We start from the raw sequence: 122143 nt of genomic DNA, 5'->3' as shown, positions 1-122143 counted from the left end.
TTGTCTATAAAATTGTGACAACTTGCCACTTGTCAGACCTCTGGGTATTTAAGTTTATTATGAAAACACCCTGCATAGCCATGTTACTTATTGAAATTGAACTTGTGCCGTGGTCTCACGGGCCAAATTGAAGATCACAGACTGGGGTATGGACACCACTGCATTAAACCTTTTTAATAAAAGGAAAAACATGTATTTATCTCAAGTATGAATAAGGACATCAACAAATGTTGTCTTGTTTGAGCAACTGTTTTACTACCGTGTTACAGGCACTGTTTGGAAACAATTAAGATATGTAAATAAATATTTATGTAAAGATCTCAGTTCACAACCTACTGATATATATCTCCTGCTTAAATTCCTGTGTGGCTAATATATGAACAAAATCTTTTTTTTTTGGGTGCGGCCTATAGTCCTGAAAATACAATATATTTTCAAAAACACACAATAAATAGACATATGTTTATAAACCTTGCAGTAACATCAGTTACACACCTCTCACTACAAGTTCTGTTATTTCAGAGGCTTCCCGCTGTCTGCCTGTTTAAAAGTTTTACCAAGCAGTGGGATGAATTAATGTTAATAGCAGTTGGGCTTGTGCAGAGGGACCATGAGGCTCCCTCCTGGTAGAGAGTTCATTAGCACAGAGTTCAGAACAACTGAAACGGTCAGTTAAAACCGTGACTCCTCAAAAAACGTCTCGGGAGAGACGAGTGTGGGTGCACCCATCATTTCCCCTGCACTTAAACGAAACAGAATATTTGAGCTTCAAACTTGAGCAGATGGTAATACAATGAGAGAGACTCAACATCAGCTTCAGTAACTGAACCAGCTCTTTTGCTCACATCTATACCCCGATGAGGCAGTATCACTTTTAGGTGTATTATCTTCTTCTGTTACCTTTAGATTACTGATGCTAAATGTAGTGCAAAAGAAGATGATTAAAAAAAAACAAAGAAAAAATTACTTGCAATATGCATAACTGCGAAAGTCTCCATGTTTATGCCCCATCAACTCACTGTTTTGTTGTCCCCCTCACCCTCCATTTGCTCTATGACCAAAGAAAGTTTTTGATGAGAAATGGCATCAACTGCGACTGCTGGTCACTGAGGAAGATGTCACTCTGTACGTTGACGACCTGGAAATTGAAACACTATCCTTGGAGCCTCCTGTCGGCATTTTCATCAATGGAAAAACTCAAGTCGGAAAATATGTCCGTAAAGAAACAACGGCACCGGTAAGTGAGCTTTGGCAGCCAATTTCAGTATAAACAAGATGTCTTTCTAAAATAACCATTGCACAAGTTTTTATGTGTTTAAACATTTCATATCATGTTTTTTTTTATGCTTCCTATAAATATCAGTGTGCAGTTTGGCAGTTCAAAATACCTCAAATACAGATGCAAACAATTTTGCTGTTTAGACTTGATTGTGTCAGTGGTTGCTATGATTATGGTCACTGGAGTAAAATGACATACCACAGCCATCCCTACAAAAAAAAAGAGTAATTTATGCTAAATAATGTCCAGTAACGTCATTCTTACATGGAAAAACAATTGTTGTAATTCGTCAGATCAAGGTCGGACCATAGTAGTGACTTAAAAGGATATTTAAACCTGAATACAAGTCCCTGTTGACATGTAGCCTCTTTCTGCTACCGTGGCAACCGATGTCAAACAGTCTGTGGGACATTGTGGAGCCAATATACCACCGCCCCCGGCAAAATACCAATAAAACACTTTTAATGATGGGTTTGTGTGCCATCATTTCCGAGCACAGTTTCTATCACGTAGCTGCATAGTACGTCAAAAGAGTTTACCATTTTTTTTTTTTAAATATTGGCCTGTACCCTAATAGACAGTGTGTCTCTATTAATCACATGGTACGTTGCCACTTGAAACCAAAAAGCGCATTTTCACAAATAGATATATCGATGCCCCCCCGATAGAAACTGAAGGAAATGTAACGACCTCACTAGTAACTCTGTTGCACCCAAAAAGACACATACTGAACAATGTCTTACCTTTTAATTAAAGCGATCTTACTGTAATAACATGTATTATCTTACTTTATGCAGAGACTGATTTTGCGGTGCTCCACAGTGTGCATTCATTTTTGTGATTCAGGGAGCTGCACACTTTCAAATTAACTCTGCCATTTTTTGGTCTTACTCAGCATTTTTCGCAATGATAACCCCGATAGAGAAAATGCAGTTCGCCCCATGAAAATTTTTTTCACACTTTTTTATTTACCTGAAAATAACGAAAATCACAAAAAAGTTTCCGTACTCTTTTAAGGCCTGATCCACTAAAGCAGGGGTGTCAAATTCATTTTAGCTCAGGGGCCGCATGGAGGAAAATCTGTGCACACGCAGGCCGGACTATTAAAATCATGGCATTAAAACTAAAAAATAAAGACAACATCAGATTGTTTTATTTGTCTTACTTTAGCCAAAAATAGAACAAACACATTCTGAAAATATTACAATAAAAAATATAGAAAAAAAATACCAGCAGCGGTAAAGTTTAGATTTATGAAGGAAAGAAGAAAGTGAATGAATGTTTAAAACTGAATACATAAAAGTGTGTTTTCTTTTGTTTTATTTTTTTTAATGAATCAAGTAACGTTTATGACAACCTTCTTCTTCCAAAACACAATATAGAATGTGAGATACAACAGGATAATGCATAGATTTATAATTTGTTTACAAAACAGTTACAAAAAAGTGGGACCCCAAAAATGTACTCTGGGACCCCATTTTTATGACTTGATGGGGTCCCTGGGACCCCGTTTTGAAAATTCCTAGCGCCAACACTGATGGAGTATTGGTGCGTGCAAAACAGCAGCAGGCGGCTGTGGCCAGCGGGCCGGTTCTAATACTAATACTAATCAAATATCACCCCGGGGGCCATAGATAATTAATTCGCGGGCCGGTACTAAAGGTTTGCATGTACTAAAACAGGTGCAAACTTGATACCGCACGCAAAGCTGATCTACTAAGCTTGTGCGCAGAGGAATGCGTCTGTTAAGTGAGGAATCCATTTAGCGTGTCTGTCTCCATGAATATGCAGAATATATTAGAACACCCACAATACGGGGAAGAGAAAGTGGAAAATATAATTATTCTGCACACACAGTTTGATTTATCAAGACTAAAATTGTTCTGAAGCTGCTGTTTTGCGTCTATCTTTAGTACGTCGAGAACATGCAAACTGGAAGTTGCACAGCAATTGCTACGAGAAAAAAGCTCTGTCCTACGTATGCTTGTCAACATATGTATATGGACGGTCAAAAATTTAAATATTAGACATATCGTCTAATCAGCAATATTATTTTATAATGTTATGGTTGTTGCATGACTTAAGGGGTTGATTGTCTGCTAGCATTGTTTAAAATGATGTTAGTTTTTTCCAAATAGAAAATATACTGTATTGTTAACATGTCTCTTATATGAAAGATAAATATTGCAAAATGCTATTTCTTGCAGTTGCAGTTACTGCCAGCATCTTCCATGCATTTTCAACACGGTAAAAAAGTGGGTTCTAAAATGCCCATAAATAGTGGTGTATGTCTGCTGCATGTTTTCAAAACATAGTAAAATCCCACTGGTAGGAGCATGATAACATGAATATGCAGTAAATGAGTGTCTCCATGGTGAAAGCCACATAGTACATGCAAAAAAATCATTCAAATAGGGTGGTCAGTTGTACACGCAGTCTTGGTAGATCACATGCAACATGCCCACTAATAGTACAAGCAATTTAATAGTTTCCACATGCTCTTTGGCACGTGGTATTCGGATCTTGGTAGATTAGACCCTATACTCTTGATTTTGTCTTTTGCTACGTTCTTGTGTATTTCCCAGTTGAGGATTCAACACATTCAACAAATACAACACCACTCTGACTTAAACGTTGCATGGACAATCATGTGCGAAATTGTAGATTTTTTTTGATCGAGCATCAATATTCATATGTTGAAAAAAGGATGCCCCTCCCCAAATAGATGCCTGGTCCTCTCTGTAGTTGAGTGACACACAGTACTCGAGTAAGAGTACTGTTACTTTAGAATAATAGGACTTAAGTAAAAGTAAAAATTAGACATCAAAATAATTACTTGGATAAGAGTAAGTAAGTATTTTTAAAAAAAGTACTCAAGTATTGAGTAACTTGCGAGTAACTTCTGATTTATTTAGTAGCTATTTTTTATGGCTCTTGGACTACAATAGAAACAAACTCAAACAATTGTAGTTGGTGCACTGTTAAAAGTGATCATGGCTTTTAGTCAGAAGGACTATTGTTGTACAGTCAGTACGTGTATATGTACTAAATCAGTTTGATTTGTCAAATAATTAAGGTTCTTCTATTTCACACCTATTAGCATGCAAAGTTCTAATTTCCATGCTCTTATCTCTACTTAGTGGCCTAGTGGTTAGAGTGTCCGCCCTGAGATCGGTAGGTTGTGAGTTCAAACCCCGGCCGAGTCATACCAAAGACTATTAAAATGGGACCCATTACCTCCCTGCTTGGCACTCAGCATCAAGGGTTGAAATTGGGGGTTAAATCACCAAAAATGATTCCCGGGCGCAGCACAGCTGCTGCTCACTGCTGCTCACTGCTCCCCTCACCTCCCAGGTCAAGGGGATTGGTCAAATGCAGAGGACAAATTTCACCACACTTAGTGTGTGTGACAATCATTGGTACTTTAATGTGACTGATGGCCATACGCAGTGTTTCTATCGTGCACTAGGGGGCAATTGTGGTCATTTCAGTTTGTTTAGCTGTGAGAGAACGTAAATACATAGAAGAAGAAAACGCTACATGCTAATAAGCTAGTGTTAGTAACTTTCAAGCTCCGGAACTGACAGGTAACTACAACTTTCTACTTCTATTAGGTTTTGGTAGTAATGCTTTAGTATGTTTAAGTGACACTTGTGGTTATTCGGATCATTAGAGATAATTGGAGTCAACTGTTTTAGGAGGTGTCTACTTACCAGTTGTCTCAAACTGCCGGAATGTGCTGGTGTCATGTCACATCATTAACTTGTCTTATTTTAGGAACATTCTGACATTTGTTAAACAAGTACCCGGAAGGTTTCTATTTTATCATGCCACCGGCTTGTTATTCCTGGCCAGGGTCCGTTTGATTGGCGGAATGGAGTCAAACGTCACTAAAGCTTACCTTGGATTGGCGCTATAGTGTTGTCCCGATACCAGTATTTTGGTACTGGTGTTGTACCGAAATCTGTTACCCATCGGAATTTGTAACTCCAGGGGGCGATGTTCCCATGGCGTTTGTTTGATGGTTAAACGGCAAGCCCAAAGAGGAGGAGAAGAAGAACGCTTGCGTAAATGGCGTAAACTATCCTTAATGCTGAAACGTCAGTTGTCAGAATTTCAGCATTAATAAATTACACATAACAGCTGATACAATGGACTCATACTATAATGAAAGTAAGTCATTGATTTCCAGAATATGTGTAATTTATTAATGCTGAAATTCTAACAACTGACATCATACTTGCCAACCCTCCCGTTTTTAGCGGGAGAATGCCGATATTCAGCGCCTCTCCCGACAACCTCCCGACAGAGATTTTCTCCCGACAAACTCCCGGTATTTAGCCGGAGCTGGAGGCCACGCCCCCCCCAAAAAAAGTCTGCCGCAGCTGCGATTAGACCTGACCAGCCTCCGGGTACAAGTACTGGAGTACCAATTGCTTGCCAGGGAAGATCTTCCCCAGGAAGCAAGGATTGACCGGTTTTGGGCCATGCTAGGGAGAGATGGAAGATTCCACACTCTCGTGCATTTGATGAAAGCACTTTTGTGCGTGCCACACAGCAATGCATCATCAGAGAGGGTGTTCAGCATGGTTAGAAAAATAGTGACAGAGAATAGAAAGAGGATGGACAATTCAACCCTTAACAAAGCATTGTACTTTCAAGTACAACAATGAGTAGATGAGTGTTGTGTGTGTGTGTGTGTGTGTGTATATCTAAAATTCAAGTATTTCTTTTATTTATATAATAAAATCAATATATATATATATATATATATATATATATATATATATATATATATATATATATATATATATATATATGTAACGGTGTAGAAACAGACGTTCATTATGCTTGATTAAATTATGAATGAAGTGTTGCAACAGCGCCTGTTGCTGGCGAGAAGTGGTATGTACTTTACCTGCGGGAAGTGCTCAGAACTGTGACGCCTTCCAATTGATAATCCCGTGACCCAAGTGGACTCACAGTCTCACAATTTGCACTGTTTTGCAGGACACTGTAATAAAATAAATTCATAATCCACCTGGTGCCAGTGATATGTTGAAGCGACAGCAGTGTGGAGCTGCATTTTGCCACATACAGTTGTGGACCGTCACATATATATATATATATATATATATATATATATATATATATATATATATATATATATATATATATATATATATATATATATATATATATATATATATATATATATATATATATATATATATATATATGTATATATATATATATATATATAGCTAGAATTCACTGAAAGTCAAGTATTTATATATATATATATATTTATATATATATATATATATATATATATATATATATATGAAATACTTGAGTTGGTGAATTCTAGCTGTAAATATACTCTCCTCTTAACCACGCCCCCCGCCCCAACCACGCCCCCCCCCCCCCCCCCCCCCCCACACCTCCCGATATTGGAGGTCTCAAGGTTGGCAAGTATGACTGACGTTTCAGCATTAAGGATAGTTTACGCCATTTACACAAGTGTTCTTCTTCTCCTCTTCCTTGGGCTTGCCGTGTAACCATCAAACAAACGCCATGGGAACATCGCCCCCTGGAGTTACAAATTCCGATGGGTAACAGATTTCGGTACAACACCGGTACCAACATTATTTTGATACTTTTTGGTACTTTTCTAAATGAAGGGGATCACAAAAAAATTGCCTTATTGGCTTTATTTGAACAAAAAAATCTTATGGTACATTAAACATATGTTTCTTATTGCAAGTTTTTCCTTAAATAAAATAGTGAACATACAAGACAACTTGTCTTTTATTGGTAAGTAAGCAAACAAAGGCTCCTAATTTAGCTGCTGGCGTATGCAGTAACATATTGTGTCATTTTCCATTCTATTATTTTGTCAAAACGATTAAGGACAAGTAATAGAAAATTAATTATTAATCTAATTGCTCATTTCAATCAATCAATCAATCAATCAATCAATCAATCAATCAATCAATCAATCAATCAATCAATCAATCAATCAATCAATGTTTACTTATATAGCCGTAAATCACGAGTGTCTCAAAGGGCTGCACAAGCCACAACGACATCCTCGGCTCAGATCCCACATCAGGGCAAGAAAAACTCAACCCAAGGGGGTTGAGTTGGTTTTACTGTTAATACCTGCTTACTTTCTCTTTTAACATGTTCTATCTACACTTCTGTTAAAATGTAATAATCACTTATTCTTCTGTTGTTTGATACTTTACATTAGTTTTGGACATCAATTTTGGGTATCAATCCGATACCAAGTCATTACAGGATCATACAATGGTCATATTCAAAGTCCTCATGTGTCCAGGGACGTATTTCCTGAGATTATGAACATTATATAAGTAAATTTAAAAAACTAAAAAAGATGTTGTGATGCCAAAAAATATCGACGTAATCATAGTCGTATCGACTAGATACGCTACTGTATTTGGTATCATTACAGTGAATGTTAGGTGTAGATCCACCAAAGGCGTTTGTTTACATTTTGACGCCGGTGAGCTACGGTGTGTAGTGAAGCATGTTTAGCTATTCCTCGTCCTGCAGTGGTGATACTTGTAAGAAACTTACTTTATTTGTCACCATGGAGGCAAAGATTAGTGATTTAGAAGTAGCTACAACACTGCAGCCTGGGGCTGGACTTTAGCCGCTAGCTATCTAGCCATGTCTTAAAGCACCTCTTCCGGTGGGTGTTTCAGTGTTATAACTTCACCTTTATCGTTAGTTTTTAAGCCAAAATGCGTCCGTTCTCCCTTTTCTGTCTACACACTGTGTCTGCTTGTAAGTACTCCGTGGTTGTGCACTGCCGAACATGCTCATCTGCTCGTAAACCAGCAATGGCACGACGTGACAACGACAGGGGTGCAGGGGGGTGGTTGACAGGTACTTTTCAGAGGCGGTATAGTACCGAATATGATTCATTAGTATCGCGGTACTATACTAATACCGGTATATCCTAATCAATACATTATAAATAGTTGTGATATAAATAAATGCAATGGAATGTAACTCAATGTAACATAGTAAAAGTAGCGTTTCTTCTCAAAAATACTTAAGTGAAAGTAAAACGTATGTTGCATTAAAACTACTCTGACAAGTAATAAAGTTACTTAAGTAAACGTAATGGCATAAATGTAGCGTGTTACTACCCACATCTGGTGACACTGTATTACCATTTTTGTTCACTTGATTTCAGTTTTTTTGATAATATGTGTCATCTTTTTTTCTGTCTTTTTTTTTTACCCTTATGTCAGTTTGAACTCCAAAAGCTGCGCATCTACTGTGACCCTGAGCAGAACAACCGCGAGACTGCATGCGAAGTACCGGGAGTGGTACGTACCAAGAGTATATAACCGGGATAACCTCGTGTTTATTCGAAAAAAAGCAATCCAGATCACTTCTTCTCACCTACTTCTCACTCTTGACAACCACAGCTGTTTCCACTCTGATTATACACTACACAATTTTACCACCAGTTAACTGCACACATAGCGTGAAATTACTTTGCCACCCCATATTCAACCATGTAATAGATCAGTAAACTCAGCAGAAAATTATATTACAGCACATCTGTTTATGAATGATATTTGTTGGAGGGGATTTTGCAGTTTCAAGTTTCATGCTTTAAACCCGTTATTTTGTCTACTGCTCCAACTGTTTTGATATTCCGTTATGTTGCTTGGAACTAACTATTTACGGCATTGCCAAATTGCTAATGCAAGATAAATTTACAAGCCTACACTTGACACAGATGTTTGCCAATTGTCACAGCTTCTCACTGCATCTGCTTTTCATTGATTTACTTATCATTTTTCTGGCATAACACATTTCTTTTCACACATTAAGGTCATATGTTTAAGAGCATACAGTGCATAATGTGTGGAAATAAACCAACATAATAAATGAATTCCACTTTTTGGTCACTAAACGAGTTGCTTTGTTGGCCCTGCAGTGTTCCAACAGTCCGGATTATGCCGAGCCAACTGAAGAACCTTGCGTTTGTCCTCCGGGACCTCCAGGGCTTCCAGGAATGAAGGTCACTTTATTCATATTTTATATTTTCCACATATAACATACTTTGTTCCTGGATCTTTGTAAAACCTACTCTAGCGGAGAATTAAGCTTTTATGCAGGTGATAGTGAGTCATGCATTTAAAAGTGCTAAATTATATTTAAAAAAATGTTTTTAAATAAATCTTGGTACGTGATGCTCAAAAGCTGGCCTTGATCCTGACATTTATATTTGGATTAAAAGTGCTGAGTTACAGTAGCTCTACTGGAAACATGCCATTTTGTCTGTCTGTAGGTTTAATGCTAATGAGCTTTGTTTGTTCAGGAGTGTGTGGCTTCAAGGAGCACTATTGTTATGTTATTATTATCCACATTTTACATATACACCGTCTCTCTGCACTTATCCAACGTAATAATAATAATAATAATAGATTAGATTTATATAGCACTTTTCTAGACACTCAAAGAGCTTCACAGAGAAGTGAGAACCCATCATTCATTCACACCTGGTAATAGATAAATACCACATACAACAATATAACATTTAGGTCTTGATCTACTAAAGGTTTGCACGCACTAAAACCCGTGCAAACTTGATAATTGGACGTGCAAACCCGTCCAACGTAATAATAATAATAATAGTGGATTAGATTTATATAGCACTTTTCTAGACACTCAAAGCGCTTCACAGAGAAGTGAGAACCCATCATTCATTCACACCTGGTAATAGATAAATACCACATACAACAATATAACATTTAGGTCTTGATCTACTAAAGGTTTGCACGCACTAAAACCCGTGCAAACTTGATAATTGGACGTGCAAACCCGTCCAACGTAATAATAATAATAATAATGGATTAGATTTATATAGCGATTTTCTACACACTCAAAGCGCTTATCAGAGAAGTGAGAACCCATCATTCATTCACACCTGGTAATAGATAAATACCACATACAACAATATAGCATTTAGGTCTTGATCTACTAAAGGTTTCCACGCACTAAATCCCAGAGCATTGGGTCTCTTAAATAAACAAAATAGAGAATGCAATCCATTTAGCTGTCTGTGTTCATGTCCTGTATATGCACAATATATGTTGCTTATCAGAACCTCCACAATAATTGGATGAGGATGCAACTATAACTATTTACAATTGTGATTTATCAAGCCTGAAACTGTTCTGCAAACAGCTGTGTTGGTTCAATATTTAGCACGTCTGGAATGTGCGTGCAAATTGGCAAGGTAATCTTGTAAAAAAAAAAAATTACAGAACAATTGTTCATATATTGGACATATTTTATTAAAAATATTATTTTCTTTCCTCTGAATCATTCAAGTACACCATCGCAGTTATTGCTGGTGTTGTTACAAAATGCTGTCATGCTGTTCTGTTGTCGGTTGTGATTACATATTGCAGAAAGTGTGGTGCAGATTATAGGTGTGTGCTGCATGTTTAACAACGTTGAAAACCACCACGGCATGACAACAGCACATCAATTGTACACACAGTCTTAATATATCACCCGCAACACATCCACCAATAATACACACAATTTTATAGTTTGCAAATGCTGTTTAGCACTTGTTATTTGGGATCTTAGTAGATCAGGTCCTAAGGATTGGGACAACAGCACACAAAAGTTAGTAACACTAGCATAACAATGTGAGCTATAGAACTAACATCATACTCAGCCATTATGTTATAGGTTAGCTTATTTGCTGGAGAAAAACAAAATAAGCCTCTCCCACTGATTTACATATGCTTTATTTCAAGATGTGTAGCAAAGCCTAATTTTATGTGTGTGAGGTTTTTCATTCATTGTGTTTTCAATTGGGTACTCCTGAGAAGCTCTGCCAAAACTAGCATGACAGTAAAACCCAGCATCCTGGTTTTTTGTATAGGGTGAACAGGGGAATGAAGGCAAATCGGGTCAGCCTGGACGTGTTGGTGCTGATGGTAAGCCTGTGAGTACTACATAGTTCAATATGCAAACATACAGAACAAACACACTGGTCACTAATTTCCACTGAGTTAATAGAAAAAAATAATCAAACAAAATGTTGGGCTAATGAAAATGTTCCACTACATAATCATTGTGTGTAAACATGAGCAAAGGACTCAGTTAGGATTGTTTAAATATTCCTTTAAGTTCATCTATGTTATTTCTGATGAAGGGGGTGCCTGGCACTAGAGGAAGTCCAGGGTTTTCAGGTCCACCAGGACTAAAGGTAATTGATATTTTAATGAAGAGATCAATCAGTTGACAAAATACAGTATGAAACAAGTGTTTTGTTTGCCAGGGCCAACGTGGAGCAGATGGCTTGAAAGGGGAACAAGGGAGGCCGGGTGTTTCGGTAAGAAGGTCAAAAAGCTCAGTTGCGGCACTTCTGTTTGTTTATTGTGTACAGCTCCAAAAATTAATATTTTGTAATGCATTCACTCAGGGCGATAGGGGTGTTCCGGGATTATCAGGACAGCCTGGGCAACTTGGAGAGAAGGTAATAATACTCGTCTATCTATCCAAATATTTTCCAAACGATGTATCCTGTTTATGGTTATGGGGAAGTCGGAGTCTATTTAGTTGATTTAATGAGAGGCAGGACAATACTAGGGATTGTACCTTCTTTGGCCACTAATGACAACTAACGTCCAGACTGATGTTGACCTACTTTTAGTGCATGGTTAGGCTTGTTCATTCACAAGCAAGTTATTATATTCTGTATTCTAAACTAAGGATGTCCCCTTTTCACTTTTATTACGATATCAATATTGACTGATACTGATACTGATATTAATTTGTATATATATATATATATATATATGTATATATATATATATATATCAGCAGAAATCATTGTACAAACTTTTATTATTTTGTAGTGTGGAATGTTAGAAAGTATCTGATCAAGTGAAATTAGTCAGAGATCAATGGTTGGTATGAAAAACCCTAACGTCATGGCAGATTTATGCTTTTGAAGTGTAGTGTTTATTTGTGTTTTAGCAACACCTTTATTTTTTTATTTTTTCACTTGTATTTATTGATTTATTTATTTACAGACAAACATAGTTTTGTATTTCAAAAGGTCATCCCTAGAAGCACACAACTTATGGACAGGGACCCACAGTTAAAATATTTGTCAACATATAATATACAAAATACAGTACAATACAACACATTTCAAAATCTACCCACCAAATACCCATTTACAATTTCATTTTGAAATAAAAAAGGAATCTTTAAATCCACCAAATCAGTCTCAATATCCTACTATTGAAGTTTGATTAAAAGGTTGCATCTTGAAGATCTGTGATAATCTCACCATACATACACCTGGTGGTTACAATCATTTTATATGAAGCTAATGACACAGGATTTTGAATGATCAACAGACGGTTCTTAGTAGACACTTTCTAATAGGGATGGGCAACAAATCCGGTACTTTTTTTGTACCGACCAAATCCACCGATTCAAGTAAATCCAACGGTGCCATGTTATGGTACCTGGGTTGCGCATGACATCTCGTCCGGTTGCAGACTCAGACGGACGAGGCTATCTAGGTATGTAAATGATAACCACAGTAAAACTCTCTACGGTTAGAGTTACAGTTTGAAATTAAAATAATAGAACATTTGTGATGGATAACTGCACTTTGATAAACTCGAGAACTGACTGACACTAGCTCACTAGCTTAAATGCTAACATAAAAACAAGAGACGTTAAAATCTTTCCCCATTAAGAAACAACACACCCAAATCTAAACTTGTATAACCGCATTGCTGTTTGAACAATTAAGATATTCAATATAGGACGGCCACAAAGTAAAATGCCCACCAGAAATAATATATGATAAAATATTTAATTTGTAATGCACTATTCATATAAATAAATCCTAAAATGCTAAATTACAAACCAATATTTAAAAAACCATAAACGCTTAGCCATTACAGTAAAACAGATAAACTACTAAGACTAAAACACAATCAGTGAAGCATAAGAAACACAAAACATGCAAAATCAAAATGTCCAAGTAATGTTGCAATTTTCAATGCCAACAACGGAATTGACTCAGAATTGAAATAATAAAACAAGAAATACAACTGGACAGACATTATCACAATCATCTATTTTTAAATGTGCAAATAAAAAATGAGATTTTATTATTAAAAACTATTAGTATTTATTAACACACACAAAAGTACCAAAAATGTTTACCGTTGCGTACCGGTATTGATTCCCAGGTACCGGGAATTGGCACCGTACCGGTTCAAATGTGAAAAGTACCTATCCCTACTTTCTAAAATATACTATTCTGCCTTGGATACTTTGCGTATGTATGTAAGTATTATGCAATTATAATTATTTGATTATTTCTTATATTGAAAAATGCCATGTGTTATACTGCAATATCGTTGAATTAAGGCCAGTTCGTACATCTAGGAGCTAGCTTGTGTGCTGGTTAGCTTATTTATATTAATAACTACTACCTTGAATAATAGAAATTAACAAAACCACTGCAAAATAAGCCTTCCATCAGAAAAGCTGCAGTAATACAGTCTTGTACTACAAAGTGATGACACACAGGGATGTATTAACTAAAGCCCAGTGCAAGTGTGCAGGTAACCTCAGTATAAATCCACTGGTTGCCTTCAGCCAGCCAGCGTTTATATAAGACCAAAACAATTCATATATGTAGGTTTACAAAACAACACGATTGACAGCAAATGATGCTTGGGATTTTTTATAAATCATGCAATACAACAGCAGTGCAAAATTTAACCAATCATAGGCAGGTCTATTGTATTGACCTGACTATAACACTTTGTTTTGATTATTATTTTTTAATTATTATTACTATTAATTTTTATTTTATTTTATTTTTTTAAACGGTCTGAAAAAGAAGGGCAGCCTTACATTTTGGGTCTAGAGATGTATTCATACAAATGTAATGGTTGCCATACAGCTACAGTAGTGTGGCTCTGTGTTAGTGTGTGCAATCTTAACAGTTTGGGATTCGTCCAAGCCCAAATCCCAAATGGTTATAACCAATCTGTTATCCTACAGATTTAATTGATTCATATTTGACCATAATCCACTATGATTTAAGGATATCACATTCCCAGTCCCTCCACAATTTCGCAGGATTTTTTTGTGATTGTTGCGACCTCAAAAGCCCCAATTTGTGGCAGCATTTTCAAAAAGATTTAGGCAAAAGTTCATTTTTTTTTGCATTAACATACAGTACATCCCAGCAGGGACAAAATATTAAAACAACATTAAGAACTTGTTGAATTAGGTCTTGATGTTGCGCAACTCAAACATAACGTTGGAACAACATGGTTTTTGACGACGTTTAATCAATGATTTGACCATTGACTTTTGGTCATTTTTCAACCAACATTTTACAACACATACAATGTTGAAACAACTGCTTTTTGACAACGTTTATTCAATGTCAGATTGTGATGTTGATTTGACCATTGAAATGTGGTCTTTTCCCAACCAACAACGTGGACATTAGACACCAACGTTGTCTCATTTTACAAATATAACTATTTTGCAATGTTGTTTCGAAGTCAGTTTTAAAAGACATATATGTATAATCGATGTTGTATCAATGTGTTTTGCTTGCTGGGATCTGCTTGTGGTTTTATTAATTTTTAATCAGTGTTTTAGGTGTTTTTTTGTAACCCTGACAGCGAAATGCTGCTTCATTTTCATCTTAAATTGAACATTTTTAAACATTTATAGAAATGTCTCCATCCCCTCAGGATCTCTTGGGCCATTTTTTAGATGCCGGGATTTGCAGAAGTTCTTCCCAACAATTGCAATTGAAAATGCAGGTTCATTTTAGTTGTTCCTTGCAATAAAATTGCAAGTGACAGTTGCAATATTTTTTTGTGATTTTTGTTTCATGAACCAATAAAAAAAAAAAAAGACTTGAGAAAAGCATCTGACGAATAAAACACTCACAATTGTGCGCTTTATTCAGCTACAACAAAGTACACAAGTTTTACTGCAAGGAAAAGATCTCAGCCTTCATATGAGAAAAACAAAACAAAACAAAAAAAACCTCTCAGTTAAAAAACAAATTTTTACATAAAACGAGTAAACAATACAAATAATCCTATTAGGACGTTACTAAATACATGGGATTTTGTATACCAGGTGTGGGCTCTGTACCGAGGATGTCAGCCCTTTGAAACACTTGTGATTTAGGGCTATATAAATAAACATTGATTGATTAATGATTGATACACTGACTACCGTATTTTTTGGACTATAAGTCGCTCTGGAGTATAAATTGCACCGGCCGAAAATGCATAATAAAGAAGGAAAAAACATATATAAGTCGCACTGGAGTATACCGGTAAGTCGCATTTTTGGGGGAAATTTATTTGATAAAACCCAACACCAGGAATAGACATTTGAAAGGCAATTTAAAATAAATAAAGAATAGTGAACAACAGGCTGAATAAGTGTACGTTATATGACGCATAAATAACCAACTGAGAACGTGCCTGGTATGTTAACGTAACATATTATGGTAAGAGTCATTCAAATAACTATAACATATAGAACATGCTTTAAGTTTACCAAACAATCTGTCACTCCTAATCGCTAAATCCCATGAAATCTTATAAGTCTAGTCTCTTACGTGAATGAGCTAAATAATATTATTTGATATTTTACGGTAATGTGTTAATAATTTCACACATAAGTCGCTCCTGAGTATAAGTCGCACCCCCGGCCAAACTATGAAAAAAAACTGCGACTTATAGTCCGAAAAATACGGTACTTTAAAGTATGTATATCCAAGCTTCATTTGTAGTATTCTACCTTGAATATATGTACAGTAGTAAAAATTGCTGGCATGTTTATTGTTTCCACATGTGACCAATTTACACACAGCCATGCATTGTTTGTGAAACAAACACTAAGACAGGTGTTATTGTTGTGCCTCATTGAAATCTGCTCTGTCCTCCTCAAGTTGCAGACATTCTCGTGAACATTTGTGGACAGGAGGTCATCCACTTTTGTTTAAATTCAAACATGTTTAATTGACCTTTTAGTGAAAACTTGGGTAACTTGCGGTGATTTTTGTTGGTCAAATGAGTGATGGATATAAGTGAATAAATGAGTCATGTAACAATATGACATTTCAAAACACGGTTATGGTGACCAAAATGATCAGGGTTATAATTATTATCGCAGTACTGTTGAATATGCTCAAAAAGTACTTATACACACACTGAAATATTTTTAAAATAATATTTATTTATTCATTTGATAGGGAAATCGTAATACAGGTACTGAGAAAACATACATCCCCCGCCCCCCCAAAACAAAATTACAAAAAAATATGAAATCAGAATACCCCCCTCTCCCCCGTCCTACATTTTAGTCACAGCGGGTAGCAATGTACTGCCTTCCTCTTCACCACAAGCACATAGAGAATCACACGAACTGACTAAAAGAAAAAAAAATCACAAACATACAGGGAAGTGTCACTGAATAAAAAAAAGAAAAAATAATTGAGGTAATTGGAAAGGTTTATTATCAACAGTGAGTGTCACATTTATCCTATAGTGCCTTTAACTTAGCTATGTAACTAATCATAACTAATCAGCCCCAGATCAAGTCAAATTGTTTTGGTGTAACCCTCAGATTATATTTAGTTTTTTCTAAATCTAAATAAAATATGAGGTCCTTAAGCCTTACTGAGGCCTTGGGGGCAAACTGTGATTTCCACTACAATACAATCCTTCTACGAGCTAGTAATGATGCAAAGGCGTTGAAATATTTTGACCAAGTTTTATTTTTTTATGTGTTTCTTATGCTTTACTGATGGCGTTTTTGTTTTAGTATTTTATCTGTTTTATTGGCTAAGCTTGTATTGTTTTAAATATTGGTTTGTAATGTAGCACTTTAAGATATATTTAAATAAAAAGTGTGTAACAGATAAAATCTATTATTATCATTTATTATTTTTGGCGGGCATTGTGGCGTCCTACTCTGTTCATCGGGCCGTAAAATATTGTAAAGAACGATCACTCTGTTGTAAGTGAGTACAGCTTGTAGATTCAACGTGCACAAATACATATCTTAGTTGCTCAGAAAGCTATGTGTTTGTATAAGTTTAGATTGGGGTATGTTGTCTTATAATGGGGAACAATGTTTAATGTCTTATGTTTTGATGTTAACATTTAAGCTAGCAAGCTGGCGCAGGTCAGTCGGTGAGTTTATCAAAGTGCAGTTATCAATCTCGGTTTTTCGATTATTTTAATCTAAAACAGTAATAGTAACCACTGGAAGTGTTAATGCGGTTATCATTAATACCGTTTATCTTTAAATCCCGAGACCAGGGGTTTCCAAACTTTTGACTGGGGGGCTGTATTGGGCTTCAAACATTTGTGCGGGGTCCGAAAGCCTTCATTCATATATATACTGTATATACATACATAAACATACATATATATATGTCAATATATATGTATATACGTATACATATACATACATACATATACTGTATATATATGTATATACACAGTATATATATACACACATACTGTATATACATACATACTGTGTGTATATATATATATATATATATATATATATATATATATATATATATATATATGTATATATATATGTATATGTATATATATACATATATATATACATATATATATATATATATATATATATATATATATATATATATATATATATATATATATATATATATATATATATATATATATATATATATACATATACATATACATATATACAGTATATACATACATATATATGTATGTGTGTATATGTGTATATATACATACATATGTATGTGTGCGTGTATATATATATATATATATATATATATATATATATATATATATATATATATATATATATATATATATATATATATATATATATATATATATATATATATATATATATATATACCTGTATGTATATATACATGTATGTATATAAATGTATATATATGTCTATATATATGAAAAAAATATATATGCATATATAAAGCCTATACATATGTATGAGTACATATTATTCTAATAATATAGAATATATGATTAATAATTATTATAATTGGATATTGGGTGTAATTTAGATTTATTTTAATTTTTATGTTGATTGGACGTGTTTTATAATATCCACAAAGTTCAATGAGCAGGTTGTGTTATGTGTGTCTTATGTTTGTTGATTTTTTGTGCTGGTTGAATTGTTTTCCCCCCTGCACCATGACTAGGGAAGGTTGTTTGGATTCGGTCATCTAGGTAAATTATGTGCTAGTTGTCCTTGCAAGTACAATTAATGGTTGAGTAACTTTGTTGGCCACCAGATGGCAACAATATTTGTATATGAAATGTATACACCGTTCTTGACCATATCGCTTGTTTGAGCTTGTGCCGTCTAGTGGCCCAATGAAAGTCGCCCTTGGGCCGCATTTGCCCGGCAGGCTGTAGTTTGGACACCTCTATCCTGTCCTAGACTAAATGTATCACTGTCAATGTAGAAAGGGAAGTTAAGCTACTGGGCGATGCAGGGAGACATTTGATTAGTTAGAGAGAGAGTTTGCGTTTGGTATGAGTGCTGCTTGGACACATTTGATTGGCTGAAAGGTCGATTGGCAAAAACGTGTAGGGAAATTTTGGGTTTTGGACAAAGTTGTAAGGCCACAGATAATTCGCAGCCTTTGGTAAATTTGCGTGACTTGGAGTCATCGCAACATCGCAAAATTCTGGAGGGACTGGCTATCATGTTGTACTGTATATCCGAACTGGGCATCATAATGGGGTCACTTGAAGCATGGCGTAGAAATTCCTCTAACTATTGTTTCCAAAACTGCCTCACAATGGGGATTATAAAATTGATTTCAATGAAACAAAATGATAAACACATCCGTGGAGGTTACAACTGTTGCAAATAAAACCACTTGTGTAGCTGCGGGAGAAAAACGACTTTGAACCAAAATACAAGAAGCAAACATCCACTGGGTTTCGAACTCGCTGTACTTCTTTGCGTTACGAACATCAAGTAGAAAATCAACCGAATGGTACTAAAGTGTTGAATTAACAGGAAAATCCCTGCAAGACACATCCACCGTTTGAGCACTGCCGCATCAATCTCTCTTGTCGCCACATGTTTTCAATATGAAAGCAAATGTCTTGAGACCGCAACACACTTTTAAGAGTCCAATTTGCTGACTTACTAAGTTTTGGTTCTGTTCAAGGGTTGATGCGGGGATGGGAGTTTTTCCTAGCCTCTGTCGTCAAAATGCATTCTTCTGTGGGAAGTGTGGTCCAGGGCCTGCTCCAATATGAGAGTGCTTTGAGTTCTGTTTGGAGATTGAGAAATTTGAGTGGAAATTGAACTTAACTTAACCTCGGACCGGCTCTAAGCACTCACTTTCTGCAGAACGGATCCTAAGAGTTAAAGTGCACATACCGAAGGAAACATGCGTGATTATTTCTTGAGAGTTTCAGATACATTTCTTATCACGGAAAACCAACTCTGTCTTAACAAAACACATCACGCCTCCTCAGAAGGGAGCCTGACAGGCTAATCTCTTTGACATCCACTCCCACTTCACGGGCCTCTGATGTCTGCAGAACAAATTAATGTTGAAAAAAAAAATCTATATTCTGTCCGGCAGTGTTGAGTCAGTGGCGCCTCAGGTGGATTATCGGTCGCTTTCTCTGGTCAGTCGCATTAAAAGGAAGCTACAAGGCTGACAGGCAGCTCTGCAAATGCCGAATACAGTGCTTGTGTTCAAGGAAAAAGATTATTTTGAAGCCTGAGGTGTTCACAGTAATCGCTAAGCAGCCTTTATTCTATCTAGCCCTCTTTTCCAACAGATCCAACTGATAGTGAAACTACAAAATTGGTCTTTGTTAATGCACTATAGTTGTTTTGTAACTGTCCTGGTAATTTGATGCAGGGAATTTATTGTCACTTGCATATTCAAAATCAACGTTTATATGTTCCCAAACCTAGGATTTGTGTGGCCATAAACAAGAGTTTTATTTGTGGCCCCATTGTGATCTTTAATATTGCATATTTATTATTATTTGTCTTGTAAACTTAAAGGGGACCTATGATGATTTCGATTTACGGCATGGCTCACGTGGTGGAGCGGCCGTGCCAGCAACTTGAGGGTTCCAGGTTTGATCACAGCCTCAGCCATCCTAGTCACGTCCGTTGTGTCCTTGAGCAAGACACTTCACCCTTGCTCCCTCCTGAGGGGTCGTGGTCAGGGCCTTGCATAGCAGCTCTCGCCATCAGTGTGTGAATGTGTTTGTGAATGGGTGAATGGGGAAATAGTGTCAAAGCGCTTTGAGTACCTTGAAGGTAGAAAAGCGCTATACAAGTATAATCTATTCACCATTTACATTTAGAAACTTAACCTGTGGTCTAGACCCAGCTAACCATTTTTTGTTCCCAGAATGTTTTGACAAAGCTAACCTCTGCATTTTGGGTTGTTTTTGCTTCTACTTTAGTTCCAATTTGGTTCAAAGGGAAACACTTTTTACGGTTCCCGGAACAATACCTTTTACGTTCATTGCGGTCCCTGACCCATAAACAATGTTCCCAAATGGTTGCTTTTGGGTAGTTTTTGGTTCCCGGAATGTTACATATTACATTCTCTAAATGTTGTTTCTTGGTTGTATTGACCCCCACAACCTATAGGTATTATAAACTCCAATACTTGTAACTTACTGTACATGGACATATTGTCAGTAATGAATTGAGAGGCAAATTTGGCAGGACTAATGCCAATTTTATTATAAAACAAACTACCCAAATTATCTGAAACAGTTATGTAAATTGGAAATAAGAGGAATAAAAAGTATATAAAAATGGATTGACAATACGTAAAAAAAATCTGCATAAAAAGTCTGCACTACAATAAAAATGAGGGGAAAATATGCCCAATATAAATTGTACTAGCTTTGTGTCCCAAAACAGAACAAAACAGTCAATTGTAACGCAAAAATTTTCAAAAGCATAACAAATTCCAGTACCTGTAAACCTAAACTTCCTGGGGCCGTACTTATCAAGCTTCTTAGAGTGCCATTTTACACTTAAGTCCTGAGAATTTGCGAAATGTAGTCCTACTCTCAAACTTAAGAATAAAAGCTTTTTATCAACGTTCTTAAGTCTAAGAATCACTCCTACTCTCCACGATATTTAAGAGACCTTCAGAGGTGTCTTAAGTGGTTAGGAGTTGCCAGCAGGGGATGGCACTGAGGCGAGAGAGACGCGCGCGAACGTTCAGGGAACGGAACAATGTTTTTTTTAAATTTTTATGACGAGCAGCTGATCAAACGGTATCGTTTAGACAGAGCAGATATTATTTTTGTCACAGATTTAATACTTTTCGATTCCTTGTTGATTTCTGCATGTGTCTGCAGTGGGCTAGTATATATAGAGCCACCCACACCAGTTTCAAATTAGTTGCCTAATTAATGAATTGGAAAGAAAATGTTATGACAGTAGCGTATGTGTGTGGCCGTGAGGTGAGTGACGTCAGTGAGTGTGTGGGCGATAGAAGAGAGGGAGCGGTAGCGTGAGTGCCGGCGGGGACTAGTTCGTTTTGTATTATTTTGTAGTTTATTGTCAAAATATACACTCCCATTGTCCACTTAAATATTTCCAAGATATTTATTTATTCTTAGACAACGGATTCCCTTCCGTGATTGGTCATTTCTATGGACACAGAAATGACGTCACCTAAAATTCCGTTTACGGCACATAGTAATGTCGTAATTCAGCTCTGAGTGTGACACTTAAGATTCAGTCCTACACTTCGCTGAAAGTGTGAGTAAGACGCTTGATAACTAACTTTTAAGTGCAGCTTTCAGCGAAGAAATTTATTTACTCTTAAGTCAACTCTTAGCAGACTTCTTGGGAGTAATTCTAAGAAGCTTGATAAGTACGGCCCCTGATCACCAGAAGTGATTGAAATATTTGAAATGTATTTATTAATTGTGAACACTCTCGAAACGAGCCAAATAGGATTTTTCAATTTACCTATGTTAAAGAGGTTCATTTAGCCTACTAATGTGTATTTATAAATAGTTGATTTATAAAGGAAGGCTGCAGAAGCAAGATAGCCGAAACTTGTCAGGTACAAAACTTTACCTTACTAGCCTATATAAATCAACTATTTATAAATTTTCAATTTACCGTCTGTGTGGGGCAAACTTCAGAGCATGCCCAATGGACTACTTGAAGTTTGGAGCCACATGTGACTCTTCTGCCTCCTTGTTGTGGCTACCCTCAGATTTTTTTCAAACCCGGAGTGAGAAAAGTTTGCATTTCTAGGAAGGGTTCTATAGGCAAGTAAAACAGACTGGAAGCATGTGTGTTTAATTCATCTTCTGGAGTTTGCAACCCCTTGGGTAAGCTAACTATAAATACTTGCCAAAAAAGAAAAGGAAAACAAGTTGAATTTCACAAGGGCTGATTACCTTTCCTATAGAATAAAACAAAAAAGATAAGAACTTTTAAGATTTTATAAACTGTGTTACTTTTTGCAGCTCTATGATATTTTGTTTTAGTAGAAGATGTAATGATACAGTGGAGAAGGAGACGGCACTGAGACAGGGACGTCGCTTAGCTTTAGGCGTGTTTATTATTATAATAGAATGAGTGTTACCGGGAGGTGTTGAAGGTGCGTGTTGAGGAAGAGGCGGAAGTCCAGAAAGGGCAGGGCAGGCTCGGAGGTCCAGGGACAGGCAGGAGGTCAGGGGCTGGAGCGAGGCGTCGTTGTCCGAAGGAAGGCGTGAGGTCGAGATCCAGGAAGGCAGCAGAGAGTCCAAAGGGGATCCAGGGAGACGAGACACACTGCTCGAAACCTGTGGATGACGAAGGGCTACTGGATGACGACACAGGACAAGACATGATGAGCACAGAGGAGGGGAAACACAGAGAGCAAATAGGCACATGGACAAGGATCTAGAGACGTGCGGGCTTACTGTGCAATACAGGTAGCTACGTTCTGGCACTGGAACGCAGGTTGCGCTGGCTTAAGAAGAGTGGAGCCTCATCAGCGTCAGGTGTGTTGATCGTAGATTACGGCAGGAGAGGAACGCCCGTGGGCGTGTCCAGAGGCACACTCAGAGGAGCACACAGAAGAATGAGAGGCGGCAGGTGCTAGAGCCGTAACAGAAGAGGTAGCAACATGTATCTTTTGATAGTAAATGTTGCAGACTTCTGGTCTCAATAATATGTATCGGATATGCATTGGTAAAAATGTTGAATACATTTTGCTCCACAGTCACTTTTATATCATGCATTTTTAGTCTGTCTTCAAGATTTTTCTGGAGGCATTCCCAGATTGCAAATGAAACCGTGCCCAACCCTAGCCAAAAGTGTCATAATCTATATTTTGAAAATGTACACTGTTTAAATATACATCTTGAAGTGGTCACCTCTATTATTTTTCCAGACACGGTCGAAAATAAACTGCATACATTTTATATAGATTCACAAGGTTCATTAGGTACACTACACACTCTCCAATTGATAAAAAACAACATTTATTTCACTGCATGTTGTACATCAGTGTTAATATGCATATGCCAAGATTATATGAAAATAATATTTTAGCCTACTTTAATTTTGTGTTTCCTCAGAGCCTGAAGCAGAGGGGGAGGTGATGGTCCCCCTCGGACTGAGAGCTTGACTTAATAAGTGCATCCACCTCACTGTGACGTAACGATGTAGCCAGTTGCAAAACCACGCCTACGGTGGCATCCAAAACTGCGTGCAAGCTCACGCCAAAATGCATACGAAGCTTTGACATTGTTTAACACGAGTAGCCAACTTTGTATGTCAGAAAAGACGCCATTCTTCAAAGGTCCTCTTTAATGTCACCACACTAGATTCACACACTCAGTATAATTAATATTATAATTAATTTAATCCATCATTATTGTAATTCTAATTAGTGCATCTACTACGGGTTAAGCCTCTTCTGTCTTAAAAAAACTAGTGCCAAATCTGTTTTGAACTTTAATCAAGGTTCCTTTAACACACCACAGCTATGTGCTATGCCAGGGGTGTCCAATCTTTTTCCACTGAGGGTCATACACGGAAAAATTTAAGCATGCGGGGGCCATTTTGATATTTTTCATTTTCAAACCTTAACAAAATAGATGGATTTTTTTTTTTTTAACCTTTAGGGCTCCCGGGGACTATAAAGGGTCTCAGTCATTAAACTGTTAAAAATAAGTCAAATTAATGTTATTATTTTTTATTTAACGCTTACAGTAAATCTCTATATCAACTTGAAGTTGATATAAAGTAAAAAAAAAAAAAGGTTTTCTGTCAAAGACAACTTTGTTTTTTATAGTAAAACTGAAATATGCAGTATTAAGTAATTAGAGCCTTAAAAGATCAATAATGCAGGACACCATTGATTTTAATTCTTTAATATTTTTGAGTAATCACAGTGAAAAGTTAAATAAAATCCTACTAAATATTTTTGGGATCCAAAAGGTCCACCACTCATAAAGTGATACATTTTTATTAGTTTTGTTTTACTTTTAACACTTAAACTACGAGATCAACTTCAGATATATCTGTCGATTTTACATTTGAACTATTATTTTGTTTGTTTTATGCTCTTTTGTCAATTAAAACTTCGATGTTTTTAATATGGCAACCACACAATATATGCTATATTTTTTCCACATAAAACATTTTAAAGTGATATTTTTAAAGTAATAATTCATTATAACATAGATTTTTAGTCTTTTTTTTTTTTTTTAGCAATGGCAAAAAAAAGAAAAATAAAGACAAAAGAAAAAAAACAGCCTGCATGGCAGCTTTGTGTCAACATTGCAACTTTTTCTTGTTAGATTTCACCTCATTCCACTTTTTTTAAATGTTTTTTTAAGTTTTTGCAATACTATCAATTTTGCAATTTTTGCAGAATGTTCGGGCCGCAAATGGCCCCTGGGCCGCACTTTGGACACCCCTGTGCTATGCGATGCAAACATTGTCCGACGTCACAAACAGATTTACCATATTTTTACCTTTCTTCTATCCCGTCATCATGGTTCCTAAGTGTTGCTCCTGTGTGTGAATGCATGAATGTGAGAGTTGATGATGTGATGACAGTTAAGTGTTCATGCTGGGTTTTCTGCTAACAGAAGGAATGATCCATTCCTGACTTTACAAGGAGGTGCAGGTTGTGTCACACATTCCTAATTTGACTCCCAACAACTTTATTATTCATTTTGACAGCAACATTGATCGTATCTGAACGTCATATTTTATAACTGACTGATTTAAATCTAAGAATTATTTTTTCTAATCTTTCCAAAGCCCTGGCCAAGAGTCGAGTATAAAGATATAAGGCCAACTAAACAACAGGAACCGTGACTGCTGCCAAGGACGTGTGCGGCCCTGCTCGGATGCATGCAATTGCTGTTGTTTTGACGTTATTATTTCTGACGAAATAAATCAAAATAATATCTGTGTATATATATATATATATATATATATATATTTATATAGGTTTAATCATACTCCAGCTCATAAACTACAATAAAAACATGCTTTTATTGTGCGGCCTTATTCGACACACTTTGCTGTTCCATTCCTGCAGCAGCGTAAAAGCCTCCCACAATTCTTGCGGGTGGAGCAGCACCATGTTGCACAACAGGGCATTTTTGCACTTCGAAATACAAACGAGGAAGTGCCGCAAACGCATGGCATAAGCTCAACGTTAGACTCTGATGTTGATGTTTTAAACAATATGGTTGAAATCTCAGTAAAGGCCAGGGTGGAAAGGTGTAGGAATTGCCATTTAGTCAGTAGATAAAGCAATGACATTTGCCGGATGCATAATAAAATGTTGAAGATGCCCCACGGGACACATTGGGGTCATCTACAACCGTTATATTTGCATTTTTTATGACTTCAGTGACATGGTCAGTGCAGGGCCAGGCCTGCTAGTGATCAAGAAGAGTTACTGTCCCATTTCATGTTATTTAGTCTTGTACTTATATTGTATTGGCTTTGAAATAGCAATAAAAGTAATCTTTTTTAAACCACATCATGACAAGCTGAGCGGATTTCTGGGGATTTTCCATGATATATAGATGACTACCGTTGCTGCAGCAGGGAATTAATTCTGCAGCATGTGCCACATTGCCAGTTGTTCTTATAGCGAATCCAAGGGTTGAAAGTTTGTTTTCCTGGCAGAAGGTCTGTGTAGATCGAAAACGAGTTCATGGATATACAGTAAGTCCAAAGGCAACATGGAGACTGCAGTGCAGCTATCCTACACCCGTCAAACTGTGGACTGAAGCCTTAGGCAATTGCAATATAGGGTGATTGATCTGCTTTTATATCAGCAGATGCTACACGGTCATTAAACAACACAGTCAGTTAAAATAATATTCACATTAAGATATTCACCATTAAGACTTAAAAAACAGCTGCAATTTGTTGAAACCAACAGCCTATTAGAGTTGCGCGATATATTTACACGATACAAATAATACACATCTGGCCACGATAACGCATGTTGATGACACATTCGAGATGAGTGCCGCATATTTGACAACGACAAGCGAACAAACGCAATGTAACGTCCTCGCTAGCGGCTAATCTCCTTCCAGATTGCAGCAAAGCCACCTCTAAGACAGCAATCCTCGCCTTCATGGTGGCAAATAAAAACGTTTTCTTACAAGTACTATTATCACTGGAGGACAAAAACTTGCTAAACATGCTACACTGCACACTGTAGGAGGATTTGCTAACTGCAAGCTAGAGCTCTTGAATGTACACGAAGGTGGGCAGATCGATACAAATATTATCAGTAACGATACCAAGTGCAGTGACAGTGTATGGTTGATAATACAGTGGTTGGATCAATATTTTTTAGTATCAAAACAATCAATAAGTCTCTGTACACAGGAGGAGTTTAAGTGCAGAAAGCAAAGAATATAAATCAGAGCCAATAGTAGGAAATTATATCAATATTGTATTATGATATTATAATATATATTATAATATTTATTTTGTTGTATTTGTGATCAAAAATGTAATCATTCGATGATCTTAAAAAATTTGAAAATAAATAATACGCAATATGTTACTGTAGCCGCCAAATTAGGATCCTTTGTAACCCATTTTAAAATTGTTCTATTATCATTCACATAACAAATAATATATGGTGATACATGCCGTTATAACAAGAGGCTGCAACATGTCCAATATAGTTTTTAGACCATATTGCCCATCCCAAGCACAACCTATACTTCTGTCTTCAATTTCCATACTATTGCCTCTCTCCTTTCTTTAGCTGTATGAAGGATGAATAATAGGCATCATTGGATTAATTAAATTATACACATCATTGCCAGTGCAGCTAGCAGTAACGGTCTCACTCCATTAAAGCGTTCTCTGGTTGAGGTTTCCTCCAGCAAAAGTGGAATCAGCGGCCGGCCTAAGAAATTCAATAGGGATTCCTCGTCATAATGTATCTACTTTCTGACTACCCTCCAGGGCCCAGTTGGTTTACCAGGACGAGCAGGGATGCCGGGTGAAGATGGAAAAATGGTGAGGGAGTTGACATTAATCCAGTCTTTGAATGTAGTTGTTCACACTGGATGTCTCCTACAGGGACAGAAAGGGAGTATGGGACCTCCCGGGCCTTTAGGCTATAGAGGAGAAACTGTATGTATTGATAATAAATACATATTATAATTCATACAGCCACTGTTAAATGCTGATGCTGTCTTTACAGGGCCAACCTGGCAGAGATGGAAAGGATGGACCTCCTGGGCAACTTGGTCAAAAGGTCCTGTTTATTTATACAGTGCACAGATTAATAAGAGATGAAAAGGCTGTTTGGCAAAGTGTGTGTTCCTCGAAGACTTTTATGTTCCCAAAAGTTAAGTCATTGAGATTTGGCAGCTATTGATGTAGTCCTCCAGATCTGGCAAGAACTTTTCTCCAAGTTAGTGCCAGTTTACAATTGTAAATAATCTAAAATCAAACCATATGACTCAATGAGGTCAATTGGATGTAAACTGGTTCATCTTTAGTGTCAGAACCGTCCAACTCCAAGTTAATACTTGTGTGCAAATGCTTTTTGTGTGTCTCCTTTAGGCATGGTTCATCAGCTGTTATTCATCAACATTTTTTCTTCCATTGTAGGGAGAAACTGGGGCCAGTGGTATCCCTGGTGCTGATGGAAGGGCCGGGCGTCCAGTGAGTCATTACTGCAGCTTTTGCGGTTTTGTGGGATATTCTTTTCATTTACCGTAGCACAGGGATTCCCAAACTTATTCAGCTCATGACCAAAATACATAATATATTGCAGGGCTATTAAACTAAACTTTTTGGGGGGACATATTTGGGCCGGACTTCTCCCTTCACTATTGTTAGATGCGTGCTTCGTAGTGGAGGTCTTGACCTAATAAGGCAGACGACAGCAGGCAGCTTGCAGGTTAATGAGTATTTAATGTCCAAAAATCCAAAATCCAATGTAGAGTGCAACAGGGATATGCACATGACAAACACAGGGAAACTGTGCATAAAAAACCCCAGAACAACCAAGAAATGCAAAAACAAGAAGTCAAAAATGATACTAACCGTGAAAGTTCCTCCAACAACCCCCAGGAAATGAAGACAGCACTAAAAAGCAGTGTTACGCTAGTGCAGGGAAAATACAACCAGAACATGAACTGGGACAAAATAAGAGCACAAGAAAGGAAGTGAACCAAAAACACAAGAAAAACACCCAAAAACTAAACCAAGAATGGCCTGGCCTAACAGATCGTAACAATTATTCTTATTTTTTAATATTCCGAAGAACCAGCGTCCTCACCAGTAGACAATTCATTTTGGTCTATTTGTTATGTCAGAATTACAGGAGCGCTCTGCAGTTTTTAAGGGCCTTCTGTAAAAAATATAGTCAAAAATGATCTATGACAGCACTGTTGGGTTTTTGAAAAATCTGCCTCAAAAATCTCAGTTCTTTGCAAGAACTTGCGGGCCACCAGTTGAATAGCCCAAATTATATCAAAGAGAGGACCTAAAACGGAACCTTGTGGAACACCATTATTACAACTAAGGAAGTTGAACATATGACTACTGACTGCATCTGAAGTAAACAAGCTACAGAAACACCTTTGTTACATACGTTTGTAAATCATGTTATGAAAAAACAAATTGTAACTGTCAAAAGGGGACTCAAAGGGGTGCCTTGTGGAACGCCTCAGTTATGTAAATCACAAGTTTGGACCCCAGTCTTTTATGTTTGCTGGCGAGGTGACAATGTCAATGCAAAGATGCAAATGCCAATGTGTTTACAATGGCCCAAGTTCCTTTATACAACAGGAGCACTGTAGGGTTTTTAGGAATTTGCTACAAAAATGTTTGTCCCCCAAGTTGTGAACTGAACTCATGGGGCTGCAATGCTGTCATTCCCAGGCCGGATTTGCCACCCCCCAGCCATCACATGAATAGCCCAGCCTCTAGGTCTGGGGTGTCAAACTCATTTTAGCTTAGAAGCCACATGGAGGAAAATATATCCCCAAATCGGCCAGACTGGCAAAATCATGGCATGGTAACTTAAAAATAAAGACAACTTCAAATGTTTTTCTTTGTTTAAAAATAGACCAAGAACATTCTGCTCAAATCATAAGGTTTTTTCTTTACACTTACATGTTGCAGTTAATATTATTCTATCTTCATTTGTCGTTATATGTGATAATGTTCATCAGTGAAATAGTTTTAAAATGCTCCCATTGGTGTTCATTTTTAATCTATCAGAAGATAAAATTAACAATAATATCAAATTACAGGATGTTATTAATGTAATTTACTAATTTTCCTCAACTGATGTACTAACATCATGTGGTTTATTCTGTACATATGTAGCATCATCTACAACAAAACTTGGGAATTTGGATTAATTTAATTAATCACGCATGAAGTTAGAAGGGGATACATATTATTTCTCCATATTTATGTGCGCCCAAAAAATGTGCCCCCCGTCATAAGGACAACTCGAAATGTACAGATTATTAAAATAATTTTTTGTGTATAAATGTCACAGGTTACATTTGCAACAACAACATTGACAATCAAAGCATGAACGTGATAATCCACATTTTGTATCATTACTATCACTAATAAGCAGCGTAAGTACTTCGTATGTCTTGGCTCTAGATTAACACGGCACATAGCACATTTCGCGGGCCGGATAAAACCTGTTTGCGGGCCTTACGTTTGACACACCTGCTCTAGGTGCTAAAATAGAATCTTCAAAGTCTTATCCGGGCGGATGTTTGCTCACTTAACAAAAAAAATTATGTGAATAAACATTTCCAAGGACATAAAAACCTGCGATGGACATTTCTGTCTGTAACGTTTACTATACCGTAGCTGATAACATAGCCAAGAGTGCTAATGCCATCAAAGCTCTCGCCATGGTTCAGTTGAGAATGTATTGGTAATAGTTTACTGCAGGGATAATTGTTTAACGTGGTTTGACAGCAGCGGGTTAACAGATGAGTACAGAGAGTAACCCTGACGATGTAAAAAAGTAGGGGTATTTCCCCCGTAAAGTATCCCAGGATAACCTTGTTACGTAAGGCAGAGAAGGAAGGTCTCTCATCGAAAGCCATGGAATGACTAATCGAGGGAAAACTGCGCTGCTTTGGCAAGTCTGTTTTAGGAAGAAAGTGTTTCAACTGGGCCACAATCCCCCGGCTCATGATTAGAAGTCTTGTCCAAAGTCTAGCATGGGTCTATAGAACATGACTCAGTTGCTCCACAGGGCTAGAGGCCATTTCCCCCCCGACTTACACATGAACAAAGAGGCCATCCACCGAGATAAATGTAGTCTTGATTTAACTCAATCAATGTCCGACACACAGGGAATTCTTCACTTTCACGCCACCATGGACCTGCGTGGTCTGTCAAGACGTCTTCTCCGTCTGACTGACAGATCTGATCATTGTCTTTAAACCTGTCAAATATAGCTTTTATGTTATAGCTTCTTTGTCAAGGGCTTCTTAAGCATCTGGAAGACTTTATCTGGGTAGAGAACAACAACAACAAAAATCTTCTCTCCAGGGCTTGTGGTAGTGCTACACACCACAACATTGTTTAGTGTGTTTTTATTGCTCTTATATTCTGCCATTGTTTTTTTTATCCCAAGTGAATTGATTTGCTTCTTGCAAGAAGCAGCACATTCTGCACATAAATCATTGCATTATATCATTCTGTTGTATTTTTAGGGGCATAGCACCAAATTCAGGACACCATACACACATTTAGCATGTTTACATGCACTAAAAACTAAATATTGCATGAATTTGGTTCAAACAATACTTTTAAAACACTTGTAAAAACCTTAATTTTCCATTAGCCAGAATACAAATTTAGACAGTCATAATTATTCATTCAAATATTTTTATACATTTGTCAGGTTTTCCTTTTACTTCAGAGTGAAAACTCGAGATTGTCTGATACACATATGATTATCAAAAGGGAAACTTGTACATAACTTTTTCCTATGCTGCTACAAAAATATTTATTATATTTTTATCTTTCTTCTATCACTTCATTCTTGTTCTTAAATGTTGGTGCTGTGTGTGAGTGCTTAAAGGTGAACTTTGATGACGTCTGAGTCAAGGGAAGTGTTCAAAGTTAGGTTTGCGCTATCCAGGTGGAACAAACCATTTCTCATTTTTGATAGTGGATGTAGGTAGTCTTAGACATTATTAATTTGATTCAAGCAACCTTATTATATCGAGAAAATATATATAGACTATAACCACATATATCAGGTAGAGGTAGAGGTTGAGCTGAGCCATGATTTTATGGCAGTTTTAAAATTTAGTAGGGAAGTTCGAATTTGAAGGTCTGTTGGTAGTGCATTCCACTGTGTGGTGGCAAAATAGTAAAATGCATTTTTTCCCATGAGAGTCTTAAATTTGTCATTCATAAATACAGTCATCTAATTAAATGATTTCCCCATGTATTAATTAGGGTATACCCGGTTCACCAGGGATGGCAGGTTTAATCGGACTAAAAGTAAGTCTCAATTTAAACAAGCTATTAAATACCTTTTTTTAATATCATGTTTAACAAATGTTCTCTTCTATTAAGGGAGAGGCGGGATTTCCTGGATCAAGAGGCCCCCAAGGATCAGACGGACCACCAGTGCGCATTTGATTAAAATCTTCACTATGTCTGAACCCTTCTCCAACATGGATGTTTTCAATCTTCTACAGGGGGAGATGGGCCCACCCGGTTCGCCTGGCTTGAATGGGCAAATGGGCCCAAAGGTATCCATTATTTTTTACATTGTTAAACCTAAATGTCAACTGTATGTGTGCATATGTACAATGCCAGTTGTTTTCATAATTCTAAAGTTAAACCCACATTTGTGGCCGCTGCAGTTCAACAGGAAACCCGTTAGATCAAATTAAACGTCAAGTAATGTACTTAAATCTAATACATGTTTGCATCAGGGGAATTTAATTACACTCACTTACTGTAACTGCCCAGGTCAATAATTCTTGTTGTAAAGCGGGAGTTAAAAAGTTCCTGAAATAAGTCTTAATAAATGTCAACATTATTCATTGATAACCACATGTACATTTTGTAAATATCTAAATTAAGTACACCAACATGAAGGGTCACATGGGAAGAAATTAAATAAATACATACATTTTAAGATAATTACTTAAACATGTCATTCATTGATTATAATAGGAATCAAATGCATAAATGTGTTATTAAAGGTGTTTAAAAACGTAATTAAATTAAAATTAAGGTATTTGATGTAAATGTACTTTTAGTTATTTCTATAATTAATTATTACAATATTTCATTAAGTATTTAATGATTGATTTCTTCGTTATAGGGTTTTGATTTAATTAATTATTTCACAAGTCAATTAATTGTTTATGATGTAATGCAGGGGTCCCCAAACTTTTTGACCCGGGGATATATATCCCTCGCGCACTAATTGACTGAAAGAGCACACACTTGCTGCGGCGTGAGTGCGATGATGTCACGTTATCGATGGGAAAATGCATTTTTAGATAATATGATTTGCCTGAGCGGCTAGGAGACACCGAGAGTAACAAGCGGTAGAAAATGGATTAGAAAGGACAGATTTTAAAAAATAATAATAAAAAAACATATATATATATATATATATTTTTCTTTTAACTTGGGACTTCCTGCAAGCCATATTTTGGATGCTCGTGGGCCGTATCCGGCCCGCGGGCCGTAGTTTGGGGACCCCTGATGTAATGATTTATTTTGTTCTTTTGAAGCACTTCCTGGATTATTTTATCGTCAAATTTAGCTGTAACAGTCAGTGGGCGGATCCTAACACCTGATTGTTCACTTGTCTGTGGACAATCGCCCTCAGTAGCAGAGAAGTGCCTATTGCTATTTCAAAGTGCAGAAATAACTCAGACAACTTCAATAAATTCCTCTACTTTGGCTGCTTCATGCTCTTGTTAAGCAGGTCTTGCTTCCACATACTCCACTCTGTCTAAAATATCTACCACTAACTCCCGAAAAAGTACGAGTACCGTAATTTCCGGACTATAAGCCGCACCTGACTATAAGCCGCACCAGCTAAATTTAGGGGAAAATACAGATTGCTCCATATATAAGCCGCACCCGACTATAAGCCGCAGGGTTTTGATGTGTAATTACCGTAGTATATAGGGGTTCCTGCTACCACGGAGGGGATTGTCGGGACAGAGATGACTGCATTTATTAACAATAAATCTTTCAATCATTCAATCAAACTTTCACATCTTTGACATGGCGAACAGCATTCGTGCAGAGTACAAATAATACAACGGTGCAAAGTAATACAAAGTGCTCGCCTGTACGTTATCAAAATAACCAGCCTACCGGTATTTGAAAAGTCAGTCTTTAATCATTTTGTCATCGTCTTCCTCCTGCGTACTAAAACCACCGAAATCCTCTTCGTCGGTGTCGGAGAAGAACAGGCCGTAAATAAGCCGCACCCTTGTATAAGCCGCAGGGACCAGAACGAGGGGAAAAAGTAGCGGCTTATAGTCCGGAAATTACGGTATATCCTTCTTTGCCGCCTTGTTTTGAAAGACTTCCAAAAGTCCAGGCTTCAAACTAACTCAATCATTGGACTAGAGTTGTGTTAGCCCCACCCATTACTTTAATGGGTGAGTTTGACAGATTAATACATTCATGAAGCACTGACACAAATGTTCATTCAATAATTAATTAAATTATGAAATAATTAAATAAATCATGAAATCAATAGTTAATTAAATGATTAATTTAAATTTTAAATACATTTACTTTTTACATTAAATAAATTGATGACACATAATTACACATTTATGTATTTACTTCCAGTTATATTTACTTAATGACACATTTAAGTAATTATTTAAAGATGTATTTATGTATTTTGGTTTGTCCCATTTGACCCTCCACATACCAAAACTGTCACAGTATGATATACTATTTTATTGTTTATTGTCTATGCTATAGTAAAGCCTAATGGGGATTCCACAATAAAACAATCATTTAAATAATAAAAAGTGTACTCAATGATACAATGTGGTTATGCTATCTCTACCTTTGTTTTTGAAGGGGATTAAGGGTGAACATGGAAGTCCGGGTAAACAAGGGACACCAGGTTCTATGGTACGTTATGTGAACATTTGTGCTGTTTTCTCATAGTGACTTCATTGTGCATTGAATTATTGTATTTCCACAGCAATTACACTAAATGCGTGTTTCTTTTTTAATGTCATGTCTTTTAAAGGGCACGCCAGGAGAGCCAGGACAAGCGGGTCAGCCAGGGCACCAAGGTGTGCCCGGCCTGATGGGAAGCAAGGTAGGCACATGTACTTGTGTTACAAAAGTAATATGTAACGTCACATGTCTTACATGTCTTTTGAAAGTACTTTTGTGTATTTTCTATTAGGGAGAAAGGGGTAATGCAGGTGAAAGAGGAGAAATGGTAAGACTGTGTGAAAAAGACATCTATTATCCCTTATTATAGGTAATGGGTGTATCCTTCTATAGTGTCAAACTTTACCACAGTACAATGATTTAGAGGTTTGCGAGCACACCGCCAGCTTTTAGTCAAAATGAGTGCATTTTATGATAATTGTGTTTTGAATTACTAATAGCCAAAACTTGGTTTGGCATTAGCAGCAGAACACGTCAACAGAAAAGCTTATTCAGCCACCCAATGAATTAAATAATTGAGTATGATTGTTGTGCAGTGCACAAACTGTACAGCATATCCACGGGAATCAAGCCGTATTTTGTTTTTATTTACGATGCATTAAAAAAAACAAACGAGTTAACTCATGTGATTAATCACACAAAAATGATCAATATCATCAATATACGTAGATTAATGCTCCTTTACCTAAATGGCGGATGGTTACATGAAAGGCTAAGGGTTTTTATACGGTCAGTGCAAAAATGAGTGTGAGACTCCAACTGGTGTGCTTGTTGGCAAAGTCCACTTCAAAATTAACCCTTACTGGACTTTAGAAAAAACTTGTCTATGGATGTTCTCATTCATCTCGGTCATTTTGTTCTCAGGGCATTCAATCGATCGCAGCCTGACTGTTTGGTCTGGAACCAATTTGCCGATCATCAAAGTAGGCTTCCTCAGTTCATGCTCATAGACTTAGATGGTCAGATTGAGTCTTGGACTACGATTGGTCTAGTCTAGTAGCTGGTACCAACACCCCAACTATTTATACTTCAACACCAGGAGGATGTGCCTGGGCAAGGATAGTTCCGCCCTATCGTAGTGAGAAAAACAACTGTTGAGATGCAAAGCAGCAATCTTCCAGTCAATGCCAGACAGTCTTTAAAGTGGAATTTCCCCTCGTTAGCATTGAAGTATTGTGTGGCAAAACGATCGTTGTGGAAGGACCACTATCAGCCCAAAATAGTCGGAATCACCCACGTTGGCACTCCATTCGGTTGTAAACAAATGGCACAAAGGAGCATCTGTGACCCAAATGTTTCTTACTCTTGTTATTTGCTGGAGGCTAAACGGCAAACCCTTTTAGGAATGTTTGAAAGGACAGTGTTGTAAGTGGAAGATAGGTGGTGTCGCAGACCCCCTTGTCTGTTCAGGGAGGTTTTTTCAATCTAGACAAAGATGGCGTCCCTCACTCCTCTTTCGTACCATCCGTCCTCCCTGTCCAGAATCTGTACATTTTTGTTTTCAAAGGAGTGCTGTTTCTCCTTGAAGTGTTGATAGACACTTGAGTTTTGGCCTGAAGAGTTTGCCCGTCTATGCTGTACATACAGAGGTTGTTTTGTTTAGTGCTTTCTTCATTACATTGGCCAGCATACATCAAATTGTTTTGTGTGTGTGGGGTGTCTCAGATAGACCTGATAGATGTGGAATGAACTCAGACACTAAGAATTTTTAACCAAAACAACATCCGAGTACACTTGAAACCAGGCAACATCCACAAAAACAATCTGGTGTATGCTGTCCAATGTAATGATGAATGCGATGATTCATGTATTGGGGAAACAAAACAACCATTAAGCACAGCTTAGATGGGTAAACTCTTCAGGCCAAGACCCAGCTGTCTACCTGCACCTCAGGGAGAAACAGCACTCCTTTGAGAACAAAAAATGTCCAGATTTTGGACAGGGAGGACGGATGGTACGACAGAGGAGTGAGGGAAGCCATTTACGTCAAAATTTAAAAACCATCCCTGAACATAAGAGGTGGTCTGCGACACTACCTATCTTCCACATACAACACTGTCATTTCAACCATTCCTAAAAGTCTCTGCAATTTAGCCTCCAACAAATAACAGTATTTAGAACATTCTGGTCACAGATGATCCTTTTTGTGCCATTTGTTTACAACTGAATGGAATGCTAACATGGGTGATTGCGACTGAAATTGGGCAGATAGTGGTCATTTCACAGCGATCGTTTTGCCACACAATACCTCAAAGCTAATGAGGGGAAATTGCACTTTGATGACTGTCTTTGGCATTGACAGTATGACTGCTCTTTTGCATCTCAACAGTTGTTTTTCTCATTACGATAGGGTGAAACCATCCTTGCCCAGGCACACCCTTCTGGTATTGGAGTATAAATATTTGGGGTTTTGACACCACCCGCTAGAATAGATCAGACCAATCTAAGTCTTTGAGCATGAACTGATAAAGCCTACTTGGATGAGAGGCAAAATGTCTTCTAAGACAAACCAACCAGTCCAATTGCGATCAACTGAGTGCACTGAGAATTAAGTAAGACTGTTGCCAAGTTTTGAGCAAACAATTGTCGTGCATTCAAGTAAAACACTTAAAAGTATTTATTTTATGACATTCTGATAATAAAATTGCATTTGTGTCAAAATTATGCAGTCTTAGCCTGTGATTGATCATAGATAATCTAAATTTAAGTGTGATTCATGTGGTTAAATTATTAATCATTGGACAGCACTAAAATAACTGAAGCTGGATAATATCCGTTCCTATTTACTTTCCAACTATATTTTCAACATTTAAGAAAGGTTCAATCTACTATACTATACCACATTTTTCTTGGATGAAAAAAAACATGTTTTTGGACTTAACACTTTCAAAATACTCAAAATCTGTGTGCTCTATTTTTGAAAATGATGTTCCTGTGTTTTACATTGTTCTAAAGGGAATACAAGGAGAAAAAGGGCAACATGGCAAACCCGGGAACCATGTAAGTTGATCCTTTTTTGTATCTATCTATTCAATATACTTTTGTTAAAAAAATGCTTACATAAATTCTTGTAGGTCACTGATTCTCAAACATTGGTACGTGTGCCACAAGTGGTAGACAGACTCAATCTAGTGGTATGCCAAACAATTAAAAAATTAGAGTACAATGTTTTATTTTCCTATATTCAAACACGGTGTTACTGTTGTAACTGTGTGCAATGTTACAGTGGCCACAAATATCAAATATTGTATATTAGTTAAAAAAGAAACCTCTGCCTGTTTTTTTTATGAATACTTAGGCCTACTATGCTACTGTATTTTAATGTTGGTCAGTATGGTGGTACTTGGAGAGCCAAGTGTTTTCTGAGGTGGTACTTGGTGAAACATTTTTAAGAACCTCTGTTGTAGGTGATACCTCCTTAGTTTATTATGCTATAGCAGTTTATAGTAATTGTATATGTATTTGGTGGGTTGTTTTTATTATCCCACCATGTGAAACATCATTTTGGTCTATTTCAGTGCTTTTCAATTATTTTCTGTTAAAGACGAAAACCGCCACGACTATAAATAGTAACATTTGTCTATAAAACTGTTATACGTACACCTCTGCATAACATTGTAGCCTTATTCAAATTAAAGAAAAAAATAAGTAAATATACTGTAGATCAATTTACAGCAAATAACTTTATTAACAGTGTTTCTTAGTCTGTTACAGAAAATATTTAAAATGTATCAATTTGCCTGAAATTAAAACAATAATTCATTTTTATACAATAAACATTTTAGACAAACTTGAACCATTTGATACTGAAAAATAAGATTAAATAAAAGAAAATGGATGGATGGATGGAAAATCAATAAATAACGATACATTCTAATTTATCAGCAACAATATTGAAAACATTTTAAACTAAAAATAAAACAATCTGTTTTATTTTATTTATTTTTTAATATCAAATGAGAAAATTCCCCCCTGGTCTATATTATAAGGTTACAATTTTCCATATTGCCACTAGGTGTCACTAGCCTTCCAGTAGGGAACCCAGGCTTGTTTTCATTATTTAACTGATCGTCTTATTGCCTCCTGTTGTTTATTTATATATATATATATATATATATATATATATATATATATATATATATATATATATATATATATATATATATATATATATATATATATATATTTATTTTTTTTTCAGATACTTTTGAGAATACAACCCTATTGAATATTTGCAGTTTATCCTGTATATAGTGCCATAGATAAAAACCATGGTACAAATGTAGTATTCTTACATTTTGAGGAGAACAAACAATAAATAAATAATCCTGTTAAAAAAAATTACCATGCATTTCAATCCATTCTCCTTTCTGTCTCTGTGAATAACTACTTGTGTGTTTTAGTTTCAGTTATGTATGTTAACTACACACAGCAGAAAGTTTCTTCTTGTGCTGCCGACTAAAATGAGCACAGCCAAGTCCAGTAATGTGAAATTTTTGCACATTCTTTTTAATGGACAGGGATCGCCGGGTCTGCAGGGCCAAAAGGGGGAGGTATGTGTACCTAATCCTTCTGGAAAAACATCCACCCAAGCTGACGTTCACTGCTAACATTGCCCTTGTGTTTTTGTTAGAAAGGGACAACAGGGGATTTGGGACAGAGAGGTCAAGAAGGTCAAATGGGACGGCCTGGACAGCCAGGTCAGACAGGTCAGCTGGGACCTCGAGGGCCTCAGGGGGATACGGGTCCTCCTGGCCAACCTGGACCTGCGGGAAGATCTGTAATGTTCCTTACAGGTTAACCTACTGTGTCTTGTTAATCTTTATGTTCATATTGTGATTTTTGTCATTACAGGCCAGTGCAATTTCTGACATGCACATTCGTCAAGTTTGCAGAGAAATTCTTCAGGGTGAGTTTTTTTTATGGCGACCTGCAATTATTTCAACACGTTGAAAAATACAGCCCACGGGGGTTCCCCCTATGGGTTGAACTAAAAAAAGCTTTGAAAGCTATCCTGATTAAAGATTAAAGATTAAAGTACCAATGATTGTCACACACACACTAGATGTGGTGAAATTTGTCCTCTGCATGTACGTACAATTAAGAAATATAAGTTTTAGAATCATGAGACCAATTGTCAATAACTTGTGGAGAACAGGTTTGGTTGTCAGACTTTTACTTTAGTGCAGGGCATACTTGCCAACCCTCCCGATTTTACCGGGAGACTCCTGAATTTCAGTGCCTTTCCCGAAAATCTCCAGGGGCAACCATTCTCCCGAATTTCTCCTGATTTCCACCCGGACAACATTATTGGGGGCGTGCCTCAAAGGCACTGCCTTTAGCGTCCTCTACAACCTGTCGTCACGTCCGCTTTTCCTCCATACAAACAGCGTGCCGGCCCAGTCACATAATATATGCGGCTTTTACACACACACAAGTGAATGCAAGGCATACTTGATCAACAGCCATACAGGTCACACTGAGGGTGGCCTTATAAACAACTTTAACACTGTTACAAATATGCGCCACACTGTGAACCCACACCAAACAAGAATGACAAACACATTTCGGGAGATCATCCGCACCGTAACACAACATAAACACAACAGAACAAATACCCAGAACCCCTTGCAGCACTAACTCTTCTGGGACGCTACAATATACACCCCCGCTACCACCAAACCCCTCTCGCCTCCCATCTCCCGAATTTGGAGGTCTCAAGTTTGGCAAGTATGGTGCAGGGGTACAAAACTCGTTTTCACTGAGGGCCACATTGCAGATGTTGCTGCTCTCAGAGGGCTGCTTGTAACAGTGAGTAATATATAAATATACATGTATAAGGAGTCACTTAATGATAATATTATACAATTGCATATGCATTTGATTATTATATGGTATGGTATGGTATGCTCTTTATTGTTGTTGCACAAGTACAACACAATTTCATTTTCACCACAAACCTGTTCAAGATTAGACAAACATTGTACAAGGTAAAGAACGGGAACGGTAATGGGTCACCACTTTCGGCGCCCTGTAGAAGGTGGGAACGAGGTAGACGCTGGGGGAGGATTAGTAAATCTCAGACTGGACTTCTATGGGGTAAAGGGCATATACTGCGGCCGAGAAAAAAACTTGATAACCGATAAGAACATAGGACACAGAGGACTGTGGAAAAACTAGTGAGCATCCTGGATGATGCCAGTCACCCTCTGCATACCGTTATCAGTAGCCAGAGGAGCCTGTTCAGTGCTAGACTGCTTCATCCCAAGTGCAGGACTAATAGACTAAAAAACTCCTTTGTCCCACACGCCATTAGACTGTACAACTCCTCTCTGGGAGGGAGGGGGGGTACTAGAATGACGGGGGATGCAAAACAATAACAGTGTAATACGTTTTCATAACATGGTCACTAATGCCTAGTTTCTCTTGTTATATTCTTATTTTAATGTTATATTTGTATTCTCATTGATGCTTTTTGTTTTTATTCTATTGTAATATTTTTCTATTTTGTTTTCATTTATACCCCCATTATTTACTTTTTTAAATTCGATCTCAATTCTGTACACTGCTGCTGGAATTTTAATTTTCCTGAGGGAACTCTCCTGAAGGAATCAATAAAGTACTATCTATCTATCTATCTATCTATATATATGTTGAAAGAAAGCACAAGACTTGCAACAGGAGGGGAGGGGGCAGGCATCCAGCCTGAAACCGCCAGCCACTAAGGGTGCTGCTTCGTTTTCCGTCATTCCGCTTGGAATGAAACGGTGCAAAAGGCGTGGGGTGGTGGTGGGGGTGTGTGTGTGTGCAATAAGTAGCCATGGTCCATGGTGTGTGTGTGTGTGTGTTAAGTCTGTAGGCCTGGAGTCGCTCTGCAGGCGCTGGCAAAGGAACAGAGTTGATCTTTCCAAGTGTTGTACCCATTTAATTTTTTATGTTCTCTGTAGACAGGCAGCTCTGTAGAATTTAGTGGGTTTTTTTGTTGTTTTTTTCCAGCAAATTACTATAAATGGAAAGACAGTAACACTCTTTTTTTAAACATTAAAATTCTGGCGACTGAGCGGACATATTTTTTACTGTAATATATATGGTTGTTGTTGATTTTATAGTGAATTATTGTAAGTAAGTAGAAAAACAGTACCACTGTTTTTTGTTTTTTTTTAACGGTAAAATGATTTCCAGGTTTTCACGGGCCACATCTGGCCAACCAGGCCTTGAGTTTGACACCTGCGCTCTAGTGTCTATATCTTTCAATTTTAGCTTCCTGCATTAAATTTAAGCTTTAGTTGTTGGTTTGAGATGTGTGTATCCCTTAAGTCAGTGGTTCCCAACCACCGGGCCGCTGCCCGGTACCGTTCCGTGGACCGATTGGTACCGGGCCGCACAAGAAATAAAAAAAATTAAATCAACATAAAAAACACAATATATACATTATATATAAATATAGATCAATACAGTCTGCAGGGATAAATAATAAATGATAAATGGGTTATACTTGTATAGCGCTTTTCTACCACGGACCGGTACCGGGCCGCACAAGAAATAAAAAAATAAATAAAAAAATGCTTTTTAAATTAAATCAACATAAAAAACACAATATATACATTATATATCAATATAGATCAATACAGTCTGCAGGGATAAATAATAAATGATAAATGGGTTATACTTGTATAGCGCTTTTCTACCTTCAAGGTACTCAAAGCGCTTTGACACTATTTCCACATTCACCCATTCACACACACATTCACACACTGATGGCGGGAGCTGCCATGCAAGGCGCTAACCAGCAGCCATCAGGAGCAAGGGTGAAGTGTCTTGCCCAAGGAAAACAACGGACGTGACTAGGATGGTAGAAGGTGGGGATTGAACCCCAGTAACCAGCAACCCTCTGATTGCTGGCACGGCCAATCTACCAACTTCGCCACGCCGCCCCAGTCCGTAAGCACACATGATTGTATTTCTTTATGACAAAAAAACCCCCGGTCCGTGGGACACATTTTCAAGCGGTCCGCAGCTACAAAAAGGTTGGGGACCACTGCCTTAAGTGACAAGCTAAGACACTTCTCAGGACATTGAATCGGTCTCTACTGGACTGTTCAGTTTGTCTTAGAAGACTTTTCACCCCTCATCCGAGTGGGCTTCATCAGTTCATGTTCACAGACTTAGATACAACATCTCTAGTCTGAGAGGACGGTGCAGGTTCCAAAGTATTTATCCTCTGAAAGTGGGGGGCATGCCCAGACAAGGATAATTTCGCTCTTTAGTACAGTAAAACGACAAAGTAAAGTTACGATACAAAGAAGAGAGACCAACAGTCGTTAGGAAGGCATCACCCTCGTTAGCAAGCCCTTCAGTTGTAACAAGAGCTGAGGGCCCACTTAACAAACACAAAAGCATTTCTCTTGTTTATTACTTGTTAGAGGCTAATTTATTCCATCTCTAAGGAATGTATGAGAGGACAGCATGAACGCCAACAGGATTAATATCGAATAAGAGGCGAAACATCTTCAAAGCCAAATTGAACAGTCGAGTTGCAATTGATTCAATGCCCTGAGAATACAATTGGATCGGGACACCCCTAAAAACAGTAAAGTGAATGAGAATATCCACACTCAAAGACACAACCAACCCTAAAACAGGGATCTTGTCACATCCATCCATCCATTTTCTACCGCTTGTCCTTTTCAGGGTCGCAGGGGGTGCTATAGCCTATCTCAGCTGCATTCGGGCTTAAGGCGGGGTACACCCTGGACAATTCACCACCTCATCACAGGGCCAACACAGATAGACAGACAACATTCACACTCACATTCACACACTAGGGACAATCTAGAGTTGCCAATCAACCTATCCAATGTTATTTTAATGGTTCAAAATATTTTTAACCTTAACCCTGTTTTCATGTTAATTTCAAATGTTTTCATATATCGATACACTATAATTTTTTTTAGCCTAACAGAGTTGCACCAGAGCGAAAAAGTCCTCAGGGAGTTAAGAATATAGAAAAATATATGGCTGCATATTTTTCAAATGCTGTAAAATGTTTTTGATTAGTAATTTTCAATAGAGCTGTCAAAATTAACAAATTAACTTAACAAAAAATGATTGCATTAATCATGTACATTATTTATTGTAGTTATTTTACCTTAACCGCCATAAGGTCAGTGATCAGATCAATGCATACGTCAGTACAAAAATGAGTGAGGAGACGGACTGGTGTGCTGGCGAGCAACTTTCACTCCGAAATACAGCCTGAAAGAACTTTAGATAAACCTGTTACCAAGTTTTGTGCAAATAAATGACATGCATTCCAGTAAAACATTTAAAAACGTTCCTGGATGATATTCTGACTGTCAGAGTTTGTAGTTGACGAACCCCAAGATGCAGAGATGATGGCAGGCATTGAACGAGAAAACATGATTTAATTCAGATACTATAGCAAAAAACAAACAAAAGGGAACAAACAAAAAGCGCGCACAAGGCGGAGAACAAACTAGGCTATAAACTAAAATAGCACAAAGGCTAACTGTGGACAATAAACAAAAACACTTACTGTGACACGAAGGAACTATGACTAAAGCGGAGTGGACCAAAGTAGACGGAGCTACAACGACAAATAGGTAGAAGCTACAGGTAGAAGTGACAATGATCCACCACCGACTGGAGGGCAGGACAGGTTTAAATAGCAGCTGGCTGATTGGCACCAGGTGTGGCCACGTGCCAATCAGCCACAGCTGAGGGGACAAAGCACTCAGGGACATAATCAGGAAATGAAGACAAAATAAAAGCACTGACAGGAAACTAAGACAAATGCAGAGGAAAAACTAAAACATAGCCAAACTGTCAGGGGCAAGCCTGACACTGACTATAAAATTACATTTGTGTACAAATAAGTGGGTCTTTTTTAAATACATTTTTAATTTTGCGAACAAGTAATCACATGTGATTAATAATGAATAATCCAAATTCCAAAATGTGATTAATCTGATTTTAAAATATATTCATTTGACAGTTCAGGCATGATTTTAACCGAGTCCTTTAGCATTTATTATATGGATGATAACTTATTTTATACTTATTTAAAAAAATAAAACAACTGATGTATATAGATCAAATGGGCATTCAAAGGTTTAAAAAAATGTTAGCTATTTTTATTTAGGACTAAAGTTTGGGATTTGGATATTTGAGCAAACAAAAAAAAAAGAAAAAGATATGAATCTAAAAATGTTATACCGTATTTTTCGGACAATAAGTCACAGTTTTTTTCATAGTTTGGCAGGGGGTGCGATTTATACTCAGGAGCGACTTATGTGTGAAATTATTAACACATTACCGTAAAATATCAAATAATATTATTTAGCTCATTTACGTAAGAGACTAGACGTATAAGATTTCATGGGATTTAGCGATTAGGAGTGACAGATTGTTTGGTAAACGTATAGCATGTTCTATATGTTATAGTTATTTGAATGACTCTTACCATAATATGTTACGTTAACATACCAGACATGTTCTCAGTTGGTTATTTATGCGTCATATAACGTACACTTATTCAGCCTGTTGTTCACTATTCTTTATTTATTTTCAAATAGCCTTTCAAATGTCTATTCTTGGTGTTGGATTTTGTCAAATCAATTTCCCCAAAAAATGCGACTTATACTCCAGTGCGACTTATATATGTTTTTTTCCTTCTTTATTATGCATTTTCGGCCGGTGCGACTTATACTCCGGAGCGATTTATACTCCGAAAAATACGGTATTCACTCTTAACTCACTGAGGAATTTTTCGTCCTGGTGCTACGCTTTGCTATTACAGTAAATTGTGTATGCCCCAGAGGGTAAAAAAGACACAAAAGCAGAAGAAGTTGAATTGCGTTGTCAAATTTGACAAATATATACAGTAACTGAATGCATCTTTAAGGCAAAAAGAGCAAGACACATGAACAAGAATCATATGTTTAGGCCAGCATACTGTATGTGTATTATGTGTGAATATATGAGTATATGTGACAACCAAACCTGAAGAGAATGTGAATGCCAACCCCGAATGGAAGATTTTGCTATCATCAGGGCTAAAACCTAATCATACTCTAAACTATAACTTATCCTTTACTGTTTTTTAGGGGTGTCCCGATCCAATTTTGATGCCCAATATCGGTCCGATATCAGACAAAAAACAAACAAACAGGTATCGGATGATATCAGTTTGCATTTAAAATGTCCGATATGAACTTCTGTTCTCTAAAAACCACACAAGGTTGGACTTTTTATATATTTTAGTCAGGTCAATTACAAAAGGTAAACATTATGTAGCGGTACAGGGGAGAAGAAGACGGCACTGAGGCAGGGACGTTGTTTAGTCTTTGGCGTATTTATTATCAATAGGAAATGACGTGTGTAGTTAAACAAAATACTTTGTGTGAGACTGTGATGCGTCTAATTGGAGAGTGTTACCGACAAGTGTTGAAGGTGCGTGTTGAGAGGAATGCGGAAGTACGAAGAGGGCGAGGCTGGCTTGGAAGTCCGCGGGCAGGCAAGAGGTCAAGGGCAGGAGAGAGGCGTCAGGGTCCGTGGGCAGGCGAGAGGTCGAGACCCGGGGAAGTAGCAAGAGGTCCAGGGGAAGTCTGGGTAGACAAGATGCACAGCGGCATGCGCTCGAGCCGTAACACATTAGGGGTGTAAAAAAGAATCGGTACAAATTGATAACCGATTAGAACTGTAGAGATATGAATACATCGCTTGGCGATCCTGTGGATCGATCTATATATAGTATGGCTCGGTCGATGTCCAGTTGGAAAATCATGAATCGGTTGCTTGTAGATCTACTACAAAATATGGCCGCGCTAATCTTCCCAGATTTCTGTGATGAGGTAATACCAGAGTACTGCTCTCGTTTGTGACTGACAGCAACAGGGCAACATGTCAGTCAGCACCGAAAGAGTTTACAAACAATGCTCCCACAAATATTTCATCTAAAGTGTGGTTAACGTTTGGATTTTTCCAAAAAAAGACTGGTCAGTTGGATCAAAGTATGGCCATTTGTAATGTTTGGAAAACAGCGATAAAGTAGTGGCAGCACGACTAATCTGAGCACACACCTGTTGTGGCGAGATGAAGACACCCAGGCCAGCGATGAGGGAGTTAGACTTAGACTTAGACTAACTTTATTGATCTAGTGATGTTAATGCAGTGGTTCTTAACCTGGGTTAAGAACCCTAGGGGTTTGAACCCTAGGGGTTCGGTGAGTCGGCCTCAGGAGTTCGGCGGAGGTCAAAACACACCCGACTCATCGTATAAATAGAAACTTCTCCCTATCGGCGTATTACGGATACGGCAACAGCTGACTGGTTTGCAGGTGTGTAATTTGTTTGGAGTTTATGCACTGTGTTGGTTTTGTTGTTTGAACAAGGTGATGTTCATGCACGGTTCATTTTATGCACCAGTAAAAAAACATGGTAACATGGAACATATTCACCATTAATTAGTTGCTTATTAACATGCAAATTAGTAACATATTGGCTCTTAACTAGTCATTATTAAGTACTTATTAATGCCTTATTCGGCATGGCCTTATTATAACCCTAACCCTCTAACCCTGACCCTAACCCTCTAACCCTAACCCTAACCAAATAATTCTAAATTAAGTCTTTATTACTTAGAATATGTTCCCCTAGTGTCCAAATAACTCTAAATTAAGTCTTTGTTACTTAGAATATGTTCCCCATACTAAAGTGTTACCAAAAACATATAACTTTGTCTTGAATTTGAAAAAAAAAAAAACATTTTATTTTTCACTAAAGAATTGTTCGGTGAATGCGCATATGAAACTGGTCTGGTTCGGTACCTCCAACAAGGTTAAGAACCACTGTGTTAATGCTAGCAGAGCTACCAACTGACAAGACAACAACACTTAGCCACAACTCTTTGAGGTAATCACAGCATCTACCACACTGTTCATTAGGGATGTATACCAATTACCGGTTTATTTTAGTACTGCTTTCTAATTGGGTCGGTCCTTCTGGACCGAGAAGACTCTGGACGAATGATACTGCTACCGCTATTTATTTTTATCCAGCTGATCATCGTAATTATGACATACAGGAGCAGCGTGCAGGTAGGAGTCTATTTTAATTCTTCAAGGCAAGACAACAAATACAAAAACTCAAACACTAGTCAAGTGTGGAGCTAAAAAAAACAAGATATTCGCCAGGGGCGAACAGCGAGAAAGTCTTAAACTAGGAAAAATACACAAGCGTGGTGAAAACAAGAACTAACGTAAACGTCGCGAAGAGCGAGCACTGACCCAGCAACTTGTTCTGGGTGTCTGAAAAATATAAAAGGGAGTGATTAACCAAAACAGCTGGTGGGAACACCAATTACTAAACAAGGACAGGTGTGGAGAATTAGTGACCATGGAAACCAAAAGTAAACGGAAGGAAAGAGAGTCGAGCACGGAAACAGACTAACATAGGAAAAAACCCCACAAAACATAAATCAAGCCATGACCCGTTGCCGGGTCATGACAGCACACCCTTAGTAAACATGGTAGGCTAGATGAAACTGGAACTAGCAGTTATACAACAGCTAAGCACACAATAGCTCACAAGCTAGACATACGTAATAATTAAAAAATATAGTTAAACTCCACTTTTGTATGTAAAAAACAAATATAATATAATTATAGTTAATATTACACATACAAAATCTGTAAGGCTGAAGCGTTTTAGAAAGTATCTAGAATCAAACGTGTTCACATTATTTAATTAACTGCATCAATGAATTAGTGTGGCCACTCTGCGTCGCCAAAAAACAAATTACCACTCCACTTCAACATAATGACAGCAAAGGTCTATCATAAAGTTAGTTTTTTTCATACCTATCATGGTTCTCTGAGTAATTTGACCTGATAAAGCCTACAAAAATCATACAAGTAAGTACTATGATTTGTGCAAATATTGTATCGGATTAGTATCGGTACTAGCCAATAATCAAGGTTCCCTTATCTCATGGGTGTCCAAACTTTTTCCACTAAGGGCCGCACACTGAAAAAATCAAAGCAAGCGGGGGCCATTTTGATATTTTTTATTTTAAAAACCAATACAATATATGTGTAAAAAATATACATTTAGGCCTCCACTCAGGCTTGATCCCGGGGACCCCAAAGGGTTTGGGTCAAAAAAATATAAAAAATGTGTCATTATTCAGTATCATTATTTTTTATTATTATTCACGTTTTAAATCTCTAGATCAACATTAGGTCTATCTGTCAATATATAAAGTTTTTAAAGATTTAAGTTGTACGCTCTTTTTGTCAAAGAAAACCCTGTTTTTTTATGGAAATACACAAAATATGCAATATTTTCACCCAATAAAATTTTTAAGTGGAATATTTGAGATTATATAATAATTGGAGCCTTAAAAAGGTCAATAACTAATAACACCATTGATTTTAATTCCTCATTATTTTTTGAGTAATGACACTTAAAAACAAATCACACTAAAATTATTGGGGATCCAAAAGGGTCCTACTCAATAAAGTGTTGAAAAATAAAGTATACATTTTTTTACTGTTTACTTTTAACACAATAATTTCGAGATCAACTTCAGATCTATCTGTCAATTATAGGTTTTTATTGTTGTTTATGTTTTTTGTTTGTTCGTTTTAGGCCCTTCTTTAAAAAAATAAAAACACTCTTTTTTACATGGCAAACACAAAATATGGAACATTTTCCCCAAAAAATTTTTTGTTTGTTCGTTTTAGGCCCTTCTTTAAAAAACTTTGTTTTTTAAATGGCATCCAAAAAATATGCAACATTTTCCCCCCGAAATATCTCAAACTGGAATATTTAATGTGACGTAATTGGAGCCTTGAATAGGTCAATAATTCATAATGACATTGATTTTGATTCATTATTATTTTTTAAAGAAAGAAACAGCCTGCATAGCAGCTTTGTGTTATTAGAGTAAACAGTGCACATTTTTTTTGTTACATTTCACCTGTTTTACTCTTTTATACCACGTTTTATGTTATTCATTTTTTAAAATCGTATTTTTAAAATGTGCCGCGGGGCCGTTAAAAAAATGACCTGCGGGCCGCAAATGGCCCCCGGGCCACACTTTGGACACCCCTGCCTTATCTGTATCGTATCGGAAGGTAAAAAGTCAGGGCACCCTCACTCCTTTTAGGGGAACAATTAATTTGGTTATAAACCCTTTGTGTAAAATAGTTATTTATGGGAGTGTTTTAGTTGAGTTGAAAAAAAGCTCCACCATGTGGTGTATTTATCAGAAAAATAATAGCACAGGCAACACCGTATGGGAACATTTTTCCACCCTTTAGTCTACAGCGGTTCAGGAATAGATTTACCCTGACTTAAACAATACAGTACACACAGTATGTGAAACATTTCATACTCCTTTCACTTGTCATAGCTGAACTACCTTCTATGTTGCTGAGCCACCAATCAAGCAGCTGTGACACCTGCCACAGCCGTCCCGGATTACCCGGCGCTCCAGGTGATTCAGGACCTCCAGGCAACAACGGACTTCCTGGCCTAAGTGGAGTCCGAGGACAGCCAGGCTACCCAGGTCGTCAAGGGCATCCCGGTCATAACGGGCTAAAAGGTAAAAGCCAAAATGTATTGCTGTATGTCAAAGTTAATGCGACAATAATGCGTTAACTATAAGTTCCTTCCGCGCGATTAACGTGCATGCGTCCTGACTCCATTTTGACCCTCGGTTTATTCCGTAGCGTGGGGTAATGTAATGGCCTACAATTAGTGTTGAGCCACCAGCTCGGAAGTAGTGATCGGAAATGCACAAAGAAAGGGGGACATTATGGAAATCCCATGTCCAAAATCATGGCAAGTTGTTCTCCCGACAAGACAAGACTATTTGATTTTGGATTGCTGTGAGACGGCATCACTGCAGCAACTGCCTGCTGGCGCGTTTTGTTCTAACATGCCAGAGGCGGTTCGCCTTGGAGACCTGCTGCGGTTGCCTGCTGGCGCGCTTTGCTGCTTGCAGAGGTGGAGCTTCAGTTACGCATTTGGATTACAGTTCAGTGCATTGAAAACATAACATGTAAATTGTTGCACTAACTGCTTTAGTAAGATGTAATAACAACTCAGCATGAAAAAAGACGGTAGAGAGAAGTTCTAGAGTAATTTTATGTCGTCAAAATACTTATTTTTATAACAATCACACACTTCTGGCTTCACAATAATTGCGCTATACCTCACATCCGGTCTAACTAATCACAAAAGGAAAAATCGTCTTACATTATGATCATGCTTTGTCAAATATATTTTGTAATGTAATCTGTGATATTTCTACCTAAATAAAAAATGATACATTTAAATGAAGTGTATATTAAAAAAAAACTAACTAATCTGATTGATTTTACAGAATGTTTAGCAGCCTGAGTATTACATTTTATTAATAAATAGAGAAGGCTAAAACATTCTCATGCAGAGATATATGCATACCATTAACTTGTACAACATGTAATGTGCCGAATATCAGAAGCATTTATTCAGGTAGAAATATCACAGATTACATGACCAAACATCCTTGACAATCAAATCATGATCGTAACAATACACATTTTGTGTTATTAATGCGTGAAACTTGTACCTAAACATGGTGTAGCTCCTCCTCTGAATGCAAGTGCTCCTACAGCAGGAATACAAATTGTGTATTCCTAGGAAATACAAAATGTGGCAAGACACCAACACACTGCAGGTAAAAGTTTTTATCATCATTAAAAGCTTGTTTATGTTTAAAAAACATTTCATTAAAACTTATTGTCAACACATGGTATTAAAAACTTGAAAATGATCCGTCTAGGGCAGTGATGTACACCCTGTGAAATTTTTTAAAATTCAAGTACCCCCTAATCAGAGCAAAGCATTTTTGGTTGAAACTAAGAGATAAAGAAGTAAAATACAGCACTATGTCATCAGTTTCTGATTTATTAAATTGTATAACAGTGCAAAATATTGCTCATTTGTAGTGGTCTTTCTTGAACTATTTGGAAAAAAAGGTATAAAAATAACTTAAAACTTGTTGAAAAATAAACAAGTGATTCAATTATAAATAAAGATTTCTACACATAGAAGTAATCATCAACTTAAAGTGCCCTCTTTGGGGATTGTAATAGAGATCCATCTGGATTCATGAACTTAATTCTAAACATTTCTTCACAAAAAAAGAAATCTTTAACATCAATATTTATGGAACATGTCCACAAAAAATCTAGCTGTCAACACTGAATATTGCATTGTTGCATTTCTTTTCACAGTTCTTTTTGACAGACATTTAAAAAAAATCTCACGTACCCCTTGGCATACCTTCAAGTACCCCCATGGGTACGCGTACCCCCAGAGAACCACTGGTCTAGGGTACATTTGTTAATGATGAAAATGATATCTATCTCTGATTATCACAATTGATTTTGAGTGAACTGTGAACAATGTGATTGACCGCGATAAATATTTTAATGGTTTGACAACCCTAGATTTGTTACACACAAACCTTTAGTAGATCATACCCAAACTGTTCTAAGAAGAATGATTGTGCTTATAGGTGAACCTGGTCCTAAGGGTGGAATTGGAAGCCCAGGACGAACCACGAATGGCGATCAAGGACCACCTGGACCTGCAGGTAGGTGACACTCCCATTTAACAGTTTTAGCATAAAATCTTACTGCACTTTTTTTATTTGTTTACCTAAACAGGTCCTCCCGGTCCTAACGGCTATGGCAAACCGGGTACCCCAGGTAAGCCTGGTCCACCTGGTCAAAACGGGATGCAGGGTAAAAGCGGTAATGCCGGCCTTCCTGGCCAGCCTGGGGTGTGTGATCCTTCCTTTTGCTATGGCAGCATGATGAGGAGGGCCCACTACAGCAAAGGACCAAACTATTGACACTAGCTGTGTGACACAAACCAAAGCATTCTCAGGAAAATATCATCCTTAAAGTAACAAATGGACCTCTTTAGAGTAAAATCCCATCACATGTTTATTTTGGACAATCAAAGTTAATGCTTTTAAGATGTTGGTGCCTTTAAACGTCTAACATGTTTGCTGGCTGATCTCATATTGCCCCCTGGTGACAGATTGCTATATGTAAGTTGACCGCTTATGATGAAGATCAGTGGTCCGCAAACTGTTTTTAATTCCACCTAAGACATATTCAAAATGTGTATTTCTGTACAAAAGCACTCTAAATGCGCCTTTAGCTATAATAACTGGCATTATTTTGTGTTCTGAAAGCATTCAGTCTGACTGAACTTTTCTGTAGAATCACCACAATTGACAAAGATGCTCCATTTAGGAGTATAAGGGTATTATTCACGAGATTGTAGGCTGGCATTATGTCTCTTAGTGAATTATATTCCTCAGGCCCTTCATTACTGTAGCACGTATTTGTTTCTTATTTATAATTCTGAGTCTGAGTCATATATGTGGATTTTTTTTCCCAGCATTGCCATGTTTTATGTTTTTGTAAAACTTATTTTCAGTCTTATCCAAATTAAACTATGCTTTTAAATGTTTACTTTATTTCAAGAGTTCATCAAACACCATTTAGTGTTGCATATACAAACCCCGTTTCCAAATGAGTTGGGAAATTGTGTTAGATGTAAATATAAACGGAATACAATGATTTGCAAATCCTTTTCAACCCATATTCAGTTGAATGCAGGGGTTTGTATGTTTGTTATTGTCAGCGGTGTGTGTTCTTTCCTACTCCTAAAATGTTGATTCAAATATCCATCCATCCATTTTGTACCGCTTGTCCTTTTCGGGGTATGTTCAAAATATTTTTTTTCCTTGTTGTGGCCTGTTCGTATATGTCCCAAAATGCATTGTAAAAGCTGGTGGCGTCAGTGCTACATGGTGTCTCTCATTAGCACTCATAAAGTAATAGTTATTATGTGCTTGGTGTTTCTGTACTTGTGTCAAATTTGCGGATAAAGGTCATAAAGCTGTGTCGTCATCAGAAAAGTCAGTTAAGTAACTGTCACGTGGGGGTCGCATATTTGTGCGGGATCGTTCCTCCAGTGCAACACGAAGACTCCGGACAAAAACGTGAAGGTAAGAGATGGTTTAATTAACAAAAATCATAGCCAAACAGAAAATCAAACAAAAGAAAAGCGTGCCGAACGCACGGGAAGCTAAGGCTAACACTTAGCACCAGAGTCGGAGAACATGAAATACAAAAAACGTGACTGATGCTTACCGCAAACAAGGAGAACAGGACGAGTAAACAAAAAGGCAGGTTTAAATAGTGTCAGTGATGGCAAACAGGTGCGCGTCGCGAACACAAGTGGCAGGTGAAAATAATAAGTAACCATGGTGACGAAACAAACTCACAGGTGCACAAGCAATAACAAAAGGAGTCCAAAACTAACAGAAAACACAAAAACATGATCCGGCCCACGGATCATGACAGTACCCCCTCCTCAAGGACAGATACAAGATGTCCAAAAAACAAAAAAACAAGCAGGGTCAAAAGTCACGGGCGGGCGGAGGGAGGACTTGGAGGTGGGTCGCCAAGCCAAGTGTCCCCGAATCCACCGAGGCAAAGTCAAGTGGCGGCGGCGAGTGGAACGCCACTGCAGCCGGCGAGGAGGGCGACCAGGGAATGGCCACATTCGTGGCCGACGGGGAGGTGGGCGCACTTGACGAGGCGGACGACCACGGAGCGGCCACATCCGTGGTCGACGGGGAGGTGGGCGCGTCGGCGCCGTCATGGCAGGCTTGGACTCAGTGGACAAGGCAGGCGTGGTAGCAGGTACAGGCGGCGAGTCAGGCGTGGTAGCAGGTACAGGCGGCGAGTCAGGCGTGGTAGCAGGTACAGGCGGCGAGTCAGGCGTGGTAGCAGGTACAGGCGGCGAGTCAGGCGTGGTAGCAGGTACAGGCGGCGAGTCAGGCGTGGTAGCAGGTACAGGCGGCGAGTCAGGCGTGGTAGCAGGTTCAGGCTGCGAGTCAGGCGTGGTAGCAGGTACAGGCGGCGAGTCAGGCGTGGTAGCAGGTACAGGCGGCGAGTCAGGCGTGGTAGCAGGTACAGGCGGCGAGTCAGGCGTGGTAGCAGGTTCAGGCGGCGAGTCAGGCGTGGTAGCAGGTTCAGGCGGCGAGTCAGGCGTGGTAGCAGGTTCAGGCGGCGAGTCAGGCGTGGTAGCAGGTTCAGGCGGCGAGTCAGGCGTGGTAGCAGGTACAGGCGGCGAGTCAGGCGTGGTTGCAGGAGCAGGTACCGGTGTCTGGCGTGGAGCAGGTACCGGTGTCTGGCGAGGAGCAGGTACCGGTGTCTGGCGTGGAGCAGGTACCGGTGTCTGGCGTGGAGCAGGTACCGGTGCCTGGCGAGGACCAGGAGCAGGTGCCTGGCGAGGTGCAGGAGCAGGTGCCAGCCGGGGTGCAGGAGCAGGTGTCTGCCGGGGTGCAGGAGCAGGTGCCAGCCGAGGTGCAGGTGCCAGCCGAGGAGCAGGTGCCAGCCGAGGAGCAGGTGCCAGCCGAGGAGCAGGCGCAGGTGCCAGCCGAGGAGCAGGTACAGGTGTCAGAGATGGTGGCGTCTGCAGGCCCACCGGAGATGATGGTGGCGTCTGCAGGCCCACCCGGGCAGAGGTTAGCCATGAGCATGGCGGAGGTGGTCTAGCCGGCGGTAGCGGCTTAGCATGCCGAAGGACTGGTGGTGGAGGACGGGCTGGAGGTTGCGGCTTGGCAGGCCGAAAGACTGGTGGTGGCGGCCGGGATGGAGTTTGCTGCCTGGTTGGGCGCAGCTGAGGCACCCCACCAGCACAGCTCCCGGCCCCAGCCCCCCCCCCCCTCAAGGGGAGGATACCAGACGCGCTCCTGGCCTGGAACCGTCTTTAAGGGTGGGTGGCGGGATTGCTCGCAAAGACTGGGGGTAGCCATAATTCGCCGATAGGGAGAAGTTTTTATTTACACGATGAGTCGGGTGTGTCTTGACCTCCGCCGAACCCCTGAGGCCGACTCACCGAACCCCTAGGGTTCGATCGAACCCAGGTTAAGAACCACTGCTATAAACTAAGCTGAAAATCAGCGTAGTATTTATAGAGTTATGATGGATTAAATACGCTGACACTTCATTACGCCGATGTAGATGTTGTCCCTTTCAAAATGGCTTGTCATTGCTAATAGGCTAATAGGCGTCTAGTGCTGCGTTTACCTCGGAAGGTGGAAGTCGGAGCTTGGAATGACGTCACATCCGAGTTTTTTTTTTATTGATACTTTTATTAGTAGATTACACAGTACAGTACATATTCCGTACAATCGACCACTAAATGGTAACACCCGAATACGTTTTTCAACTTGTTTAAGTCGGGGTCCACGTTAATCAATTCATGTTAGTCCGCAGTACTTTGTATGTGGCGCGGATATCATTGTTTACATTCAGAACAGCCATCTTTGAAACAAACTCGTGGGTGGTGTGAATGTTCCGACTTTCCGAGTCAGAAATCTGACCTTCGAAGGGCGTTTCAATTGACATTTTAACTTCCCGGTACAAATGGAATGCACCATATACCAGTGTTTTTCAACACTAGTCCCCTAGAGGGGGGTTACCCACATATGCGGTCCTCTCCAAGGTTTCTCATAGTCATTCACATTGACGTCCAACTGGGGTGAGTTTTCCTTGCCCGTATGTGGGCTCTGTACCGAGGATGTCGTTGTGGCTTGTACAGCCCTTTGAGACACTTGTGATTTAGGGCTATATAAATAAACATTGATTGATTGATTGATTGAGTGTGCCGTGAGATATTGTCTGGTGTGCCGTGGGAAATTATGCAACTTCACCTAATTGGTCCAAAAAATATTTTTTTGCAAATCAGTAATTATAATCTGCAAATAATGTGCCGTTGTCTAGTAGTGTCTGTGCCGTATAGAGCTCGGCAGGGTAACCATGTAGTACTCCATATCAGTAGGTGGCAGCAGGTACTCCATTGCTTTGTAGAAGTCGGAACGCGTCGAGGATGGTTTGTCGTGATCCCAATATGCAGAGCACAGCGGGAGACGGCGTGCAGGTAAAAAGGTATGTAATGCTTCAACCACACATGAACAAAAGGGAAAGGAAAAGGCACTGAAGCATAGGGATGGCTATGCAAAACGAAAGTAAAACTGAACTGGCTACAAATTAAACAAAAACAGAATGCTGGACGACAGCAAAGACTTACAGCGTGAGGAGCAGAGACGGCGTCCACAAAGTACGTCCGTACATGACATGACAATCAACTATGTCCCCACAAAGAAGGATAGCGTCCGCACAAGTGAAATAGTCTTGTTTGCCAATACAAAGCAGGTCAGGCAATAGCACTCAAAGGAAGGCGTGAAGCTGCTACAGGAAAACACCAACAAAACAGGAAGGGCCACCAAAATAACAGCGCAAGACAGGAACTAAAGCACTACACACAGGAAAACAACAACAAACTCAAAATAAGGCACGGCAACCTGGTGGATCTTCATTTTTTAACCTTTTCCGCTGGTGGTGTGCAGAAAAGGTTGAAAAACAATGCCATATAAAGTTATATATATATATATATATATATATATATATATATATATATATATATATATATATATATATATATATATATATATATATATATATATATATATATATATATAATACTGTATAAGATTTCTATGGTGACCGTCGCTAGCTAACTTACTACTACTGAGCCTATAGTGTATTGTATGCTTTTTAATGGTTATTATAGACCAGGTGTGTCAAACATACGGCCCGGGGGCCGGATCAGGCCCGCGAACAGGTTTTATCCGGCCCGCGGGATGAGTTTGCAGAGTATAAAAATGAGCCGAAATTTTGGAATGAAAGAAACCGCTGTTCTAAATGTGTCCACTAGGTGTCGCAATAGCAATTCTTTGTATAGGGTTAGGGTTAGAAGATGTTGTAGATGATGCTACATATGTAAAAAAAAACATGATGTTAGTGCACCAGTCGAGGAAAATGATCAAACTACATAAATAACATCCAGTTTTTTCATTTTGATAATATTTTTTTATCTTGATAGATTGAAAATGAACACCAATGAGTTGACTGATGAACATTATCACATAACTTATTCAGAAGGTGTAAATAACAACAAATAAAGATAGAATACTATTAACCGCAACATTTAAGTATAAAAAAAACCCCAACAACATTATGATGTGTACATATTCAGAATGTGCTTGTTCTTTTTTTAAACAAAAAAAAACAATCTGAAGTTGTCTTTATTTTTAAGTTATCGTGCCATGATTTTACCAGTCAGGCCCACTTGGGAGTAGATTTTTCTCCATGTGACCCCCGATCTAAAATGAGTTTTACACCCCTGTTAGAGACTAACCTAATTGCTGGTTATGTAGCTGTTAGACAACTAACCAGCTTTTCAAGTTTTGCATATTTCCTTGTGCCTGCTTGTGTCCAAAATTTGACATATCCTGATGGACGTAGCGTGGGTAAATATTGGAGAGAGGTTTAGTGACAGGAGATTCAGGCATCAGGCAGGTAGATGTGACTCCTATTCTTGTGATTTGGAAGTCTCACGCTGCTACTTTCCTTATTGGCTGTTGGTTAAATGAAATATATGTCAATCATATGACAACACTACTGGTCAGGCCACAACATTTGTGTGGTGTGTGTGGTTTTTGGTCAGATTTTAATAAAAAAAAATAATTAAGATGACTATAGCAAAACACTGCATTGTTATTGTTATTGTTATTATTGACCCGAATATTAGACTAAACAAAGACCTGTCATCCTCTATTTGATGTCTATAGCCGAGCCTAACTAACTTTATTTTGACATCACTTTTTAAAATAATCAAGGACTAAAGTGCGTAACAGGCGTAAAATAAGTAACAAGTAAAAGATAAAAGATGAAAAATAAACAAACCCCAAAACCAGTGAGGTTGGCACGTTGTGTAAATCATAAATAAAAACAGAATACAATGATTTGCAAATCCTTTTCAATTGAATAGACTGCAAAGACAAGATATTTAACATTCAAACCGTAAAACGTTGTTATTTTTTGCAAATATTAGCTCATTTGGAATTTGATGCCTGCAACATGTTTCAAAAAAGCTGGCACAAGTGTCAAAAAAGACTGAGAAAGTTGAGGAATGCTCATCAAACACTTATTTGGAACATCCCACAGGGGAACAGGCTAATTGGGAACAGGTGGGTGCCATGACTGGGTATACAAGAAGCTTTCACGAAATGCTCAGTCACTCACAAACAAGGATGGGGCGAGGGTCACCACTTTGAACAAATGCGTGAGCAAATTGTCGAACAGTTTAAGAACAACTTTTCTCAATGAGCTATTGCAAGGAATATAGGGATTTCACCATCTAATATCATCAAAAAGTTCAGAGAATCTGGAGAAACCCCTGCATGTAAGCAATGATATTACGGACCTTTGATTCCTCAGGCAGTACTGCATTAAAAACCAACATCAGCGTGTAAAGGACATCACCACATGGGCTCAGGACCACACTTCAGAAAACCACTGTCAGTAACTATAGTTTGTCGCTACATCTGTAAGTGCACAAATCTACTATGCAAAGCGAAAGCCATTTATCAACAACACCCAGAAACGCCGCCGGCTTCGCTGGGCCCAAGCTCATGGACTGATACAAAGTGGAAAAGTGTTCTGTGGTCTGACGAGTCCACATTTCAAATTGTTTTTGGAAACTGTGGACGTCGTGTCCTCCGGACCAAAGAGGAAAAGAACCATCCGGATTGTTATAGGCGCAAAGTTGAAAAGCCAGCATCTGTGATGGTATGGGGGTGTATTAGTGCCCAAAGCATGGGTAACTTACACATCTGTGAAGGCACCGTTAATGCTGAAAGGTACATACAGGTTTTGGAGCAACATATGTTGCCATCCAAGCAACGTTATGGACGCCCCTGCTTATTTCAGCAAGACAATGCCAAGCCACGTGTTACAACAGCATGGCTTCATAGTAAAAGAGTGCTGGTACTAGACTGGCCTGCCTGTAGTCCAGACCTGTCTCCCATTGAAAATGTGTGGCGCATTATGAAGCGTCAAATACCACAACGGAGACCACCGGACTGTTGAACAACTTAAGCTGTACATCAAGCAAGAATGGGAAAGAATTCCACCTGAAAAGCTTCAGAAATGTATCTCCTCAGTTCCCAAACGTTTACTGAGTGTTGTTAAAAGGAAAGGCCATGTAACACAGTGGTAAAAATGCCCCTGTGCCAACGTTTTTGCAATGTGTTGCTGCCATTAAATTCTAAGTTAATGATTATTGTTATGCAAAAAAAAAAAAAAGTTTCTCAGTTCGAACATTAAATATCTTGTCTTTGCAGTCTATTTAATTGAATATAAGTTGAAAAGGATTTGCAAATCATTGCATTCTGTTTTTATTTACGTTGACACAACGTGCCAACTTCAGTGGTTTTGGGTTTGTAGTTATAAACCCTACTTTTGGCCAGTTCTGGACCCAAAACAAAAAAAATTCAATGGCCAAACATTTACACTGACAGGCGCTTGTAAACTTCGTATCATGCGCCGGCTTTTAGCACGTAATGACGTAAACTACGGCAACGTAACACACGCAAACGCATTAGTTTCATGAGTTGTCGGGTATAATAGTGATTTAGCAGAGTTTATCCAGTAATGTTAGCCCCTATTTAATGTGCATTCTATTGTAACAACAACATGACTGCAAATGGTTAGTTGCGTCCTGGTTTTGTATGTGTGCACGCGCTGGTCGTTTACGTGTGTACAAAACAGCTAAATGAACGCCAGACTCATTTCTCGGGTCGATGAGCAATATTAATTCAATATAATTAGTAGAGATGTCCGATAATATCAGACTGCCGATATTATCGGCCGATAAATGCTTTAGAATGTAATATCGGAAATTTGCGTGCCGGCCCAATCACATAATATGTACGGCTTTTGACACACACAAGTGAATGCAAGCGTACTTGGTCAACAGCCATACAGGTCACACTGAGGGTGGCCGTATAAACAACTTTAACGCTGTTACAAATATGCGCCACACTGTCAACCCACACCAAACAAGAATGACAAACACATTTCGGGAGAACATCCGCACCGTAACACAACATAAACACAACAGAACAAATACCCAGAACCCCTTGCAGCACTAACTCTTCCGGGATGCTACAATATACCCCGCCGCCCCAACCCCACCCATCTCAACCTCCTCAAGCTCTCTCAGGGAGAGCATGTCCCAATCCTCAAGCTCTCTCAGGGAGAGCATGTCCCAAATTCCAAGCTGCTGTTTTGAGGCATGTTAAAAAAAATAATGCACTTTGTGACTTCAATAATAAATATGGCAGTGCCATGTTGGCATTTTTTTTTCTCCATAACTTGAGTTGATTTATTTTGGAAAACCTTGTTACATTGTTTAATGCATCCAGCAGGGCATCACAACAAAATTAGGCATAATAATGTGTTGATTCCACGACTGTATGTATCGGTATCGGTTGATATCGGAATCGGTAATTAAGAGTTGGACAATATCGGATATCGGCAAAAGCCATTATCGGACGTCTCTAATAATTAGTCATTATGAAAAATATTGACATGTAAAAAATACATGATCTGTTAAAACACTAATTACCATTATTGCTATGTTGTCTATTACCATTGTTGGTATATTCATTATTCCTACATTGTTGATACAAATTATTGTTACAGTGTGATAATTATTGTTACCTGTGGTAATGCCACTATAATACAACATCTGTATTATAATCCTTGAACAAAGTAAGAGTGAAACTCATGTGAATAATCACTGAATGGAGAACTGGGGGTGGGATTAAATAAATAATCTTCTTCCCACTCCCTTTCAGGCAAAACTGGACAATCATGCACTATATTAATTTATATTATTATGTTTTGTCAACTTGTACTTCTTTATGTCATTGCCTGAAATAAATAAATAAATGAAAAAAAATAAAATAAAAATGAACTAATGATAATAAGCTTGTTATATTTGAAAAAGCCCCTTTCATTCTATTTGTTGGTATGGACGCCACACAAATGGCAGAATATAAGGCATCATTGTAAATAGAGGTTGGAATATGTAAAGTAGATAAAACAAGTCAGATCAATTAGTTTTTGTTTTTGTTTGCGGATGACTCTGCCCTGCTGGTATCCGGCAAGGACAAGTCACAGGTGGAGAAAATCCTCAGTGCTGAACTCTGTAGAATTTGCACCTGGCTCGCTGACAACAAGCTATCCATGCACTTGGGTAAAAACGGAATCCATCCTGTTTGGGTCCCACATCAACCTTAAAAAAGTCAATGACTTCACTATAAAAGTGGGTGACATTGTTATCACCAGGAAAGATGAGGTCACCTACCTAGGTTCCATTCTAGAGGCTAATCTTTCCTGTGATAAAATCAAGCAACCAAGGTAATCAAAAAGGTCAACCAACGAACGAGATTTCTCTTCAGAATCCCCTCTCTGGTCAACAAAAGCACCTTGAAGATTCTGGCGGGAACTCTCATTCAACCCTTTTTCGATTACGCATGCACCTCCTGGTACCCTAGCACCTCCAAAACCCTCAAATCTAGACTCCAAACATCCCAGAACAAGCTAGTCAGATTACTTCTATACCTCCACCCCAGATCCCACCTCACTCCTACCCACTTCTCCAAAGTGGGCTGGCTCAAGGTGGAGGACAGAGTTAAACAACTTGCACTGAGCCTAGTCTATAAAATCCACTACACCTCCCTGATACCAAAGTACATGTCAGACTACTTCCTTAACCGCCATAACCACAACACCAGGGGGAGCTCCACTAACCACGTTAAACCCAGATTCCGATCAAACAAAGGCCTTAATTCATTCTCTTTCTATGCCACATCAATATGGAATGCACTCCCTACAGGTGTAAAAGAAAGGGCATCTCTATCCTCCTTCAAAACCGCACTAAAAGAACACCTCCAGGCAACTTCAACCCTAAACTAACACCCTCCCTTCCTCATCATACCTCTTCGGATTGTAAATAATCAAATGTAGACACTTTTTCTTATACTTTCTAATCTCTCTCTCTATGTCCACTACTTGCTGTACATATCCTACCAAGTCAGTCCTACACGGTTTCAATATCCATTTCTCTGATGATGCAATTGTTGATGACTGAAGTGTTGATACCAACCAAACCTAACCCCCCCCCCCCCCTCCATATCCCACACCCCGGATTGTAAATAATGTAAATAATTCAATGTATATACTCTGATGATTATCTTGTGTGATGACTGTATTATGATGTTAGTATATATCTGTATCATGAATCAATACCCCGACTTAAACAAGTGGAAAAACTTATTCGGGTGTTACCATTTAGTGGTCAATTGTACGGAATATGTACTTCACTGTGCAATCTACTAATAAAAGTTTCAGTCAATCAATCAAAGTTTGCAACAGATGGAAAGTGCGTGTATCGGACACTAGGTGGTGCTGTAGAGCATTATCATCACTTCTTAACTCATTTTTGCATCACCTTAGAGCACATCCACTAATGCAATCATCCTGATATTATTATATGTTTATCTATTTTCATAAAACTTACTGAAAATTATGTCAGCTCCGGTTTGTTTGTAAATGAACATTTTCAATGAATGTTTTATGTTATTTCCACCGTCAGGGAAATTAAATCCCGTGCTCAGATCTAAATCATTGATGCTGGATGTGGCGTTCAGACCAGCTTGCATACATTTATGAAAATATTATTAATATCCGTACGCATTGTGAATGTGTGTGTGTGTGTGTGTGCGCGGCAGCCCTCCTCCGTATACCGACTTCAACAAGTAGAGGTGATTAAAAGGCTCGGCCATTATTCTTTCACTCGTTAGGACAGCCTCTCGGATTTCAAGTGTCTCCGTTTACACGTGCACCGTGGGAGTGGGTCGACGTTTTATTGCGGCCTCTAGAGGTGGACGCACGAACAAAAAGTTGAGTGTGGGATGTTCTCTGAGGGCAGCGTGCACATGCACTCTCTCTCTCTCTCCCTCCCGTGTGTGTGTGTGTGTGTGTGTGTGTGTACTATGTCTCTCTTTAACTGCAGTTCCATCCCCAGGACACTCCTGCTGACCTTTTGGGGCGTATATGTTTTGATTTTTTTTTTTTCCCCCTTTCATCAAAAGAGGCGTGAGGTGAGGGACGTGGTCACAAGTCAATAAAAAGTCAGTCAAGCTTTGGATGGTTGAGTAAAAAGTGGCGCAGGAGAGGCACACTCGCACAGGGGAGAAGGAGTGCCGCCCGGGCTGCAAGCTGATACCTCGTTTGTCTCCTCCTGAGCAGCCTGGACGCTGCCTCCACCAGTCCATGATCCTGGATACGGGCTCCTCCGTGCAAGTGCAATGTAGGTGAACTTTCGCACCTTAAGTGAGCAACATGACCCCTTGGAGCCGCGCCTTGCTCGGACTTACTTGGAGCTGTTTGACCTTCCTGTCCTGTGCGTGCTGCGCCTTCACCGACAACCATGTGCACTCCAGTTTTATCTACCGGAGGTTGCGCAATCACGAGCGGCGGGAGATCCAGAGGGAGATCCTCTCCATCCTGGGCTTGCCCCATCGCCCGAGGCCCTTTTCTCCAGGGAAGCAGGCGTCCTCGGCGCCGCTCTTCATGATTGACCTTTACAACGCCATGGCGGTGGAGGAAGAGGGGTTGACGCACGGCGCGGGGAAGAGCCACATTGCCAAGGTTCAAGGGCACGCCAGGAAAGGTTACTACAGCCCACAGCACGCCGGCTACTCCCGTGTGGCTCAGCCCTACCGGGCGGCCCCTCTGCTGGGTCAGAGCCCGGCGCTCTCCATGACACATGACAACAACTTCCTGAATGACGCAGACATGGTGATGAGTTTTGTCAATTTAGGTAAGCCACACAAACACTCTTCAATACAACAGCAAATAATCACTATTTTACCCTTTAGACTATTGCAATCCGAGGGGTTATTTTTGCACTTTCTCCAGGGCCAAAAACCAAGTTGGCACAAGCCAATATTTTTGGTCATTTTTAAATTCTAAACTGGAAAATTAAGGAGGAAATAATCTCATGTGCCTTGTTCTTAGAATCTCATTTTGTACATTCTTCAAGTTCAAAAATAAATGATTAAAGTGTCAATTTTTTATGGCATAAACCATTGTAACTTTAAAATCCCGTTTTCCCAAGGATTGGAGTTTTTTTATTTATTTATTTTATTTTATTTTATTTATTTATTTTTTGTCCTGTCCAGCTTCTCAGGCAAATCATATAGTTGATGTAGATGCCCATATCGGCTGTTCAGATTTACTTTACAAAAGAGAAGTGTAGGATACTTCTCGTGTTGCCTTATTTGTATTTGACTTTATTAAATGTACCGTATTTTTCGGACTATAATTCGCAGTTTTTTTCATCGTTTGGCCGGGGGTGCGACCTATACTCAGGAGCGACTTATGTGTGAAATTATTAACACATTACCGTAAAATATCAAATAATATTATTTAGCTCATTCACGTAAGAGACTAGACGTATAAGATTTCATGGGATTTAGCGATTAGGAGTGACAGATTGTTTGGTAAACGTATAGCATGTTCTATATGTTATAGTTATTTGAATGACTCTTACCATAATATGTTACGTTAACATACCAGGCACGTTCTCAGTTGGTTATTTATGCGTCATATAACATACATTTATTCAGCCTGTTGTTCACTATTCTTTATTTATTTTAAATTGCCTTTCAAATGTCTATTCTTGGTGTTGGGTTTTATCAAATACATTTCCCCAAAAAAATGCAACTTATACTCCAGTGCGACTTATATATGTTTTTTTCCTTCTTTATTATGCATTTTCGGCAGGTGCGACTTATACTCCGGTGCGGGTTATACTCCGAAAAATACGGTATTTATATTATTATTTGGTGCAGCCGGGCCGGAGCAGGAAGAAAAAAAAGGAAGACAGAGGGGGAAATTGTGGGGACAAGAGGGGGATTAGACAGAGAGACAAAAACAACAACAGCAAACACAACAATAACAACAACAACAAAAGAGCAACATCAGCAAATACGATATGTACAAATATGATGGTAAAAGTGATAGCAAAGAAGCAGTTAGCGAAATAAATAATAATACAGAAATAGTAGGTTTGGAGTTCAAAACATCAATTTTCGACTTGTATCGTCTTTTGTTTCCTTTTGAAAGGAAACTTGGTATCGTTGACCACAAGTATGGCGGTTTAGAGCAAAATTCCAGTCAAACAAACTTCCATCCATGTTTTAGCTGAACACCACGACCTAATTGCACTCCAATTAAAAAAAGGAAGAGGGCAGAGCGTGCCCATTTGTCAAATGAGAACATGACAGGTTTATTATTGGAATTGTTATGAAATGTGTAATTCAGTCCAAATTTTCACTGGAAATGACTCTTTTCAGCCTTTGTTCAAACATATAGTGAATGTGTTGCGGTTTATTTAAAGGCACCTATTATGCAAAAGCAACTTGTCTTACCTATTGGAGCCTGTTTTTGTGTATTTGGGATCTGCATGAGTCCTAAAAAATTGAACTCACGGATGCATGGCGGAGATACAGTATCCTCTTAAGGCCCAAGCTGTTTGTTTACATGCTTTTTTTAATTTCTCTTTGCTATTTGGGCTTATTGGACCCTAATTAGAATAAAAACTCAAAATCATCTTTTAATATGATGTACTTAGTCCATAAGTACACAAACGTGTACTTCATTTGTAGTGACATGCAAATTTTTATTTTTACACTTTTTTTTTTTCCAAATTCCATTGTATGTTATACCCTTCTGACACCACCAGATAGCAGTATAAGTGTCCATATGTCGGCATAAGACCCCAATTCAGTAGTGTACGCAATTTTGGAAATAAGAGCTAAAAGGTGCTGTCCACGCATGTGGCCACTAAGGCCTTTAGAGGGTATTTATAAAATAATCTTGCCCTCCTCCAAAAAAGCCATTTGGAATTTGCCTAATTTGTGACGTTTTCCCAGTTGGTAACGTCTGTGGATATGTCCATATATGGTAAATATTTACCCGAATAGCTTTGCGTGAGTCCGCCATAGTAGTCCGATATTGTAATCAATAATTTCCTTCTTCTTCTCTGTCCTCTTGTCGTGGGGCAGACTGGCTCGTACATGCACATGCATCTTCCGCTGTTGCCGTTTCTTATACAAAGTAGCGTATAGTTAGAACTTATATCTGTCAGTAGAATGGAACCGCCGAAAACTACAACATGTCAGACGAAGTCGAAGTGGAGGTATATAAAGGCCTACTGAAATTATTATTTTTTATTTAAACGGGGATAGCAGATCTATTCTGTGTCATACTTGATCATTTTGCGATATTGCCATATTTTTGCTGAAAGGATTTAGTAGAGAACAACGACGATAAAGATCGCAACTTTTGGTATCTGACAAAAAAAAGCCTTGCCCCTACCGGAAGTAGCGTGACGTAGTCAGTTGAACATTTCCGCAAAGTTCCCTATTGTTTACAGTGATGGCGGCCAGAAGTGAGAGCGATTCAGACCGAGAAAGCAACGATTTCCCCATTAATTTGAGCGAAGATGAAAGATTTGTGGATGAGGAAAGTGCAAGTGAAGGACTAGTGGGGAGTGGAAGCGATTCAGATAGGGAAGATGCTCTGAGAGCCGGGGGTGACCTGATATTCAGCTGGGAATGACTACAACAGTAAATAAACACAATACATATATATACTCTATTAGCCACAACACAACCAGGCTTATATTTAATATGCCACAAATTAATCCAGCATAAAAACACCTAGGTGTTTGTTATACTAGCTCCTAGCTCCTAGCTACTAGCTCCTAGCTCCTAGCTACTAGCTCCCGTCCATATAACCCGCCAATACAATTCAAACACTTGCACAACACACACACTCACTCAGGCCAAAGGACCGTTCACCTAACCCAAGGTTCATAAAGCTTATATATTTAACCAAAGTTATGTACGTGACACGCACGTACGGGCAAGCGATCAAATGTTTGGAAGCGCGCGGGTGGGACCTGATATTCAGCTGGGAATGACTACAACAGTAAATAAACACAAGACATATATATACTCTATTAGCCACAACACAACCAGGCTTATATTTAATATGCCACAAATTAATCCAGCATAAAAACACTTAGGTGTTTGTTATGCTAGCTCCTACCTACTAACTCCCGTCCATATAACCCGCCAATACAATTCAAACACTTGCACAACACACACATTTACTCAGCCCAAAGGACCGTTCACCTAACCCAAGGTTCATAAAGCTTATATATTTAACCAAAGTTACGTACGTGACACGCACGTACGGGCAAGCGATCAAATGTTTGGAAGCGCAGCTGCGTACTCACGGTACCGCGTCTGCGTCTGTGTATCCAAATCAAAGTAATCCTGGTAAGAGTCTGTGTTGTCCCAGTTCTCTACAGGCGTCTGTGTATCGAAGTCAAAGTCCTCCTGGTAAGAGTCTCTGTTGTCCGAGTTCTTCGATCTTGACTGCATCTTTCGGGAATGTAAACAATGAAACGCCGGCTGTGTTGTGTTGCTGACTTCCCTCGCAAAATACTCCGCTTCGCACCGACAACTTCCTTCTTTGCTTGCTCAGCTTCTTTCTCCATAATGCAATGAACAAATTGCAACATATTCACCAACACAGATGTCCAGAATACTGTGGAATAATGAGATGAAAACCGAACTAGTTTGTATTGGCTTTAATGGGGGAGCCATACCTCTGTTTCACTGGCTACGTCACGCGCATACGTCATCCTCCAAAGGAGTTTTCAACCGGAAGTTTAGCGTGAAATTTAAAATTGCACTTTATAAGTTAACCCGGCCGTATTGGCATGTGTTGCAATGTTAAGATTTCATCATTGATATATAAACTATCAGACTGTGTGGTCGGTAGTAGTGGGTTTCAGAAACAGCCCATCCTTAAAATGGTCTGTAAAACATAATCTATGCAACATTTTGACCAAAGAACCACAATTACATGCTATGTAGACCACAGGGAAGTGTTTGAAATGTAGAATAAAATCACAATATGACCCCTTTAACATTTCATCTGATCAGTATGGAATAATGGCCTTCTCTCCTGTAAAAGACGGCTGATCTCTATAATTGCTGTGTTTGTTCAGTAGTTGCGACCTTTGGCCCCGCAGTTCAATGCACCTTATCAGATGACTGTCTGACCTCAAGAAAATTGGTCTTAATTATTTCCTGTCATTTGAAGAAAGGAGGGTTGATATTGACAGGTATCCTTACTTCACAAGTGGTTTCCAACCACTCACAGTTTTGACAGATCCCCTAATGAAAACGATCGGTTTAAACACAAACTGGATGCTGACGTGTCGAATATATTGTATTTTTTTAGTCCGCAACGTGAATTGTGTGCATTGGCCTGAGCCAATGTGTTTCCACTTAGCGCTCCACCGGGGCATGTACATTGTCAGCCTTAAAAGCTCTGCTCTTGTTCTGGTGACTGTCAGTGAAGTGTTCAATGGGCCTCTGTCTTTATTACGCTACACTCAAATATAGCTACTCACCTCAGCTCTCAGTCACATTATGACTCGAGGAACACTTGGCTATTATTTTAGTCAATGCAAAAAATATTTGGAGTCCTCTTTTCAGCGTCCGTTACGATTGAACACAGCCCACCTTAATCAGAAACACCGTTATTTAATATTTAGCCTCTTGAAAGCCGAATGTTTTATGCCCGGTGGCACTTCTGCTTCAAATTACTGCCTGTGGCTCATTTAATGGAACACACTCAGCGGGAAAGAGTCAGAGCTGACCCCTGACCTGTGTGTGCTAAGTAGCCGCAGGCGTTGCTTTGCGATAAAATATCAGGAAAGTGCACTGCATGATATCACTGCACAATCCCCTGACCTCTACCGCATGTCTTTATTTTGGATCATTCCAAATGGTGGCGTGAGACCCGGCGGTCACTTTTTGCAGGGGATTTGTCATTGTTCTGAAGACAATGACAAATTCCATTCCATTTCAACATTTGTAGAGAAAGTTTGTAGAGAATGTGTAAAATCCTCTTTGGCGCGTGGAACTTCAAAAAGATAGTACCATATTTTTCTGACTATAAGTCGCAGTTTTTTTCATAGTTTGGCCGGGGGTGCGACTTATACTCAAGAGCGACTTATGTGTGAAATTATTAACACATTACCGTAAAATATCAAATAATGTCATTTAGCTCATTTACGTAAGAGACTAGACGTATAAGATTTCATGGGATTTAGTGATTAGGAGTGACAGATTGTTTGGTAAACGTATAGCATGTTCTATATGTTATAGTTATTTGAATGACTCTTACCTTAATATGTTATGTTAACATACCAGACACGTTCTCAGTTGGTTATTTATGCGTCATATAACGTACACTTATTCAGCCTGTTGTTCACTATTCTTTATTTATTTTAAATTGCCTTTCAAATGTCTATTCTTGGTGTTAGGTTTTATCAAATACATTTCCCAAAAAAATTTGACTTATATATGTTTTTTTCCTTCTTTATTATGCATTTTCGGCCGGTGCGACTTATACTCCGGAGCGACTTATACTCTGAAAAATACGGTATATTTATTATTTAATATATTTCCTAATGCAGTGGCCCCTGCTGAAACCAGGCTTCTATTAGGGGAAATGTGTTTACTAGGGGGTAGGCCTTTACAGTGGAAGCTCTAAAGTCGCACACATTGCTTCTGTGGCACTGACTAATTAAAACTAAAATGAAAGTACAGATGTAAAGATCATTATTATCGCGGTATTGTTGAATGTGCTCAAAAAGTACGTAAAACACACTGAAATCTTTTGACCAATTTTGTTTAAATAACTAAAATAAGTAGACTTACTGAGAAAAAAAACACTATTTTGCATGTTTTGTGTTTGTTATACTTCACTGATAAGTGTTTTGGTCTTAGCATTGTATCTTTTTTAATGACTAAGAGATTGTTGTTTTAAATATTGATTTGTACTTTAGTACTTTAAGATTTTTTTAAATGAAACGTGACATAAAACATATAAAATCTATTATTATTTCTAGCGGGGGTTGTGGCGTCCTACTTTGTTTATAGGTCTCAGAACGCATCATATAGCACTTTAAGATTTCTTTAAATGAAACGTGACCTAAAACATATAAAATCTATTATTATTTATTATTTCTAGTGGGCGTTGTGGCGTCCTACTCTGTTTAGCGTTCTTAGAACGCATTATAAAGACACCTGTATTCCTCTAATTATAGATTGATCACTCGGATCTATTGTAATGTTCAATGTGCACAATTGAATATCTTAGTTGCTCAGATAGCAATGTGTTTTTTTATATAATTTTAGATTGTGGTATGTTGTTTCTTAATGGGTAAAGATGTTAAAGTTTCTTCTTTTCAGTTTAGCATCAGTTTGTGAGTTTATCAAAGTGTAGTTGCAATCATGGGAGTTATTATCATTACTGCTTAACGTTACATCCCTAGCTCAAAGACCTGTGCTAAGACTGTCACCTGCTTGGCAAAACTAATTTGTGTATGTAATTGATATGGAATTATTTTTTTGTTGGTATTTTACTGAGCAGCCTGATTCTTTTCCTATGTCAATGAGCTAAGTTCTATTTCTGGGTTGCAATCACGTGACCTTGAGGCGGCTTACAGTCGATGGTCTATCTGGTCCCATTAGGCTACGGTTTATTTACCTGCATCAGTGCAGATTTCGGTGTATTTTATGTTTAGAGGCTAATATATAAGCAATCATGAAACAAATACTTAATATGAGATGGAGTGGATTAAGAAAAATAATTTTCGAAAGATTTAAACTAATCATCATCACCAAAGTAGCTGTCACTGTTTGCCTCGACCAAACTGTCTTGACAACTACAAGGATTTAAAGAAAAAAAGATTGGAGGCACATCATGTCTTTACATCTGAGGGGTCCACAAATGAATCATTAATTGGTGAAAGACAAAGTTGAACTTATTCGTGCATTGCTAGGTAACGTATTTGATTGACACAAAGAGTGCCGTTAAAAAGATACGTTTGTCTGCGGAGTTGGGGTGTGCGGGGTTTGGTGGTAGCGGGGGTGTATATTGTAGCCCGGAAGAGTTAGGGATGCAAGGGATTCTGGGTATTTGTTCTGTTGTGTTTATGTTGTGTTACGGTGCGGATGTTCTCCCGAAATGTGTTTGTCATTCTTGTTAGGTGTGGGTTCACAGTGTGGCGCATATTTGTAACAGTGTTATAGTTGTCTATACGTCTACCTTCAGTGTGACCTGTATGGCTGTTGACCAAGTATGCCTTGCAGTCACTTTCGTGTGTATGCAGATGCCGCAAACATGTGACTGGGCCGGCACGCTGTTTGTAGAGGACAGGTTGTAGAGGGCGCTAACGGCAGTGCCATCACGGCACGCCCTTAATATAGTTGTCCGGGTGAAAATCGTTAGAAATTCAGGAGAATGGTTGCCCCGGGAGATTTTCGGGAGGGACACTGAAATTCGGGAGTCTCCCGGAAAAATCGAGAGGGTTGACAAGTATGTATTAGTCTCATCTACAATTCATGTTTGCAGTTGTTTTTATGATGTGAAGTCCATATTTTGTCTCATTATTTAGCTGTAAATGTCCCTGTTGTTCAGCAATGCTTGCTAGCGAGATTCAGTATAAGCTGTTCAGCCCACGAGAGATTTATTCATCTAGTTTATTTATATTGTTAATGATATTTCATTGATACTAACAAATATCACCGAAAGACGCTATAATTTGGCCATCCGTGTTGAATAAAGCACATGGCTTTCCTGCACAACAACAACTAAGCTTTTAATTTCTGTTATGAAAATGGACAATGGAAATATGGTGAATTGGACCAACAATTACAATGTTTATTATTAGGACTTAACATGACATTAGTTTATTTGCACAACCAGGTCTTCCTAGTTATATTTAGGCACAGCAACCACAAAAGAACACAAACCAATGCGATCTCTCAAATGTTCAAACAAACATTTTACAAAAAGTGATTGCTGCAGACACAAGCATGGTACGATTGTATTCCAGAAGATGAGGAAAGTGATTTCTTTAAGAGCAGTTTTTTTTTGTTTTTTTCCCTGAATTTATTACCTTTATGAACCACTTATTTTGGGACTCTATTAAAGCTATTTTCTATCTCTCCATTTGAGCGACTGGAACACCCAAGAGCAGAACAGAAATCCGGCATTTTCTGCTCAAACTCTACACTCGCTCTCACTTCTTTTAATGCTACGCTCAAGCTGCTTGACCATTGTGTAAATTAAGCTGCAAAAAAACATTGCATGATGTCAGAGGATAAACTTTTTACACAGCCTCTATGACACCCCTCTGAAGCTGGGCTAGCTTTTAAAGAGTAGGGTGAAAGGGCCTGGAGAAAATGTATAGAAATGGCAGGACAGAGGAACATAAAAATGTGCACATAACACTGTAGAGCAGGGGTGTCAAACTCATTTTAGCTCAGGAGCCACATGGAGGAAAACATCGATTCTCAAGTGGTAATAGACTGATAAATCATGGCATGATAACTTAAAAATAAAGACAACTTTAGATTGTTTTGTTTAAGTAAAAATAGACCAAGCACATTCTAAAAATGTACTATCTCATGATATATATATTTTTTTACATTTACATGTTGCGATTAATAGTATTTTATCTTCATTTGTCTGTATTTATACTTTCTGAATAAATGATGTGATAATGTTAATCAGTCAAATAAGTGGAAAATAGAGTGGAAAATGCTCTCATTGTAGTTAATTTTTTAATATAGCAGAAGATGAAATGAATAGTAACAGAACTTTCCTCCAGAAGGTCTTATCTTTGTCCATGTGATGTCAGATGAAACAAAAATTGAGCTGTTTGGCCACAATACCCAGCAATATGTTCGGAGTATAAAGGGTGAGACCTTTAATCCCAGGAACACCGTTCCTACCGTCAAGCATGGTGGTGGTAGTATTATGCTCTGGGCCTGTTTTGCTGCCAATGGAACTGGTGCTTTACAGAGAGTAAATGGGACAATGAAAAAGGAGGATTACCTCCAAATTCTTCTTCTCAGCCCGGAGGTTGGGTCTTGGGCGCAGTTGGGTGTTCCAACAGGACTATGACCTCAAACTAGAGTTGCAAAATTCCGGGAATATTCAATGTTGGAAACTTTCTATGGGAATTAATGGGAATAAACATTGAATGCAACATGCTAGATCTTGCAGCATGATTATTACCTAAAACAACCTGATTTAATGCAAGTTCAGTAGAATAAGTAAGTAGAAGTAAGTAGAATTTCAACCCTGCACGGTGCATTCCTCCATCACATGTGCAGTGCATTCTTCCATCACATGCACAGATAATTCCCAGCATGCTACACACTACAGCAGGGCTATTGAGGCCACACTAGTATTTGATCCATTTCATCCAGTCAGGTAAGTTTTGATGATATTACTGAGGCAAATATATTTGATCTATGGAGCCGACCCCCCGTGACCCCAAAAGGGACAAGCGGTAGAAAATGGATGGATGGTATTTAAGTTTAATAGAGGTGTAATTGCTTGTTACTGTATGACTGTAGACTACTCCAGCAGACTTACACTCAAGCTGGACATGCATTTTACTGAGGTGGCAAACAATCTAAAAATTCCTGTCATATCAATTCCTAGATATGGTCGAAATTATTTAAAGTGCACTACGCATAATAAACGTAACATTATTAATATTGCTACTACGGATACTTTCAACAAAAACTCCTCAAAACAGCCCACTACCTATAATATGGGCTTTTTAAACATAAGGTCATTGTCTTCCAAAACGTTATTAGTTAATGAAGTCATCAGAGACAACAATCTTGATGTCGTTGGTCTAGCCGAGACCTGGCTCAAACCAGACAAATTTTTTGCGCTGGGTGAGGCGTCTCCTCCTGGCTATACGGGAACGCATATTGCCCGTCCCATTAAAAGGGGTGGGGGTGTTGCACTAATATACAACAAAAACTTTAGCCTTACCTCGGACCTAAATAATAAATATAACTCGTTTGAGGTGCTTACTGTGAGGTTTGTCACACCGCTGCCTCTGCACCTGGCTGTCATCTACCGCCCCCCAGGGCCCTATTCGGACTTTATCAATGAATTTTCAGAGTTCGTTGCTGATCTAGTGACGCACGCCGACAATATAATCATAATGGGAGACTTTGACATCCATATGAATACCCCATCGGACCCTCCATGCGTGGCGCTCCAGACTATAATTGATAGCTGTGGTCTTACACAAATAATAAATGAACCCACGCATCGCAACGGTAATACGATAGATCTAGTGCTTGTCAGGGGTGTCACCACCTCTAAAGTTACGATACTCCCGTACACTAAAGTAATGTCCGATCATTACCTTATAAAATTCGTAGTTCTGACTCATTGTCAACAAACTAATAATAATAATAATAACTACTATAGCAGCCGCAACATTAATGCTGCCACAACGACGACTCTTACTGACCTACTGCCTTCGGTAATGGCACCATTCCCAAATTATGTGGGCTCTATTGATAACCTCACTAACAGCTTTAACGACGCCCTGCGCGACACCATTGATAGTGTAGCACCGCTAAAGCTAAAAAGGGCCCCTAAAAGGCATACCCCATGGTTTACAGAAGAAACTAAAGCCCAGAAATTATCATGTAGAAAGCTGGAACGCAAATGGCGTGCGACTAAACTTGAGGTTTTCCATCAAGCATGGAGTGATAGTTTAATAACTTATAAACGCATGCTTACCTCAGCTAAAGCTAAATATTACTCAAATCTCATCCACCTCAACAAAAATGATCCTAAATTTTTGTTTAGTACAGTAGCATCGCTAACCCAACAAGGGACTCCTCCCAGTAGCTCCACCCACTCAGCAGATGACTTTATGAATTTCTTTAATAAGAAAATTTAAGTCATTAGAAAAGAGATTAAAGACAATGCATCGCAGCTACAACTGGGTTCTATTAACACAAATACGACTGTATATACGACGGACACTGCCCTCCAAAATAGTTTCTCTCTCTTTGATGAAATAACATTGGAGGAATTGTTAAAATGTGTAAATGGGACAAAACAAACAACATGTTTACTTGACCCAATTCCTGGGAAACTTATCAAGGAGCTTTTTGTTTTATTAGGTCCATCAGTGTTAAATATTATAAACTTATCACTTTCCTCTGGTACTGTTCCCCTAGCATTCAAAAAAGCGGTTATTCATCCTCTACTCAAAAGACCTAACCTCGATCCTGACCTCATGGTGAACTACCGGCCGGTGTCCCACCTTCCGTTTATCTCGAAAATTCTCGAAAAAATTGTCGCACAGCAGCTAAATGAACACTTAGCGTCTAACAATCTCTGTGAACCTTTTCAATCCGGTTTCAGGGCAAATCACTCTACGGAGACAGCCCTCGCAAAAATGACTAATGATCTATTGCTAACGATGGATTCTGATGCGTCATCTATGTTGCTGCTTCTCGATCTTAGCGCCACTTTCGATACTGTTGATCATAATATTTTATTAGAGCGTATCAAAACGCGTATTGGGATGTCAGACTTAGCCTTGTCTTGGTTTAACTCTTATCTTACTGACAGGATGCAGTGTGTCTCCCATAACAATGTGACCTCGGACTATGTTAAGGTAACGTGCGGAGTTCCCCAGGGTTCGGTTCTTGGCCCTGCACTCTTTAGTATTTACATGCTGCCGCTAGGTGACATCATACGCAAATACGGTGTTAGCTTTCACTGTTATGCTGATGACACCCAACTCTACATGCCCCTAAAGCTGACCAACACGCCGGATTGTAGTCAGCTGGAGGCGTGTCTTAATGAAATTAAACAATGGATGTCCGCTAACTTTTTGCAACTCAACGCTAAGAAAACGAAAATGCTGATTATCGGTCCTGCTCAACACCGACATCTATTTAATAATACCACCTTAACATTTGACAACCAAACAATTACACAAGGCGACTCGGTAAAGAATCTGGGTATTATCTTCGACCCAACTCTCTCGTTTGAGTCACACATTAAGAGTGTTACTAAAACGGCCTTCTTTCATCTCCGTAATATCGCTAAAATTCGTTCCATTTTGTCCACAAGCGATGCTGAGATCATTATCCATGCGTTCGTTACATCTCGTCTCGATTACTGTAACGTTTTATTTTCGGGCCTCCCTATGTCTAGCATTAAAAGATTACAGATGGTACAAAATGCGGCTGCTAGACTTTTGACAAAAACAAGAAAGTTTGATCATATTACGCCTATACTGGCTCACTTGCACCGGCTTCCTGTGCACCTAAGATGCGACTTAAAGTTTTACTACTTACGTATAAAATACTACACGGTCAAGCTCCTGCCTATCTTGCCGATTGTATTGTACCATATGTCCCGACAAGAAATCTGCGTTCAAAGAACTCCGGCTTATTAGTGATTCCCAGAGCCCAAAAAAAGTCTGCGGGCTATAGAGCGTTTTCTATTCGGGCTCCAATATTATGGAATGCCCTCCTGGTAAAAGTTAGAGATGCTACCTCAGTAGAAGCATTTAAGTCTCATCTTAAAACTCATTTGTATACTCTAGCCTTTAAATAGACTCCCTTTTTAGACCAGTTGATCTGCTGTTTCTTTTCTTTTCTTTTCTTTTCTACTCTGCTCCCAACTCGGGGTGGACCGTTAGCCTGTTCATCGGATGGGGACATCTCTACGCTGCTGACCCGTCTCCGCTCGGGATGGTTCCTGCTGGCCCCACCATGGACTGGACTTTCGCTGATGTGTTGGACTTTCACAATATTATGTCAGACCCACTCGACATCCATTGCTTTCGGTCTCCCCTAGAGGGGGGGGGGATTACCCACATATGCGATCCTCTCCAAGGTTTCTCATAGTCATTCACATTGACGTCCCACTGGGGTGAGTTTTCCTTGCCCGTATGTGGGCTCTGTACCGAGGATGTCGTTGTGGCTTGTACAGCCCTTTGAGACACTTATGATTTAGGGCTATATAAATAAACATTGATTGATTGATTGATTGAAGCTAGCTAGCTGTTTCTGTACTTGTTAAATGATTTTGGGGCCAATATCTCTTGCTAGCTAGGTTTATATATCACCACATTCTCATAATGAACCGAAAATATTTCTCCGTTAGCCGTGATGCTGATTTTCTCGATGTTAAATCCCATTCATTTAAATGATAAATAAATGATAAATGGGTTATACTTGTATAGCGCTTTTCTACCTTCAAGGTACTCAAAGCGCTTTGACACTATTTCCACATTCACCCATTCACACACACATTCACACACTGATGGCGGGAGCTGCCATGCAAGGCGCTAACCAGCAGCCATAAGAAGCAAGGGTGAAGTGTCTTGCCCAAGGACACAACGGACATGACTAGGATGGTAGAAGGTGGGGATTGAACCCCAGTAACCCGCAACCCTCCGATTGCTGGCACGGCCAATCTACCAACTTCGCCATGCCGAAGTTACATTTATGCTAACAACGTTAGCAATCGGAATTTACCTTTTTTTGTGATCTGGAAAGTTCAACTAGCACATACTATATCAAAACGTGTACTTTCCTCTGCCTTCTGTTCTGCTAGCCATTCTGTTGTCATACAAAAATGTAGGTTATACCTTGATTTAGCATGCTGATTGAGTGTTCATTTATTCATCTAGCCTATTTCTATTAATTTGTCCATCAGTAAAATATTTTTAAAGACTACTCCAATTGTTTAGCTGACTATTTATATCTGTGTGGCATTGCATTAGTATTTTACAAGAATAAATAAATACAAACAGAATAATGCCTCGTACACCATCTGATGTGTGGAGACATTTCACCCCAACCAATGTAGGCGGAAAGGCTGTGTACATTTGCTAATACTGTGCAAAAAGCTACGTCAAAAATGCCACAAAGATGCAGCAGCATATAGACAAGTGCCCAATAATATATCCATCCATCCATCCATTTTCTACCGCTTATTCCCTTTGGTGTCGCGGGGGGCGCTGGAGCCTATCTCAGCTACAATCGGGCGGAAGGCGGGGTACACCCTGGACACCTCATCACAGGGCCAACACAGATAGACAGACAACATTCACCCGTAATTCCCCATTATTCCCATATATTCCCATTAATTCCCATGGACGGTGTCCAACTTTGAATAATCAAAAAATGGTCAATATTTCAAAACTTCCCGAGCTTAACTTCCGGTGGTAAATTTCCGGAAAGCTTCCGGAAATTTACCGGAAACTTTCCACCCCTTTGCAACCCTACCCCAAACACACGTCAAAAGTGGTAAAGGAATGGCTAAATCAGACTAGAATTAAGGTTTTTGAATGGCCTTCCCAAAGTCCTGAATAAAACGTGTGGACAAAGCTGAAGAAACAAGTTCATGCCAGAAAACCAACAAATTTAGCTAAACTGCACCAATTTTGTCAAGAGGAGTGGTCAAAAATTCAACCAGAAGCTTGCCAGAAGCTTGTGGATGGCTACCAAAAGCGCCTTATTGCAGTGAAACTTGCCAAGGGACATGTAACCAAATATTAACATTGCTGTATGTATACTTTTGACCCAGTAGATTTGGTCACATTTTCAGTAGAACCATAATACATTCATAAAAGAACCAAACTTCATGAATGTTTTTTGTGCTCCAATCACTCTATCACAAAAAAAATAAGAGTTGTAGAAATGATTGGAAACTCAAGACAGCCATGACATTATGTCCTTTACAAGTGTATGTAAACTTTTGACCACGACTGTATATCATCTTGTGAAATACAATCGGGCCGCTTGTGTCTGCAGCGATCACTTTGTAAAATGTTTGTTTAAACATTTGATTTGTTTGAGAAACTTTCTGTGATGCAACAGAGTTTATTCTCTACTATATTAGTAGTGTTTGATAGCAGAACTAAACGTAAGACAAGGACAAGAGATCACATTAGTTTGTGTTAATTCTTTTGTGACTGCTATGCTTGAACATAAATTTGAAGACCTGGTTGTGCAAATAAATTAAGGTCATGTTAGGCCTAGTAATAAATATTGTGATGGTTGGTCCAAACCACCGTATTTTCATCTTTAATTTTCATAACAGAAACTAAAAGCTTAGTTGTTGTTGTTCAGGAAAGCAAAGTGCTTTACTCGACGCATCTTCGGTGATATTTGTTAGCATCAATAAAATATACTTAATAGTAATAATAAACTAGATGAATAAATCTCTAGTATGCTCAACAGCATATATTGAATCTTGATATCGGTGGCAAACATTGCTGAACAACAAGGACATATATACAGCTAAATGAAATTCACATCATAAAAACAACTGCAGACATGAATTGTGGATGAAACTAATATTCGTATAAGGAAATCAACTGCAAACAAACATCACGATTACAGCAGCAAACGTTATGTCAACCAAATACGTTACTAAGCGATGCACAAATAAGTCCAACTTTTTCTTTCATGGATTAATGTTTAATTTGTGGATCCCTCAGATGTAAAGACATGATGTGCCTCCAATTGTTTCTTCTCTAAATACCGTAAGTGTCGAGTGAAGTGAGGTAGCAGTAACCTATTGGTAATGATAAATGGTTTAAATCTTTAAAAATTATATTTTTTAAGAGTGTAACAATCCACTCCATCCCATTTTAAATATATTTTCGAGATCGCGTTTATATTTGCCTCTAAACCTTTCAAAATAAGCCTAAATCTGCACTGATTGAAGTAAATAAACAGTAGCCTAATGGTGCTTAGACCCTCGCCTGAAACCCGGAAGTGCCCGGATGTGCCTCTAGGTCACGTGATTGCAACCCTCCTATAAGTTCCTTTCAGGTGTTAAACTGGGAACACTTTTTTTTTTAGATTTGGACCACAGTGGCAGTTCATTAAAGGCCTACTGAAATGACATTTTTTTATTTAAACAGGGATAGCAGATCCATTCTATGTGTCATACTTGATCATTTCGCGATATTGCCATATTTTTGCTGAAAGGATTTAGTAGAGAACATCGACGATAAAGTTCGCAACTTTTGGTCGCTGATAAAAAAAAGCCTTGCCTGTACCGGAAGTAGCGTGACGTCACAGGTTGAAAGGCTCCTCACATTTCACCATTGTTTACACCAGCAGCGAGAGCGATTCGGACCGAGAAAGCGACGATTACCCCATTAATTTGAGCCAGGATGAAAGATTCCTGGATGAGGAACGTGAGAGTGAAGGACTAGAGGCAGTGCAGGACGTATCTTTTTTTGCTCTGACTGTAACTTAGGTACAAGGGCTCATTGGATTCCACACTCTATCCTTTTTCTATTGTGGATCACGGATTTGTATTTTAAACCACCTCGGATACTATATCCTCTTGAAAATGAGAGTCGAGAACGCGAAATGGACATTCACAGTGACTTTTATCTCCACGACAATTTAGCTACGGAGCTAACGTGATAGCATCATGCTTAAATGCAGATAGAAACAAAAGAAATAAGCCCCTGACTGGAAGGATGGACAGCAGATCAACAATACTACTATCAGGAGACACCGAACCAAACACTGGACCTGTAACTACACGGTTAATGCTGTGCCGCCTGTCGAAGCCTAGCAATGCTGTTGCTAACGACGCCATTGAAGCTAACTTAGCTACGGGACCTCGTCAGAGCTATGATAAAATCATTAGCGCTCCACCTACGCCAGCCCTCATCTGCTCATCAACACCCGTGCTCACCTGCGTTCCAGCGATCGACGGCGCGACGAAGGACTTCCCCCGATCATCGATGCGGTCGGCGGCTAGCGTCGGATAGCGCGTCTGCTATCCTCAAAGTCCTCCTGGTTGTGTTGCTGCAGCCAGCCGCTAATACACCGATCCCACCTACAGCTTTCTTCTTTGCAGTCTCCATTGTTCATTAAACAAATTGCAAAAGATTCACCAACACAGATGTCCAGAATACTGTGGAATTTTGCGATGAAAACAGAGCTGTTTGTACTGAGATACAATGTGTCCGAATACTTCCGTGTCAACCATTGACGTCACGCGCATACGTCATCATACATACACGTTTTCAACCGGAAGTTTCGCGGGAAATTTAAAATTGCACTTTATAAGTTAACCCGGCCGTATTGGCATGTGTTGCAATGTTAAGATTTCATCATTGATATATAAACTATCAGACTGCGTGGTCGGTAGTAGCGGGTTTCAGTAGACCTTTAAAACATGTTTTGCAGTATTACCGTGTTACGGCATGATCAGAGCGGGTCAGCGATGAGGTCAGAGCAGACATTGAGCAATCCTGTCTGCGCTCTTCTCTGTCATGACGAGCAGAGGAGTGTGTCCTTAATTGAAATCAGCTTGTTTTCCCTTACTGACAGCCCATTCATCATGGCCACAGAAAGCAGTTAGGCACACAGTAGAAGGCCTGTCTGCAAACCGCTACCTGTATTCACTTGACTGATTTAATGAAGTGGAAAGTGCTTTTGTTGGGAGTCAAAATGTTTGGATTGGACCAAGAATGTAAAAGATGTGATAAGTTACCCCACTTTTTTTTTTGCTTTCTTACAATATGTCCGAGACGTGTGAAGTCATAATTTGTTAAAATCTTTTTTGTGATGAAATTCACACTGGAATGTTTTCTTCCCCAGTGGAGAAAGATAAAGATTTTTCTCACCAACGAAGACACTACAAGGAATTCCGTTTTGATCTGACCCAGATTCCTGACGGGGAGGCGGTGACCGCAGCAGAGTTTCGGATCTATAAGGACCGCAGCCATGCCCGCTTTGACAACATCACACTGAAGGTGACTATTCATCAGGTCATCAAGGAGTTCCACAACAAGTAAGTACCATCACCAAACAACAATGTCATCCTACAAACCCCAAAACCAGTGAAATCGTCACGTTGTGTGAATCGTAAATAAAAACAGAATACAATGATTTGCAAATCCTTTTCAACCTATATTCAATTGTATAGACTGCAAAGACTAGGTACTTAATGTTCGAACTAAAAAACTTTATTTTTTGCAAATATTAGCTCATTTGGAATTTGATGCCTGCAACATGTTTTTAAAAAAGCTGGCACAAGTGGCAAAAAGACTGAGAAAGTTGAGGAATGCTCATCAAACACTTATTTGGAACATCCCACAGGTGAACAGGCTAGTTGGGAACAGGTGGGTGCCATGATTGGGTATAAAAGCAGCTTCCATGAAATGCTCAGTCATTCACAAACAAGGATGGGGCGAGGGTCACCACTTTGTGAACAAATGCGTGAGCAAATTGTCGGACAGTTTAAGAACAACAGTCTCAACGAGCTATTGCAAGGAATTTTAGGGATTTCACCATTTAAGGTCTGTAATATCATCAAAAGATTCAGAGACTCTGGAGAAATCACTGCATGTAACATTGAATACCCGTGACCTTCGATCCCTCAGGCGGTACTGCATTAAAAACCAACATCACTGTGTAAAGGATATCACCACATGGGCTCAGGGACACTTCAGAAAACCACTATCAGTAACTACAGTTTGTCACTACATCTGTAAGTGCAAGTTAAAACTGTACTATGCAAAGCAAAAGCCATTTATCAACAACACCCAGAAACGTCGGCGGTATCGCTGGGCCCTAGCTCATCTAAGATGGACTAATGCAAAGTGTAAAAGTGTTCTGTGGTCTGACGTGTCCACATTTCAAATTTTTTTTGGAAACTGTGGACGTCGTGTCCTCCGGAACAAAGAGGAAAATAACCATCCGGATTGTTCTAGGCTCAAAGTTCAAAAGCCAGCATCTGTGATAGTATGGAGGTGTACTAATGCCCAAAGCATGGGTAACTTACACATCTGTGAAGGCATCCTTAATGCTGAAAGGTACATACAGGTTTTGGAGCAACATATGTTGCCATCCAAGCAACGTTATCATGGACTCCCCTGCTTATTTCAGCAAGACAATGCCAAGGCACGTGTTGCAACAGCGTGGCTTCATAGTAAAAGAGTGCGGGTACTAGACTGGCCTGCCTGTAGTCCAGACCTGTCTTTTATTGAAAATGTGTGGCGCATTATGAAGCGTCAAATACGACAACGGACTGTTGAACAACTTAAGCTGTACATGGGAAATAATTCCACCAGAAAAGCTTCAAAAAATGGTCTCCTCAGTTCCCAAACATTTACTGAGTGTTGTTAAACGGAAAGGCCATGTAACACAGTGGTAAAAATGCCTGTGCCAACTTTTTTGCAATGTGTTGCTGCCATTAAATATTAAGTTCATGATTATTTGCAAAACATTAAACATTAAATATCTTGTCTTTGCAGTCTATTCAATTGAATATAAGTTGAAAAGGGTTTGCAAATAAGTGTAGTCTGTTTTTATTTAGGAATTACACAACGTGCCAACTTCACTGGTTTTGGGTTTTGTAATATTGCTGGAATTTCAAGAGTTTTATATGCTTCAATTTTTTATCAGTTAAAAAAGCAACAGTAGCAGCTTTTGTCTTCCAAGTGCTCAAACTCTCCATCTCTGCTCTCCTTCATTCACACCATGTCGGCCATTACAAATATAGTTCTCGATAAAGAGAAGCCCATTAGCGAGTTGGCCACTTATGAAGCCTGGAGGGTCCATCAGTTATCACTCGTCTTGTGTTTCTTGCCTGGCTGGCCGAGTCCCAGACAAAAACCACAAGGGGCCTATATATTAAACGGCGCGGGGGCTTCTTTAGTGCTCCTGTGGTCAATGTTATATACACTTTACTAGCCTGACTCCACAAGATTCCGGAAGTTTAAACTGTGACATAGCTGAATGCACATGGGCCCGCTCAAAAGTGGGCTTTTCTGCAAGAAATATGTGCGGGTGATCGAAGGGCGAGATATGATCCTCAAGGGCTTTGAATAACCCAGAGTCAATAAACTGCACCGTCTTAAAGGGGAAAGGTTTATGTTGGCTTATTTGTTTTCACAGGGTATAAGCTGTTTCAGGTACTGTTGCTGAAACTAAAGTCCTGTAAACTGAGGGTTCCCAACCTTTATGGCTACGCGGACCATTTAGTGCCATTGGGGTCGGGGCTGGGCAGTTGCCACATCCTGTGTGCTAAATTGTCCGAAGGTAGGGGAGGATGCAAAATAAAAAAAAAACAATGTGTATAGTGAATAATAAAGGTACAGTATATAGAGCAGTGGTTCTTAACCTTGTTGGAGGTACTGAACCCCAGCAGTTTCATATGCGCATTCACCGAACCCTTCTTTAGTGAAAAATAACATTTTTAGTTTTTTTCAAATTCAAGACAAAGTTATGTATTTTTCCTGGTGCACAAAATGAACCGTGCATGAACATCACCTTGTGCAAAGATCAAAACCAACACAGTGCATAAACTCACAACCAATTACACACATGCAAATCAGTGTGACTTCTGCTGTTGCCGTATCCATAATAAGCCAATAGGGAGAAGTTTTTATTTACACGATGAGTCGGGTGTGTCTTGACCTCCGCGGCGGAGGCTCCGCTGAACCCCTGAGGCCGACTCACCGAACCCCTAGGGTTCGATCGAACCCAGGTTAAGAACCACTGGTATAGAGGTATTAGAAGTCTCGCTATAAAAATATGTGATTTATAATTACGTCACGGAAATTCGATAAACAAGGGTTTACTGTCGTGATTATGATTAGAACAATTATAATAACCTAGTTGCAGTGACTACTGTACCTCCCCCCTTCCATTGCTCACTGAAGAGCCCCTGTGTATGATGTATTGTTAAAAAGATAACATTAGTTTAGCAAACCTTCATTGTATTTCTAAGTTAATATCCATTTAAAGGAAGCCTGTTATAAATTACTTTTGCTGCCCAACTGGGTTTTTACAAACTAGAAAAAAAGCCTTTTTTGGAAAGATAAAATTACGAATTTCATATGGTTCAGAAATTGTAATCAACATTTTAACGTTTTAATCGTGATGCATCGGAGAATCAATCATTTTCTTACCTCTAATTGTGACCCTCTGTGCTGCGCTTAGCTAAACCCAGTATGCTTCCTTGTTCAATCACTGGCGCCCTACCTAGATGTTATTAACTTTTTTACATCGCAGAAACAATGTTAATATACTTTTGATGAAACGTGATTATATGCATAAGTGTATGTATGTATATGTACATGTGAATGTACAGTATGTATGTATGTTTATACAGCGAATGTGCACGTGGATGTATGTACCGTGTGTGTATGAATGTGTTTACGTGCGGTGTGTATGTACCTGTATGTATGTTTGTTTGTTTGCATGTACAATATATTGGTCTATCCGTTTGTGCGGGAGCCAAAGTAAAGCCCCAGGCCTCCAACTACACATTTTAGAGTGGCCTTTTATTTTACATTATGCTGTTTATTCAGCATCTTGATATGCCACACCTGTGAGGTGGGATGAATTATTTTGGCGAAGAAGACATGCTCTCTAACACAGATTTAGACAGATTTGTGAACAATATTTGAGAGGTATAGGTCTTTTGTGTATATAGAAAAGGTTAAAATCTTTGAGTTCATTTCCCAAATAATGGGGGAGCAATAACAAGTGTTGCATTTGTATTTGTGTTCAGTGTATATATATATATATATATATATATATATATATATATATATATATATATATATATATATATATATATATATATATATATATATATATATATATATATATATATATATATAAATATATATGTGTGTATATATATATATATATATATATATATATATATATATATATATATATATATAAATATATATGTGTGTGTATATATATATATATATATATATATATATATATATATATATATATATATATATATATATGTGTGTGTGTATGTATATTAATGTGTGTGTAAATGTGTATATACGGTATGTGTGTGTGTGTATATTTGTCTATATATGTATGTAAATATATATGTGTGTGTGTATATATATATATATATATATATATATATATATATATATATATATATATATATATATATATATATATATATATATATATATATATATATATATATATATATATGCTTGACGGTAGGAATGGTGTTCCTGGGATCAAAGGCCTCACCTTTTCTCCTCCAAACATATTGCTGGGTATTGTGGCCAAACAGCTCAATTTATGTTTCATCTGACATCACATGGACTAAGATAAGATCTTCTGGAGGAAAGTTCTGTGGTCAGATGAAATACAAATTTAGCTATTTGGCCACAATACCCAGCAATATATTTGGCGGAGAAAAGGTGAGGCCTTTAATCCCAGGAACACCATACCTACCGTCAAGCATGGTGGTGGTAGTATTTTGCTCTGGGCCTGTTTTGCTGCCAATGGACCTGGTGCTTTACAGAGAGTAAATGGGACAATGAAAAAGGAGGAATACCTCCATCATCAGCCTGGAGGTTGGGTCTTGGGTGCAGTTGGGTGTTCCAACAGGACAATGACCCCAAACACACATCAAAAGCGGCTAATGGCCTTTCCAAAGTCCTGACTTTAAACCTGTGGACAATGCTGAAGAAACATGTCCATGTCAGAAAACCAACACATTTAGCTGAACTGCACCAATTGTGTCAAGAGGAGTGGTCAAAAACTCAACCAGAAGCTTGCCAGAAGCTTGTGGATGGCTACCAAAAGCGCCTTATTGTAGTGCAACTTGCCAAGGGACATGTAACCAAATATTAACATTGATGTATGTAATACTTTTGACCAAGCAGATTTAGTCACATTTTCAGTAGACCCATAATACATTCATAAAATAACCAAACTTCATGAATAGTTTTTGTGACCAACAAATATGTGCTCCAATCACTCTATCACAAAAAAACAAGAGTTGTAGAAATTATACTCAAGACAGCCATGACATTATGTTCTTTAAAAGTGTATGTGTGTAAGGCAACAAAAGAAGTATACCGTATTTTTCGGAGTATAAGTCGCTCCGGAATATAAATCGCACCGGCCGAAAATGCATAATAAAGAAGGAAAAAAACATATATAAGTCGCACTGGTGTATAAGTCGCATTTTTGGGGGAAATTTATTTGATAAAACCCAACACCAAGAATAGACATTTGAAAGGCAATTTAAAATAAATAAAGAATAGTGAACAACAGGCTGAATAAGTGTACGTTATATGACGCATAAATAACCAACTGAGAACGTGCCTGGTATGTTAACGTAACATATTATGGTAAGAGTCATTCAAATAACTATAACATATAGAACATGCTATACGTTTACCAAACAATCTGTCACTCCTAATCGCTAAATCCGAGGAAATCTTATACGTCTAGTCTCTTACGTGAATGAGCTAAATAATATTATTTGATATTTTACGGTAATGTGTTAATAATTTCACACATAAGTCGCTCCTGAGTATAAGTCGCACTCCTGGCCAAACTATGAAAAAAAATGCGACTTATAGTCAGAAAAATACGGTACTACACATCTCTTTTGTAAAATAAATCTGTACAGCAGATATAGACATTTACATCATGATTTTTCATGGAAATATTAGTAGCAGCACACTACAAAAACAGGAACTATATTCACTATTTTACATTTGATCTTAAATTCCTCATAAACTTCAGTTTTATTATTTTTGCAAGAATTATATGAATATCTCCTGACCTTTTGGGCTCATTAGTGAAATCCTGCTCCTTTCCAAACCGTCACAATGCAAACCACAAAGGCAGAACAGGCGCAGCTTTCAACATTCTGCTACTTGAAAGGCAAATTAAGAAGCCGTTTTTTAAAACTTTTTTTATGAACGATCCCTTATGTTACGCTCATGCCGGAATACACAACTTCTAAACACAATAGTAATCACAAACCCTTAAGGATGCTGTGCCCATCAAAGAGCATTCATCTTGAGCTCTGCAATCGATCACAGTTCCAGAATGACGATACACGGCAAAGCTTGGAAACCAAAAAAAGATCAAACATGTTTGGGTTTTAAAGTTTGAAGGTATTTTCAAAGAAGAAAGTTTTAAAAGGATTGCAGCAAAAGACGGCGGAGCTTGAGACGCAAACGAGCACTTTTCTTTTGGCAAGGAGGACTTCAACATCCATTAGAGATAAGTCTGTTATCTCATTTATTATCTCGTCTATTCTAACTGGTTGATACCTCCTGAATTCAGAAAAAGCCTTCAAAGAGCCACATGGGTTCTTTTGTGTGTGTAGCCATTAAGGCTTTGCAGTGCAGAGGTACACAGAACGTTTTTATTTGCTTTGGAGTCTAGGCTGACCCAGGAGTTCGGTCTTTTGTTGTTAGTGCAACAAATAAATGTCTACATTCATTTCACTGGCTGTGCTCTGTAAACTATGACGAGTTCAACCTGAACAGCACTTTTCAACTGAAATATGTTGCATGTGTCAAGTTTACCAGCCATTTCATTGTTGTTTTATCAATGTGCTCTCACTTTTTAGAGATGCAGAGACCTTCTTGCTGGACTCTAAAAGGGTTAAAGCGACTGATGGAGGTTGGCTGGTGTTTGACTTAACAGCAACCAGTAACCACTGGGTGATGAACCCGCAGCAGAACCTGGGCCTCCAGCTCTCTGTGGAGACTTTAGATGGTATGTGAAGCAAACCTTTTGTCCTCATAATAACAACTATGCAAAGGCCAGACCATTACATTTTGATGCAGGTTAGAATAAAAATGGGAATTAAGTGAGTTTATCCGTGTTGTGCCCCACCCTCAAAAGTTGGTACAGTCCTATACAAGCCATGTCTACACACATCTGATTTTTTTTTGTTAAAAAAAAATACAGTTTTAAAGCCTGCGGCTTCAGCCTTTGTGTGTGGACGGGTAAAATAGCGCATTTTGATTCGACCTATTTAGGAAATATTTTTCCACCTTTGGGCAAAATGGAATGCCTTAGAACAGTCTTTTTCAACCACTGTAAGATACAGTCTGGTGTGCCGTGGGAGATTATCTAATTTCACCTTTTTGGGTTAAAAATATTTTTTGCAAACCAGTAATTATAATCTGCAAATTATGTGTTGTTGTTGAGTGTCGGTGCTGTATAGAGATCGGCAGAGTAACCGTGTAATACTCTTCCATATCAGTAGGTGGCAGCCAGTAGCTAATTGCTTTGTAGATGTCAGAAACAGCGGGAGGCAGTGTGAAGGTAAAAAGGTGTCTAATGCTTACAGCAAAAATAAAACAAAAGGTGAGTGCACCTAAGAAAAGGCATTGAAGCTTAGGGAAGGCTATGCAGAACGAAACTAAAACTGAACTGGCTACAAAGTAAACAAAAACAGAATACTGGACGACAACAAAGACTTACTGCGGAGCAAAGACGGCGTCCACAATGTACATCCGAACATGACACGACAATCAACAATGTCCCCACAAAGAAGGATAAAAACAACTGAAATATTCTTGATTGCTAAAACAAAGTAGATGCGGGAAATATCGCTCAAAGGAAGACATGAAACTGCTACAGGAAAATACCAAAAAAAGAGAGAAAGCCACCAAAATAGGAGCGCAAGACAAGAACTAAAACACTACACACAGGAAAACAGCAAAAAACTCCAAATAAGTCAGGGTGTGATGTGACAGGTGGTGACAGTACACCTACTTTGAGACAAAAGCTATAGTGATGCATGCTTGGTTATGGTTTAAAGTCATATCCAACAATTGCGACGACTTTTTACTGTCAACTGAGTTTAGTTTTTTAATGATTTCTGCTGGTGGTGTGCCTCCGGATTTTTTCAACGCAAAAAATGTGCCTTGGCTCAAAAAAGGTTGAAAAACACTGCCTTAGAAGTTATTCGCATTGGCCTTTGTTTTGCTTAAAGACATAAACACAATGATCTCACCCTGTTCCTTATCTGTGTGTACACATACACACATTATTCTGTCTACTTTTGGTTACCGTACTCACATTCACACACTAGGGCCAATTTAGTGTTGGGGTCATATTATATATATATATATATATATATATATATATATATATATATATATATATATATATATATATATATATATATATATATATATATATATATATATATACATATATATATGCCGCGGCACACTAGTGTACCGTGAGATATTGTCTGGTGTGCAGTGGGAGATTATGTAATTTTACCTAATTGGGTTAAAACTATTTTTTGCAAACCAGTAATTATAATCCGCAAATGTGCCGTTGTTGAATGTCTGTGCTGTCTGGAGATCGGCAGAGTAACCGTGTAATACTCTTCCATATCAGTAGGTGGCAGCAGGTAGCTAATTGCTTTGTAGATGTCGGTAACATGGTTTGTCGTGATCACAATATGCAGACGACAGCAGGAGGCAGCGTGCAGGTAAAAAGGTATCCAATGCTTCAACCAAAAATAAACAAAAGGCAAGTGCCGATAAGAAAAGGCATTGAAGCTTAGGGAAGGCTAAGCAAAACAAAGCTAAATCTGTACTGGCTGCAAAGTAGACAAAAACAGAATGCTGGACGACAGCAAAGACTTACAGCATGTGGAGCAGCAGACGGCTTTCACAAAGTACATCCGTACATGACATGACAATCAACAACAAAATAGGAGCGCAAGACAAGAACTAAAACACTACACACAGGAAAACACCAAAAAACTCCAAATAAGTCACGGCGTGATGTGACAGGTCATGACAGTACACCTACTTTGAGACAAGAGTTATAGTGATGCATGGTTGGTTATGGTTTGAAATCATATCCAACAATTGCGAGAATAACTTTTTATCGTCAATATCGGCTGCTAAGTTTCATTTTTTAATGTTTTCTGCTGGTGGTGGGCCTCGGGATTTTTTCAATGAAAAAAATGTGCCTTGGCTCAGAAAAGGTTGTAAAACACTGGTCTACATAACATGTAATGGTGGTTCTTTGGTCAAAATGTTGCATAAATTACGTTTTACAGACCATCTTCAAGCTGCTTTCTGACCATCTCTTCATGATGCGCCATATTTTAGGCGGTCTTCTTTACGTGGCTCCACTTCAACAGCGTCTTCTCGACGTCATCTTTGTTGTACCGGTAGTTTTTAGCGCTTCCATAGTGAGTCTACTGACAGATATAAGTTAAAACTGTACGCTACTTTGTATTAGAGATGGCAACAGCGGAGGATGAATGCCCCATAACAAGAAGAAGGAGCTTTTTGACTAAGGCGGACGTCTGCAAATTTTCGGGACTTATGCAGATCCCAAATACACAACAGCTGGAACCAATAGGTAGGAAAAGTGAGTTGTGTATAATATTGCAAAACATCAAATAATGTCTTCTAATACGTCCGATTTTGAGTTCCTTATACACACACCATAATAATACACATATATTGAAGCACGATACGCCTGACTATAGTAGCTGTAATGCACTGACAATCCATCAGGCGGTGCAACTTCGTAGTTTACCAAAGTCGTACTAAAACATTTTGACAGATTTTTGAGCGCCGCGTGTAATGTTCCATATTCTCTATGAAACATCAAACTTTTGGGCTTGCTTGCCAACTTGTACTTGCTCGCCTCATTTATTGAACAGGGGGCGTCAACCTGCAGTCCACACTATCATTACACCATATACCAAATAACATTGCTTTGAGGTCAGTACGCACAACCAGAATTAATCCGTACATTGGTGCACTTTTGAGAAAATGAAATTAATTTATGTGTGCCTTTATAGTCTTAACAATATGGTATGTCAGGATGTACCAGCTAGGTGTGGATGGAGTGAGTGGATAAGAGTGTGTGTTTGGTCCAAATACACAAGTTAACTTTCGGTTTGACATCTCCGCTGAGGCGGGACAGCAGGGTGGACAAAGGCATGTGTGAATAGTAGTTTTCAGAGAATGTGCTGGACTTTAGAGTGCTCGGGCTTCCCTCCAGGGCTGGTATTTATTCTCCGTTTTGTAGAATAAATTGTTCATCTTCAATTTTTTATTCAGACAGCCTTCAGAATTAAATGATCAGGGAGTACTCTCCCCCTCCCCTTTAAAAGGGAGGGTCCGAACAGACATTACCTCATGTTTAGACCATGGGTCTTTTATACAGAGCTACTTTTACCAAATGAAAATCGATTTTGTAACATTTATTTATATAGCTCATTTTAACCCAACCAAAAGGGAATGCACTGAAAATTAACCAAATGTTGGTATCCGAAAATCACATTTTGTATCAATAAATCTAAATCAACAACAGAAAAAGGTTGTTCATCATATTTGTACATCTTGTATGGCAGTATGTTTTTTTTTTTTAATTTTAGTTTTTTTCACTATTTTTTTAATCACAGGTGTTTGTGTTGTATTTACGTATATGGCTGGCAACATTCAAATTGTACTTTAACAAGGAAGCAGATATCCACTGAAACGGTGCTGTCCTTGTCTTTTTGCTATTTTGTGGTAATCGGTCATTAGATAGAGGCATAGTGTCTAAATTGAGCTGTTATACAAATACTGAGTTTGGGAAATATCCTTTGACCCTCTGGTGAGCTACTCAAAATCACCTAAATAAATAATCAAATGCAAATAATCAAATGTAGATACTTATTCTTATGCTTTCTGATCTCTCTCTCTATGTCCACTACTTGCTGCACATATCCTACCAAGTCAGTCCTACACTGTTCCAATGTTCATTTCCCTGATGATGCAATTGTTGATGACTGAAGTGTTGATATCAACCAAACCTAACCCCCCCTCCACATCCCACAAACCCGGATTGTAAATAATGTAAATAATTCAATGTACATACTCTGATGATTATCTTGTGTGATGACTGTATAATGATGCTAGTATATATCTGTATCATGAATCAATTTAAGTGGATAAACAAGTTGAAAAACGTATTCGGGTGTTACCATTTAGTGGTCAATTGTACGGAATATGTACTGAACTGTGCAATCTACTAATAAAAGTTCCAATCAATCAATCAAAAACAATCAATCAATCAATCAATCAATCAATCAATCAACCAATCAATCAATCAATCAATCAATCAATCAATCAATCACCTGGCGAGCTACGGGTAGCTCACAAGCTACTGGTTGGCGACCCCAGTTGTAGACCTTATTTAACAACAGAAGAGTAAATAATTGACTTACAAGTGTTGGTTTATATTAGTGCAGGGGCAGACGCTTGAGCATGCCATTTATTAACTACAAGGACAGATGATTAAAAAAAAACAAAAACACTAAACAAACCATTGAAGTTTCCTAAGCTCAATGTAGGTCCTCAACCTACGATGATTTTAATCTACATTTAAAACACTTTTTTGTGGTTTAGATAATGTATTGGATATATTTTGGTTTACAGTTTGTGTAAATTTTCCTCCACAGTCACTTATATAACACATTTTAAAAGTCTGTCTGCAAGAAGTTTGTTTCTGGAAGAGTTCCCAGATTGCAAATTAACCCACGCCCCACCCGCTACAAAAGTATCATGAAAATGTACACTGTTTAAATATATCTTGTAGTCATCACTGCTATTTTTTAATGTCAAATTTTATAGATATTTACCTGGTCACAACATTAGGTACATCTGCACACTTGCGGACTGATTTAGACTCCCCCAAGAAAAGCCCATTTTAAAAACTTTTATGTCACTGCATGTCACACTTTGGTGTTATTATGCAAAATTAATGAAAATAATATTTATATGTACACCATATATACACTACTGTTCAAAAGTTTGGGGTCACATTGAAATGTCCTTATTTTTGAAGGAAAAGCACTGTACTTTTCAATGAAGACAACTTTAAACTAGTCTTAACTTTAAAGAAATACACTCTATACATTGCTAATGTGGTAAATGACTATGCTAGCTGCAAATGTCTGGTTTTTGGTGCAATATCTACATAGGTGTATAGAGGCCCATTTCCAGCAACTATCACTCCGGTGTTCTAATGGTACAATGTGTTTGCTCATTGGCTCAGAAGGCTAATCGATGATTAGAAAACCCTTGTGCAATCATGTTCACACATCTGAAAACAGTTAGGCTCGTTACAGAAGCTACAAAACTGACCTTCCTTTGAGCAGATTGAGTTTCTGGAGCATCACATTTGTGGGGTCAATTAAATGCTCAAACTGGCCAGAAAAAGAGAACTTCCATCTGAAACTCGACAGTCTATTCTTGTTCTTAGAAATGAAGGCTATTCCACAAAATTGTTTGGGTGACCCCAAACTTTTGAACGGTAGTGTGTGTATATATATATATATATATATATATATATATATATATATATATATATATATATATATATATATATATATATATATATATATATATATCCTAGCTTTTTTGTGTTTCCTCATAACCTAAAGCAGAGCCCTCTGGCAGAGAGTTTTACTTAAAAAGGACCTATTATGCAAAACCAACTTTTCTTACCTATTGGTACCTGGCTTAATGTATTTGGGATCTGCATAGGTCCCGAAAATTTGATATCAAACCATGGAGGCATGGCAGAGATCAGAGATGTAGTGGTATCACAATCACACGGTACAATATTATCACGGTATTAAGGCCAAGGTGCGATATTATTGTGGTATATGTCCAAAAAATAATTGAAAAAAAAAGACTCAGAAATGTTCCGGTGTGTATAATGAAGTGGCAGGAATTTTTTGGGACAAACACACTTACTGTAATTAACCAAAAAAACAATGTTCAACTGTTCTAATAATATTTATTACTACAAACATGTTATTTTAAGTTCAAATAATTGTGCAGGAACGTCCACTGTTTCAAGCAAATATTAAAACAAATTTACAGTGTAAAACAATAATGTTCAGTTTAGTGTCTTTCAACTTTTACTTTCTGAGAAGCAGTGTCCTCTACAGCGTACATGTTTGTATCAGTTTGGAAAATGCAGTTCCTCATAAAAGTTAACTAACAATGTAACTTTTAATTGATGGCTTCAACTGACTGTCTTCAAATATATTTTCTGGGTGACAGTTCATAAGGTGGCATGTACATGCATCCTCCAACTTGTCCAGGGTGAACCCTTGCCTTCCACCCGAGTGCAGCTGGATAGGCTCTAGTCCCCCCGCGACATTGAGAGAGACACGCTGTAGAAAACGGATGGATGGATTGAGGATTTATCAAGTAGTTTTTCAGTTTCCTCCTATTTTTGCGGTGTAGTTTTTTGTTGTTGACTTCCCTCTGAGTGGTGCGACGCTCGAGACGAAAATAGCGTGCTTTGCGTTGCAGAACGCAGACTTTCTTACCTCAGCCAAAAAAGTTATGTTTTCGCCAGGATTTGTTTGTGTTTTTGTTAGCAACATAACTCAAACAGAAATTTAAAACAAAACATTTCATTTCCTACATATATTCGTATATTGTACAGTATTTTGTATTTGTACAGTGTTTTGTATATTGTACAGGACTGCTTATTATTTTTATTGGATAGTAGTCTGTTTATTTAAATTCTTAGTTGTTTTTTTTTCTTGTGTAATTTATTTTCACCCCATATTTGTTCCCATTACCGCACCTTAAATTGGAGTCCTTAATCTCGTTATATGCAAATATGATGACAATAAAGTCCATTCTTCTTCTTCTTCTTCTTTTGACGGTGTTGCACGCCTCTAACCTTGCCTGCAACGCACTGCACAGAGGATTCTAGGAGACATCGTTTATTTTCGCTAAAGTGCCAGAAAAAACCCACACATAAGTTTTCGTTTGATACCGTCACGCGTCACTGCAGTATTGTGAAGACTTTGAAACTGCAATACTGCGTTATCTACAATTTGTTACATCCCTAGCAAAGATATTTATAAAATAATCCTGCCTTCCTTCAAACTTCCTCCAAGCGAGCCGTTTGGAATTTGCCCAATTTGTGACGTTTTTCCCAGTTGTGACTGACATCAGCAGGTTCTTCCATATATGGTATGGTTTAGCCCAGGGGTCGGCAACCTTTACCACTCAAAGAGCCATTTTGGCAAGTTTCACAAATTAAAGAAAGTAATGGGAGCCACAAAAAAAATGTAAAATGAAAAACACCGCATACAAAGCTTAAATGCTTTGTGCTATGTTAACCAGGGGTCTCCGACACACGCACCGGCACGCACTTCAATGTGGAAATTTGATGTTAGTGCAGACCGCGAGTTTCGTTTAATGTGGAAATTTGATGTTAGCGCAGACCGCGAGTTTCGAATGAATGGCGCTTGATAGGGTCATACTTGCCAACCCTTCTCATTTTTCCCGGGAGACTCCCGAATATCAGAGCGTGATGACACTGCATTTGGCGCCCTCCACAGTCTGCCCTAACAGTGTACCTGCTCGATTACATGTAGACTGCAATTTCGGCTTGCTCACGTAAGTGACAGCAAGGCGTACTACCTCAGCAGCCACACATCTTACACTGACGGTACCAATACCCAGAATCCCATGCAGCCCTAACTCTTCCGCTCAACCAACTCACGGAGGGGGGGGGGGGTTGATGTGTGGGGGGATTTTGTGGTAGCGGGGGTGTATAATGTAGACCGGAAGAGTTAGGGCTGCATGGGATTCTGGGTAATGGTTGTGTTATGTTTATGTTGTGTTACGGGGGGATGTTCTCCAGAAATGTGTTTTTCATTCTTTTTTGGTGTGGGTTCACAGTGTGGCGCATATTTGTAACGTAACAATGTTAAAGTTGTTTGATATGGCTACCGTCAGTGTAAGCTAGGTGGCTGATGAGTAAGTATGCTTTGCTGTCTCCTGTGTGTGCAAGTAATAACAACATGCAACATGTGGCTGGACTGGCACGCTGTGTGTAAATGCTATAGAGGACAATTACTGCAGTGCAATTAGGGCGCGCCCTTTATTTAGTAATTAGAGTGTAAGTAGGATTATTTTTTCCCTGGGAGTAATCTATGAGAGACACTGAGATCCATAAATCTCCTGGGAAAATCGGGGGGGTCGGCATGTATGTAGCTGAGCCGCATCAGAGTGGTCAAGGAGCCGCATGCGGCTCCGGAGCCGCGGGTTGCCGACCCCTGGTTTAGCCGAAGAGCTTTGTGCGAGTCCGCAATTGTAGTTTGACGTTGTAGTCAATAAGCTCCTTTTTTTCTCTATCCTCTTGTTGTGGGGCAGACTGGCTCGTACATGCACATGCATCCTACGCTGTTGCTATTTCTAATACAAAGTAACATATGTTTAAAACTTAAATCTGCCATAGTCTCCATATGGAAGCACTAACACCAAGATGGCGGGGAGAAGAGGCAGTCAAAGTGGACGCAAAAAATAAGACCGCATCCTGAAGAGACTGTCAGAAAGCGGCTTGAAGATTTGAAGATCTTTAAAATATATGCTATGCATAATTTTGACCAAAAAAACACCATTAAATGTTTTGTAGACCACAAGGAAGTATTTTAAATGTACAAAAACTGTAATATAATGTCTTTAATGTCAAAATACAGTAAGTACATCCACCTTGCTGTGACATCACAACGTAGCGAGACTGCAAAACCCCACGGACACAGGTATTCAAAACTGCATACAAGTTCACGCCAAAGTGCATAGGTGCAAATTATTTTGTTCAGACAAAGTATTTTTTTGTGTGAGAGAGGTTTCTTACTTTGAACCTTATGATTTGACACTTTGGAATAGTTTAACGTGAGTATCCAACATTGTAACACCATTTATAAGTCAGAAAAAACGGTCCTCTTTTAAGAAAATGATACATCTGTCACTATATTGACGAACCGAGGTGTCATAATGTGACCAACTCGGCTGCATTTTTAGGTTTCTGCTTGAATAAAATGTGCTTGATAGCATGTGAACGTGTTTTGTTGTGGGAAAGTATTGTTTTGAAACTAAACGAGTACATTTATAGCAGTATAGATTTACTATCCACTGAAAATGACTCAACAGAAAGTGTCATCACATCCTTTTAGTGCACCTAATATAGTAGCAGGTGTGTGCAAACACTGTCTATATATAGTGAGAGAGAAAAGACCGCAAAGTGTGGTGTTCTTAGGCCACTATAGCCCTTTATTGTCCCCTATATTTAATCATAATTGTTATGTTTTAAAGGGCGCAGTATCAACATGAAATCTGCCGGAATTGTGGGACGCAATGGGCCTCAGTCCCAGCAGCCTTTCCTGGTTGCTTTCTTCAAGGCCAGCGGGGTGTTGCTTCGCTCGGTCAGAGCCGCTGGTGGGAAAAGGAAGAACCACAACCGCAATAAATCCACGCACCAGCAGGAATCGTCTCGGGCAGCGAATAGTGGAGGTACAGTCACTCAAGTAATACTTCTGATTCTTTTCTATTGGCAAAAGCAGCTACAACAAGAGACTAGTTATATTATTGTATTTATTTATTAGTCTATTTTACATTATCCGGAAAACGATACCGTACGTCATTGACAATATAATACTCTTGGGGCGGGGGTCAGCAACCCGCGGCTCTATAGTGCCTCCCTGGAGCATTTTTAAGAAAGGATTGAAAATGAAAAAATATGGGGGAAAATAATTTTTGGGTTTTAGTATGTTTTTTGTCTGAGGACAAACATAAATTATAAATGATAAATGGGTTATACTTGTATAGCGCTTTTCTACCTTCAAGGTACTCAAAGCGCTTTGACAGTATTTCCACATTCACACACTGATGGCGGGAGCTGCCATGCAAGGCGCTAACGAGCAGCCATCAGGAGCAAGGGTGAAGTGTCTTGCCCAAGGACACAACGGACGTGACTAGGATGGTAGAAGGTGTGGATTGAACCCCAGTAACCAGCAACCCTCCGATTGCTGGCTCGGCCACTCTACCAACTTCGCCACGCCGTCACAAACCTTCCCAATTGTTAGAAAGCCCACTGTTTAATATGTTTGTGTGTACACTGATGAGAGTATTTGGTGAACATCGTTTTGTCCTACTAATTTCGGCGGTTCTTGAACTCACCGTAGTGTGGATTGTGACGCAACAGTTTGTTTACATGTAAAATCTTCCACTCCTTCTTAGTCTAATTTTGTCCACCAAAAATGTCATGCTGTGCATGAATGCACAAAGGTGAGCTTTGTTGATGTTATTGACTTGTTGGAGTGCTAATCAGGCATATTTGGTCAGTGCATGACTGCAAGCTAATTGATGCTAACATGCTATTTAGGCGGGCAACACGGTGGAGGAGGGCTTAGTGCGTCTGCCTCACAATACGAAGGTCCTGGGTTCGATCTTGGGCTCGGGATCTTTCTGTGTGGAGTTTGCATGTTCTCCCCCGTGACTGCGTGGGTTCCCTCCGGGTACTCCGGCTTCCTCCCAACTCCAAAGACATGCACCTGGGGATAGGTTGATTGGCAACACTAAATTGGCCCTACTGTGTGAATGTTGTCTGTCTATCTGTGTTGGCCCTGTGATGAGTTGGCGACTTGTCCAGGGTGTACCCCGCCTACTGCCCGAATGCAACTGAGAAAGGCTCCAGCGACCCCCCGTGTAAGGACAGATAAAAAAATAATAAAATAAAATAAACAAATGTTTTTGTTTTTTACTTGTGACTTCCCGCGGGCTAGATTTTGTCCGCAGTTTGGGGACCCCTGCTGTACAGTCTTCACTTTGTTGCAGTGGCCCGTTTTCTGGCTGCCCTCAGTCTCCTCTGGAATAAAATGTGTTTGTTTACAAACACTTTTGTTGTCCTTCGTTGTTGTTTGTGGACTGAGGTGTTCTTGCTAATCCCCACTGTCTCTTTGGTGGTGTGGAAAATAATCATAAATAAAGTTAATCAGAAGTACTAACATTGTCATTCTGTATTTGACCGCATATTTGCTAACGTACACTACCGTTCAAAAGTTTGGGGTCACGTTGAAATGTCCTTATTTTTGAAGGAGAAGCACTGTACTTTTCAATGAAGATAACTTTAAACTAGTCTTAACTTTAAAGAAATATACTCTATACATTGCTAATGGGGTAAATGACTATTCTAGCTGCAAATGTCTGGTTTTTGGTGCAATATCTACATAGGTGTATAGAGGCCCATTTCCAGCAACTATCACTCCAGTGTTCTAATGGTACAATGTGTTTGCTCATTGGCTCAGAAGGCTAATTGATGATTAGAAAACCCTTGTGCAATCATGTTCACACATCTGCAAACAGTTTAGCTCGTTACAGAAGCCACAAAACTGACCTTCCTTTGAGCAGATTGAGTTTCTGGAGCATCACATTTGTGGGGTCAATTAAACGCTCAAAATGGCCAGAAAAAGAGAACTTTCATCTGAAACTCGACAGTCTATTCTTGTTCTTAGAAATGAAGGCTATTCCACAAAATTGTTTGGGTGACGCCAAACTTTTGAACGGTAGTGTACATATCAGGTCCCATGCATGCTCAAGACCTCCCCGCAGGCTGTAAAAACATTGTGGCTCAATTAATACTCGACGTGACTGCTAATCTTGCAGTTTTGCAGGTACAAATTTGTTGCCAGTGATAAAATTGCCACAGGGTGCAGTGCCCACATTTGCAGTCTTGACATTTTTAAACACTTGATGTTTTTAAATACATTTTGACGTGAGTGTTTTATAACGGGCCCTTGTGTTGTGTTAACACTAACGTTACGGCTCGGAGTTACAGTCATGTTATTCCAATAATGTCTTATTCGCCCCGTTTGTATTTCAGATCATAACACAAGTGAGCAAAAGCAAGCCTGCAAGAAGCATGAGCTTTATGTCAGCTTCCGTGATCTGGGTTGGCAGGTAGGACAAATCTATTTAAGCAAAATATAAATAATGTCGCACATAATCAAGTCATAAATGAAAATACTCTCCCCACGCAGGACTGGATCATAGCGCCTGAAGGCTACGCCGCTTTTTACTGTGACGGCGAATGCTCATTTCCACTCAACGCGCACATGAACGCAACAAATCACGCCATTGTCCAAACCCTGGTGAGTTCTCGCTCCACATTCGACATGTCATTGTCATCCTCCTGTTCTCCGCGGCGGTGATTCATGTCTAAGCCGCAACATTCTCACCTCGCTTTCTGCTGGTTTTAGGTCCATTTAATGTTTCCTGAAAACGTGCCAAAGCCGTGCTGCGCTCCCACCAAACTCAATGCTATTTCAGTGCTTTACTTCGACGACAGCTCCAACGTCATCCTCAAGAAGTATCGAAATATGGTGGTGAGGTCTTGTGGTTGCCATTAGTTTAATTTATGTTCTTTGCAACGTTTGGGAAACACATCAGGCTGGGGATATGATGTGCTTGTACAGTGTTATGTATATAAAGTTGTATTACCTAATTTATTCTCTGTTCACAAATAGCACTGAATACTGTGATATTTAAATGATTAGCAATAATGTCGATTCCACATTGTGCTTATCTAACATAATTATGTCCGTTGGCATATATTCCTTTCTATAAATCATCACTTCACTGGAATCAAGAGACACCCTTTTAAGGTCTTCTTAACTTTGCCAAGTCATTTTCTATTTATTCTACTGCAAATCCGCTCTTTTGAAGCGAGGATGTTTTTAGAAATACACCAAAAACGTTAAGCTGGCAACTTGAGGTGACTGTTGGAAGAAAATGTGACTTTAATCCTGCTCATCTTTTATCGCCGTTGCTATTTTTTGTTTCTTTTACCTTTCCACATGAAATTGTCAATAATCTATTGTTCACTTGCCTTTACCAAAGATGTCATCTTTTTTTTTACGTCAAAAAGGTGTCTTATTCCTCTGTGACCCTACTTTATGTGATGTTTGGACAAAGTATATCCCATGTAAAGTATTGAGTATTTTTAATAAATATATCACTTCTAAACTGTAATATTTTATTTTTCTTGACTTGATAGATCCAAACCGTCCAATTGCGATGGAGTCAATGTAGAGAATACAATGACATGACAATTATTAGTAATTTCTTGCATTTTGTTTTACAAAACCAAAAACCAGTGAAGTTGGCATGTTGTGTAATTCATAAATAAAAACAAAATACAATGATTTGCAAATCCTTTTCAACTTATATTCAATTGAATAGACTGCAAACACAAGATACTTAGTGTTCGAACTGAAAAACTTTTTTTTGTTGTTGTTGCAAATAATCATTAACTTAGAATGTAATGGCAGCAACATGTTGCAAAAAAGTTGGCACAGGGGCATTTTTACCACTGTGTTACATGGCCGTTCCTTTTAACAACACTCAGTAAACGTTTGGGAACTGAGGAGACCAATTTTTGAAGCTTTTCAGATGGAATTCTTTCCCATTCTTGCTTGATGTACAGCATATTTTACGCTTTATAATGCGCCACACATTTTCAATGGGAGACAGGTCTGGACTACAGGCAGGCCAGTCTAGTACCCGCACTCTTTTACTACGAAGCCACACTGTTGTAACATGTGCAGAATGTGGCTTGGCATTGTCTTGCTGAAATAAGCAGGGGCGTCCATGATAACGTTGCTTGGATGGCAACACATGTTGCTCCAAAACCTGTATGTAACTTTCAGCATTAATGGTTTCTTCACAGATGTGTAAGTTACCAATGCCTTGGGCACTAATAGACCTCCATACCATCACAGATGCTGGCTTTTGAACTTTGCGCCTAGAACAGTTCGGATGGTTCTTTTCCTCTTTGGTCTGGAGGACACCACGTCCACAGTTTCCAAAAACAATTTGAAATGTAGACTCGTCAGACCACAGAACACTTTTCCACTTTGCATCAGTCCATCTTAAACCAGCTCGGGCCCAGCGAAGCCGGCGGCGCCACTGGGTGTTGTTGATAAATGGCTTTCGCTTTGCATAGTAGTTTTAACTTGCATTTACACTGACTGAAGTGTTCCTGAGCCCATGTGGTGATATTCTTTACACACTGATGTTGCTTTTTTATGCAGTACTGCCTGAGGGATCTAAGGTCCGTAATATCATCGCTTAAGTGCAGTGATTTCTCCAGATTCTCTGAACCTTTTGATATTCCGGACTGTAGATGGTGAAATCTCTAATTTCCTTGCAATAGATCATTGAGAAATGTTGTTGTTAAACTGTTGGACAATTTGCTCACGCATTTGTTCACAAAGTGGTGACTCTCGCCCCATTCTTGTTTGTGAAGGACTGAGCATTTCATGGAAGCTGCTTTTATACCCAATCATGGCACCCATTTGTTCCCAATTAGCCTGCTCACCTGTGGGATGTTCCAAACAAGTGTTTGATGAGCATTCCTCAACTTTCTCAGTCTTTTTTGCCACTTGTGCCAGCTTTTTTGAAACATGTTGCAGGCATCAAATTCAAAATGAGCTAATATTTGCAAAATTTGAACATTAAGTATCTTGTCTGTGCAGTCTATTCAATTGAATATAGGTTGAGAAGGATTTGCAAATCATTGCATTCTGTTTTTATTTGCAATTTACACAATGTGCCAACTTCACTGGTTTTGGGTTTTGTATTTAATACCCAGCGCTCTTTTTTTGATTTGTTTCCATTTTCTGTTTGCCTCATTTTTGTCACTATTTTTCCTGTCTGAGTGCTGGCTCCCTTACCTGACCCTGATTGGCAATCAGGACACACCTTTTCCTGGTTGCCAATCAGGATGCGTTTTATGCCCCATGTTGCGTAGCTTTGTGACTGTTAGCCTTTTCTCGTGCGCTCCCCTTCTGTACCGTTGTTTTTTTTAAATTAAATACATTTTACCTGCACTTCACCGGCCGTTTCTGCATCCTGGGGTCCAAACCAACAACACCCACATCAAAACAAAACAAGGACCTGGATAATTAATGTATTCACAGGCACTTTCCTTAGTGGCCTCCACTCTAATCAGACACTGTGTCTTTTCTAAAATAAAAAACAAAAATAAACATGTTTGGTACTTGTCCAGGCTGTCTTGAAATAGTCGAGGCATTGATATTTAACCCACCTCCTCCTCTGTGGGAGGAAGGCCATTTAATACCTACTGAGACTCTGTACAGCAGGTGTGCTGGGAAGGTAAATTGATGCGTTCATGTATTCTTTAAATTTTGGTAAAATACTCTTGTGTGCAGACAAATAGTTTGCAGCAGTGGTGCCCAAACGTTTGGCCTTCTAGGGCCAAAGTGAAAATGTGCCAATGGCGGGCCAAACAGCAATTTAAATAAATATGAGGTAATAGAAATTGTCACATAGTTGTGTGCCGAATTCATGCAACTCTGCATCTGTTATGTACATTTTCAACCTCAACAAATTCTGAAAGGTAATTTTCTTCACTTTTTTCAATTTCCAGGTGTTTTTTGTAACCAGTTCCTCCTAGATATTTTATCTGATCGCTTTCAAACTTTACCCGGACAGATTAGACGTATGGAGGATGCTAAATTTTGGAGGGTTTAGGTTTTCATTCTAGGACGTAAGGAGAGCATGGCAACCAAGATTATCCTTCTTCAATGAGCAGCAAAAACTGACAACTTTACCATAGAGCGGAGGTCTAAAATTCAAACGCAACTACTTCCCCTGTAAAAAAATCTATAGATTTTAGTGGCAGCTCAGTCACTATCATCAATCAATCAATGTTTACTTAGATAGCTCTAAATCACGAGTGTCTCAAAGGGCTGCACAAGCCACGACGACATCCTCGGCTCAGATCCCACATCAGGGCAAGAACAAACTCAACCCAATGGGATGACAATGAGAAACCTTGGAGGGGACCACAGATGTGGGGACACCCCCCCCCCCCCCCCCCCCTGGGCGAGCGGTGCAATGGACGTCGAGTGGATCTAACATAATATTGTGAGAGTCCAGTCCATAGTGGATCTAACAAAATAGTGTGAATACATGAACGCATCAATACAATTTTACTGTAAGATTTACCCTGTTTTACCACTGTTGTTTTCATGTTTAAATTCTGTTTACTGCCAGTTTTTTCCGTAATATCTATTTTAGAGGCATATTTTTTACAACGCATTACTATAAATTGAAAAACAGCGTCACTTTTTTTAACCGTAAAATTCTGGCGACGGAGCTGCTACTTTTTTACCGTAAAATATATGTTCCCTGTTCTTACAGTGCATTACTGTAAATGGAAATACGGTACCACTGAGGATTTTACGGTACATTTCTAGAACCCGAGTTGCCAGGTGACAGTAAAACCTCCTGACTTTTTTACAGTGTCCAATCCAATCCAATCCACTTTATTTATATAGCACATTTACACAACAAGAATGTTTCCAAAGTGCTGCACAGCCATGTTAAAAACAATATTAAAAACAATATTAAAAACAATATTAAAAACAATATTAAAAATAATATTAAAAACAATATTATGCTACACCAATGACTGAATAAAAACAAAGAATAAATGAATAGAAAACCACTACAGAGACAACATAAAAAATAAATATGATTAAAAACTATTTTAAAGGGTAAAACCAATTAAAACAGTAAAATAGACATCAAAATGTATAACCCTAACCCTAACCACACAGGACAACAGTGTAGCCTTGCGGACATGATTGTGCAGCTTGAAAGAGGTCAGTATGACTATCTATTACACCCATTGGTGGGCCAAACAAAATGACACGACGGGCCAAAATTGGCCCGCGGGCCCCACTTTGAGCATCCCTGGTTTATAGAGAGTCAGCGATAATTTCTATCTGCCTACAATTTTGGTGGTCACTAAAGAGCAATTGCTGCTTCCTGGTGTGATATCATGTAAACCAAACAAATGACTGTATTTTGGCTCAGCTCCCACATCTCTTACTCTAAAAAATCAATTTGTCTGCACATAATATTTTATTAACAGTGTTGGGAGGATGTTTCTACATGGGGGACGTGCTCGAGGCTCGTCAAGACTCGCTGTTGTCAGACCGGAAACTCTTGCCGACCGAACCGCACAGTCAGCCCGCTGGAACTTGGACACGGTGCCTCACCCCAGAGGTGTAGCGTTTCCTTTGCAGGGGTAATAACCCTTTCGCTAGTTTGCATTCTGAAACTTTGTTAAGATTTTTATTTTCTCTATTTAATCAAGTGTGCTATGTCTTCTCGGTGCTTTGCCATTCAGAGTCGAGAACCTCAGTAACTCAGGTTTACACCACAGTTTAGCCTTTTTTGAGGTGGAAAAAGTCGCATATTCTGAATTTCTTTTTAATTTATATTTGTTAATGAAGTGAATTAATTAACTCATATTATGTTTTGCATATGGTAAATGTTTACATTCATCTGGGAGAAAGCAAACCACCAGTTTAAATAGTAGGTATTTCACTTTGGGCACATAATAACATAGGGCCCTTTAGTACTGACATTTATGTGTGGATTGGATTAGTTCTCGCGGAAGAAAAGGCAATAAAACATTGGCATGCAGAGGTGATGGTCATATCCGTGAGAAGAGACTACATGTTTAGCCTAAAGACAGTATCTAAGGCCATGTCTACACTAAGTCGTTTAACCCCTTAAAAGAAAAATTATTTAGCCTAAGCCCCGTTTCAGCTACACTAAACCATTGTTTAAGGTTCCCCTCCTCGGACAATTTTTTACACGGGTAAGTGCGGCGTGTATTTCTTGAATCTCCGGCTCTTAGCTTTGTATGGACTCATTGATCGTTTACAAACTGAGTTCGGAGAGGAAGCGACGCCAGAAAGACCGCGCCCCACACAGAAAGTGACGTCAGAAAGAACGCGCCACGGCCAGCTTCATAATAAAGCAGTTTCGTAACTCGGAGCTAACCATTGGAAATATGAAGGCAAGTCAACCAGACATGGCCGTGTTTCTCCTTCTTCTACATGTACAGATGCTTGTGGAAATCACACATGAATACTTTAAGAGAAAGCGATTTGCAGCTATTTGGGATACAACACTTCTCAGACGGCAAGATAACTTTCCATGGTCAAGGTCAGCTGTGATTCTACTTACCGAAAAACTTTGTCCATTTGTCGAAGGAGAGTCAACGAGAATGCGGGCTCCTGCGGATGTGATAAAAAAGGTACTGTGTGCTTTTTTTGTGCAATCATTGGTATGTGTTCATCTACAAAACCATTCTGGGTATCTCTCCATCTTATCTGTCTTGTCTTTTAACAAAGAAACAAGGAAGTCACAATCTTCGTTCAATGAATGTTCTGCAATTTGTCGTCCCCAAAGTAAGAACTGAACTGGGCAAGAAAGCATTTAGGTTTTCAGCACTGAATGCATGGAATAACCTACAATCGAATCTTCAACTTCAAACCCTTGTTACATTAAATGAGTTTAAAGCTTCTGTGAAAGGATTGCAGTCTACCTTGTCTGTATGCACATGTTTTATGTGAGCAAGTTTTAATGTCCATCCATCATCCATCTTCTTCCGCTTATCCGAGGTCGGGTCGCAGGGGCAGCAGCCTAAGCAGGGAAGCCCAGACTGTCCCCTCCCAAGCCACTTCGTCCAACTCTTCCCGGGGGATCCCGAGGCGTTCCCAAGCCAGCCGGGAGACATAGTCTTCCCAAGGTGTCTTGGGTCTTCCCCGTGGCTTCCTACCGGTTGGACGTGCCCTAAACACCTCCCTAGGGAGGCGTTCGGGTAGCATCCTCACCAGATGCCCGAACCACCTCATCTTGCTCCTCTCGATGTGGAGGAGCAGCGGCTTTACTTTGAGCTCCTCCCGGATGGCAGAGCTTCTCACCCTATCTCTAAGGGAGAGCCCCACCACCCGGCGGAGGAAACTCATTTCGGCCGCTTGTACCCGTGATCTTGTCCTTTCGTTCATAACCCAAAGCTCATGACCATAGGTGAGGATGGGAACGTAGATCGACCGGTAAATTGAGAGCTTTGCCTTCCGGCTCAGCTCCTTCTTCACCACAACGGATCGATACAGCGTCCGCATTACTGAAGACGCCGCACTGATCCGCCTGTCAATCTCACGATCCACTCTTCCCTCACTCGTGAACAAGACTCCTAGGTACTTGAACTCCTCCACTTGGGGCAGGGTCTCCTCCCCAACCTGGAGATGGCACTCCACCCTTTTACGGGCGAGAACCATGCACTCGGACTTGGAGGTGCTGATTCTCATCCCAGTCGCTTCACACTCGGCTGCGAGTCGATCCAGTGAGAGCTGAAGATCCTGGCCAGATGAAGCCATCAGGACCACATCATCTGCAAAAAGCAGAGACCTAATCCTGCAGCCACCAAACCGGATCCCCTCAACGCCTCGACTGCGCCTACAAATTATGTCCATAAAAGTTATGAACAGAATCGGTGACAAAGGGCAGCCTTTGTCACGACTTACTGCCGGCAATGTGAACCAAGCTCTGACACTGATCATACAGGGAGCGGACCGCCACAATCAGACAGTCCGATACCCCATACTCTCTGAGCACTCCCCACAGGACACGGTCGAATGCCTTCTCCAAGTCCACAAAGCACATGTAGACTGGTTGGGCAAACTCCCATGCAACCTCAAGGACCCTGCGGAGAGTATAGAGCTGGTCCACAGTTCCACGACCAGGACGAAAACCACACTGTTCCTCCTGAGTCTGATGTTCGACTATCCGGCGTAGCCTCCTCTCCAGTACACCTGAATAGAACTTACCGGGAAGGCTGAGGAGTGTGATCCCACGATAGTTGGAACATACCCTCCGGTTCCCCTTCTTAAAGAGAGGAACCACCACCCCGGTCTGCCAATCCAGAGGTACCGCCCCCTATGTCCACACGACAAGTTTTAATGTTGTAAATTTAATGTTTTATGTGTTTACTGTTTTTAATGTAACCTTGCTGCTGCCTTCTTGGCCAGGTCTCCCTTGGAAAAGAGATCTTTGATCTCAATGGGATTTTACCTGGTTAAATAAAGGCTAAATCAAAATAATTTGTATTACCTGGCCGTCGAGGGAAGACTACAGAAAATGGCGAAAGCTTTTGGACTGGCAAAGCAGACTATCAGTTATTGTCCGCCATGTATGTCGCGGACTCAACGTCTAGGTCAGTGGTTCTTAATCTGGGTTCGATCGAACCCTAGGGGTTCGGTGAGTCGGCCTCAGGGGTTCGGCGGAGGTCAAAACACACCCGACTCATCGTGTAAATACAAACTTTTTTTTATCGGCGTATTACGGATACGGCAACAGCTGACTGATTTGCAGGTGTGTAATTTGTTGTGAGTTTATGCACTGTGTTGGTTTTGCTGTTTGAACAAGGTGATGTTCATGCACGGTTCATTTTGTGCACCAGTAAAAAAACATGGTAACACTTTAATATGGGGAACATATTCACCATTAATTAGTTGCTTATTAACATGCAAATTAGTAGCATATTGGCTCTTAACTAGTCATTATTTAGTACTTATTAATGCCTTATTCGGCATGGCCTTATTATAACCCTAACCCTCTAACCCGGACCCTCTAACCTTAACCAAATAACTCTAATTTAAGTCTTTATTACTTAGAATATGTTTCCCTAGTGTCCAAATAACTCTAAATTAGGTCTTTGTTACTTAGAATAGTGTTACCAAAAACATATAACTTTGTCTTGAATTTGAAAAAAATAAACATTTTATTTTTCACTAAAGAAGGGTTCGGTGAATGCGCATATGAAACTGGTGGGGTTCGGTACCTCCAACAAGGTTAAGAACCACTGGTCTACGTCCAGAGTATATAAAGTCACCAAAAACAAATGGCCAATGAAGTGAAGGCAAAAGAGTGAGGAGTATCCTGACCAGATATCTAGATCCCTAGTTTTTATTGTCGTAAAATGTTCTTTACCACATTTTGTACTTTCACGTGTTTATTAAAGATTTGATTAATGTATGATGGCTCAGGTGTGATTCACTCAGTAGGGCCCCACAGCACACTTGATTCCAGTTAATTGAAATACCACAACACTGGATATTGATCCGATAAGTTAAATTTAAGAACTTGCACACTAAGCAACACTGGAGGTGACTATGACGTAAGCATTTTCCGCGCATGCATACTAGGTCGCGTTGCGCCGGCTGACGGAGGGGGGGAGGGGGTTTTAAACGACTATTGTGTGTGTGTGTGGATAAGGTTAGGTGGGATTTACCCTGGATAACCTAAAAAAAGGGGCCTAAAAAAAATCACTTATCCTTCCTTAATATTAAACAGACTACACTGAACTAGTCCCAGAAACTGTAATAAATACACATTTCAGCAGAAATATACACAAGTTAATCATTATCTACGCACGGTTCCTTTCTATATATTTAACACTATTGATAAAGTTAGCATCAGCTTCAACATCGGCAGTGCAATTAGCTTTAGCATTAGCTTGATCATGTATAAAGCCTCGTCGACTGAAAAGACGCATTACATCAAAATATACCCATTCAAACTAGTGTTGTGTCGTTCGCGAACGATTCGTTCGAAAGAACGAATCTTTTGTGTGAACGTACTGAACCGAATCACTTCATGAACTGATTTGTTCCTTTTTCAGTTCAGTTGAGCTCCGCCGCGACCATGCCGGTATGAGTGGAACTGCCGCATTCTGTGACTCACTGAACCCTCGACGTCGGCGAACGACGCAGCCAATGAGAGGGCGAGGGGAGGGACTGAGCGAACGATTCGTTCACCGCGGATTAACGACATGAATCACTCAGTGAACGACAACGCTCTCGCTCTCTGCTCTGCGGGGGCGGGGGGTAAAGTGTAGGGCAGGCTGTTTTGAGAAGATTTAAAATAAAAATAATGACTAATGTATGTACACATACATAGGCTATTATTTACACAGTTATTGTAACAAAAATACATTTCTCCTTGGGGATCAATTCTGATTCATATTATTATTATTATTATTATTATTATTATTATTATTATTATTATTATCCATTCTACTGCAACTGTTGTTGTTGATGTTGTTTAGTAGCTATCATCATCATTATAATAATGCTGATTTGCAATTAAACTGTACTGCTGCTGCAGAAGTGATTCGGTTCACGTACTGAACTGCGGCCACAGTGTGGCGCTGTGTCAGTCACTGATTCTAGTGATTCAGTACAGTCAAAAGAACTGCAGAAGTGATTCGGTTCACGTACTGAACTGCGGCCACAGAGTGGTGCTGTGTCAGTCACTGATTCTAGTGATTCAGTACAGTCAAAAGAACTGAAGAAGTGATTCGGTTCACGTACTGAACTGCGGCCACAGTGTGGTGCTGTGTCAGTCACTGATTCTAGTGATTCAGTACAGTCAAAAGAACTGAAGAAGTGATTCGGTTCACGTACTGAACTGCGGCCACAGTGTGGTGCTGTGTCAGTCACTGATTCTAGTGATTCAGTACAGTCAAAAGAACTGAAGAAGTGATTCGGTTCACGTACTGAACTGCGGCCACAGTGTGGCGCTGTGTCAGTCACTGATTCTAGTGATTCAGTACAGTCAAAAGAACTGAAGAAGTGATTCGGTTCACGTACTGAACTGCGGCCACAGTGTGGCGCTGTGTCAGTCACTGATTCTAGTGATTCAGTACAGTCAAAAGAACTGCCGATCCCATGAAAACAAGCCACATGAAAACAAACACACGTCCCCATTATCTCAACACATAAAGTTATGAGAGTAGACTACTAGTCTACTAGCAGTCTACTGGCGGGGGGTAAAGAGTAGGGCAGGCTGTTTTGAGAAGATTTAAAATAAAAATAATAACTAATGAATGTACACATACATAGGCTATTATTTACACAGTTATTGGAACAAAAATAAATTTCTCCTTGGGGATCAATTCTGATTATTATTATTATTATTATTATTATTATTATTATTATTATTATTATTATTATTATTATTATTATTATCCCTTCTACTGCAACTGTTGTTGTTGTTAGATTAACGCGAGTCCCTACGCAGGGGACTCGCGTTCACCCTATTTGCTGCTTCTCCCGCGAATGTCTGCACTGTACTGTACTACGTACTGTACTAAGGGGCGCCCCCTTAGTGTTGTTGTTGTGTGGGCGCCTATTTGCTGCTTCTCCCGCGAATGTCTTCACTGTACTGTACTACGCACGCCCCCCTACCCCCCTATTTTTTTTATTTGGGGGGGGATTCGGTGAACGAATTTTTTGAACGAACCATTTTAAGGAACTGATTCTAGTGATTCAGTACAGTCAAAAGAACTGCCGATCCCATCACTAATTCAAACATGTTTAAACACTATAAAAATACGCCCAGGGGTAAAACGATGTACATAAAGACACTTGTACCTGAGAAGGGAGATGTTTGAGCAGACAGATACACGGACACAACTTCGTTCTGCTCACGTCTGGAATGACTTCAAGGAGGATGTCAGGTGTCCCCTAGTATAGCTCCCAGCACAGCGCCCCCCCTGCTGGCGCCCTACGGTACTACAATGGCTCTTATTAATGCTGTCATTACAATAACATTAGCTCCATGTAATACAAATTACTGTGATTTACTGCTGCCATTAACAATAAACATTTTTTAAGATTGCAAATATCAAAATAGATAGTAATACAACTCAAGAGCTTACTATGCTACTTACAATCACTGTATTCTACTGGTGACTAAAGTACACACTTATCCCTCATAATTTTGACAAAATAATAGAATGGGAAATGACACAATATGTTACTGCATACGTCAGCAGGTAAATTAGGAGCCTTTGTTTGCTTACTAACAACTAAAATAAAAGTTGTCCAGTATGTTATTTAATGCAGATTTATCTCGGTGTTCTAAAATTGCTCATTGAGTGCAAAAAGAAACATAATCACACGATTTTCTGTTAAAATAAAGCCAATAAAGACATTGTTTGCGATCGTTTTTATTTTGAAAAGTATCAAAGTATCGAAATACATTTTGGTACCAATACCACAATAATGGTATGGGGACAACACTAGTTCCAATAAGTTGGTGCTGTTCACTCATTATGAGGTTTGCAAATAGAAAATTCAAAATCAATCTTTTGCGACAAAGTAGGATGCTCAAGGGATCAAATGTTTATCTCAATGAACATTTAACCAAGAGCAATGCTGTTATTGCAAAAAGAGCTCGGTACCTACGCAAAGAGGGAAAAATATAAGCAACATGGTCGTCCAATTGCAAAGTCTACATAAAGCTAAATGGTGCACCTGAGCAGGCACAAGTGCTAATGGTCAAGAGCTTGAATGATTTGGAAAAATTTGCATAGTTTGTGGTTTGCTGATCTATATGTTTTTTTGTGTTTTTGGAGTTGACATCTATTCTGCAAATCCTTACTAACTTTAAATGTCTATCAAACTTCCCAAAAAAGGACTCAAAATTGCCCACTTGAACATCTGTAGTCTGAAAAACAAGGTAATTGAGTTGAGTAAAATAATGTTTGAAAATGATCTACATGTATAGCGATTTCTGAAACTCATTTGGATGATTCAATTGACAATACTGAAGTATTTATACAAGGTTACAATATAATTAGACTTGATAGAAACAGACACGGGGGAGGAGTAGCCTTTTATGTACAAGACCACATTCCAATAAAGCGAAGAGAAGATCTCGACTTGACAGATGTAGAAGCAATCTGAAGCCAGGTTCACTTGCCACTTCTAAAGCCATTACTAATCTGCTGCTGCTATAGACCACCTTCCTCCGATGCAGCATATCTTGAAAAAATCTGTGCAATGCTTCAGAATGTTTCTGACACAGACAGAGAAATGTATTTCTTAGGACAGTGTTTTTCAACCTTTTTTGAGCCAAGGCACATTTTTTTCATTGAAAAAATTCTGAGGCACACCACCGGCAGAAATCATTAAAAAATGAAACTCAGCAGCCGATATTGACAGTAAAAAGTCGTTGTCGAAAGTGTTGGATATGACTTTAAACCATAACCAAGCATGCATCACTATAGCTCTTGTCTCAAAGTAGGTGTACTGTCACGACCTGTCACATCACACTGTGACTTATTTTAAGGTTTTTGGTGTTTTCCTGTGTGTAGTGTTTTAGTTATTGTCTTGCGCTCCTATTTTGGTGGCTTTTCCCGTTTTATTGGTGTTTTCCTGTGGCAGTTTCATGTCTTCCTTGAACGCTATTCTCTGCATCTGCTTTGTTTTAGCTATCAAGAATATTTAAGTTGTTGCTATCCTTCTTTGTGGGGACATTGATGATTGTCATGTCATGTTCATATGTACTTTGTGGACGCTCCACACGCTGTAAGTCTTTGCAGTCGTCCAGCATTCTTTTTTGTTTACTTTGTAGCCAGTTCAGTTTTAGTTTCCCTAAGCTTCAATGCCTTTTCTTAGGGGCACTCACCTTTTGTTTATTTTTGGTTTTAGCATTAGATACCTTTTCACCTGCATGCTGCCTCCCACTGTCGTTTGCATATTGGGTTCACGACAAACCATTGTCTCTCACACGACCTGTTCCAGACATCTACAAAGCAATTAGCTACCGGCTGCCACCTGCTGATATGGAAGAGTATTACATTGTTACATTGTTATTGTTACCATGAATTGATTTACGTGGACCCCGACTTAAATAAGTTGAAAAACGTATCCGGGTCAATTGTACGGAATATGTACTGTACTGTGCAACCTAGTAATAAAAGTTTCAATCAATCAATCAATCAAACACTGCCGAGCTCTTGATAGCACCGACACTCAACAACGGCACATTATTTGCAGACTATAATTATTTGTTTGCAATTTTTTTTTTACCCCAAATATATGAAATTACATAATCTCCCACGGGCCACGGCACACCAGACTGTATCTCACGGCACACTAGTGTGCCGCGGCACAGTGGTTGAAAAACATTGTCTTATGAGACTTAAATATTGACTGGCTCTCAAAAAACTGCCCTACGAAAAGAAAGCTTAATGACACTGCCACTGTATGTAACCTAACTCAAATGATAAATCTACCAACCAGAATAAATATGAACAATTTAGGTGTATAGTCTTCAACTTGCATAGATCATCTTTTTACTAATTCAGTAGATAAATGCTCAAAGGTTGTTTCTATGCCAATTGGATTTAGTGATCATAACATGATTGCTGCATCCTAAGTTGGACCTACAATTATATTAAGATTAAAGATTAAAGTACCAAGGATTGTCACACACACACTAGATGTGGTGAAATTTGCCCTCTGCATTTGACCCATCCCCTTGGGGAGCAGTATATATAAGAGACTCTACAAACATTTGTGTGATAATGCCTTTATTGAAGACGTACATAACATACAGTGGGACAGTGTATTTGAGTCAAAGCATACTGAAGCAGCTCTGCATGAATTCATGAAATCATTTTCTTCTGTCTGTGATAAGCATGCAACCATCAAGAAGCTCACCGTCAGATCTGTCAAAGCCCCTTGGCTTGACTCTGACCTGAGAAACTTGATGAAAGATAGAGATAAACTGAAAAGAGTTGCTGTAGATCAGGGGTCACCAACCTTTTCGAAACCAAGAGCTACTTCTTGGGTACTGATTAATGCGAAGGGCTACCAGTTAGATACACACTTAAATAAATTGCCAGAAATAGCCAATTTGCTCAATTTACTTTTAACTCTATGTTATTATTAATAATTGTTTATATTTATCTTTGTGGGAACACTGATCATCTTAATGATTGCTCACAATAAATATATATAGAAACAGATAAATATCAAATGCAACACTTTATTTTTATATTTTCACTAAGTGTACATTTTTCAAATTGAACATTTTCAAATGATCCCTTCTAAGACAATCTTGTGAAATCACAATATCCCATTTTAACTAGCTAGCCACTAACATGTTTTAGCAAATCATGAATTACTTTGCACCATGTTTGTACAAATAATAACTCATGTAAAATACAAAAGTCAACTCTAAAATTTTTAAATCATGTCACACTTTGAACTGGACACCAAATCTGTTATCTGTTTATTTTTTAGTTAGTGGGAAGCCTGGCATTGCATGCTGTTAACTAGTGTGTTGTACTCTGGTGTGTAACTTGACACTGCAACTCTGAGTGAGTCTTGCAGATGTGCATCAGTGAGGCGTGTTCTGTGTTTGTTCTTGATGAAGTTCATGTCAGAAAAGGCTGATTCACAAAGAAAATATTTTTCCTCATTGTTTGCGGAACTTTCTTAATCTTTTGGACATATTTTCACAGCAATCTGGCCTTAAGCTTAATTATGATAAATGTAAAATGTTAAGGATCGGAAATCTAAAGGGAACGTCCATTCGAATGGAATACAAAGTGCCTGTTTTGTGGACAGATGGACCAGTTAACATACTTGGTGTTGTTGTCCCAGATAATCTGGAAGATCTAGGCTCAGTAAATTATGATAATGGACTAGGAAAGCTGGACAAAATTATGCAATTATGGAAAGGGAAATCCTTAACCTTGTATGGTAAAATATCTATTGTCAACTCGTTAATTATTCCGCAATTTATTTATTTGTTTTTGTCATTACCAGCTCCATCATAAAACTTTTTTAAGATTTATGAGCGGAGGGTCTTCGATTTTGTCTGGGACGACAAACCAGAAAAGATTAAATGAAAGGTTTTGTACAATGAGTATGAATATGGGGGCCTGAAACTTCTCAACCTTGAAGCTATGTGTCTGTCTTTAAAAGCATCAATTGTTCCAAAGATGTATTTAAACACTGAGTGGTACACAAATGTCCTGTTGGACAAAAAACATGTACTGTATCAAAAGAAATTGTATCCTTTTTTACAAGTGATCCCCTCCCATTTTTCATATGGAGAGAGTCTGCTGGGAAACATGGCAGGGTTCATAAAGGAAACAATCCACTCATGGTGGTGTTTTCAATTTGATGTGCCAGAAAAAAGAGACAATATTTTGCAGCAGATAATATGGATGAACTCTAATATTGTAACAGATGGAAAGCCTTTCTTTTGGAAAAATATGTTAGAAAGAGGAATCATTTTTGTCAATGATATTATCAATGAAATATGATGAATTTACAACAATGTATGGTGATGCTTGCTCAAGCTTTTCATTTAATCAACTACCGTAATTTCCGGACTATAAGCCGCACCCGACTATAAGCCGCACCAGCTAAATTTAGGGGAAAATACAGATTTCTCCATATATAAGCCGCACCCGACTATAAGCCGCAGGGTTTTGATGTGTAATTACTGTAGTATATAGGGGTTCCTGTTACCACGGAGGGGATTGTCGGGAGAGAGATGACTGTTTGGGAACGCAAAGCGTCCCATTTATTAACAATAAATCTTTCAATCATTCAATCAAACTTTCACATCTTTGACATGGCGAACAGCATTCGTGCAGAGTACAAATAATACAACGGTGCAAAGTAATACAAAGTGCTCGCCTGTACGTTATCAAAATAACCAGCCTACCGGTATATGAAAAGTCAGTCTTTAGTCATTGTGTCATCGTCTTCCTCCTGCGTACTAAAACCACCGAAATCCTCTTCGTCGGTGTCGGAGAAGAACAGGCCGTAAATAAGCCGCACCCTTGTATAAGCCGCAGGGACCAGAACGAGGGGAAAAAGTAGCGGCTTATAGTCCGGAAATTACGGTAACTGGAGTAATTGGGAAAAGATGGAAACAAATAATTAATTATGGAACTACTAAATTATTAGTTTGTAAACCTCTAATAAGAAATTCTAGTTGGCAAAAAGGAACTAAAATAAATAGAAAAATATATAATTTTTATTTAATAAAGAAATCTTTGAAGGCTGTCCCATACAACACATATGGAAAATGGGAGGACTTTTTTGACTGCCCGTTGCCGTGGGATGCAATGTTCAAACTAATCTATAAAACTACTATCGATGTGCAAAATCGTTATTTTCAAATTAAAATTATTTATAACTTCTTACCCACGGGGAAAATGTTAAAATTATGGAATATGACAGAGTCAGATGATTGCCGATTTTGTTGTCAGGAGTCTTAATCCACCCTGCATTTGTTTTGGTATTGTCATATTGTGTCTTCGTTTTGGGTGGACGTTGAAAAAATGTGTTTAAGGATTGGTTTGTTTATGAAGCTTAATGTGGTTTCTGTTATTTTAGGAGAGTTCATTGACAATCATGATTTAGTCAATTTAATTATAGTACTCGGCAAAGGTTTATTTTTAAGGCCAAAAACAGATACTCACTTAGTATTACTTTCTTTAAAACATGTATTCAGTATTTTTTAACTTTAGAAAGTTACATGGTTGAAAATGATAATGATGCCAAAAAACATAAACAAATGATGGGAGGTCCTCAAAGGCTTATTTTGAAAGTATAATTATGTTTATAGATTATATGATATCTGTTGTTGTGTTCCCTAATTTGAGTGACCTGGACATAACCTGGACTGTACATAAATGCTTATTTTGAAAATGTAATTTTGTTTATAAATTATATGCAATCTGTTGTGTTCCCTAATTTTTTTCTGTGTACATGAATGAAGGTGTGTGTTGCTGAGTCCGACTTGGACATTATCTGGACTGGACCTGGTTTTAAAAACCCTTTAAACAAATCTAATTTCATTGACAACCTGGTCTGGTGAAGATAAGGTCCTTTTAAAAAAAATAAAATAAAATAAGATACATAAATAAAAAACATGTTCTTGGATAAAAAAGAAAGTAAAACAATATAAAAATAATTACATAAAAAATAGTGATTAATGAAAATGTTAGTGGACCAGCAGCCTATACAATCATGTGTGCTTCAGGGACTGCGTCCCTTGCAGATGTGTTGTCTATGTTGTGGGAACCAGAATATTGGTAGCACAAAGAAATAACCCCTTTTGTGTGAGTGGGTGTGGATGAGTGTGCATGGGGGGGAGGTTGTTTGGGTTGATGCACTGATTCAAAGTATATCTTGTGTTTTTTCTATGTTGATTTAAAAAAAATAATAATAATTTTTTTTTTTTTTTTTTTTTTAAGAACAGGCCAGCGGGCGACTCATCTGGTCCTTACGGGTGACCTGGTGCCCGCGGGCACCGCGTTGGTGACCCCTGCTGTAGATTCAGGTAGCTCAGAGGACTGGCTAGCATATCGCTCTTTAAGAAACAAAGTCACCAAATTAAATAAACAGAAAAAAAGGGTGTACTACCAATTTAGAAATGAAGAAATTAAACATGATGGCAACAAACTTTGGAGTACTCTCAATCAAATCATGGGTAGAGATAAAATGGGAAAAACACCAGCATTTATTGAATCAGGTGAAGGCTTTATCACCAAGCCCAAAGAAATTGCTGATTACTTCAACAATTATTTCATAAGTAAAGTTGATACTATAAGAAATAGCATGTTTCCTGTAAATTGTATTCTATCTGAGTCACTTATTAAAAATGATATCATGCAGGACAAATAATGTAAATTTGAATTCTCAGTCACTAATGTCTTGGAAATTGAAAATCTATTGTCTGAATTGAAATCTGACAAACCTTGTGGTCATGATAATCTAGATAGTAGACTTTTAAAGTTGTCAGCTGGAATAATAGCCAGTCCGATATGCTATATTTTTAACTTAAATTTTAAAGAAGGAATCTATCCTCAAGTATGGAAGGTTGCTAAAGTAACTCCTCTACCAAAAAATAGGAAAGAAGCATTGACTGGATCGAATAGTAGACCAATTAGCATTTTACCAGTATTAGGAAAATTAATGGAAACAATTATATTTAAGCAAATTCAAAATGATTTCTCTATAAATAACATTAATTCAGACTTTCAACATGCATATAAAACTGGCCATTCAACATGCACCGCTCTCACACAATTAACAGATGACTGGCTAAAACAAATTGACAGTAAATTATTAGTTGGCACAGTGCTATTAGATTTTAGTGCAGCTTTTGATATTATTGACCACAAACTACTACTTATAAAACTGTCTGCTTATGGTTTTAAACTCTCAGCGATTAACTGGACAAAAAGCTACCTAGTCAACAGACAGAAATCTGTCATGTTCAATGGAACCCTTTCAAATATTAAATCATTATATTGTGGTATTCCCCAGGGAAGTTGCCTGGGACCTTTATTATACTCAATATTTGTAAATGATATGTCATGTATTTTAAAGAATGGTTGCTGTGCAATTTACGCAAATGACACAACAATATATGCTCATGCTGATAATTGCACAGAGCTGAGCAGTATACTACAAGACGAGGTCATGCAGATTTCTAAATGGGTTACAGAAAATAAGATGAAACTTAATATTTCCAAAACAAAATGTTTTGTTATTTGCTCAAAACATGCTCAGAGAAAGGAACGCATATTAAATGTTTCTTTAAACGGAGTTCATATTGAACAAGTTAAAGAGGCCAGTTTGCTGGGAGTTACAATAGATGAAAGACTATCTTGGGCCACTCACATTAACAACATAGTAACACAAATGAGCAGAAGCATTTCAATCATAAGAAGAAGTGCCTATTTTTTAACTAACACAACTACTAAGCAAGTTATACAATCCCTTGTATTGTCACATATTGACTACTGCCCAGCAATCTGGTCTAATGCATCTAAACAAGAACTCAATAAAATCCAGTTTACCCAAAACCGAGCTGCCAGACTAGCTCTACATTGCTCATTTAGGACCGGCGTTGAGATCATGCATACTGAATTGTCATGGATGAGAGTTGGTGAAAGACTAGCTTGTTGATTTTATTTAAAAAAAAAATCTATACATACCATAAACTTTCATATCTGTATTCTCAGCTGTTGCTTGCTAATGACAGTCACAACTATGGTACCAGGCTAGCCCTAAGAGGTGCTTTCACCCGTCTTAAACCCAAAACTGATGTTTTGAAAAAGACTGTAATATATAAGGCAATCACTTACTGGAACCGACTTCCACAATATCTGGTATCAACCACCAGCATAGTGGATTTTAAGAATACACTAAGAGGAGAAGTATTGCGGAAAGAGATGATTCTAGATTGTACCTAATGTCATGACTGTTTTTATTGACTATTATAGAACCTTTATTTAACCAGATAAGAAAACCCATTGAGATCAAGATCTCTTTCACAAGGGTGACCTGGCCAAGAGGTCAACAGCACATGTCACAGAGCAGTTTCAAAAATAATACATTAAGACATACATTTTAAAATACATAAGAGAACTGTAAAACAACAGAGATTTACATCTTTAAAAACACAGGCACTGTGCAAACGTCTCTCGCTGTTTGTCCCTCAGGACAGAACGGAAGGCTCCAAATGGAAGTAGTTCTGTAAGTTTCAGTTTCGTCTGCAATGCATTCCATGCCATAGGGGCAGCAATGCCAAAAGCTCTTTTGCCAAATTCAGTCCGTACATGAGGAACAGTTAAAACATACAAATTGTTAGAACG

General features: G+C 38.8%; 2 protein-coding genes across 2 annotated transcripts; both read left to right on the top strand.

Moving 5' to 3' along the window:
* The first annotated feature begins 610 nt into the window (after positions 1 to 610).
* LOC133643340 (collagen alpha-1(XXI) chain-like) lies at positions 611 to 53951 on the top strand. Its single transcript, XM_062037827.1, has 25 exons — positions 611 to 667; positions 1064 to 1237; positions 8566 to 8643; positions 9264 to 9347; positions 11229 to 11291; positions 11502 to 11555; positions 11628 to 11681; positions 11772 to 11825; positions 27890 to 27943; positions 28007 to 28060; positions 28131 to 28184; positions 28544 to 28597; positions 32390 to 32434; positions 32510 to 32563; positions 32635 to 32688; positions 35009 to 35062; positions 35184 to 35255; positions 35346 to 35381; positions 38069 to 38113; positions 39634 to 39666; positions 39747 to 39893; positions 39968 to 40022; positions 50549 to 50740; positions 52703 to 52780; positions 52854 to 53951. Exons 1-25 carry the CDS (start codon positions 611 to 613, stop codon positions 53039 to 53041), a joined length of 1887 nt encoding a protein of 628 aa, XP_061893811.1. The 3' UTR covers positions 53042 to 53951.
* A 10257-nt stretch (positions 53952 to 64208) lies between these two features.
* On the top strand, positions 64209 to 102747 carry LOC133643451 (bone morphogenetic protein 5-like). The gene is made up of 7 exons (XM_062038042.1): positions 64209 to 65013; positions 82778 to 82970; positions 89550 to 89698; positions 99091 to 99288; positions 101657 to 101733; positions 101814 to 101924; positions 102033 to 102747. Exons 1-7 carry the CDS (start codon positions 64533 to 64535, stop codon positions 102180 to 102182), a joined length of 1359 nt encoding a protein of 452 aa, XP_061894026.1. The 5' UTR covers positions 64209 to 64532; the 3' UTR covers positions 102183 to 102747.
* Positions 102748 to 122143: the final 19396 nt, after the last annotated feature.

Source organism: Entelurus aequoreus, linkage group LG26 (genome assembly GCF_033978785.1).
Source record: "Entelurus aequoreus isolate RoL-2023_Sb linkage group LG26, RoL_Eaeq_v1.1, whole genome shotgun sequence".
NCBI classification, from domain to species: Eukaryota; Metazoa; Chordata; class Actinopteri; order Syngnathiformes; family Syngnathidae; genus Entelurus; species Entelurus aequoreus.
This window is presented reverse-complemented; position numbering and strand designations above follow the sequence as displayed.

Coding starts and splice junctions, on each gene's coding strand:
- LOC133643340 (XM_062037827.1), top strand. CDS start 611: ATGAGGCTCCCTCCTGGTAGAGAGTTCATTAGCACAGAGTTCAGAACA. Junction 28,598..32,389: donor ATGGAAGGGCCGGGCGTCCA/GTGAGTCATTAC, acceptor TGTATTAATTAG/GGTATACCCGGTTCACCAGG. Junction 52,781..52,853: donor AGGACCACCTGGACCTGCAG/GTAGGTGACACT, acceptor TTACCTAAACAG/GTCCTCCCGGTCCTAACGGC.
- LOC133643451 (XM_062038042.1), top strand. CDS start 64,533: ATGACCCCTTGGAGCCGCGCCTTGCTCGGACTTACTTGGAGCTGTTTG. Junction 99,289..101,656: donor TCGGGCAGCGAATAGTGGAG/GTACAGTCACTC, acceptor TTTGTATTTCAG/ATCATAACACAAGTGAGCAA. Junction 101,734..101,813: donor TCCGTGATCTGGGTTGGCAG/GTAGGACAAATC, acceptor CTCCCCACGCAG/GACTGGATCATAGCGCCTGA.